The sequence below is a fragment of the Peromyscus leucopus genome, chromosome 6 (assembly GCF_004664715.2).
Source record: "Peromyscus leucopus breed LL Stock chromosome 6, UCI_PerLeu_2.1, whole genome shotgun sequence".
Taxonomy (NCBI): domain Eukaryota; kingdom Metazoa; phylum Chordata; class Mammalia; order Rodentia; family Cricetidae; genus Peromyscus; species Peromyscus leucopus.
In genome coordinates, this window is record NC_051068.1 from 52,520,822 (window position 1) to 52,665,000 (window position 144,179).

General features: G+C 37.1%; 1 protein-coding gene across 7 annotated transcripts; it reads right to left on the bottom strand.

Moving 5' to 3' along the window:
• Positions 1 to 12,294: 12,294 nt before the first annotated feature.
• On the bottom strand, positions 12,295 to 113,743 carry Zbbx (zinc finger B-box domain containing). Of its 7 annotated transcripts, none has more exons than XM_037206666.1 (20): positions 113,663 to 113,743; positions 105,014 to 105,133; positions 102,048 to 102,161; positions 98,392 to 98,482; positions 92,089 to 92,137; positions 91,596 to 91,705; positions 88,039 to 88,134; positions 63,802 to 63,954; positions 57,925 to 58,099; positions 52,387 to 52,507; positions 46,709 to 46,818; positions 46,262 to 46,362; positions 45,058 to 45,137; positions 42,807 to 42,946; positions 39,029 to 39,333; positions 33,212 to 33,365; positions 28,460 to 28,576; positions 20,570 to 20,827; positions 14,159 to 14,294; positions 12,295 to 12,481 (listed from the first exon to the last, which is right to left on the bottom strand). In XM_037206666.1, the coding sequence occupies exons 2-20, from the start codon at positions 105,079 to 105,081 to the stop codon at positions 12,355 to 12,357; spliced, it is 2,505 nt and encodes an 834-aa protein (XP_037062561.1). In that variant the 5' UTR covers positions 105,082 to 105,133; positions 113,663 to 113,743; the 3' UTR covers positions 12,295 to 12,354. The 7 variants fall into 7 exon arrangements, with proteins under 7 accessions (XP_037062561.1, XP_037062560.1, XP_037062559.1 ...); XM_037206665.1 differs by having other exon boundaries at positions 39,029 to 39,339; XM_037206664.1 differs by having other exon boundaries at positions 52,387 to 52,522.
• Positions 113,744 to 144,179: the final 30,436 nt, after the last annotated feature.

Sequence of the window (144,179 nt, forward strand, 5' to 3'; positions counted from 1 at the left end):
TTTATCTTAGGAACAAAAATGAAACTGTAACACTGACCCACTATTTATTTGCCAAATATCAGTTATTGAGTTGTGAACTCCTCAAAGGTGGTAACAAACAGGACAGAGCCCTTTTCACCCCCAAAAGTATTTAAAGATTCATTATTTTAATTTATTTTCACAACACACTTGATGACCTGAGGAAGTATGTTTATATATATATATATATATATATATATATATATATATATATATATATATATATATGATTTTTCATATTTAAGCAAAGCATATTTATTATATTTTTCTCTAAATATATTATACATACATTATATGTTTCCTCTTGGGAGAAATTAAGGGCTGAGATGGCTTATCATTTGAGGTCTGTACAATTTGTCATTCTCCAATGTCCTCTTTGTCTGAAGGGACATCTCCTGGTTTAAGTGATCAGTGGTACTTTAAAAAACATGTCTTCAAAATCACATGGGTAATTATTATACTTGTAGATATTTCTTTTTATGAGAAATCATAAAGAAGGGTCCAAGAAAATGTGATAGTGATATAGTACATTAAGAAGGTCTATGATCAGAACTAATGAAAATAAACATATTCCCAAACCTGCATGAGATGAGCACTGCTTAAGGTCTTTTTGTAAGCTCAATCAGAAACAGGTAACTGGTTTTTCTGAACGAATGAACTACTTAGAATATCTAAGTGCCCTATTATACATATAAAGCTAATTCATGACATTCATTCATCCACAAAACTTTCTGTGTACATCACATATCTTGCAGAGTGTTAAGTGACAGGTTTTCAGATACCACTGGCATGTGCTCTGTATAGGAAAGTGAAGTGCACCTCATTGGCCACATGATACTTAAACTCTAGAATAAAATTTAAATATCAATTTGATTTTTGATCTCTATCTCTATATCTCTGGAATCTATTAAGTCCACATAGACTCTTTCTTCTATAAGTTACCTTGGCCATGATGTTCTAGCAAATCAATAAATAAAATATCCATCATGTGGATACCCAGTGTGATAACATAATGGTGTTTCACATGAGTATCACAACTCTATATTTTTAGGACTTAGTGTTTGAAACAAAGATGTTGAGTTGTTCTTTAAGGCAAAAAGAAGTCTTAATGATGACCATACAGTGAGGATCAGTCTCAGAATGATGATAAGAGAAAAATATTTACTTTCAAGGTTTCACTGAGCAGGAGTAGACTTATCCCAATAAGAAGCAGGTTTAGTTAGCATGTGACCTAACTATGTGACTGAAGTAAGAAGACTGAAATCAATGAGTTAGGCTTTGTGACAGGGATAATTCTTTGAGGCTGAGAGTGGAATCTAGCTAATGCTTGTTATTGTGATGGTTAAATAAGAAGCCTTCCATATTCTTTGCTTTTGAATGTTTGGTCCCCTGTTGGTGACACTATTTGGAGCAGCTTACGTGTGGTCTTGTCAGAGGAATGATGTAACCGGAGGCAGGTGTTGAGAGTTTAAAGACTTATACCATTTATAGTTTTGTCTCTCTTTTCCTGCTTGCAGTCAAAATGTAAGCTCTCAGCTGCAGCTCTAGCTTTTATATCTGATGATGTCCCACAACATGGTCTCTATCTCTCTGGAATCTCATAAGCACACATAGACTCTTTCTTCTATAAGTTACCTTGGCCATGATATTTTAGCAAATCAATAAAAAAGTAATTAACACAGATCTATAGGCTATGGTGGACTTAAGGCTGTCAATAATCCCCATCCCTAGGAGGCAGAGGTGGATGGGTATTAGGTGTATCAGTGCCTTGCTTACAGACTTCTCTGCTTAGGACAGAGTTCTCTAACAGTTATGTCTGGAAGTAAAATGCCAAAGGCCAGTGTTCATGTGAAATCATTGGGGAATTTTTCCAACAGGCACTGGAGGCACACGATGCTAACTTTAATATTCCTGTTATAGTTGAGATTCCTTTGGAATGCTCTGAATTCACTCAGTGCTACAGTCAGAACCAGGTATGTAGTCCTTGAAAAATAATTTTAAGGTTGAGATTCAAAACTAATGAGTACCAGAATCTTATTTAGTTTTTATGTCCTCATTGGTCTAATAGCTGTAGAATTAAGGAATGTTTCTATGCATGTGGCTATGGAGAGCAAATGAAGGCATAAAGAAGTCTCTTCTCTGCCACTGAGCCCCCTTGTCATGTTTGTCTGTGAAGTGTCACGGGTCAAAAAACTCAGTCACCAAGTGATGGCAAAAATTAATACAACTTTTAGGACGCAGGGTCTCCACAGACAGCTCACCATGGGCTTTGAAACATACCATGCCTGCCTATTCCTATCTGCTACTGTGAAGTGAGGAGAGTCCTCATACAGTCCCGTGAACTCCAACATGAATTCTCTGTCATGACAGTGTCCTCTGAAACTGTAAGCCAAAATAAACCTCTTCTATTGTAAGTTGTTTCTGTCGGGAACTTTGACCTGAAATAGATAAGCCAGAAGTCAAATGATAATATTTGAGCTTCACATCCCATATTTCACATTTTGATCAAAGTTGCATTTATGGTAGTTATTAGCTTCATTTTTTTTTATTTTTGATTTATGTTTTGTTTTGAGTCAGGGTCTCACTCTATAGAGCAGGCTAGCCTGTAACTCACAATGGAGCCTAGGCTGATCAAGAAATATTATGGTATAAAGGTATTATGTTGTACAAAACACATTAGAGTGTGGCTTTTTACCTACAGATATAATGTGCTCACTTTCTTAGAAGAGAGATTATGATTACCTTGTTTGAGTGCTCAGGAGCCAAGGTAAATAACAAAGCATATCAATACAATGATATCTAGGTGTGTGGCAGTGACTACAGATATTGTAGAAAGAGGGTGGAGGAAGTTCTAGGAACTTCACCTGGGATTTAAACCATTACTTGCTCTCTCCCAGCTGCAAAAGATCTTTTTTAAAATTTTTATTATTAAGAAATTTTCTATTCATTTTACACACCAACCACTGATCCCCCTCTCCTCCCTCCTCCCGCCCCCAGCCTTCCACCCCAACCCAACCCCCATTCCTCCCTTCTCTAAGGCAAGGTCTCCTATGGGGAGTCAGCAGAGCCTGGTACATTCAGTTGAATCAGGTCCAAGTCCCTTCCCCGTGCACCAACGCTGCACAATGTGTCCCACCATAGACACTGGGCTCCAAAAAGCCCGCTCATACACCAGGAGGGGATCCAGATCCCACTGTCTGTGGGGACCCTAAACAGTTCAAGCTAAACAACTGTCTCACCTATCCAGAGGGCCTAGTCCAGTCCCATGGGGGTTCCACAGCTATTGGATGTGTTGTGTCCACATTGTGTCCACAGTTCCATGAGTTTCTACTAGTTTGGCTGGCCATCTCTGTACATTTTTCCATCATGATCTCGATGTCTCTTGCTCATAGAATCCCTCCTCTTTCTCATCAGTTGGACTCCTGGAGCTAGGCCTGGCACCTGGCCTTGGATCTCTGCACCTGCTTCCATCAGTCACTGGATGAAGGCTCTATGATGACAGTTAGGGTATTCACTAATCTGATTACTGGAGTAGGCCAGTTCAGGCACCCTCTCAACTATTGCTAGTAGTCTAAGGTGAGGACATCCTTGTGGATTCCTGGGAACTTCCCTAGCACCCTGTATCTCCCTATTCCCATGATGTCTTCATTTATCATGGTATCCTCTTCCTTGCTTTCCCACTCTGTCCCTGTTCCAGTTCCAACCTCCCATTCCCTTATGTTCTCATCCCCCATCCCTTGCCTTCCATTACCCCACCCCCACCCCCAGTTTGCTCATGTAGCTCTCATCTATTTCTTCTTTGTCAGGTAATCTATGCATCACTTTTAGGGTCCTCCTTGTTAGCTAGCTTCTTTGGGGCTGTGGGTTGTAGTCTGGTTATTGTTTGCTTTACATCTAGTATCCATTTATAAGTGAGTACATACCATGTTTGTCCTTCTGAGTTTGATGTCTTCCTTTCCAATTTTCATCCCCTTGATTTCCTTTTGTTGTCTTATTGCTGTAGCTAGAACTTCAAGTACTATACTGAATAAATCTGGGGAGAGTAGATAGCCTTGTCTTGTTTCTGATTTTAGTGGAATTCCTTTGAGTTTCTCTCCATTTACTTTGATATTGGCTGTCAGCTTGATATAAATTGGCTTCATTATGTTTAGTATGTTGCTTTTATTCTTGATCTCTCTAGGATCTTTATCATTAAGGGGTGTTACATTTTGTCAAGGCTTTATCAGCATCCAATGAGGTTTTTTTTTTTCTTTTCAGTTTGCTTATATGGTGTATTACATTGACATATTTTCATATGTTGAACCATCCTTGCATCCCTGGGATGAAGCCTACTTGAATATGGTAGATAATTTTTTAATGTATTCTTAGATTCAAGTTGCCATTATTTTATTGAGTATTTTTGCATCAATGTTCATGATGGAGATTGGTCTGTAATTCTCTTTATTTGTTGCATCTTTGTGTGGTTTGGGTATCAGGGTAACTGTAGACTTATAAAAAGAATTTGTTAATGTTCTTTCTGTTTCTATTGTATGGAACAATCTGAAGAGTACTGGTATTAGCTCTTTGAAAATGTGGTGGAATTTTATGTTGAAACCATCTGGTCCTGGGCTTTTTGTTGTTGTTGTTGTTGTTGTTGTTGTGAGACTTTTAATGACTGTTTCTATTTCCTTAGGGGTTATTGGTCTATTTAAATAGTTTATTCTATCTTGATTTAACTTTGGTATGTGGTACCTATCCAGAAAATTGTTCATTTATTTCAGATTTTCCAATTTTTGTGGAGTATAGGTTATTGAAGTATGACCTGATGATTCTCTGATTTCCTCATTGTCTGTTGTTATGTCTCCCTTTTCATTTCTGATTTTGCTAATCTGGATCCTCTCTCTCTACCTTTTGGTTAATTTGGATAAGGGCTTGTCTATCATGTTAATTTCCTCAAAGAACCAACTCTTTGTTTCATTGATTTTTTGTATTGTTCTCTTTGTTTCTATTTTATTGATTTCAGCTATCGATTTGATTATTTCCTGGCATCTATTCTTCCTGGGTGACTTACCTTCTTTTTGTTCTAGAAGTTTCAGGTGTGCTGTTAATCTCAGTAGAGTGAGATTTCTCCAACTTCTTTATGTGGACATTTAGTGCTGTGGACTTTCTTCTTAGCACTGCTTTCATAGTGTCCCATAAGTTTGGGTATGTTGTACTTTCCTTTCATTGGATTCTAGGAAATCTTTAATTTCTTTCTTATTTCTTCCTTGACCTATTGGTGATTCAGTTTGTGTTTGTAAGCTTTCTGTAATTTTTGTTGTTGTTGAAATCTAACTTTAAGCCATGGTGGTCTGATAAAATACAGGATGTTATTCCAATTTTTTTTATCTGTTGTGATTTGCTTTGTGACTGAGCATGTGATCAATTTTAGAGAAGGGCCATGGGGTGCTGAGAAGAAGCTATTTTCTTTTTTGTTAGGTTGGAATGTTCTGTAGATATCTATTAAGGCCATTTGAGTCATGTCTGTTAATTCCCTTATTTCTCTGTTATGTTTCTGTCTGGCAAATCTGTCCATTGGTGAGAGTGGGGTGTTGAAGTCTCCCACTACTAGTGTGAATTTAGTTTGGTGTATGATTTAAGTTTAGTAATGTTTCTTTTATATATGTGGGTGCCTTTGTACATGGGGCATAAATGTTCAGAACTGAGACTTCAGCTTGATGGATTTTTCTAGGGTTGATTTCTTCTGTTTCTTCTGTGTTGGAATGTTTAGGTCTTGCTGATGTAGAACCACTAGGTTCTGATGGTGCCATACTGGTCTTTATATTGTTGACTGTATTTTTGCCCTGGCATCTACCCATCTCTTTCTCCACTTGGTGCAAGTGGTATCTGTGTCTGAGGGAGCCTCTGTTTGTACGATGGATACTGTTGATCTAATGGGACCTCTTGGTCTAATTAGGGCTCTTGGTCCATTCAGAGCTAATGGAATCTGTGTCTCAGGGAGCAACTCTTAGTCCAATGGACACTGGCAGGCTCTGTCTCAGGGAGCAGCTGCAGTCTTGGAAGGTGGGTGGGTTTTTGGGGAGGTGGGGCTTGTTGGTTACAGGGTCTGGGGAGGGATGGTGGTATTCCAGCCTGTCTGCTAGGGACCTGCCTTCTGCCCTGAAACTGGAACTGCAAGGAGTAGTGGCGTTGGGGTGCAGGATTGTACCCCTGGGCCCAAAGCCTAGAAGCTGAAGTGTTCGGCTACGAGAACAACAACAACAACAACAAAGCTGCTAAAGATCTTGAGAGATGTTACAGTTTAGCAGCTAAAGTAACTCAGTTTTGACCAAACCACCTGAGAGGTTGAGAACAACTCTGTTAGCAACTTGAGTCTGTTAAAACAATACCAGGGAGTAAAGCCTATTAAAACTGTGTGAGGAAATGCTGACCACCACAACCCCTTTACTCTTTCCCAGGAATGTGTAACTCTCATAAAATAGTTAGCTAACTGCTTGTTCTGGCTTCTGTATAGTTCCTTAATGACTGCTTACAAAAGACCTGTGATGCTATTTCATGTCTGCAGAAGTGCATGTCTTCAAGAATTAAGTATTTGTGTAACTGCAGTTTTTGCCTATAAAAAAAACTCCTTCCTGGCTTCTGTAAGGGCCGTGGTCCCTGCAGTCCTGGATCTGATCAAGGGTTTGTGGTCAGATGGAGCTTAAATAAAATTTGTGTGTTAAAAGATGGTGGTCAGAGTGGTCTTTCCAGTGATGTTGAACTCTGCAACAACAGGACATGGGAAATAAGACTGAAGTGAAGAGCTCAATGACGGAACTTCCATAAGGCCTTATTCGATGAAGGTACGGGACTTGGCTGTAATGAGGAAGCTTTCAGATCACTAACAATTGTAAAAGTAAATTCTCATCCCTAATCTTCAGGTAATCCTGTTAAACTTATTCGTTCACCAAGTAGTACTTAGATGGAACTGTTATTTTTATTTGACATTGGGACCCCATGTGAGGAATATAGACATCTGTTCATGTAACTCCAGGAAAAGCTAATACAACATCCTCAAAATCAGTACATAAAAGATTAACATCATGGCTGATCACATGAAAAGCATAGGAGTGATACAACTCTCCAAGATAAATAAGAAACCACTTTTACTTTTCCTGGGAAATTCACTGAGTTTTAGAAATCATAAATGGAGGAACAATTTTGTTCTTCATTAAAAATTGTAATTTTGGGGAAAGGCTAGAAAGGAAAGTCAAAAATCCTTATGCATGAGCTAACATGCTAAAGGGAAGTATTTTTCTACCTTAAAAGACAAAGGTGCAAAACGTATTTTGACTTACATATACTAAAGCTCAGAAGGCCAGTGGCAGTGGGAGAGATACCAGAAGGGCTTTTGACATAAACTATGATGATTTGAGGGAAGACACACTGCTGTGTCTGTGGAATTGTGAAAGCAGACATGATAAGAGAAAAATAAAAATTATTGCCCAAAGAGGTAGGCTTCCAGCAGATGTTCACTAGGCTTTTCCAAATCCAATCCTCCCCCAAACCCCTGTGTTGCCCCCAGCTCAATAGCAGACCACCTGGGGAGGCCTCTTTTCCCTCCCTGCTCTCATGCCCAGCAGACATTCTCCTCCATCTTTCCCTCATACTCATCCATTTGTCCTAGCCTCCAATTACAACAGGTGATTCCCTGCAAAGCCCCAGACAACCCTGCCAGAGAAGTAAGCAGGCTAGCTAAGCTGGAAGGCAAGCTTCAGATTTTCACTTTCCCTCCTTTCCTTCAAATGAAATCCCAGCAGTCTCATCCCCAGATCTGTAACAGATAAACTCCTGTGGCCTCTCCTCACTCTCTACCCCAATTTCCAAGAGAATAAGCAGATCCCATTGAAACAACCCTCATTTCTCCCTCTTCCTGGAGATCATGGACCACCTCGATCCCACCCCTGATTCCCATTCTTAAAAATTAGTTATCAATACACATTCTAATCAGAAACTCCAGTAGCCACACCTGGCATGAATCCAGAAGAATGCCCTACAAGGCGATACACAGCAAATACACTCTCTTAAGAATGAGAGAAGGTGCCCGGGTGGTGGTGGCACATGCCTTTAATCCCAGCACTCCTGAGGCAGAGGCAGGAGGATCTCTGAGTTTGAGGACAGCCTGGGCTACAGAGTGAGTTCCAGGACAGGCTCCAAAACTACACAGAGAAAACCCTGTCTCAAAGAGAGAGAGGAGAGGAGAGAGAGAGAGAGAGAGAGAGAGAGAGAGAGAGAGAGAGAGAGAGAGAGAGCGCAACAGAAACCACTGAATAAAACATCAATCCAACAAAGACAGGACCAAATATTAGCACATACCCTGACAATGATCCCAAACCCAGATGCCAAGACTCCAGCATTAAAAATTCAATCAATAACAGCTGAGAAAATATGTCTTCTCTAGAGCCTAGAACTCCTCCTACATTAGACCCCGAGAAATGCAACATAGCCGAAGTACAAGACAAGGGCCTTAGTGATGATCCCTTTATGAATATTATAGAGATCCTCAAAGAGAAATTAATAAATCCCCTGGAGAAATCTATAAAAAGACAAACAAGCAGTGGAAGGAAATGACTAAAACAGTTTAAGAAGTGAAAGAAGAAATAAAATCAATAAAAAAATCCCAAGATAAAAGAAATATGGAAATGAAAATTTTTAGGATTTTAAAGGAGGCTTAGATTCAAGCATCAACAAGAGAATACAGAGATGGAAGAGAGAACCTCAGGCATTGAAGACAAGATAGAAGAATATATAACTCTCTCACAGAAAATGTTAAATATAAAATCTTCCAGGCACAAAACATCTAGGAAATCTAGATCACTACAAAAAGATGAAATCGATGAGTAATAGTAATAAAGGAAGGAGAAGAAACCCATATCAAAGGTACAGACAATATTTTTAACAAAAATATAGAAGAGAATTTCCCTAACTTAAAGAATGAAATGTTTATCAAAGTACAAGAAGCATAATGAATACCCAATAGACTAGATCAGAAAAGAAATTCTCTCAGCATATAATAATCTGAACACTAAACTTACAGAACAAAGAAGAATATTAAAAGCTGCAAGGGAATAAGACCAAGTAACATATAAAGGCAGACCAATTAGAATAACATCTGACTTTTCAAGGGAGACTCTTAAAACCAGAAGGCCTAGACAAATGTTATATAGACAATAAGGGACCATGTATGGCATCCCAGATTACTATACCTAGGAATCATAATAAATGAAGAAAGACACTCCAAGATAAAATCAAATTTAAGGAGTATATCTACAAATCCAGCACTACAGAATGTACCAAAATGAAAAACTTCAATCAGCAGAGAATAACCATATGCAAGCAAACACAAAGAATCAATCATCTTAGATCAGCATATAAGTAGGGAGAAAAAAACCCACACCTCAACAACAAAATTAACAGAAACCAATACACACTGCTGATTGATGACTCTATATTAATGGTGTCAATTTCTCTTATATTTTGGTTGTGAGCCTAGCCTTTAACGCTGAGCCATCTCTCCAGCCCCAATTTCTCAATAAAAAGACACAAACTAACAGAAAGGATGTAAAAACAGGGTCTATCCTTCTGCTGCATCTAAAAAGTACACTTTAACTTCAAGGATAGACATCATCTGAATGTAAAATGATGGGAAAAGGTAACCTAAGCAAATGGATCCAAGAAGCAATACAATGTAGTGATTTAATATCTGACAAAATAGACTTCAAACTCAAACTAGTAAGAAATAGGAAAGGATACTACATACTCAAGAAAAGAAAATTCTTCCAAGACAATATTATAATTCTTAACATCTCTGCACCTCAAATGCAAGGTCACCCAAGGATATAGAAGAAACACTACTGCAGCTTAAATCACATATTGACCCTCTTACACTGATAGTGGGAGACCTTAATAACCCACTCCCACTAATAATCAGGCCATCCATACAAAAACTAAATAGAGAAATGCTGGCACTAACCCTATGTATCCTATGTGACCACTATGGGTTAAAGCTAGATATTAACAACATAAACAACAGAAAGATTACAAATTCATGAAAACTGAACAACTCACTCCTGGATGAAAAAGTGGTCAAGACAGAAATTAAGAAATTAAAGGGGCTGGTGAAATGGCTCAGAAGTTAAGAGCACCGACTGCTCTTCCAGAGGTCCTGAGTTCAATTCCCAGCAACCACATGGTGACTCACAACCATCTGTAATGAGATCTGGCGCCCTCTTCAGTATACATAATAAACAAATAAATCTTTAAAAAAAAAAAAAGAAATTAAAGACTTTCTAGAACTGAATAAAAATGAAAAACAACATACCCAAACTTAAGAGACACAGTGAAAGTAGTTTAAAGAGGCAAGTTCATAGCACTAAGTGCCTACATTCTATAATTTGGAGAGATCTTGTACTAGTAACTTAATATCACAGCTCAAACTTCTAGAAAACAAAGAAAAAATCATACCAAAAAGGAGCAAGAAATTAAACTCAGGGCTGAAATGAATAAAATTAAAACAAACAATACAATACAGTACAATACAACACAATACAATTCAATAAAAAGAATCAATGAAACAAACAGCTGGTTATTTGATAAAATCAAATTAAATAGGTACATAACAACAGACACCGAGTAAATCCATTGAATCATAAGGGCAGCCTATAAAAACCTGTGCACCAAATTAAAAATCTAAAAGAAATGGAAATTTCTCTTGATCCATACCACCTACCAAAGTTAAATCAACATCAGATTAGTAATTTAAACAGACCTCTAGCAATAATTAAAAGTCTATCAACCAAATAAGTCCCAGGGCTAGATGATTTTAGGGAAGAATTCTACCAGACTTTCAGATATGAATTAGTGCCAATATTCCTCAAATTATTTCAGAAATAATAACAGAAGAAATATTGCCCAATTTATTTTTTGAGCCTACAGTTACCCTGATGACTAAACTTTATAAAGTCCCCAAAGTAGAGAATTATAGACTAACTTCCCTGACATACACAGACATAAAAATTCACAGCAACATATTTTAAAAAAACCTGAAATCAGTAACACATGAAAAAGAGGATCAAACATGAATAAGTAGATATATTTGGTAGAAACACAACCAAACAGCAATGATACTTTTTTAAATCAACAAACTCAAAAATCAGGAGAAACTGCTGTAAAAGGATAAAAGAACAGAAAATATCAACCACTATGCTACCCATGTCTTTCCTTGCCATTTCTTAAATATGTCAACTGTAATATTATGTAAAAATCTCCAACAGTCACAAACCTCAACATCTCGAACTAGGGAATAGCATCAGGAAATAGACAATAGGTTATGTCCTCTTACAGCAATGACCAACTTTCAAACAGCCTACATTAGGGTTGTCTAGAGACATAGGAACCACATGGGTGGTGGTGGAACTTCATGTGTGTGTGTGTAGGTGGGGGGGAGCAATTCACAAAGATGCACTGCTAACTCCAAATTGCCAGGGGGCAGGTTGGAGACCCAAAGAAGAACTGCTGGTAAAGTTGTTGCCAAAAGGGAGCCTGAAGGCAAAATTTTATCTCCTTTATAGGAAATTATTTATTCTTAAGGTGTATGAGTCCCATCCACATTGTCCAGAATAATCTGCTTTACCTATATCGTAGTGATGGAACTGTTATTCTCATCAAAAACTGCCTCCCAGAAGCATCTGCAATAATGTCTGAGCACTGCAGACTTGTCAAACTGGCACATAAAATCTACTGATTCATTGATTGTCCCAAATGAAGGTGCTTAGAGGTCTCTTTTTAAAATGTACTGGAATTAAAACAAATATAGCCATTTTATTTTACATCTTATTTTCCCCTTTGCATCAACTTTAGAAGTCTCAATTTAGAGACACTTTAGAAGCCACCATTATTCAGTGTCCAAAGCGTGTGGGGGGGGGGGGGGCAGGGAACACAGATAAAAGCACTGTAATTTTAACCTCAATTGATAACACTGTGATGACATGGCCATAGAGAATATACTTTTTGGTATAATTCTCAGATATAATTAAATAAGAAACATTAATTAGCTTAAACACCATAGTGTTCTGTTCTATGATAAATTTCTTTGACATAAATTTACCCATTACCAGTGTCATCTGCAATAAAGATGAATGTTTGACCTACAATATGGCGTCTGGAAGAAAAGGACCTTAAGCTTTTAACATTACTAACCCTTATTTTTTTTTTCAAGCCTAAAAACATCAGAGATACGAATCCTCGCCAACACCTGCACAAGTTAATCACTCAGTTGCTTGGTTTATTCTGGGTACAAAATGGAGAAGTAATGAACTGTTACACATTCTTCGCCCACGGTAGTGTAGTGACACATTGCTTATCAAGAAAATCTTCCTCTTCCTCGTCTGTGCTGTAGTCACCAAGTGACAGCAAAGACTGCACTTCGGTATTTCTTCCAGAAGAGCTGAAAATGCATTAGCAGATCAATACACAGCATATGACACCAAGGTTCAGCTTTCATTTTTCTTATGGTCAATACTACATAGGTTGAAGTCATTGGAAGCAGGCTGAAGGGGTAAGTTTTCATGCACCTAAGATATACTAAGTCTCCCCATAATGAGAAATTCTCATCATTTTCCTGCTTCGAAGAAACAAAGCTACAATCCTAGCAAAGGGAAAGAATATTTATGGGCTCCGGTCGTGTTCTTCCCTGATGATTAAAAAGAACTTCTAAAACCTGCAGAGCCTCGGGGTCATCGTTAAGAACATCCATCATGATATTGGCTGCTTAAAAGAATCCCAATGAATAGACATTCAGATAAATCACTCCTTTGTGTACAGTAAATTAGAACTATATGGGTAGTCACTCAAGATAAACCAAAGCTAAAATTCAATGACAGTAATTACTTGCCTGTTTTTTGCTCTTGTTTGATTTGTTTTGTTTTGTTGTATCAGTAGGGGGACATGGAAAGCCCAAAGTTCTAACATGTGGGTGTCTATGGTTTAGAAATAACATAGCTTGGGAGAACAAAATTATCTGTATCATTCAAATATTTTGGTTCAAAGTTACCAGGATTTCCAGCCCACGTATGCCAGCAAATATGAAAATATGCACCCTGCAGTAGACATAGCACCTTTAAAGATTATTTTATCAAATCCAAAGCAGGCTGAGCCAGCGATCCATAAACTCATCTGTGAACCAGCTGGGCAGAGAATACAAGGGCCAGCTGATTATCATGTGACCCTTTTAGTTATAAATCCTGCTTTGTATCATTCATCCCTCCATATTTTTAGTATTGAATTTCTTTTGTGAAATGACAATGAAGACACAGATAGAGTTAGTTGTGTTTTTATAACATTTTAGGGGGAAATGAGTACTTTCATACTATTCATTTTTAAAAGTGTTATTTGTATTGAGATGCTAAAAGTTCAAGAGCTCAGGCAAAGCTTTTCGCTTTCAGAAAGACTGAATTACAAACTCTTTATTCCCTTTGAGTTCAGCATTAGACTTTAAGCCAATCCTAGGGTACTTATCATTAGAGAGATGTTTATTTTGAATTTATTTCCTTATTTCAAAAAGAGAGACCCTCCTTGGAAACAGCCAGTGCCACCAATAGACAAACTCATTGCTTTGTTTCACATGTGTCAATTTGACCTCTATATCTTTTAAAGTGATCTCCATTTGAAAAAAAATAATAATAAAGTTGTGAAAATTAAAAAATTGGAAAATTCTAGAGTCCATTTTAAGGAAAAGAACTTCTCAATATTCTGGTCTTTAATTTTTGCACTGGGTAAGATTCTATTAATGCAAACTGTGGAAATTTATCATACTAGTTAATTCAAGTAAGATAACTAACTGTCTTTCAATATAATATGGGAGGATTGCTAGTTCCTTTGCCCCCCTCTAATAACTGATACTATATAGCAGAGAAATGGCTTCAAATAAAAGTAACAATTTTATAAGCCTTTCACTAAATCACAATACTAGGTCAGCACAAGAACCAAACATTTTACAAAAATAAAAATGGTCATAAATTTGACGCATGTAGGCAAATTTTCTTATATAATGAGGAAAACTGTTTGGAACCCATCTGATCTTCTATGAAACATCTTTCTTTGGGAAGCTGTAGGTTTAACTTACCTGAAATCAATCTTAGAGGCATCACTCTCACATGACATCTCAAGGAGGTCTTCGGACATCTGGCTGAAGTTTAGAGGATGGTGGGTGAAGATCTGTAAATCTTCTGAGGGTAGACTTTGAAGTTGTTCTGAAGGATCTGAAACATGTTATTCCATATATCACTAGCACATACATCAAAAAACATGTGAACATCCTATGGTGCTGGAATTTACCCAGAAATAATGGCAAGTAGCACAAAGATGGTTAACACAGACTTGTCACCACATACCAATTTTTTTAATGTTTGTGGAATGTTGACGTTTGGTTTGAGATTCCTTGGAGCACAGGGTAAGAGGTACAGTGCTTGATTGATATGTACAAAGCCTTGGGTCCAATAACTAGGGCTAAAAGGAAAAAGGAGAAGAAGGAAGGAGGGAAAGGAGAAAAAGAAATAAACAAAGGCATGGTGTCAAGTCACCATAAACATACTGGTTTTTGAAATATGCATGCTCCTTGTGAAATATGTCAAATATCCTAACAATTCACAAAATTCTAAATGAAATGAAGTAATCCTCCATTACACTAGATTATTATGCAGTTCTTCAATTTGCCTGAGAATTAGATACTTTATTATCTGTATGTTTGTTCTGCAATTCCCTTTCTTTTCTGGCTCCTTTGCTTAGGGGAAATGATCCCTTGTATTTGAAGAAGGGAGAGGGGATGGCAAGCTTTAAGTATTCTCTCATTTCATTCTGCTGGCCTGTGGTTCAATGGCCTAGATGTAAACAAATAGTGCATGTAAAAAAAATGATGTTTAGACAAATTTATCTTTATACAAACTACTCTAAATCCAAGTATGGAAATAAATATTCCTATGATAGACCTCAATGCATTCTTTCCGACACTGATGTAACTTTCTTTTTTAATACGGTGTCTAAGTAGCCTAGGTTGAATCAATATATTGCAAAGGATGACCTTGAACTTCATATTCCCCTTTCACTACCAGCTGAATGCTGTGATTACAGATGTGAATCACTGTGTCCTGTTTGCGAGGTACTACAATTAGAATCCAGAGTTTTGTGTATGTTAGCACTCTACCAACTAAACTACATCCCCATCCCATTAAGCCATCTAAGTTATTGTGACACATTATGATGACTATTTAGGCTGCCACCACCATCACCAGGTGCTGTTCTCTTCCCTTTCACAAACATGTCAAATAGTTAACTACCTAGTTGCAAGGAATGAACACTAAAACAATATTCTCACACTAGACTTAAAAATATTTAGTTTTTCATGGTTAATAGTAACTTTCGGTTTTTGAGCAAGCAGATGTCTCCACTGAAACTAAATTAAATTGTTCCCCCTGAAAGATAGACCTCAATATATTTACAGATTGAAACTTCCTTAAAATTATTTAGCTCAGTGATTTTCAAATTATGATACACTTAGATAAATTAAGTTTGAGATGAAGTTCTTCCCCACAATCCCAAAGCAATCAGAGTCATCTAATCTCATTTATATTTGAGGACTCTTGATAAGATTTACTATGAAACAAAACTCTTAAAAGTCGGGTTATATTAAAAAGGAATATCACCACCATTGTTAGATTAGAAAAATGAGCACCCACAGAAAAATAGTAGTTCACTATACAATGAAAATTGGTACTAGACTGAAGTTTCTTTAGCTCAAGTGGCTATGCTACAACATCCAATTCTTTGATTTGAGCTCTTCTCTTATCCCCCACTCAGCCTTTGAGCTGAAAGGACAACACCCAACTTCAGACAGCAGAACCAAATGGAAGACTGGTATCACTGCAAAGCAGAAGATTTCAGATGTCCATTTTTTTCAGGATGATAACAAAAGGCACAAATTCACATACAAAGACAGGGCCATACCAACTGACTGTGCCAATACAAGAGAGCCCAAGAATCAGTGCTATGATGCATTGATAAATTAAAGATTAACCCAAAGCTACGCATTGCACTATATACCTTTAATCCCAACACTAGAGAGTCTGAGGAAGAGGCAGGAAGATGCTTAATTCCAAGAATAACTGGACTACGTAGCAATCTTCTGACCAGGCTGGGCTCTATGGCAACACCTTGTGTCAATAATACTACCAATAACTAAAAAGAATAATTTGGCAGAAACATACTTTAAGACCATAAAAATATTCCACACAAATCCTTTGCCTACAAAAGAAATAAAAAACTATTTTTAAGAACAACAAAACTAATCTCAAAGATCCAACATTACAAAGCAAATTAAATGGCTACTTTTGGCTCCATTGGATCTTATACCAGAGAGACAGTGAGCTCTAACAAGTGTTAGGACAGTACAGTTAAACATGTCATGTGGAATAGAGAAGCATCTCCATTATGTTAACTGACTGACTCAGCATGTTGGCATCCCTGGTTAGGAGGTGTTCTTGTTCAGGGAGATGCACACTGGGACATGATTTTTGGTACAGTCACAATGTTTGTAACTAACTTTCAAATGGATCTAAAAAGTACGAAAAAAACCAAAATGCATTCTCTCACTCTACTCTCATGGCCCCACTCCATGGTTCTTCCTTCCCTCTGTCTCCCTTTCCTTCTCTCCCTCTTCTCCTTCTGTCTCAGAACATGCATATGTCCATGAGTTTGTTGCATTTCTAGTCTCTTCTACAAATTTTCTAAAAGCTTGAAATGCTTCAGAAGTTCTATCAATAATATCAAAGAAAAAGTTAAGGCCATGTTGTTAGTGAACTGGTTTTTTAAATTCTGACAGAATTTAAGCTTTAAGAAAAGCACAGCAAATACATGTGGAAATAAAAATCACATAAAGCAACTGTGATGGCTATTCTTGGCTCTCAACTTGACTACATCTGGATTGAGCCAAAACACGAGCAGCTGGGTACGAATTTTCCTTGAACGAATCATTTGAGATAGGAATATTCATCTTAATTAGGTCTGAGCCACACCTCCTGGTGGCTGCCCATATAAAGGACATAGAAGAAGGCTCTTGTTCTCTGCCTGCTTGCCTTCACTCTCACTGGGAAGCTCGTTCCTCACTGGCATTAGAGGCTGCTTCATCAGGGATTCTGGCGTATTCTGAAGACCAGCTGAGAAATTCAGCCTCATGGTCTGAACACTGATCCGAACTTTTTTGACTTTCTCTTGGAAGACAGCCACTGAGAGAAGCTCAGCTAATGCGGCAACTGAAGGACATATTGGAAATGCCTTGTCAAAAGGGGATCCAATGAAAGAAAATAGGTTCCCAGCAGGAGAAAGCAGAGTGTAACAGAAACCAATTCAATGATATAAAAGCAGATTTTTTTTTTTCTGAAATGAGGAATTTATTCTATAGTCAGAAAGAAAGACTGCCACTGGAAGAGATCTGAAAGAGAATCATCCTGCTCCTTTCATGAAGGGGGCAAGAATACGAGACAAGATAGGCCATGGGCCTAGGGGAAATATGATTAGAATACAGTATATGAAAAACGTTGAGCAAAGAAAAAAAGACTAAAACAATTAAACAAAGGACATTCAGCATATCCTTCCAGGAACAAAGTCTGAACCAAGTGCCCTGATAAGACCAAGAATAAACCACAAGAAGTGACAAAGAAATAGTGAGGTTGCAAACTAAGACAGCCTCTGATTATGTCACAGCCAGGGTGTGTGATCCAGAGCCAGGAAAGTCCCTGGGGGAGATTTCAAAGAAAAGACATCAGGCTCCTATTCTAAGCTGATCTGTTTTTCACATACAAAGTTCTCAGGGGATTCTAAACTGAAGCTACTTCCTGTAACACAGTCCCACAGCCTTCCCTGAATGGAAAACCAACAGGACTATTAGGCTCCACCAAACGAAACTTTAGTGGAAACACAGGGACAGAAGATGGTGAGGAGATATCTGCTATTGTGCACAGGACAGAAAGTTCAGATCTGTTAATTAGTTGCATACATTTAAGTGATTAGTCATGACAGAAATAGTGTGTGGCCCAGCAAGCCAGCTCTCTGGGTAAAGCACTTGCTGAGCAAGCCTGGCAATCTGAGTTTGAGCTGGAGAACCCATGTAGAGGTATAATGAGATGAACGGCTTTGCAAAGTTGTCCTCGGACCTCCACACTTGCCGTGGCATGTGCACCCCAACTCCACAGGAAACATATACCCAAGCACACACAATAAAGAAACATTAAAAAAGACATTTTAAAGACAGATATTTTCAAGAATATCATTATGCAACTTGCTCAAGATTAATGAAAATAGGCCTTTGGGAGGGCAGAGAACTTCATCCACAGAAATCTTGACCAAGAAAGAAACTAGAAGGAAATCTTGACAAGATAACAAATTATAACTCACTGAGATGTATTCACTACCATCTAGAATAGCATGTGATTTAATAAAGTGAATAAATGATTCTTCGTCTTTTATTTGAGAGATGGATTAAAGTAAAAAAAAAAAAACTAAAGCAGAAACACTCAATTGCCAAATTTTCCTTTTTCTAGTTTTCTTAAACGTTAAGAAACATGCACAAAAAATAGAATGAACTGTCAATATTACACTGTTTCTGTTCAAAAAAGGGGCAATTTTATAAAGTTAACTAGGCAGGATTCTGGTAAAAATACTTCCTGAACATATGCATTTCCATCCTGTTAAGTTGTTGAACCTATATGCCTGTCTAGCTACAGTTTAAAAGTATTGTGCGAGATATTGGGCATCTGTTTTTATGAAGTTACAGTATTACCTCTTTCTTTTTAACCTGTATACGCTTCTCTGTGGAGGTGTTTTCCTCAGGTTTCAAACATTCCCTTTTGGAAGGAGAAGGGAATCTCAAAACTAAGGAGAAAGCTACAAGACTCAAAAAGATCAGTATCTCCCAAGACTCATGAGGTCTCTCCAAACTTTATAGCAGCAGTAAAGAATTTTGGTGGTGAGATCTGGCTGAGAGCAGACGACCCCTCAGTGCAGCTGCCTGCAAGCTGGGCAGTGAATTACAGTGACAGACCTTGGGTAAATATTCACTCAGGCCAGGCTGGGCTTTACTAATTGCAACTACTGAAGTCATCCATACTCCTGAAACCCCAATGAACCTCAATGCTGAACATCCTTGTTTCAGCAAGCAGGACATGGATAGTATCACTCCTAAAGGCTGTCACTTGCTTCTCTCTCTAGGGTGAATACAAATACACTCCCCAGTCAGAGTAATGCAACATCCCTATAAATACGTAATCTTACTTGTGTACTTAACGATACAAACATATTTGAAATGATACTCACTGTAGTTAACGGTGGTTGTTTTAAGAATAGTAAGATTTTGTGATTGTATGGGCTTTTTTTTTCTTTTCTTTTTTCTTTTTGGCTTACATTTTATTCTTACTGCCTGAATTGTTCAAAATTGAGTGAGATGATTCTTAGAAAAGTAACAAAGTTTTGTAAACTTAGTAAGTGAGAAAGAAGGTTACTAACAGCAAGGGGCAGGATGGCAGGGTTGTGACAAGTGTGGAATACACACACACAAAAAAAAACCCAGATAATTTTCTGGCCTTTGTACCTACAGTTGGTTTCCAACTGTGAAAGCTGTAAGAGGATTGCCTCCCTGATGTTTTGTTACTGCTAGACACTTGCGATGTTAAAGAATAGGGTGGTATTTGTCACACTGTCTGCAGTTATTGAGGTTGGAAATAGAATGAACAAGTAGAATCCCTTCCCAAACTGTTGTTACCTACTCATCTGGGTACTGCCTGGGCACTTGTTAGATGCGCAGACACACTGCATCAGTGTGTATCTGAAGAAGACCCCGGGGTGGGGGTGTGCATATATTTAAGGTTGGGAAGGACTGCTTTAAGAATTCTAACAGCTCAATTTTCCCACAAGAATGCTAGACAGAGGGTTTCACAAAAATGAAGGTATTAACCCTTCATTGTACTTGAAGGGAAGATAAAAAAGATTTTGTTTCTTAAACTAGTTTTTCATTACATTTTATTTGTGTGTGTTAGTACACACACACACACACACATTATATATATTATATATATATATATATATATATATATATATATATATATAGTATATGTATATACTACATATACAAGGAAGTCAGAGAGAAACTTGGGGAATTCTACTATGTGTGTCCCTGGGGTCAAATTCTAGTTGTCAATCTTACTCAAATGGCTATATACATGGAAATATAATGCTTGCCCAAATTTGAAAGTTCCTATGTCAGTGTTTTGTTTTTTTTTTTTTGTATTACATGGGTTGAGAATGACCAGTTTTTCTGTGGGATCAGAAACCTCATATTTTATAAGTATTTTTATGTGGTATTGGGGATATCAAAGGAAATAGACACATGGGAAGGAAATGCCTTTTCCATTTGCTTGTCGTAGAGCAACATGTAAAGACTGAAGCAGAGAACAGAGTTACTATTTTATAAGTCAAATCTATTATTCACCTGCAAGGTTTCTCAGCACATTTAATTCTTTCTCCAAACTGTCTAAAGCTTGTTGATCTTCAGTGTTATCTAGGAAAGGCTCATTCTGGTCAGTTACATCTATGTATTCAATTTCTGAAATTTCAGATGCAGCTCTGGATAGGGATTGAGTGGCCACACTCCTGGGTCGGGGAGAAGAGGACATCCAGCAGCTGGAGCCTTTTCGAGCAGAGTTGGAAACAGGGAAGTTTGCTGTGGAAGGTCTCTGTGACTTCTGGCCTACAAGAAGAAAAGAAAGGCACCAACTTGCTTTAAAATCCTGAGTGTGTATTTGTTTGTTCAGTTTAATAGGTTCATACATGTTGATGGAGACTGAACTCTTCATCATCAGGAACACCATCCAACTCATTTGAGAGAAACTCTCTCATTGACTTACATTTACCGATTAGGGTCCAGTGTTTGGCCAGTGAACCCCAGTGTTGTTCTTGTAGCCAACATCCCAGCTCCCAGTCCTGGGGAAACTAACACACACACTATCATGCCTGACATTTTCACATGGGTTCTAGGGTCAAACTCATGTCCTGGTGCTTAGAAGGCAAGCACTTTACTGACTGAAACATCTACTGTGCCCTAACCCCCAAAGTGTGCTAACAATACAAATTACTCTCCTGGACACAAAGTATCCAATAGTACTGTAGCCTTTTGACTGTTACTTATTTGAGCAATTGCAAATTAATCCCAAATTACATTCACAGTGACATAAAGAACTCCTCCGAGTCCTTTTTCAGCACTCAAGAAAAGAGAACCTAATTTTAATAGCAACTAACGTAAAATATCCATCTGACAAGCCAGCTGCAGAGCAGTGTAGCGCACATTCTCCGCTCTAGTCCATCTAACTGCCAGATGCCCTTACATGTATGTTCCTTAAATTCTAGAAAAATGCCACACTGTGCATTGTAAAGGGAAAATATAGGATAAACATGGTTTCTCCTAGAGAACTAATGACATATCAGGATTTTATAAATTAATTTTTAAATATAAAGACAAATAGGCTACTGTTAAGGGCTATGCCACTCCAGGACTTTCCCTGAGGTCCTGATGTATGGAGAATGAACTCAGTTCCTTGTCTAAAACCAGGTACATGCTTGGTAATGCAAAAAATGGCCTGGGGCCAGGGCTCTGGAGGAGCTGCGGTTTTGGATCCTGAGAACACAACTCTTCCCATTGTATGATAGTATTTTGCATACTTTGTCCCAATTTTGCTTTTCAGGAAAACTGTATATAAGGTGCTGTACTTCTTCATAAACTTGCTTAGCATAAGTCATCAGACTGAGCAAGACCTCTTGGTCCCACCTTTTCTCATCTTCATCATCACATCCCTGTTCCTCTCACTTAGCATCCTGTCACTGAAGAACAACCTGCTGGTCCAGGACAGGCTAGTATGTAAAAACACTGATTTAAAAAGAAAATGAGAGTTCCTGTGTAAGTTTTGTAAATCTGAATCCATTCTAGGGCACTACTGTCCCATCAGAACAGTGCTCCCAGAAGGACAGACACAGTCAGGCTACTACTGTCCCCACCCCTCCCCCCCAGGTCAATCAGAGTTTTTTTCTTAATCCATTTTAGAGGTAGCTCAGTTGGTTTCCTTAATATCCAACATTTTGCCACAGGAAGACAGGGGATGCTTTAAATTCATAGAGTATAAATAATTCCTATTTTTCTCATTTTCACAAACGATTCTTTAGCAAAAGCCATGGGAGTTTTCAAGGAGTACTCAAAGGTTCGCAGGACAGGTGTGTTGCTTTCATGTACCATTTAATTTACAGAAGTGTTTTTAAATCAAACACAAAAAAATTTAAATGTAAGTTTGTAACCTCTCAAAACAAATGAGCTTTACATAAAAGTTTTGAGATGTGCAACTGACACTGGCATAGAAATCCTAACTGGCTAAACAGATCCCAGGGGCATATAACTATAGAGAATCAAAGGAAAATTTAGGAGTTAAAAGAGTGACTATGGAAGTCACCCTTCACACAATAATCAGTTTGTCTTCCCTGTTCTTCCCCTTTTCCTCCATATTGAATATAGTGAATATACTCATAAGCCTCTGGATGCAACATTAAATAGTTAATCAAAACTCACTAAGGTTACACACAAAGGGTACTGATGTTAATGAACATTGCAGAAACCAATTTTAAAAATAAGTTTGCTAAATGAAATTATGAATAAATTAAGTCTCTGACCCTTTTGTGACTGTGTGCAAAAAAAAAAGTACTAAAAAGGTAATCAACAGGCATATGCCTATATATTGATTCTTCTTTAAATGCCCTCAAGAATTATTTTGATGACCAGAATTGAAAAGTGGTCTCTACTTTATAGAATGTGGAATGATTCGATATGACATTCACAGCCGAGAAGGAGCAAGCTGCCCCCCAACCCCCATCCCAGCACTGTGCCGTGCTGTGACAGAAGGACAGCTACAGCAGGAATTTTTTACAGAAACCAAATGTACTGGATCCTTGGGAAATAATGTTCTCTTTTCTGTGTCATGATGCCTCATCAAATGCAAAATGTAAAGGAATTTATATTGCTTATTGAAATATAACAAAAGGAAGGAGTTATTAGTACAGCCTGGATTTCTGACAACAGCAACAGCAACAAAAAGGGAGGCAACAAAACTATCAAATAGCATGGATGACCTTCAGAAAACTCGGGAGAGGATGGCACTTGCTGGTGCTTTCAGCAGCATCTGGTTACCACTGAATTTGAAGTTAATTGATCCCAATTGAAAGAAAATGTACCCAGGGGACAGATCAGATATGCTTAGCACAGAGCAAAAGGACAGACCACCTGCCCTGCTGGAATATGCTCCACTAGAGTTTGAAGTCACCAAAACACAGGAGTTTTGTTTATTTGTTATTTCTTCAGGTACACATATCATTCACTTTAGAATTTAATTCACCGGCATATTAATATCTTTGCTAAGGTTCAGAGTCAACATAATGTGAACGATGTCACTGATAAAAATGCCAGTTGAAGCTATCGTCCCCTACGAAAAATAAATAAAACACACACACACACACACACACACACACACACACACACACACAGAGAGAGAGAGAGAGAGAGAGAGAGAGAGAGAGAGAGAGAGAGAGAGAGAGAGAGAGAGAGAGAGTTGGAGCAGCTGGTGCCATCATTGGCAATGTAGTATCAGAAATGATTAATATTGATTGATTCCAGTCAGACTCTAGATATAACAAGTTCTCTTTGGTGATAACATATATACCCTATGCTTATTATTGAAACTAGGATAAATATTAAAAAGACAAAACACAATGGTACTAATGAACACAAAACGATTAGTGAGGTTAGGACACAATCAATCACCAAGTAATGTTTAATGTAATTATTACTGCTGTTCTATATATAGCATAGAATTTAACAAAACAATTATAGCATGTGTTTATGGGCAGCATTTTTATTTCTTGCAAGTGTACAGGGGCTAAGGGTTAATATAGAATTCCTCTACAATCATTCATATTTTTAAGACAGTATTTGTCACTGTGATTCAGCTTAGACTGCCTACCCAAGCAAGCTCCAGGGATCACCTTGTTTCTACTTCTCTAGTACCTGGATTATGGACATGCTCCATTGTCCCTGACTTTCATATGTGCTCTAGGATTAAACTCATGTCTCTTTGCAAGTATAGACAGCAATTTATCAACTGAACCATTCTCCAGACATCTTGGGTAGCATCTTAATACCAATATTTTTATCAAAGGACCCAATACTTTAATCAAGATCTAAATTTTCAAAATTGTAATACTTGCTACACTGCATACTTCTAAGAATTACTAATTAAAAATAGGAATGTGTTTTCTAAGATTTCTAGGAACATACAAAGAGCTTTAATTGAATGGCATAGTTTCGTGGGGAAATGCTTACCTAGGTTGCTAAGAAACGTATTATCTAACCTCATTGAATTAGAAATCAGCTTGTGATCTGACACATGATAATCCACATCTCACCTTCAAAATATAGAATTAGACAGTGTCATTTCTTAAATTCCATCCAACTCTGAGAACCCATGAATTAATACCTAATTCAATTCAATGATAAAAAACATTTATTAACTCCTAAATCTGCCAAATCCTCTATCAAAATCAAGACATTCTAAAACAAATCAGATATTGTCCCTGATGTCAATTTTCACTAAAGTACCAGAACCCATTTCCATAACCGAGGATGCACCAAAGAGTAAACAGGCTACTACTTGCTTTCTGCCCAAGGTAGGGTACGTGAGAAATATGTGTTATACAATGGCTTTTAGGAGAAGAGAGAAAGTGGGTGAAGGACTTGGGGACCAGCATTATGTAGGGTGGCCTCAAAGACCTCACTGAGGAGGTAGCATCTGATCTGAGATTGAAAGCAACCCCAAGAAGATCTAAGGATGGAGTGGGAGTTTGCAAAGCAACCGATATGAAAGGGAGAAGCACATCCCTAGGCTAAAAATAACCGTATGATCTGCCTCAGAACAGAGAGGAACCAGTGAGAGAACAGGTTGGGAGGAGATGCAGTGAGGACAGATGGGGAAGCTCTTCAGGTAACAGTTATTCATCAGAAAGAAGAGTTTTTGCATGTCTGTTACCTTCCCCAGGTAGCTGTCATATGCTTTTAGCAACTAAATGTCAAGATCTTTGCTATTGTTAAAATATGAGCCCCATAAGTTATAAAATATATGAATAATTTTCTGACTGAAAATATAATCTACTCACTGATTATAAACAGTAGAACTTGTTAGAATATTATTTATATCAGGAGAGTTTTGCAAAGAGTAAAAGAGAAATTGGAGCACAAGCCAAAATTAGACACTGTACTGGCTGCTTTTGTGTGTCAACTTGACATAAGCTAGAGTAATCAAAGAAGAAGGAGCCTTAGTTGAGGAAATTCCTCAGTGAGATCCAGCTGTGGGTGATTTACTCAATTAGTGATGTGGAAGGACCCACATTGTGGGTGGCGCCATCTGTGGGTTGATGCTTTGGAGTTCTATAGGAAAGCAAGTAGAGCAAGTCTGGGGAAGCAAGCCAGGAAGCAGCAATCTTCCATGGCCTCTGCCTCAGCTCCTGTCTCCAGGATCCTGCCCTGCTTGTGTTCTTGTCCTGACTTCTTTCAGTGATGAACAGCAATAAGGAAGTGCAAGCCAAATAACCCCTTTCCTCTCCAACTTGCTTTTTGGTCATGGTGTTTGGTGGAAGCAACAGAAACTCTAACCAAGACAGACACCTTCTGAGCACTCAACAGGAGAAATGAAGTTTAAGTGGTTAAATTGGGGCTGCAATTGTGGAGGAGAAGCAGCATTTGCAAAAGACTAGGTTGTAGCTAGTACAAGTAAATTGACTTCTAGATGTCCTGCTAATGATGTCCTACAGTGTTGCATACAGACAGAGGAAGATCTGAGGAAGGTTGAATGAGGAGGAGACTTGCCTCTAAACATATATGTGTTCTATACTTTTCACAGTCACAGATTTTAAAGACCATTCAGGAATTAACATTCCTACATACACTGGCATTACTTCAGAGTATAAAATCTCTGAGCTTGCTTCACTGCCAAGAGCATTTAATTTTATTTCAGGCCACTACCTCTGTCCAGAACCAATTTCCCAATTCCCTATCTGGTCACTGTTATTACCATTTAAAGACTCAACTAAAATGTCACATAATCTCTAATATCTGACATATCTATTTTATCATTTCTACTTCCAAAAAATAGCATGTGCCTGCACACACACACACACACACACACACACACACACACACACACACACATCTCTATTAAAGCTGATATACTATAATTTAATTTGTGTGTTCTTATATCTAGCAGTTTTCTCAAAATAAGACTTTGAAGAATCTACAATAACACAACAGAGAATGATTGGCAAATGCAGATCATCAGGTATCTTAATTGATTCTGTATCATTCAGTATCTTTAATGATGTGATCAGCAAATTTACATTATAACGTGTTTTCTATTTGACGTTGACACTGACATCTGAGAACCTCTGGATGGACTCTAAGCTCCTGGGTCACATTTCATTTTTAGCTCCAGTTGGCAATGGCTGGCCTGGGACAGGTGCTCCATCAAAGGCTTTTTATAGTAAACTGCTCACTGATGGATCTGCCCCACATAGATACTTAAAAGCATTTGGCTATTTGCTTAGGAAGATTTGTCTTTGTAACAGATTTCTCACAGCATGTGCTTAAATTTATTTTCAACAATGCACAGTAACTTAAAACACAGTTCCTTCTCCTTGCCCAGGAGGCAGGAAGCAGAATACTTGAGGCTGCTTTTGAATTTGATGTGACAATAGGTATCTAATTATAGAGCTCCAAAAATTGTATCACAAATTGATGGCTTGATACTAAAAATTTTATATCTGACATCAAATCAACATAAATTCATATAGAAAAGATCTAAGCTAGCTGAAGAGTTTAGGCCAAAAAAATATAAATTTTATGTATATGAGCAAATCATATGTAGTTAAACTTTTGGCTTGAAGAGACTTTTTTAAAGCAGAGCAAATTGCCCTCCTTGTCAAGCATTTCTCCTAAGGTGCAGTCTTTCCTGAGACCAGGGAAAACGCTCATGCATGCTTTTATCCCCAGACCCTCATGTCGTGTTAACATGCTATGCACAACTGTGTTGAACTGATTTAATTTTTTCTTTTAGCTATATAGTGCAACATCATAAGAAATGCAGAAAAAATGCAGATATATAATGAAGTATCATATTCTCTGTATAATGGAATAAGAGTAATATGCTGTACATACTGGTGGTAAATGCAGTAGAAAATAGCTATAATAGACAGCTAATATATATGTATAACTGTGTATACTGTATAAGACACTAAATAAATAAATGCAATCATAACCTTTAAAAATAAAAGATCCCAGTGTAAAAATATAGAACATTACATTTAAGTCCAAATGACATTGATTCTGGTTATAAGATGCAACCTCAATATAGTTCAATAATTTTACAAATGGGTACAGATAATCATAATAAGGTCTGTAGGTCTCCACGAGGTCCCTCCCCCCAGAGACTGGAGAATCCTGTGGAAGAGGAGGCAGAAAGACTGTAGGAGTCAGAGGGGATGCAGGATACCAGGAGAACGTTCCCCACTGAATCAACCAAGCAGGGCACATAAGAGCTCACAAAGACTGAAGTGGCAAGCACATGGCCTGCAAGGGTCTTCACAAAGTCCTCTGCTTATATGTTATGGCCATTAGCTTGATGTTTTGTGGGACTCCTAAATGTGGGAGCAGATGAGTCTTTGACCCCTTTGCCTGCTCTTAGGACTCCTTTCTTCCTGTTGGGTTGCTCTGTCCAGCCAGCTTTGGTATGAGGGCTTTTGCCTTGTCTCATTTGCATTTTGCTTTGTCTGTTTGATTGGAGGCCTATCCGCTTCTGAAGGGAAACAGAGGGAAGTGAAGGGTGAGCTGGGGTAGGCGGGATCTTGTAGGAGTACAGGGAAGAGACACTGTGGTCAGAATGCACTGTATGAGAGAAGAATGCATTTTCAGTTAAAAGAATGAATCAAGTAAAGCACATGAAATATAGCATAAAAACAGCAATAATGTAAAGAATTTGTATGCATATTCTTTGAGGACTGCTCAAAATATATCATATTCTGAGCTATAATTTTAATATAATTCACTAATATGTTGCTATGGAAAATAGTTCACAATGTAATTTATCTTTGAGAGAAATAATGAGTTCATTTGATGGCTTGATTTTCTGCCTTTAGGTTTTGGAGTAGCATATATCTACAAAAAATTTCAGATGACTAATGATTTTGTAAGAATCAAACAACTAAACAAAGGAAGCCAGCAACACAATACTGCTGACTGTACCTGTCTTCTGCTCTTGCATATTTGGAAGTGGATTTTCAGCGCTCTGCTGATCACACAAGGCAACTGCACTACCAGCATGCCCACTTAAGCTGCTGTCAGGGATCCACACTTTGTCTTCTGAAACAGAAAAACGATAATATAAAGTATAAAATAAGGTAAGTTCCACAACCTTCAATGTTCAGGGAACATAGTGGAAGAGGACATGGGTAGGGCATTAAAGCCAGAAGATGGGGAGGGGGCTGTAAAATGTGCTTCTTCCTATGATGCAGCCATTGCAATCATGAGCTGACAGGAGCGGCCCCACGTTGCAGTTGCCTAGCTGCCCACACCAAGTTGCCTGCACTAGGGCTCCACCAGACCTCAGAGGTCCACAGTGAAGCATAGATGAAGGAGGGGCTTAGGCGCTCCTATCCCTTCCTGGGAATCTATTGCTAGATGCTGGGATAGTGCGAGTCATCCTTCAGTTGTGTGATCCCACAAAGCGTCAATGGATAGGCTCAACCAACAGTCACAGAGATAGTTCTGTTAAAATCAGTGGGTCATAAAATAAAATGAAAATAGATGAACTTGAAAATGAAACTTATGGAGAGGAAGGGTGTCCTTGTTAGTTTTTTGTCAACTTGACACAATCTATGGTCAGTTAGGAAAAGGTACTCTTAATTGAGAAAATACCTCCATAAAATCGGTCAAACTTTTTTTTTTTTTGGAATGATTGATGTGGACAGGCCCAACTCACTGTTGGGTGGTGCCAAACCTCTGGTGCTGGTCCTGAGTTATATAAGAAAGCAGGCCAAGCAAGCCATGAGGAACAAGCCAATAAGCAACATTCCTTCATGGCTTTTGCTTTAGTTCCTGCCTCCAGGTTCCTGCCTTGAGATGAAGTATGATATGGAAGTGGGAAATGAAATAAATATTTTCCTTCCTGGGGCTGGAGAGATGGCTCAGAGGTTAAGAGCACTTGCTTGCTCTTCCAAAGGTCCCGAGTTCAATTCCCAGCAACCACATGTGGCTCACAACCATCTGTAATGAGATGTGATGCCCTCTTCTGGCTTGCAGGGATATGTGCAGACAGAACACTGTATACATAATAAATAAATAAATCTTTAAAAAAAATATTTTCCTTCCTAAGCTGTTTTTTGCTGTGGATGATTGATTGATAAATAATGTGCTGATTGGCCAGTAGCCAGGCAAGAAGTATAGGTGGGACAAGGAGAGAGGAGAATTCTGGGAAGTTGAAGGCTGAGGCAGAGAGAGACACTGCCATTCACTGCCATGAGAAACATGATGTAAGATACTGGTAAGTCATGAGCCATGTGGCAAGGTATAGATTTATAGAAATGGGTTAATTTAAGATAGAAGAACTAGATAACCAGAATCCTGCCACGGCCATACAGTTTTTAAGTAATATAAGTCTCTGTGTGTTTGCTTGGGTCCAAGTGACTGTGGGACTGGCAGGTGATAGAGATTTATCCTGACCGTGGGCCAGGCAGGAACAGGAGATTACCCCAGCTACAGCTTTTAGCCATGATGTTTCATCATTCTAAGACAAGGAGGATCAATAGGGTAGAAAAATGATAAAATAGAGTATGATAGAGTAATTAGAATACATATATGATATTGTTAAAGATTAAATTTAATTTTTATCTTAATATATGTAAAAATCATGTAAATCCATTGTTTGTATTTTAATTTCTACTATGTTCCCAAATAATATTAATCTGAATTAAGAAATATTTATAGCAAATATTATGAAATTCAGTCTCAATTATAAAATAAAGCCCATTAAGCTCCAATGTCATAAAGAAAAAGTACTATAAATGTCAAAAGTATACACAGATGTTTACAGAAATAAAAAATTACTTTTAAAGTATATTACAATATTCATTAAGTTATAATAATTTATAAACAAAGACATTGTGTGTGTTGTACTGGGGTAGATCCCAATACATGTGCTTTGGAATGACATGCCAACCCCCAAATAAATATATTTAAACATATGAAGAGTAAATAGCATAGATGATGTCAAGACATTATTATAAACAAAACAAAACTTAAGAAATAGAAATTCTAATATAATGTAAAAATACTGAGCCAAGAAAAAAAATTCTCCCTACAATGAAAAATCCTGGCCCTGATGAGTTTTGTACATCATTTAATGAAAATTATTAGCCTATGTAGATTGGATAGTCAGCAAAGTACTTGTCATTCAAGGATGAGGATGTGAGTGTGTATCCCTAGCACTTCTGTAAAATCCCAGGTGTATCACAGATCCCTTAAACCATCACTCAGAGATAGAGACAGGGTCCCTGAGGTCAGAAGCCACCTAGTCTAGTGAATCAGCAAGCTCCAAAATCAATGAGATACTTGGTCTAAAACAAAAACATGGATAATAAAGAAAACACTTATTATTATTGACCTAGGTTTTCACATGCAAACAGATACTTGTACACAGCTATAATACATGCATCTGTGTACACACACAAATACACACACACACACACAAATAAATAGATAGATTGATAGATGGATGGATGGATAGATAGATAGATAGATACATGAAAAGAGAAAGTTAAAAATATATAAACAATACCAATATCTCTCAAACCTTTTCCCAAAACTTGGGAAATACTAGTTAACTCATTCTATGATACCTAGTGCTGTACAGTAATTTCTTCTTTTTGTTTTTCCAAGACAGGGTTTCTCTGTGTAGTTTTGGTGCTTGTCCTGGATCTCGCTCTGTAGACCAGGCTGGCTTTGAACTCACAGAAATCTGCATGGCTCTGCCTCCTCAGTGCTGGGATTAAAGGCATGTGCCACCACTACCTGGCCCAGTAATTTCTTCTTAATTGAAATATTCTTTCCAGGAAGGATCAGGGAAGTGCACAACAATTAGGAAGTTAAAAAACAAACAAATAAAAAACAAACAAAACAAAACAAAAAACTTGCCACATCTGAGAAAGCTGAAATTTACAAGATTCCTAAGGGCTCCTCCTCAAGGTTATAGAAGCAGTAGGCTATAGTTAATTGTTTTTACTCTTTACTCTTTGAGGGGGGCCTGCCACCCAGCTCCCAAATAAATACAGTGAGGTGTATTCTTTCTTATGAATGCCTGGCTTTAGCTTGGCTTATTTCTAGCCAGCTTTTCTTAAATTATCCCCTCTACCTTTTGCTTCTGGGCTTTTATCTTTCTCTATTATATATACCTTTCTTCTTAATCCATAACTTGCTGTATAGCTGTGTAGCTGGGTGGCTGGCCCCTGATATCTTCCTCCCCTTTCCCTTTTCTCCCAAATCTTCTCTTCCCAGATTTCTCCTCCTATTTATTCTCTTGTCTGCCAGCCCTGCTTATCCTTTCTCCTGCTTATCTATTGACTGTTCAGCATTTTATTAGACCAATCAGGTATTTTAAACAGGCAAAGTAACACAGCTTCACAGAGTTAAACAAATGCAACATAAAAGAATGCAGCACATTTTTGCATCATTAAATTAATATTCCACAGCATAAACCAATGTAGCACATCTTAAATTAATATTCCACAACGGTAGACTACTTCCAGAGAACAATGACAGGTCAAGAAGCCAAGCAGGCCGGGCGGTGGTGGCACATGCCTCTCGGGAGGCAGAGCCAGGTGGAACTCGAGGAGTTCGAGGCCAGCCTGGTCTCCAAAGCAAGTTCCAGGAAAGCTACACAGAGAAACCCTGTCTCAAAAAAAAAAAAAAAAAGAAGCCAAGCAGGTATTTCCAGACTGTTGATCTGCCTAAATCATAGTAGAGTTCCTGGGATTCAGCTTTTGTGGGTAGTCACTCATGTTTGGCCGGGCTATTCAGTGGTAGCCCACATACAATGTCCATACAAAGGCATATTAACAGCCCTAAAAAGAAAGGACTGATTTCCTTTATAAACACAGTATTTTAACAGTGATTTTCCAACTACGTCCCCTAGAGTTTTAATAGTTTGGCGCATGCATAAAAGAGAAGATAAACATATAGTGACTCACATATTCTAGTATTATTTTTTACACTTTATTTTTAAAAACATACATTCTTGCACATGATAAAACTTGAGACACTCTTCTAACTGAGATATGCTGGTCCATTTATATGAATGAGTTCATGAGAATAAGAAAAATAAAACAAGGAGAAAGAAGAATGGTATTAGCTAGGGGTTAATAAGAGGATAATGAATTATGTTTAATGAGAATAGAATTTTGATCTAACAATATAACGTGCATTCTAGAGACAAATGGCACCAATGTTATATATATTATGAAAGTAAACAGTACCACTGAGTTGTACACTAAACAGTCAAAAAGTAAATTAGTTATTTGTGTTTTAGAACAAAAAAAGACAATACAAAAATGTCAGAAAGAAACTGAAATTAGAGATAAGTCTTAGAAATTCAGGAGATCTTGCTATTTTTATGATTTGTTTTCCAGACAAAATTAAAAGTACCATCATACAATGCTTAACTGATGAAGTGATTCAGAGACTTACTATTTGTGCATTAAAATGAACAATGATTTAAATTCTTAACATGATCTTCCTTCAGTGTTATTATTATCTTTTTGTAATTTCCTGATCTTTTCAATTATGGCAGCTCACACAACTTTAATACTTTCAGATAACCAAAGGGAAAGTTTTAGTCACTGAACAGAATTTCCCAGTCTTTTAAAAATAGTGGCAGTTTTTACAATTGAGTTAGGATTTGACTAGGGTGGCCCAAAAGTCATCTGATTCCCGATGGTAATTTACCTGTGAATGTTATGCTGGAACATGAATGGCTGCATCCTATGCTTGGTGAAGGGTGTGAGTCGAATCTTTCATTTGTATCAGGAGCGAAGAACTTCTCAAGCCCTTGATATCGTTCATTTATAGGTTTTTTTCTGAGGGCTATTTCTTGTAACAGCTAGAGAACAACATTTAACAGACTGTTTATTTTCTAGCTCAATATAACAAAGTCATGCATTCATTCACTGAGCAACTTACTATGACCTTGACACCAGCTCTGCTGTGATAACTTTTATACTATAATAGAGAAACAAAATAGTACAGTGTTTAGATCCAATTGGATCCATGAAAGGTAAAGCGGTAATTATAAGCTGAAAGTTGTCATTAATCCAAGAAGGTTGAAAGTTTACAAAATAAAACATTTTTTCTGTCCTTATTCTTTTATTTTCTTTCCTTACTACAATGGTTTTCTGCCTTCCTAATGTTGTGACCCTTTAATACAGTTCCTCTTGCTCTGGTGACTCCCAACCATGAAATGAATCTTTGTTGGGGATTCATAACTAAATTTGCTACTCCTATGAATCATAAAGTAAGTATCTGATATGCTATCCTGTGAAAAGATCATTTGACACCACAGGGGTCTCAACATACAGGTTGAGAACCACTGCCTTAGGACACTTCCACATAAACTATGCTGGAATGAGGAAACTCTTACATAGTCCTCTGAACTAGTGTCTCTGTTTATAAAAATAGTTTTGAAGATGAAGTAAAATTCCAATGATAATAAATCTGACATAATGTTGAACATAGAAGAAATCCAAGTTACTAATATACACATCCTAAAACATGCAAAACTGAGGCAAGAAGAAAAGAAAGTAACGTGGTGATGATGTAGCTATAATCTAGCAAATCTAGACTTTGTGGCCTTTGGATTCCATGCCTAGACTTACTCTACCACCTGGGTAACTCATTGTTTATCACCTTGTTTTAAAACAGTTCATGTCTGTGAATATAATACAAAAACAAAACATGAGCTAGACATGCTAGCTTACACTTGTATTCCCAGCACCTAGAAAAGAATGGACCAAAAAGATTTCTATGAGTTCAAGAGCAGTCTGGTTTATATGGTATCTTAGTTAGATTTTCTATTGCTGCAGCAAAATACCATGACCAAAAACAACTTGGGGAGGAAACGGTTTATTCAGCTTACACTTCTAAGTCAAGGTTCACCATCAAAGAAGTCAGGGCAGGAACTCAAGCAGGGCAGGAACCCGGAGCAGGAACTGATGCAGAAGCCGTGAAGGATGCTGCTTACTGGCTTGCTCCTCATAGCTTGCGCAGCCTGCCCTCTTATAGGACCTCCAGCCTAGGCATAGCCCCACTCACAACGGTTAGGCCCTCCACCATCAATCACTAATTAAGAAACATCCTACAGCGAGGTCTTAGGGAGATATTTTCTCAATTGAGGTTCTCTCCTTTCAGATAACTCTAGCTTGTGTCAAGTTGACATAAGACTAGCTAGCTAGCACACCTAGCCAGATCATTTAAAAAAATATGAATCCCAAGAGGAAACAAGTAATTCATAAGTAAGTCTTCTAGATAGAATTAAGATGCATGAGAGTGATTAACAGTATTTAACAATTCCTGGTTCAATGTTAATTAATACTTAAAAATACATTGTTCCAAAAGGTTAACTACCACACAGTGATTCTTATAGCTCCAAAAATAATTTACATATCACATTTCAATCTCCTAAAATAAGTCCGGCAACCAGTAATATATGTCATTGAAAAATCCTAGTCTACTCTCTAGGACATTGTTTGTGGCTCTCCCAGATATTGGTCATTGCTAATGATGTTCATACATGAATTATGCTACCATCAATCTAAAAACTTTTTAAGTTCTGAGTTTAGAGTTCAGAAATTTATAATGGTGATATTTTGTTTTATGATTTTTTTCTCAAATTCACAGAGTTTACTTCTGATAGTTTCAGAAATAGAACGACCAAGGACCTCCAACTAGTCCATTTTCATCCCAGTGCAGCCCCACAAACCTACTAAATAATTCAGTAAGAAATTCTTTATGAAGACTGAAGTCCAAAATGAATAACCTTACTTTCAATTTGGCTATCAAAAAAAATCACAGCCAAACTTGCCCCCACTTCCTGAACTTAAATTGTATTCTTGAACAGAGTAGACTTCTACATGATTGCAGGTAAGTGAATTGTTTCCACTTTGCCAAAGGAGAACTTAAAATCAGTTTGGGTATTTGCATTAGGGATGAAGAGAGAGTGAATTCAGCTTTCTCAATGTCTGAAAGCAAGAATTCATTCTTCAACTGTGAAGCACCAACTCTTCTGATGTCCACCCTCAAACACTCTCATTATTGAACTGACTCCTAGAGGTAACTTCCTGCTACTCAAGTCCTTTGTACCAATAATCCAACTCACCCCAGAGAATAGCCTAGTCAGATCCTGAATGAAGGTGCTCACCCAATGTCCTGGCCTCTCAGGTTGAGGCTATGACTAGCAGAAGCAAATTCTATGAAGCAAATTACACTGTTTTATTCCATAGTGAATAAAACTGAAACACATTATATGTTGTTTACCTTACTGACAAACTCCTAGGGAAAAGGTTATTTCTTTTGCCTTGGAAATATGAGATCAAAAATACAAGGCTCCACAAATGAGTACTTTATTGTTCATGACATTGGCTTATACTATGCCCTAGAAGATTGTGGATAGTTTCTGATTACTTGAAAATAGATAAGGGATTATTAGTCTATGTGACCAAATCAAAATAGTTGGGGTAGCAGATTCTTTGAAATAACCAGATGGCTAACACTAAAAAACTCTGAGATCCTCTGTATATCTGTTGAGCAAAATTTTATAAAATATGCTGAGCACCTACGCATAAAGCAATTTTGCCTAGTGATGATAAGTATTACCACTTTAAGAAAAGCACACATTCTTAAGAGTAGTAATAAGAGGAATCCAAAAATACAATTAGTAACATTTAAAGGTTTTATTTAAAATTTTTGAATGGTTTAAAATTGGATATATGTAATATCTGACTTGGTCACACAAGTTAATATCAGTAATTTAGTTAAAAACATTGTAGACCAGGAAAAAAAAACTTCATGTTGTATTTTGAGTTACGTTTATGCTAACAAATATAGTTACATTTCATCTTAACTACTATATTATTTTCATTATGAGAGTTACCACAAACTATTTTTTTCAAAATGTCTTATTTTTAAAGATTTATTTATTTATTGTGTACACAGAAGAGGGTACCAGATCTCATTACAGATGGTTGTGAGCCACCATGTGGGTACTGGGAATTGAACTCAGGACCTCTAGAAGAGCAGTCTGTGCTCTTAACCTCTGAGCCATCTCTCCAGGCCCTCAAAATGTCTTTTATTAGAGTAATGGAAAATGCACTTTATTAATCATTCAATGAAAACAATTTAGATTTCTCTTATTATATCTATTGAGTATCTATTCTTCAAAGCCATTTGATTGACTTTTCATAAATAGGTCATTGGAATCAGTTCACCATTATTTTCTGATTTCTGAGTTTATACTCTGAAAAATAGGGTTTTTCAAATTTCTCTATCAAAGGTACACTGGTCCTAGGAAGTAATTAAGGAATTTTATCCCTTTTTGTTTGCACAAGAAATTGAGCAATTAGATTAGAATATAAATTACTTGATGATTTATTGACATTGACCTGCAATCTTGCATGTCTTTACCATGAAGGAAAACTTTTTACAGAAAAATAAATGCATTTACTATCAGTTCAAATGCTTTCATTATGTCTTCATTCATTATTTTGTTTCCATAATAGAATATCACATGCAAGGCAATTTGTAAAGAAAGTGAATTTATTTTGATTTTTGAATATTGGAAAGTCTAAGATCTAGGCTCCATGTCTGTTAAGAGTCTTCTTGGTCTACCATCCCATGGAGGAATGTGCAAGGACAGAATGAGAGCAGGCCAAACCTACTATTGTAAGAAGCCCTGTCAAATAGCATAACTACTTCCATAATACCTGCCACCAGATATTTTTAAGGAAAAGCACACACGCTGTGATCAGTGCTTGTTGTACATTCTACCTCTTGACTTTAATACTTCTTGCACTGGGGATTAAGTTTCAAACATAGGAACTTGGGAAGAAACAAGTAAATCATGGCAAATGGCATCTGTCTCTTTAGATTATTAAATTCATTCACACTAAATTTTCATAAGTCATATTTATAGAAAATCTCTGCCACTTTTCAAAGTTTTGAATCATTTGAATAATACATCAATGTAATTGCAGTTTAAAATTATATCATCTCTCACTTTCAATTTACTACATATATTTTTGTACTTTTTCTTCCAGCCTCTACCCAGAATTGGATCTTATTAATCTTTTTACTTTAATAATAACTTCTAGTTTTGTTGTAACATCTCTTTCTGATCATCACTGTTTCTTTCTAAATATATTGAATTTAGCTTATTATTGAATTTTCATTATTTTGGGGCCATGTCCATGATTCATTGATTTTTGATTTCTTATTTTCATTCATAGATTACATATGTTCTTTTACTCACAGTGGCTTTGTGCCCTAATAAATGTCTCTTTGAGTTTAAAAGTATTTGGATTGAAAATGTGTTTAATACACTTGAACCTTCAAAATTATACTTTATCTGGGTGTCAACAGCAACTGCAATACACTGCAGATCTTACTAAGTATTCCAAGACAACAAAAATTGAACTTGACAATTTTTGAAGAGACCATCTATATACATTTTCTAATAATTAGTTTTTCAACTTTATACATGAAATCCTTTCTGAGAAGAAAAAGGAGTCTGGGAAACAGAGGCCAAGAGAGAAAGAAATCAGAGGAGTCTAAGATTTCAGCCATCTGTGACCCTTTTGTGTTCTTGTGGATGCTGTCAGAAGGCAGCAGACATTTTGCTCTGAAAATTGGCTTTTTTTATTTACAAATGCAGATTGCCACCATCTACATCAGCACTCTGAGTCATTTTCCTCTGAGCTTCCTGAAGGATAGATCAGATCAGATTCTCCCCATTGAATTAGCTTTCCCTAAGTGCAGGATTTCTCCCCTATATGAATAGATGTGTCAAACCATCTTTACAGTGAGCTATGGAAATTGGGAAGATAAATTCTTGCCTTTTCTCTTTGTTGAAATCCACACCATAGCAACTACTTTCTTTACTAATGTGGTAAGAAGGCAAGTTCATTTGAAGTGAGTCCTTATGTGGAAATGGATTGATGCTTGTATGTCTGTGGTTATACATATACAACATATACATGTACTTATACATGTATATTATAGAATGCATTATACTCTATACTTCATAAGTGAAATTTATTTGAAGCCGGGCGTTGGTGGCGCACGCCTTTAATCCCAGCACTCGGGAGGCAGAGGCAGGCAGATCTCTGTGAGTTCGAGGACAGCCTGGGCTACCAAGTGAGCTCCAGGAAAGGCGCAAAGCTACACAGAGAAACCCTGTCTCGAAAAACCAAAAAAAAAAAAAAAAGAAATTTATTTGAAAAATACCATTATTCTTGATATGTGTATGTGGTGGTTCTTTAGTACAATTTGTCACAGAAAAATGCTTGTTAAAATGACATTCATCTTATAAGATTTAGTCCTATATAAGCCCCTAGTCTCTATTTCCATATGAGTCATGCTTTAGCAATAATGTAATAAAACAGCACATTTTAACTTCAGTAGAAAACAACATTTTAGTGTGTACTATATTAAAACATCATTTTCTCAAGAACATCCTTATAAACTGACAATATAATAAATGTCGTAGTTATTTACCGGTGGTGACTTTGTAGTTTTTGAATCTTCTAAGTTTGGCCTCTCTTTCAGATTGCTGCATTCCAAGGATGTACTGGTGTCTTGAGATGAATTCTCCTCAATGAACGATGTATCTAAATCTACAGTTGTCAAGGAACCCTTGCTCCAAAATGACGTACAGGAATCACCAGAATTTTGGTTGTTTCCTGGGTCTATATTTTTTTCTGCTACATTTTGTTCAAAAAAACTGGTTTCTTCTATTTTTTGGAACTTATGAGAATAAATACCAGACTCCACAGTATTGCCAAAATCTGTATTTGAAGATCCTGTTGTTGAAAATACATATTTAACAAGATATTAGTACATTACAAATAAATTGATGAAGTTGTTCACAAACCAAAAGTCCAGTGCTTAAATTTTTAACCTATAAATATTATTTTATCAAAATGTATTTACATTTTTCCATATTTTACCTGTTTGGTCCAAATTATGAGAGTACATGAAGAAGGAAGTCAATTAAATTTAAAACAGCATCAGTGAAGGGTAGAGAGAAAGTGTGGCAGAGCCATTTGCTGTACTAAGGCATAAAATGAGCAAGACAGTGTTAGTCATCACCTTGCTATGTCTGTCCCAAGTATCCTCATTCAGATCACTGGTTTTCACTGGGATGAAGACCAGAATTATCACCATTCTGCTTTAAGACAGTCAGTGTATAGCTCAATCTCCACCAATTAGACACCGAGGTGAAACTCCGAGAAAAATATTTGTTATCCCCTCCCATCAAACGTGTATGTGACTAATGTGAAGTCCATGTGGCAAAGCACTGAGCAAATTGTTCTGAGGATTTAAATTACTGGAAGACTTTTTCTACCAAGTTCCTTTCACTATAAGGCATATCAAACATTATTTATATTGGATAGTGCTGAAACTATTCAACTATTACTTTCTTTCCAAAACACCTCTATTGCTTGATAGATTATGTAAAATACTGGAGACTTTGACTAAGACTTCTCTAGTGTATATTCTAGCTTATAGCCCCAGAGTGTTGCCTGCTCTTACCAAATATTTATATAACTTGGCAATTACACATGGTATTTGGAAATTCCCCCTTCAAACTGCTATAATTAATAAAATCATTAATATTATGAGAAGCAAAGTAAATTTATTGATCAGATATTTGATTCTATAAGAAAGTCAGCATTTTGGAGCCCTCTACCTATGATGGGACACCTCGTGCAGCCTTGAGACAGGGAAAAGACCTTGGACCTGCCTCTACTGGATATGCCTCCCCATGGGAGGCCTTGCCTTCTTGTAAGAGGGAGTGGGGGTGGGTCTGGAGGGGGAGTCTGGGAGTTGTGAAGAGGGAAGAGGAGAATCTTTGATTGGTGTGTAAAATGAATGAAAAAAATCTTAATAAAAAGAAAGAAAGAAAATATTATAACCCCCAAAGAAAAATTTAAAAAAGAAAAAGATGAAGAAAACAAACAAACAAAAAAAACAGAAGTCAAGAAGGCTATAATAATATTGAAAGGTCAATAATAATGCTGTGCTTGTCTCTTAGAAGGATCCAAATACAAAAATATCTGATTTGTTAGAATAAAAGATAGCCCGTGCCTTGAAAAGTATACAGATAATTTGAATAATGTATTGCAAGACTGAAAAATACAACTGCTGAGAATATTTTCATCATACTCTGTAATAAATACTGTTGGGAGTACAATAGCAAAAGTGAGGCAATGAGAGAAAACATTTGGGAAAACATTCCTGACAAAGAGTATTATCCAAAATATGCAAAGAATTCTTAAGATTCTTTAATAGCAAAGCAAACAACTATAATGGACAAAATGTGAACAAATATATCATTAAAAATGACAGAGAAGATATATTAGAGTGTACTTCTAGTCTATACAATAATCTGGTTTAAAATCCCAGCATCAGACACACGCGCGTGTGCTCACACACACACACACACACACACACACATGCACGCACACATGCACGCACGCACACACATACAAACAAACCATATACAGATAGTTAAATAAATATATCAAAAATGTTAAATATATGATTTCACTAGGGAGCTGGAAATTGAAACAATATAACAATATCAAGGGATAATGAATACTAGTACAAAAAGAATTTTCTTTCCCTGTGGAAATGCAAAATATCTCAGTTACTTTCATAGAAATGTTTTGGTTTAAATAGGCTCATCATTTGCACACTTTTTCTCCAGATTGTTTGGAAGGTTATAAAACTTGTGGCAGACAGAGCTTTATGGGAGGAAGTACCTCACTAGGGGTGGATTTCAGGTTTTATAGTCTGGCCTCACTTTTTGTTTTTCATCTCTGCTCCCTGTATATAAATGAAATGTGAGGATTCTGCTTCCCTGACCACTGAGGATCCTGCTGCTATGCCTTACTTGACACAATGGACTGTATACTTTCTGTAACTGTACTCTAAAATAAAACCTGTATGCCCAACCATCTTTGAGTCAAGGTATTTTATTACAGTAACAGAAAGGTAATTCATATATGGGTTCTAGTATAAGCTATATTCATAATTGCCAAACCTTGGAAACCAAGAATATTCTTCCATCGTTAACTGGAAAACTGAATAAATTGAAGTTCATTCGTACTGGGGAATATTATTTAACACTAAAAGAAAAGTGAACCTTTTGGTGTGGAGTGTTGATCGTGGGGAATGGTGTGTATGTGCAATTGCAAAGAAAATACTGGAGGGCTGTGTAATTTCTGCTCAACTTTGATGTAAACAAAAAGCATCTCTAAGCAATAAACATGTTTAAATGTCTTTGAAGTAATACACAGCTACTTATGTTCACAATTTTCTCCAACACAACTGAAAAGTGGCTCGGTATTAGTAACAACAACAACCATTTGTGCATTCAAAGGGCTAAGTTGCCATGTGTCTATGTAGTTCATATGGGCCAAGCCAGTTGGAAAATGTTGGGACAGGGTAGGACTGGTATGAAGCCACCAGTCTTCTTCCCCTTAGGCTGGCCAGTCAGGTTCTTATCAGATTTAAAACAGTTATTTTAAATAATGCCCTTGGGTATCACTCAAATTCTCCAGAGAATATACTTTCTGCTTTCCTGAAAAATCTTAGATTTATAAAATACAGTATTTGAAAAGAAGCTTAAAAATCATTTAGTAACTAAATTGCACATTAGTAAAAGAAAGTCAGAAAAAGATGATGGCATTTCAAGGTGACACAGATTGAGAGGCAGATATGGAAACCGAATCTGATGACCAGGTCAGGACACTTCAGTGTGTATCTGTAGATAGAGATCTTCAATAATAGGCCAGGAAAAGCCAAAATTTTCTATACAGCATTCAAATCTACAAAGTTCAAAAGAACTATAAGGAATGATATCACAGAAATAAAAACTGAATGATTTGTTGGGCACAGGACTTATGCCATATAAACTTCACATCATATGGCAAGCTATTTAATTGTATGTAAAGGCAATGAAACACTGATCAGACTTTCATCACAAAGACCTCCCTTATGTAAACTTTAAAATGCTAATTTAGTCCATAATAAACTTTATAGAGCACCACATTTGCTTATAAATACAACACTTTTACCTACTGGTTAAAAAGATTATTTGCAAGAGAATTATATGTTCTCAACCAATTTTTTTTGCAACTATCAATTTTTCTGGTTTTATAATGAACAGAATAATAAGCACAATGTTCCTGAACAACTATATCTACTAGTCTTATTAAACTACCAACATTCATTATTAAGAGATATTAAGTAAAATGTAGAACATCACCTTTGAAGTCATCCTTATGGTATGCAGAATTCGTTCTCAAACAAAAACTTAAGAGGTCTTTTGTTCCCTTGTTGAAAACAAGGTGCTGATGGATGTCATTTTCGAGTGGAAAGCAATTCCGATAATCAGGAAATGTAGAACTTTGTGTTTAGGGACAAGCACAAAGAACGAGTTAAAAGGAATAGTCTCTGAAAGTTCTGGTTTATTAATTGCATACGATTATAATTTAAAGCCCAGTGGTGGTGGCACAAGCCTTTAGTCCCAGCACTTGGGAGGCAGAGCCAGGAGGATCTCTGTGAGTTTGAGGCCAGCCTGGTCTACAGAGCGAGATCCAGGACAGGCACTAAAACAACACAGAGAAACCCTGTCTCAAAAAAAAAAAAAAAAAAAAAAAAACAATAAAAGATATTATAATGTTGGTTTTAAATTTAAACATAGTCTACACAATATAAGCTAAATTGTATTATGTATAAAATATATGACATAATTAACTGCAACTATATTGCAAAATTTTAATAGAAATTTCCTACTTAACAAAATGTTGATATGTTTGATTTCTGACATCTTTCAAGAACATTGAAATTTGGTAGAATTATAATCTCAGTATGTCATGAACATATCTGTGCCCTCTTCAGTGGTGAAAGTTAAAAGCAGTATATAGTACTACATTACAGTTGCCAACAATGGGTATTATCTACATACACAGCTGAACTGTCACGTTCACTACAGACTAAGGAATACCTGATTTTTATGTAAATTCTATATTCATAAAACTCACAGATTACAGTTAACCAAAATATCATCTTAGGTCACTCGTGATTAAAACAAAAGACAGAGATGGTATAGTTCTGTGGGTACCTTCAAGTCCATGCTGTGAGAGTAACGTCAAACCATAATGGGTAGTTTTCTTCATCAATCCTAACACTTAACACAGGGGTCAAAGGAGACATGGGATAATGTATATTAAAGAACAAAAACAGGGGACAGTAAGATGATTCAGTGGGTGAGAAGACTTGTCATAAAGTCTTAGGATCTGAGTTCCATCTCCAGAACATATATGGTAGAAGGAGAGAGCCCAGACCTACAAGTTGTCCTCTGCGCTCCACATGCCAGTATATGCCAACAAACACATACACAGTACACAGAAACTTAGATGCGCAGAACAATTAGCAACTTAATCACTAGATCTTTTTAGGTAGCAAGCAGGAGTATCATTCATTTCCTTAAGGAAACACAGTGGGAGGTATTAGCCTCTCAAGGGCTGATCAGAAAGCTATCTCCTATCAAAACCTCCCTACCAACATCACAGTACAGCTGTGTATGTAGATAATACCCATTGTTGGCAACTGTAATGTAGTGCTATATACTGCTTTTAACTTTCACCACTGAAGAGGGCACCTTTGTTGTTCAGTATTTGAAAACCTGTGTTCAGACAAAGAGCTGCCTGGAGTTCCAGGGTGTCACTTAGACTCAGAGCTGCTGTAACACACTGGGAAGGGCAGAATCTGATCTGAACAAAGTACCAGTCAAGGATGCACTTAACTGAAGAAGCTCCATCCCACTGTGGAGTCACATTGAGCATTTGCCACTCAACCCCAGGAATTCAAAAGTTCACAGAAAGGGGGTAATATTTAACTTTACTAACATAAAAATAGATTTTATTATTCATCTGGAAATGACAAATAGCACAAAGCTGTTACAAAGTGAACTACTATGCTTCTTTTCCCAATCACGTATTAGGCTTCGCATAGAGAGCAGTATTAGACTGTGACGGGGAGGTCTCCTGAACCTAATCATTTATATAACTTCTTATTTTAGAGTTCAGAAGAAAGTACAATCAAATAGGATCTTTAGAGAAAAGAGGGTTAATATAAACTATATGTGACTTGGAAAACTACTTCGAATGATGAGAATCACTAAATTCATAAGAATATATAAAGTAATACAAATATTAGACAAAATTGCAACTTTATTTTATAAATATGTAAAATATAACGTGTAAAAATTCCTGCATGACTTAAGTAAATTTAACATTAGAAACCATTTAAGCACCATGAATTTCCCAGCGAGAGAGATGGATGATATTTTCATGGCTGTATTTTAGTTGTTGTTATCACTTTTTGTTATACTATAGATCAGATCAATCCTATGGCCTCATGCATGCTAAGCAAACACCCTACCTCTCTACAATGGCCCTGCACTTTGTGATTGGTGTTTACAGAGTAACCAAAGTGAACGAGAAATATCTTACCTTAACTGACTCTCTGCATCAGCTAATTCAACTCTGTAAGGCACAGCATTCTCTGGTTCTTCACATTCTGCTTTGTGAGTCTTATTAAATACATGTTACATAATATTAGTATCCTCAATAAGTTCACTAGTCAGTTAATTGTGGGTGATATTTATAATATCTTCCTGCAAATGACTTTGTAGTTTGTTATATCATACATGTTCCACACAAACCAAATTCAACTGTTCTTCCTTGAGGGTACTAAATGTTTTATTCAATTTTTACAATTGTCATTTTCTGGGGCCGATAATAGCAACTTATGTAACAATTGTCAATCCCAGTAGATTAGTGACTACCACTTTTCCAGCTTTCTTACTGTCATATCTCCAGCTTATTCAAAGAATCAAAATTGTAATGAATGTTGTGTGAGTATGTGTGTGTGTGTGTGTGTGTGTGTGTGTGTATGAAAGTGTATGTATGTATGTGTAGTAGACTAATATCTCCCACTTATATAGAGAATAAACAAAGCATTAATAGAAGAAAATAAAGCTATAGCAGCTATCAATCCGGTGACCATAGAAGAAAAAAGAGGTAGGCTCTACATTCTTATGAATTTCTAAAACAGACATCCAAAGAGGCAGAATATTTTGGGAAAAGTGGTAATTCAACTATTAGGTAACTAGGAAGGCAAAAACGCAAGGACTGAATCACATTTGAGTCATTTGGATTGAACTGTTTGGCTATCTCTGGTTCCATTGTAACTTCCAGCAATGTGGTGACATTATTATAAAAAAAAAAACTTTCTTAAATCATAAACACTGTTTTCCTTTAAAGGGAAATAATATTAATGATATTCTAGAAACTACATTTATACCTAAGTATATTTAAATAAGATTCCATGTAATGAAACTGACCTTTTTGTGAAAGCCTGAGAAAATTAAGAACTAAAGAAACACCAAAACTGTACTCTATTAGCTAATACAGCAGAAGATTTTCTGACATCCCATGATGCATGCTTCCAAAAAAGTGGCAAAGTTTAGTTAGCATATACATCTGCTCTCTACAATAAAATTTATAGTTTTATATTTATCAACAATCTGGAATCCAAATATAAAATTCTTAATTGCTGATGAATTTTTAGCAAAATCTTACTGGTAATAATAAGAAAAAATCACTATTGCACATTTTCTATGTTAAACACTTTGAATGATCATTATATACTTACACCATCCAGTTCTACTATTGTTAGAGATGGTGGAGGCCTCTCTATATTAACTTTTTCTACCGGCATAAAAAGAGGTGGATATTGTACTTTGATCTCCTCAACTAGGAAGTAAAATTGGAAAACAATATTAGCAAAGAACATATCTGATAATTTGCTTTCTAGAAATAATACTGTCAACAATAAAAGAACAGTCTTCCATGAATCAACACAAAGATGGAAACACTACCAATTCATTCAGTTCAGGGAAAACACACATTTTCTTGCATGTATCTTTTAAATGAAACTATTTAAGTTAAAGCAAGGTACTATAATAAATAAATAGAGATGGATTTTTAAACTCAAGATCAGAATGATATATGGACAAAAGCTAAAAGCATCTCTTAATAACTGCTTATATATATAATTTTAAAAATAAGTGTTAAAAGATCTAGTTGAAGCTCAACTGACCATCACTATCTGCATCATTTTCTTCTGGGGAGCTCTGTTCCTCCATAGTAGCTTCACAGGAATGTGGGAATGTATTTGGTAGTATGTTCCTAAGTTGCTCCTGTGGAGTTCTGCAAACCAACAAAGATGCAATTAAAAGAGAAAACTATCAATGCAACTTCCCCAGACTAGATATTTACTTGTCAAGTGAGAATTCAAAATTAATGATGAAATTTTGAACAAAGCATTAATTCACAGATTATTACGATTAACAAAATTCCAATTTAATGAAATTTGTTAAATCAATTCCACATTACCCAAGGAGTTTTCCAGTTGCATACTATGTTTTGTTTAAGATGAAGACCAAAGTCACCATACAAGTCAATATTCACTCAGTCCAAAAAACATGCCATGCTGTTAACAAAGCTAATTTGCAAGTGTATGTTTTATCTCACATATGGCACTATGTTAATGAATTCTAAGGCATCCTGGGGGCATTTATCTAAACTTTCAGCACACCAAGAGAGTGGTAAAATGGGGTCCCATTATAAGAATGTGAGATGTAACGGCTGTGGCATCTATTACCTAATTAACATCTAGGATGGCTGCAGCCTGCATCAAAGGGAAAACATGAAACTTGAGAATTCTCAGAGTTCAAGAGTGTGTATTTAATTATAAAGAATGTTCAGAGATTTATGAGCAAAAAAATCATTTTTGAGTCAAATGTAAATAGCTACACCACTCACATATTATGCAAGCTCACACATTTGCCATATAGAAGACAAGACTGGCTTACGGATATTGTTAATGTCAACACAAAGTTATATATTTGCCCATTTTTGCTCTAACTACTTTTGGTAGATTCAATGCTATTAAGCATTTGATTAAATAATCTTTACTATGATGCTCATTTTTAAAGATGAAATTGAGTGGGAAGAGTTGAGAACTTACTTGTTCTAAGTCACTTAGGCAGAGAACACAGCAAGAGCAGGAATCTGAGGACCTTGCCTTCTTAAGCACACATTCCTAGCCATGTTCTCATTTGGCAGTAACTAGTTTCCTACTTGTAAATACACCAGCTGTATTTTCTACTATATTGTACAAATCACATAACTATAAAATATTTGTATTACTAAGCTTTACATTTAAAAAAAATCTTTTAGAGAATCCTCCCACCCAGAGTTTAACTAAGTGATTTATATTTGCAGATGATAGTATACATAAGCAACCTCAAAAATTCTACAGGGAATTCCTACATCTGATAAACATGTTTAGTGAAGTGGCTGGAAACAAGATTAACTAAAAAAATAAAATCAGTAGCCCTCTTATATACAAATGATAAATGGACTAAGAAAGAAATCAAGGAAACAACATCCATCATATTAGCCACAAATAATTTAAATTGTATTGAGGTAACTTGATTTTTGACAAAGAAGCCAAAATTATACAATGGAAAAAAGAAAGCATCTTTAACAAATGGTGTTATAATAACTAATAACTGGATGCCAGCCTATAGAAGAATGCAAATAGATCCACATTTATCACTCTGCACAGAACTCAAGTCCAACTGGATCACAGACCTCAACATAAATCTAGCTATACGGAACCTGATGGAAGACAAATTGTGAAATAGCCTTGAACACATTGGCACAGGAAACAACTTCCTGAATAGAACGATAGTAGCATAGACACTATGTCCCCTTCCCAGGGAGATCTCCTGAATGGACTGGAAGTGAGTGGGAATGGGAACATGAGGGATCAGGTTGGGGATGGACTAAGGGGGAGAGTGTTGAAAGAGATGCCTGGAAAATGGATGGGCATTTCACAGTCGGGGAGAAACCTGATGAAAGGGAAACTCCAAGGATTCCCAGTTAATATTTCTAGCAATGGCAGATACATAGCCTGAACTAGCCATCTCCTGTGACCACGGAAGATTTCCAGTGGAGAGATTGGGACACAAACAAAACTATATAACCTTAGATCTATAGTCTGTCCTGCCTATGGGATGTACTGGGGTAAGGATGGCACAGAGATTATGAGAGTGTCCAACCAATGACTGGTCCAGCCTCAGGCCCTTGGCCATAAGAGTGAGCCCACCCCTGACAATGCCTAGGGTTCCAATATCCAGAGGCTGGATAGACCAGAGACCTAGGGTAGAACCAAACATGGTTAGAAAAAAGTGTCAACGTAATGTCCCTAGGGTAGAACCAAACATTACTGGCAAAAAAGAAAAATGTCAATGTAATGATGCCTAACGACATTCTGCTATATTCATAGATTGGTTATTACCCCAGTTGTCATCAGAGAGGCTTCATCTAGTAACTTATGGAAACAGATACAGAGACTCACAGCCAAACATTAGGCTCAGGAATCCTGCTGAAGAAAGGATTGTACGAGCCAGAGGGGTCAAGGACATCATAAGAAAACCTACAACCATGGAGCCTTCATAGGACTTGATCTCTGAGTATCCTACTAAAGAGGGGGAGGAAGGATTATATGAGCCAGAGGGGCCAAGAAAATAAAAAAAAACCCACAGACACAACTAACTGGGCTTATAGAAATTTGCAGAGTTTGAACGAACAACCAAGGAGCGCATATAGAACCAACCTAGGCTCTGTGCATATATATGATAGTTTAGTAGCTTGGTCTTCTTGTGGGACTCCTAACAGTGGGAGCAGAGGCTAACTAATGCTTTGGCTGGCTCTTAGGAACCTATTCCTCATACTGGGTTGACTTGCCCAGCCTTAAAACAAGGGGAGGTACTTAGTCCTACTTCAACTTGATGATCCCATGCTTTACTAATATCTATGGGAGGACTGCCCCTTTCTGAACAGAGAAGGAGAGGATTTGAGGGGTGAGGGAGGGAAGATGAGAGGTGGGGAAGGGAATGGAAACAGAAGAGGGAAGGGAAACTGCAGTCAGGATGTAAATTAAATAAATATTTTTAATTAATAAAAAAGAATAATAAATAAAAGATCAAAGAGAAAATGGCATTTCATCACCAGAAACTGTTTCATAACTGGATATTCCTCTATTGTACTAATAACTCCCTCTCCACACACATAAGTACAAATACACTGTTATCCAAGTACTTTGTGAAACAAACTGTGTTTTCATCTTCATGCTATAATTAAAGACTTACAGAATCCAGATAGCAAGGTTAAAGTGTATGAGCACTACAGATTAGTTATTCTAAATTCAGTATTAATATATTGAGAAAACTTATGCCAACAAAATTTAAGTGCTTTGCCCATGAATAAGCAACAGTTAACTGTACACTAAGTCCTGACTTCTGCTATTCCAACCCTGGCACCCCCCACAGAACCATGTCATATAAATAAAGATGAAAACACCTTTTATAACAGTAGTCACCTCTTCATCTTCTCTTCTATAAAATGTAGCAAATTTTTATTGAAATAGTTTTGTTCATGCCTGTGTGTGTGTGTGATTGTGTGTTTTGTATAAACAAGTATATGCTTCTGTTTGCTCATGTATGTCGGGTGTGAGAAGGCCAGCCATTCACTGGTGTCATTTTTCAACTGCCCTCCATTTTGTTGTACATAGTCTCTCACTGGCCTTGACCTTGCCTCTTCCTGACCTTGCCCAGTAGAGGCTAGCCTGTGTAGCCAATGAATTCCAAAGATCTGCTTGTCTCTGCCTCCATGGCACTAGGATTACTAACATTTTATACTATGCACAGCTTTTTTTATGTGGTTTCTGCAGATTAAATTTAAGTTCTCGTGGTTATAGCACAGACACATCACAGACTTACTTATGTATCCCTCATACTCAAAATAATTTATATCAATATTATTAATATAAATCCATTTAAATAAAAAATAAATCTGTCCAAGTTCGTATAGCTGAGTTCCTAGCCACTGCAGAGTTCCTATCCACTGCTATTATTGTATTTAGCAATTTTCTAAACACAGATCTCTTTATCCATAGATTACTTCAGCCCTCATTCTTTATCAGAAAAGATCCTTTGTACAGTGAGCAGCTGTTAAAAAAGACTCAGCAATGGACGAAGTGTAGAGACTAAGTGCCTGTGGAGTGCTTAGCCATGAGTGGGATATCTACCATATGGTCCCTCTTCCCAAGGCTAAGAGAAGGACATGGAAGAGGAGACAGAATTTAGGGGAAACTGGGAAGAAACAATGTATTCTAAGGATGACAGGGCCATTATATACACAAATACAGGGTAGCTGTGGTTGTTTACATAAGAATTGTATAAGATGAAACTAGTCAACATGCCAGTTGGGAAAGAAGATGGCATGGGAAAGGGGCATAGTATCCCTACCCTAACTGATCAACTATTGAAAGCTGATAGTAGCTGTTGGGGGGGGGGTTAGTTGGTTTTCTTTAGGGATGTGGTCCCTGGTAGTCTGACCACGCTCCTGCAGATGCCCCGCCACCCCACCCAACACACACACTCATTGGGTCAGCACTACTCAAGCAGAAAAGAAGAAAAATAACACCGTTCCTTGAAGAACTCACTTTTTAAATGCAAAAGAACTAGAAAATCATCAATGGAATAGCGAAGTTGAATTATGACTAGGCTTAGAAAGTAGTTGGAGACAGAATACCACGCACAAGAAACATGTTTGAGAATGTGCCAAAGGTGAAATGGGCTACCTCACAAAACAGGTTTTTTTTTTTTTTCCTGTGATGAAGCACGGGCCTTGGGTTCACTTCTCACCTGCACTCTAGAGAGTTTCTCCAGCATTTTGTCCTTCAACATGTGAATCAAGGCCACTATCACAGCACCCATGTCACTTAGGAGGCATCGGAACTGTGGAAACTCTGTGCTTAGCATCAGACCTACTAAAGAATGTTTTCCCCAACCCTTAGAAAACTGGAAGAAACAGTAAAAGTGTGGGCATCTCTACTGTGTAACAAATTGAACTTCTGCCATGCCAGGCCAGAGACTCTCTGGGCATATATGTTGTTGAAATTCCAATGATGATAGCATCTACTTGTCTATAATGTTGATTTTATATTGCAAGTTTGATTTTTTCAACAAATTAAAAAACCATGTATCTGACCATAGGTCTTTGAATAAAATAAACTGATTAGAATTAATAAAAGTATAAAATAAAAGATCTAATTTATTTTAAATTAATTTAAAAGATGTTTTAATTTAATTGATTTATAAAATAAAGCCTCAAATATCTAAGCTAAAACACAGCAAAGTCTATTTCTTTTTTGAGGGTTTTTTTTTTTTTTTTTGGATAGGATTTCTTTGTGTAGCCCTGGATGTCCTGGAACTCACTCTGTAGACCAAGCTGACCTCAAACTCACAGAGATCTGCCTGCCTCGGCCTCCTAAGTGCTGGGATTAAAGGCATGCACCACCACCCCAAGCCAGGAAGTCTTTTTAAAATAAATTTTTACTTATTGCATGCTTTTGTTATTATTCTTAAATCCCATACTTTTATTTGTGACTTTCTCCAGATATATATCTTTTTACATTTCTAGATTAAAAATATCATATATGTGTTTATATATAAATATAAGGAAATAAGATTGTTGCTAATATAGTCAGTCAAAGCTTCATAGGAACTAAAATTGCTTTAAAATTAGCTATACAAATAAGAAATATACATACAAAATTACTTCATAAAGCCATGCTGCCCAAACAAGAAACACAAATAACTTCTACTTCTTAACAAAGAATAATATTAAAATTTCCCTACATACCTTCTGTGTTTTTTAAGCCATAATTTTTCCATGTAGGACAGACTGTCTTCTGTAAATTCAATATTTATTGGTTCTGTCCAAATTTTCAAATTAGTTTGTACTTCACATTCTTCCACTGAGTCTATAAAAATAAACACTGCACATAATTAATGTAGCCATGCCTATCAATTATCATATCTTTTCTTTAGATAGCCAATTGTTTGTGGAGATCAGTTCTCTGGTACCTATCCCTAAAATTATATTTGTTATTGCTATGTTATGAACAATGATAGTAATATAATATCAAGTGTAAGATGTAAATAATGCTAAAGGGTCTCTAAAACATTGGAATAAGTGATTCTGTGGACAATATCTTCAGAATTTCTTGAAACAAAGGGATCTTATAAATCTAAAGCTTTCTAAAAGCAACATTTTCTTAAATGAGGAAGGTAAATACAGTCACTGTGCACTCCATATGCACAGCAGAAGCATGTACAAACTAAGGTGTATATTACAGCCACTTCTCATATTTACACATTATGGGTAATAGAAAATAAATAATTCATAATGAATTATATCTTATTCAGAATGAAGAGAATATTGATTCCCACAAACTTTTGCCTTTGAAGTCATGTGCACCCAAATGCTATTATTTCTAAAGTACCACAAACTACAAAATTACTCAGAGCTATTTGAAAGCGATGAAGCTTCTGAGGGAAGAGAGCCAGTAATTCTGGGATTGTCAGCCTTTCCAACCTCCAGATACAGCCTCCCTCTCTAGCTTGCAACATCCCCCAGGATAAAATGCTAGAAAAAAAAATAAGAAAAAGAGGTGTTAAAGATTAAAAACGAAATTTTTAGGGAGTCTAACACTTATCTGGTCCTAACCTCATCGTGCAGACTCTAGCCGTTAGGGTCCAGAAACAGGCAAATGACAGCAGCTGAACAAGTGAAAAAAAATAGTTACTCAACTTCTATCCTCCCAAGAGTATTGTAGTATTGAGGAAAGGGGAGAAGAAATCTTGACAGTAACAACTAGAATCTAATAAATGAAAGAAGCAAAAGAATAAAGAATTAAGAATCTGAATTGTGAATATGAACATATGATGGAAGGGGCGGGAGAGATGTGTGTGTGTGTGTGTGTGTGCGCGCGCGCGCGCGCGCGCACATAAAGAATTGAGACAGAAAAGCTGAAGGGAGAAAGAAGGAAGGGAGCATGTAGGTTGGTTCTCAGAGAGAACCACCTCTGTGTTTGAGAAATGACTCCCAAAACTGAAAAAAGAACAGGGGGCCTACAGGAAGTACCCTGTGGCCCAATCTCAGGAAATAAAGGCGAGTCCTGACTTGGCTTATCAGTTAAGAGGTCAAGTACAAGGGCAGGAAGCACCGCCTCCCTAGGACTCTACAGCACAAGATCATAGGCGGCTAATGGCAAACACATGATTGCTGGAAGAAGAATCTTTAGCTAAGTGTGCATTCAGCAAGGTACCTCGTTTAAAATCATGCACGCTAGTCAATTCAAAGACATCCCGCAGAATTATGAGGTGTGGCTTCCTCAAGGCCTTGTGAATTGTCATTTGGGCTTTGCTTGCCTTGTTTCTGGCTCCACAGCCTCCTTTTCTAGGAATTTTTCTTTTTTTCTTTCCTGGAACTCACTTGGTAGCCCAGGCTGGCCTCGAACTCGCAGAGATCCGCCTGTCTCTGCCTCCCGAGTGCTGGGATTAAAGGCGTGCGCCACCACCGCCTGACTAACCTTTTCTAGGAATTTTTCTAACATCCACCTCATTGAGATCACGGGCATTTTCTTTACTCCACAGCACAAAAGTCTTAAAGTAAATGGATGCCTGAAGCATTTGAGGATCACTCAGGAGAACAGAGGCAAGGAACCCAAATAAGCCAATGGGATCATCTCAGCAAAAGACGTCAGAGAGAAAAGGGCATGGGCTCACATAAAAGCCCAGGGCTGACAAAAGCACCTAAATGAGTCTGTGGATGACTAGATTGAATTAAGGTAGAAATCAGTGACCGAAAAAGCTGGAGAACCTGGAAATTCAAAGCAAATTGACATTGATGCACTAAATGGCTACTAAACACAAAGATATTTAATGTAATTTGTAATAAAAGGTATATATATTAAGCATAGTATTTATCTCTTTTTTAAGCAAAATTGTAAGTATCTGAAAATATTAAGTGTTGGTGATAAGAGGAACAACAAAAACTCTTACACACTTCAGATGGAGTGCAAATTGTTGGAAGTACTTTCCAGACTAATTTGGGTTTATCTAGTTTAGTGGAGGACATACATTCCTAATAAGACAGCTGTTCTACTCTCAAGTATTAGCATCCCTGGAAATATGTGAAGGTTGAACTGCAAGACCTGTACAAGAAAATGTATAGTAGTATTGTTTAGCATGGTCAATATGAGAAATGACCCAAACTATAACATTTAAATTGAGAAATGGTGGCATATTCACATAATAGGAGATTAGTAAGCACTGAAAATAGGTGAATTACAATCATACACATTTTCATACATGAAATATGGCACATGGTAAGAACACTCAATTCCAAGGATGTAGCTGCACTTTTATCATAGTACAACTGCCTTGATATGAGTCAGTTTCCTGAGGATACCATAGTGATAAATAAGGCTTACTAAGAACATTTACTGTGGACAGCATAAGAAAATCTGTATCTGAAATGTGTATTTTCCCATGAAGATAAATCACTGCAGCTTTGATGATTAAAAAAAAATGTTCAGTATAATCATTCTTACTGTGAGATAGTTGTTTCCTGATCAACGAATTAGCCTCATAACATCCATCTAATGGCCAATCAATGTCTATGAGTAGATTCAAGGAAACAAACGTGTTGCAGACTACACAATGCTACAAAGTCTGAGAGAGATAATGTAAGTCTGGAATTAGACAGTGAAGGAACATCCTAACCCTGCCACATGAACTATAGCACTATTTCTGATTATATCTAGTAACATAAATAGAAAAAAAATATTTAGTTTGTCAAGGATCAACACACTAGAGCTTGTAGCCCAAATCTGACCTATCATTTTCCTATGACCGAATTTCTGTGTTCATAAATACAAGGTTTTATGTCAACACAGTACACTCATTGATTTGTCTGTTGTCTATAACCTTTTTCATACTCTATTCAGAAGGTTGACTAGCTGAACTTGCTTACAGCAATTGTTTATGAAGCTCTGAAGTAGGTCAAGGGCTTCTCTTCAGTTACAAATAGTGTGGTACTTTTTCTAGTAAAGATACAGAATCTAAAAAGCAATTGTGGTTAATATGATAGCTTCATGGAGCTTTAGTCATCCTCTGAATATTATCTTTTGCACTTAATAAGCATTGATTACAACATTGTTCATAATCCCCCAAAACATAGTTGCTTCAGGCATTTCATTTTAGTATATAAAAGCTTGGGGGATGTGAGGAAACTCTAGGATATTGTACTTGTGTACTAATGTATCAACTTTTATATCTCCTCTAAAACTTAAAATGCACGATTCTTTCAATATTTATTTATAAATAAATAAGGAAGTATTTCCAATGCACCTAATATGAAAAAGAATTAAAATAGCTGAATCTTTCACTTCATGTGTAATAAACCATTATAAACTCAAAGATGGTCCTGCCTCAACTTGATATGCCTGAATTTGTTGACTCCCAATGGGAGGTCTTACCCTCTCTAAGGAGCAGGTGAGTGGTAAGGTCACGGGGAGATAGGGAGTAGTGGGAGGAGGGGAGAGAGGGGACCTGTGGTTGCTTTGAAAAATGAAAAAATAAAAAAAAAAAACACAAAACACTGAAAGTTGGGATTTAAGTATGTTTTTGAAGTTCTGGGCATTGTCTTTTCTTCATTGCATATCTCGGTTACAGTCTACTCATACAGAGGCTATTTGCAGGTTATTATTGCTGTGATGAACCAAAAACAATCTACAAAAGAAAGTGTTTATTTCACTTACACTCTACTGTTCAGCACTGAAGGAAGCAGGAGCTGACTGATGTAAGAGACCATGAATAAATGCTACTTAGACATTTGCTCCTTATGGCATGCTCAGCCTTCTGTCTTATAGAACCAGCTTAGAATGCCCCCACTCACAATAGGCTGGGCCTTCCTACTTCAATAATTGCAGTGGGATGTCTTTCTGTATGCTGTGAATATGTGTTGCTCTTATTGGTTGATAAATAAAGCTGTAATGGCTTAGAAAAGCAGCTTAGAGGCAGGCAGGAAATCCAAGCAGACAGACAGGAAGGGAAAGGAGAGGCTGAGAGATGCCAGCCTGCCTCCCAAGGAATAACATGCCAGCAGACCAGTAAAGCCACAAACAAGTGGCAAAACATACATTAATAGAAATTGGTTAATTTAAGATATAAGAGCTAGCTGGCAAGAAGCTTGAGCCATAGGCCATCCAGTTCTAAATTATATAAGCCTCTGTGTGTTTACTTGTCTGAGCAGCTGTGGGATGTGCAGGACACAGGAAAACTTCTGACTACAAATAACTAATTAAGAAAATGCCCTATAGACTTGCCTTACAGTCCAATTGTAATGGAGGTATTTGCTCAACTGAGGTTTGTTCCTCTCAAATGATTCTAGCTTGTGTCAAACTGACACAAAAACTAGCTGGTACAGTTTGCATGAATATGTCATAAAGAAACCCATTATTTTATATGTGAACCAAAAATTCAAACTAAAAAAGAATGTGAAGGGATTTTTTTTTAAAGGAAAGAAAAAATATTGCAAACAAAAATCTATCCTTCCTATGAGGATCACTGTGGTTATATATTCAACCTGTAAGTTATGGTTTCATGGTTTACATGGAAACATTTGCTCTCCCACCCTCTCAGTTCACAGTGCTGTTTTAGAGGCTGTGCAATTTGTGGAGGTTGAGGGCTCACTGGAAGAAGTAAATCTCCTGGATGCATACTGTGAGGTGTGTAGGCATTCTGCTTCCTGTCCTATCTCTGCTATCTGTTCTACAGTGATGTAAGAAATAAGGAGCCCCACCATCTGCGCCTCTGGCATTGAAGCCACCTGCTGTTGTACTCCCATATCTTGATGGGCTGTATCATCTCCAACTGTGAGGCAAAATAAATTGTCCCTCCTTTAGGTGACTCTGCCAGAGATTTGGTCACACTGAAAAGAAATGTTCCTGATCTAATACATATAAATGGTCACTTGCTTTCCTGCCACACAGACTCCCCCAACTTGATATATTGCAACAATAGATCTAAAATAGAATTATTTTCTAACAACTGCTTCCTTTCAGGAAAAGAAAAGCTGAGACTTCAATGCTCCATTCAACTGATGATTTGAATTTACATAGAAAACCAAAGTAAACATCCCCCATGGTCAATCCATGCTTTATAAATATTAAATAACTCACCACTGACTGCCTAGTGTGTACACAAAGCTCCCTTGAGAAGCTGTAGCAAATTGCTCTTTATTATTTTTAAGCATTGCATTTGTGTTGCCAGGAGTGGAAAGAAATGAAGATTGCTTTATTTTGTTATATGAAGGTTTGAACAATGCCCATACCTGGTTTTATTGCATGTGAGTTCTGTTGTGTGTTTTCCTCCTGATGTCCAGCTCTCCACTGATTTAAGGCTTCCCGGAAGGACTGGGCAGATGCTTCTTCATCAAAAGTTGTTTCATACAAGGGATTGTATTTTGAGTTTGCACCTTCTCCTCCTTCTGTTGTTCTAGTTTCTACCTAAGCAGTTAAAAATGTAGCAAAGAGTGTTTATTAAATTTCCTGTATCTTATAAGAAAGACATAAAAAGCAGAGATATTTAATTCAGAATAATATGATTTTGTGTAACACTCTTTAAAACTCCATTGGTAGTTATGAATTGTCTGCTCAGAAGTTAATAATGTAAGAGCCTATAAAGCCGATGACTTTCTCCATTTTATCTCTCACTGCTCTTCCCTCTCTACAGCTATTCCAGGTATGTACACATTATCTATCCTTCCTCCTTCCTTGATCCTCTGCTCCTTATAACCTTCTCACATTAGAGCAGATTTTGTGTTTAGGAGGAAGGGTCTAATTCTCTATGTAGCCAAGACTGGTCTCAAATTTGAGATATCCCTACTGTGGTCTCCTAAGTTATGGGATTATACCAGTTAAGATGAGTGTGTGTGTGTGTGTGTGTGTGTGTGTGTGTGTGTGTGTGTGTGTGTGTTCAAATATATATCCCTTGCTCTCGGTGTGTTCAAAACCATTTGATTCTTTGAAATTCAAAGTTTCTCTTGGGACCTAAAAGTGCCTAAAATACTTTCTCCTTCCTTGCCCTATACTGTCATCTCCTGTGTCGTTCACCTATTCGAGCGACACTCACAATCTTGGAGAAGTGAGAAGCATCAGGTAAATTTCCTCTTCTGGGTCATGTACATGTTGCAATTCCTTCCCACAGCTTTACACAGCCACTTTCTTCAGGCTATTCATTTCTCAAGTACCACCTCCCTGGATAGTTCTCCCCTGGGGATGGTGAAGATTCCTTACTCCTCTGTACTCTCTTCTTTTATTTTTTTTTCCTATCACTTATTTTTTAGTCAGCTTATTCTACAAACACTATTAAAATAATTTGGCTGGTTATATTGTTTTTTGTCTTTTCATTAAGTGCAAATGAATAGAATGATAATAGCGAATAGAATGATAAATCAAATTCATCAATGTATAGGAAACAATGCACCCCAAAGTGCTGAGTCTTTGAGAAAATAGATAATATTGATGAACTTTTAGCAAAATTAACCACAAGATAGAGAGAAGATTCAAATTAATAAAATTAGTGATGAAAAGGAAGACATAACAACTGATTTCTCTGAGGAAATCGAGAGATAAGGATGTACTTTAAAAACTTGTACTTCGCTGGGCGTGGTGGCGCACGCCTTTAATCCCAGCACTCGGGAGGCAGAGCCAGGCGGATCTCTGTGAGTTCGAGGCCAGCCTGGACTACCAAGTGAGCTCCAGGAAAGGCGCAAAGCTACACAGAGAAACCCTGTCTCGAAAAAACCAAAAAAAAAAAAAAAAAAACTTGTACTTCACCAAATTAGAAACTCTAAAATAAACAGATAATTTTATTGATATACACAACCTTACAAAGTCAAATCAAGACCAAATAAGTGATTTAAACAGAACCAACCCTCCCACAGTGAAATAGAGGAAATAATTAAAAGTTTCCCAAACCACAAGAAGCCCAGAGCCAAATAGATTCAGAATAGAGTTCTATCAGACTTTCAAAGAGCATTAAGGCTAATACTCCTCAAATTATTTCACAACATAGAAACAAAGAGAAAACTGTCAAATACTTTTGATGAGGCTACAACTACTCTGATACCTGAACTATATAAAGACCCAACAAAGAAAGATAATCACAGATCAATTTCCCTTATGAACATAGATGCAAAAATTCTCAATAAAATACTTAAGAACTTAATGCAAGAATCCATAAAAATGATCATTCACCATGATTAAGTAGGCTTCATTTCAGGGATGCAGGAATGGTTCAACCCATGTAAATTGATCAGTGTAACCCACTACATTAACAGACTAAAAGATAAAGACCTGATCATCTCATTATTTTCAGAAAAACTGACAAAATCCTATACCCTTCATGATAATAAACTTGGAGAGACTAGGAATAAAAGCAACATACCTCAGCATAATAAAGGCAAATTACAGTAAACCAACATCAACCCATGCAGAGAAAACTTGAAGCATTTCTCCTAAAATCAGGATAAAGAAAAGGTTGTCCACTCTCTCCATACCTACTCAGTATAGTACTTGAGCTCTTTTGGAAGTCACTCTGTAGACCAGGCTGACCTCAAATTCAGAGACTGCCTGCCTCTGCCTCTCCAGTGCTAGGATTAGAGGCCTGAACCCCTACTGCCCAGTGTCATATGATTTTATAGATGAATGCTCCTAAAAATTGCCCCATGAAAATTCTACAACTGACAAGCACTTTTAGCAAAGTAGTTAGGTTTTAAAAAAAAAAAAAACATTGAAACATGAAAATCTATAGTTTCCAATATGCGAGTCACAAGCAGACTGAGAAAGAAATCAGAGAAACAATACCACACAAAGAAAGAAAAAGAGAGAGGGGGGGAGGGAGGGAGAAAAAAAAGGAAGAAAGGAAGGAAAATAAAAGAAAAATATTTGGGGTAATTCTAAACAAGAAAGCAAAAGATTTGTATAATAAAAACTTTAAGGCACTAAAGAAGATATCAGAAGGTAGAAAGATTACCTATTCTCATGAATCAATAATATATATAGCAAAACTGGTCTTTCTACCAAAAGCACTCTACAGATTTAATGCCATCCCCATCAAAATTCCAGCACAATTCTTCATAGAACTTGAAAGAAAAAGTTTCAGCTCCATGTGGAAACATACACACACACAAGGGGAAAAAAGGATATTAAAACAACTCTGAATAATAAAAGTACTTCTACAGGTATTACCATCAAAGATTTTAAATTGTACTACAGAGCTATAGCAATAAAAGCAACATAGTAATGGCTTAAAAACAGACACATTAATTAGTTGATTAATAAAATTAAACAGAGGACACAATAATTAGACACACCTAGGGCACCTAATTTTTTTCAATGAAGAAGTTAGAAACACACACTGAAGAAAGGACAGAATCTTCACAAATGATGCTGGTCAAATTTGATGGCTGTATGTAAAAGAATCCAATTAGATCTATATTTATTATTATGCAAAAAATTTAACTACAAATGGATCAAGGACCTCCACATAAGGGCAGATGTCTAAATCTGATAGAAGAGAAAGTAAAAAATTCATTAGCACAGGACATGACTCTCTGAACAAGACACCAATGAATAGCACAAGCACTAAGATCAAGAATTAGTAAGTGGAACCTCATGAAAATAAAAAGTTTCTGTATGACTAAACAAACAAACAAGCAAACCCAATATCAGTCAAACAAATGAGCAGGCTACAGAATAAGAAAGATTTTTATCAATCACACATCCTATAGAAGGCCAATATCTAAAACATATAAAGTACTAAAAACTTGGACATCAAGAAAAAAAATAACCCAATTTAAAAATAGAGTTCTAATATTAATAGGGTTCTGCTTAATAGAGAGCTCTTAAAAGATGAAACACAAAAGACGGGGAAAACCCTAAATATTCAACATCCTTAGTCATCACGGATATGTAAATCCAAACTACTTTGAGATTTCACGTTACAAAAGTCAGAATGGTTAATATCAATAAAGCTCATGACAGGTCACGCTAGTGAGCATGTGGGGAAAGGCAAACACACATCCGTTGCTGGTGAGAGTGAAACTTGTACAGCCACTATGGAAATCAGTGTGGCAGTTCCTCAGGAAGATGGGACTTGATCTACCTCAAGAGTCACCTATAGCACTCTTGGGCATATACCTAAAATATATTTCATCCCAATATGGAGACACTTAGTTCAACCATGTTCAGTCCTGCACTATTCATAACAGTCATGAATTGGAAACACTCTAGATGCCCATCAATGGATGAATGAATAATAAAAGTAGATTACATTAATATTAACACAATGGAATATTACTCAACTGTTAAATAAAAGGAATCGTGTAATTTGTAGGTAAAAAACTGAGGCCAGAAAAAAAAATCATGAATGAAATGACCCATACCAAAAAAGATAAACATGGTATGAAACTCTTACATGTGGCTGCCATCTTGTATGCCTTCAATAAGCATGCTAGTATCTGTACAACCGCAGAGGCTAGATATTGAGTAAAGGACTAAAGGAGAGGGAAGGAAATCATAAGGTGTGAGAAGTAGAATACATTTCTGAGAAATGGGGAGGGGCTAGAAATGGAGAATTAAATGAGCGGGGTGGGTGGGGGGGAATAAAGGGAGAGCCAATTACCACTAAGAACTATTTGAAGGGACATATGGAAACCTACTATAGTAGAAGCATCTTAAAATATATACGTACACAAATGAAATCTACATGGAATTACCAAATAACAGGGAGAAAAATCCCACCTGGATCCCTTCTTCCACCAAGTAAATCCTTCAGTGCTAGGAATTGATTACATCTAATTGGGTTGTTTGCCCAAAGAGCCTCGTGGAAATTCCTGATGAACTCAGGCTATTGCCAAGTTAATTGGTAGCTCTACACAAATTTCTGTTGGGCATAATCATTTCCATTAGATTTTCATTTCCAAGCACAATCTTTTATCTCCCAATTCTTGATGTTTTCTTTTTTTCTTGTCTGTCTGTTTGCTGTTTTATTCTGGTTTACTTATTTGTTTAATTAGCCTGTACATTTTCTAAAGAGAGGGAGAATGAAGACATGGAATTGCATATGGCAGGAGGTGTAGAGGAGCTGGGAGGAGACAGTGGGGAAATTATGATCAGAATATACAAAAGTCTATAATCTAGATAAAATAGTATCTATATATCCTACTACGATTATGAGGTTGTAACTCATTCAGTGATGGTTCACAGTATGTATATCTTTGGCAGATCTGTGAGAAAAACAAATACATGAAATGTGCCTACTTTCTTGAAAAGTTCGCTCATAGATCCTGTGTAGGAGTTCATGTTGAAGTAAAACACTTACATAAATGAATTTGAAACTCGAGACTTCAGTTCAGCCTAAACTTCATCAAGTAACGAAGCTTAGTGACTATTCAAGTAACCCACAGTCTGTGAGCTATTGGAAAAAGATGAGTACCACATAGGGAAAGAGGATTACAATGTCAGCCAGAATGTAGAGTTTGTTTCTTGCTAAAGATGCAATTGAAACAATTGAAAGGGATTCTTTCCCTGCAAATATTCCACTTTGGGAATTTTTTTTTCACTTTTCCTCAATAAGTACACTACATTCAATCAAATTTTAAAAAAATAATGTGAATCTGTTCCACATATCTATACATATACATATACGTGTGTGTGTGTGTGTGTGTGTGTGTGTGTGTGTGTGTGTGTGTGTAGATAAAAATATAAGTAGTACTCTGTGTGATCAATAGTTAATTTGAATAACTGTCAGATTTTGTTATTCAGCTTGCTTTATACACTGCTGAAATTGTCTAAAGCCTTTGTATTTTGAGCATGTGGAAATTCTAACGAATACAAAACGGTTATATTGTATTCTAGGTTTTATTTTAATGTTTTTATCCAACATTCATACAATTCCTGACATGGTCAAATAGTCAGAAGGTCATATTTTCAATTTTTTTTCATCTAAAAGAACAATTTTCAATTGACTGTAGGTAACCTTAAAATTATTTTTATAGTCTAGATATATCCAATTACTAAAAAAATTAAATACTAACAACATTGTAAAGTAATGTTCCCAAATGTGCATGCATCTCTGGTAAGGGGCATGAATCAGTCACCATATGTAGGACAGGAAACATCCGACTTTGTCCTCCTCCGTTTACCTCAGAGCTGTTCTCCTGAAGAAGTAGGGCTTTGGGTTTCTTCTGACTTTTACTGGATACTTCTGTAGATGTATTCCCTTCATTAGGTGGATTTACTTCCTTTATAAACTGATGAGCAACATCTAACACATTGGATAAGATTTGAGATTTTGCCTATTAAAAAAGGAAGAGTTCTGTCAAGAAGCTTAATACAGGAACCTAAGTAGTTCACAAACAATCCATCAAGTTTTCAGTGTTGTATGACTCATTAAATACAATTAAAAACAATAAAATTTAATTGTTATTTAAAATAAAAACTACCAGTTTATGTTTTTTATCATTTATTTGTGATCATAATTTAATCATATCCCCCCCTTTCTCCCTTCAAACCTTCCCATAAACCCCTCTTTGCTCTCTTTCAAATACATGACATTTTTTCATTTAATGTCACATGAGTACAAGTATGTGCACATACATTTAATTTCCTAAATATACCCTGCTCAGTCTGTATAATGTTACTTGGATATATGTTTTCAGAGCTGACAATTTGGTATCAGAAAAACAACTGGTGTGCTCTTCCCTGGGGAAGCTGATTTCTTCCTTAGTTGCCTGTATTTCTTTGTGCATTATTGAGGCTTAATGGACTTGCACTTTGACATGTCTGTTGTTAATCTTTGTTCAGCTCATTTTTGGCATTCATGTTTGTGAGACTCTATGGCTGCAGCTTTTTAAATTACTAAGAAAAAATAATCCCACAGCAAACTCTTGGTACCTCTGGCTCTTTCATTCTTTCTGGCCCCTCTTCCTCAAGTACAGAAGTTGTCTTTATAGGTGTATTTATTGGGACTAAACTTCACACTTCTACATTTTGATTGGTTGTTGGTTTTTGTAATGGTCCCTGGCTGTTGCAAAGAGAAGTTTCCTTAATACGATGTGAAGACTATGCTTACCTGTGGGTAGCAGGTAGTGAACAAATATTTAAAATATAGTTAGGAAAATGCTGGCTTAGTAACATGGTGATTGTAGGCTCTCCTGCAAGATCCATAACTTCACCAGTCCTGAGAAGTTGGGTAGGATTATAGTACCAGGCACAATTTCCCTTTAGATTGGCAGGTCTTATGTCCAATTAGAGAGCTGCTGTTACTGCCAATATATGGGTGCCATTACAGCATTTTTAGTGTTATTGTGTCATGTTGGTAGTTGTTGGGGTTAGTGGACACCATAGGTTGGAAGAACTGTTGGTTGCTTCCCCTCCTTTGGAAGCTTGCATGGTTGCTTCTGCTATCAACCATCCTAACAGTGGCAGCCATCGACTGAACGCAATATTTGGGACTCATGCTATTCTAAGCATCTTTAAAATAATATGTTATTTAGTCCTCAAGGAAACTCTAAAATGTAATCAGTTGTGGGTTTTTTTGTTTGTGTATTTGTTTGTTTGTTTTCTGTTTCTGGGATAAAGCAACTCCAGATCAGAAAGATTAAATAACTAGGCTTTGGTCACATAGTCAGTGGGAAGCAGAGTGGGGAAATGTGTAAATCTAAGGAGTCACAGTCTTTCCACTATGCTACCCTCAAATAGAATGCTGTGTTACTTTATATATTCCGTGGTTAAAAAAAAAAAAAAAAAAAAAAAAAAAAAAAAAAAAAAAAAAAAAAAAAAAAAAACTCTCTAAATATATCATATATATTAGGATCCTAGATGGGTTGTAATGAGTTTTCCTTTGTAACGAAACATCTTTAAGAAGCACATACTATCCGGAAGTTGACAACAGAAAGTGTTCTCTGTACTTCCCTAATTCTCCAAGTCATTCCTCATTCTGTGCCTTCACTCCTGGGGTGACCTACAGCAAATGTTTTGTTACTGTATCTTTATCTTCATCCTCTTGGCCTGCAAAAACCCTAGGTCTCCCTCTGAAATCATCTCCTGCTTTTCTACAATGCCCTGACCCCTCCCTCTTCTATTTTATGACACCTGGAGCTCTTTGCCATCACTTATTATATGGATTTCACATCATCATTTGGCTTGTGTCCATCCTGTGCATATTAAGAGGCTCATAAAAGGAAGAAGTGTGCCTTCTGAAACCTTGTACACCTATTAGAGTGTCCACTAAGTGGTGATTAGTAAAAAAAAAAAAAAAAAAAAAAAAAAAAGCAAAGTATAAAAAGAGGCAAAAGAGCTACAGAAACTTTAAAAATGAATTAAAAAACAGTGTTAAAAATAACTTTGCTTATGTCTTCTTAGGGCATGTCTCTGGATGGGGAAACTTGACAAGGCTTATTTTCTGCGGGGTCTCCTACCCGCTCGGTCCTATGACTCTACAAAATTTGAACTAATTAGATCTCTATTTGAACTAATTTCCAAGAGAGAAACACAAGGTCTCCAAAGGATTTCTGAGATACTGAGCATCAGGAACACAAAAATATGGATCACACTTACCAGGAAATATCAAAACAAGAGGAAGGGTACCAGCAGGGTTCAGAAGTTACTGTTTTGTCCTCTGCTGTGGCAATATTCTACTTTAAAATATTCATCTAGTAAAAATATTAAGTAGCTAAGATTATATTGAAACTCTTTAGTTATGACCTTTTGCAAATCTGTTAAGATACATTGCAGCCTGAACTGGTAATGAATCAGTGATTACCAAATCAAGTAGTGTTATTTCATGGTTAATTTAGTAGACTACACGTGAAAATATGACTATGTGCCTTGCACACATGAATTGCTACTTGCACTGTACACTGACCTTGGCAGCTGCCCCACATTTCCCCAGTGAATACCCACATACATCTGTGCAGCTTTTGCTTTAAAAGATATTCAAGGCAATGGTAAAGATCAGCCTTAAAGGAACAATTCTAGTCATTATTTTTATTCCAGAGAAAAATAGAACATAGTCTGATTTTAAACTGTCAATAATAAAGGTCTGTGAATTTTGAAAGCACTCATACTATTTGGCTTTCATATAATATTTATATCAATGGTATAGTAAATTTTAAACCATTCAAATATGGAACCATTCAAAAGTATAGATAAATATTGCCAATAAATGTTACTCTTGTTCTAATATGAATCTGGCTACCAATGTTCCAATATCTTTTATAACATTCTTATATAGCATGTTAAATATCAATATATGGCAAAAAATATATTGAAGTTAGTTTACTATTAAAATGTGGTCTTTTTATTTAGAAGATGTCAAATTTCATACAGAGATGTCTACTAGGTCTCTGGGAAATGGACAGGGGAAAGTTGGAGAACAGTTCTTAGAAATAAATCTAGCCAATGTTTGTTGTTGTTGTTAAATGAAATACCTGTGTAATGGAAACTTTAATATACTGAATAAAGAAACTAATGAAAAAAATCTACATTCTGGAACATGGAGAGACCTTCCATGCTCACAGACTGGCAGAAAGAATATTGTGAAAATGCTATTAAACCATAAAAGCACTACAGATTCAGAAAAATTCCTATAAAAACTCAAACAATAGTCTTCACATATAAAAAAAAATAACTTACTATCCATAGAGAAGCTCTAAATACCCAAGAAGCCAAGGCAATCCAAAACAACAAAATGTTTGACTTCATGTCCCATTGTGAAGTCATTGTATTAAAAACATCATGGTTCTGATGTGGGAAAAGATGCATAGATCATCAGGGTAATTAATATAGAGGAGCCAAAAGTAAACCCATGCAGCTTCAACCACCTGATCTTGGACAAAGATGGCAAAAACATACATCTGAGAAAACACAGCATGTCAACCAAATGTTTCTTTAAAAGAGAAAAGAAAACAAAAAATGGGTACCCACATCCAGAAGAATGAAGCTAGACATGTCCCTTTTTAAAAATTGATGTTAATTAAATTTTTGAGAATTTTGTACAATGAATTTTCATCAGTTACCACCACTACTCTAATTCTCCTCATAAATTCTCCAAGATTCACAAACCTATTTCATGTCTTCCTTATTTTTTAAATAATCTATTTAGTCCAACTTGTGCTTTCCATATACTAATGGATGTGGAGTCATCCACTGGAACATGGTCACCTTAAAAGGGCTGCACCCTTAAATAAACCTGACCCCTCGAGAAGCCAACAGCTACCAAAAGCTCCTCAGTTAAGGTTCATGTGGCTAAGACCCAGTTATTGTGTGCAAATAATCAAACAAAACAAAAAACTATTGAAAATGGATCAAAGGCATTAATTTATTACCAGAAATGTATAGGGGAAAATACTTCAAGTCTTTCTGGACAGACTACAACAACTCAGGAAATTATTACTAGAATAAAAAAAATAATGTACATGGAATGGCAAAGGGTCTGCCCAGCAAAAGAAAAATTTATTTGAGTTTAAAACAGAATGGGGAATCTTTGCTAGATATATATTTGACAAAGGATTAACATTTAAAATATATAAAGGTCTTAAATATCCAAGACACTAATAAATCCTACGACCTAGTCAATGAATGGTCTAATGAAACGATGAGACTGCTCTCAGAAGCAGAAGTCAACAGGACCAATAAATATTTTAAAATATGTTTGGCAATTTTATCCTCCATGTGAATGAAATTTAAAACTACATTTAGATTCTTGACTTCAGTCAGAATGACTATCATTTAAAATTAAAATCCTGAAAGAAATTCTAGCAAGAGTGAAAGAGAAAGGGAACAGTTATGTCCTGCTTGTGGAACACAAACTGGTCCAACTATTGAAAGCAGTATGGGAGCATCCCAAAAGTCTAAAAGTAGAACTATCAGTGACCCAACTATACTACTTCTGGGTGCATATACTCTAGGAATTCTAAGTCAACATACAACAGAGACACCATCACATCCATGTTTATATATTACTGTGGTGGTATTCTAATTATACTGAAATGTGATGTTGATTGTATGTTAATAAATAAAGTTGCTCAGGGGTCAGAGCTATTAGAGCCACAGACAGAGTGTGGCGGTGGTGGCGCACGCCTTTAATCCCATAGATCTCTGTGTGTTCAGGGATACAGCCAGCATTGGAGACATATGCCTTTAAGACCTGGGGGGCTATACATACAGACAGTGACGAAGCAGTCACGTGTTTGGGTTTACAACCAATGAGAAGGCAGAATGACTATGAAACGACTTAGACACAGGGAAATAGCTCTCTTTCGGGAAGCCAGGACCACCACAGGAGGAAGGGTGAGATTTTAGCTCTGAGCTCTGACCTCTCGGCTTTCTCTTTTACATTGGTTCTGTGTTTCTTATTTAATAGGACGGTTGTTTACATCTACATATTACCATGCACAACAGCCAAGTTATGAAATAAGCTTGATGTCCAACAACAAATGAACATATAAAGAATATGTGAAATATATTTTGTTCATCAAATAATGAAATTATTATTTTATGGAAAAGAGACACAAGTACATATTAAGTGAAGTATATCTAACACATAGAGACAGACATTATGTTTTCTACCATTTGTGAAATGTAGAATTCTGGATGTATGAAATGATATGTAAGTACCTGAAAGTTGCGATGGGAGGAATAGGGGGGAGGAAGAAGCTAATGGAAAGGAGAATGGGAACAATAAAGGGATAAAATTGGAAGTAGATGGAGTATGGTCAAATTTGTCTTGTGGATAAAAAGGTTACATATTCATAAAAGAACAAATCCACCAAGAGTTTATTTCAATTCTGAATATCTTTGCCACAAATACAAGGGCATGAACATTTGTAAAAGAAATATTACTAAAGCTTACATCACACATATCCAATCCCATACATTAATAGTGGCAGATTTCAATACCCAACTCTGACCAATGGACAGGTAGTCAACAGAGAAACTATACAGAGAAATAACTGAACAGGTGTTATGATTTAAATGGACATAACAGCTATCTACAGAACATTTCACCCAAACACCAAAGAATATACCTTCTTCACATCACCTCATGGAACCTTCTACAAAATTGAACACATACTCCGTTACAAAGAAAGTCTTAACACATAGGAAAAATATCAAAATAAACCCCTGTATCTTATCAGAGCATCATGGATTAAACTTGGAGTTCAACAAAAACAAAAACTACAGAAAGCCTACAAACTTGTGGAAACTAAACAACTTTCAACTAAATTACCACTGGGTCAAGAAAGAAATGAATAAGAAATTAAAGACTCCTAGAAAACAATGAAAATGAATTCACACCATACCCAAACTTATGGAACAAAATGAAAGCAGTGCTAAGAGGAAAGTTCATAGCACTAAGTGCCTGCATAAAGAACTTGGAGAAATCTCAGACTAGCAACTTAATAGCACACCTGAAATCTCTAGAAGAAAAAGAAGCAAACATACCTAAGAGGAGTAGACAGCAAGAAATCATCAAACTGAGGGATGAAATCAATAAAACAGAAAAAAAAGAGAATAATATAAAGAATCAATAAAACAAAAAGGTGATTCTTTGATAAAATCAACAAGATATAGACCCTTACTAAAAGGTAGAGAAAGAATATCTAAATCAACAAAATCAGAAATAAAAAATAGGACCTAACAGCAGGCACTGAGAAAATCCAGACAATATTAGGTCAAACTTCAAAAAAATCAGGAAAAACAAACCATATAAAATATGTTGGGGTACCTTTTATCAAACAAGTGAAAGACCTGTATGACAAAAACTTCAAGTCTTTTAAGAAATAAAAAAAAATAGGACCTAACAGCAGGCACTGAGAAAATCCAGACAATATTAGGTCAAACTTCAAAAAAATCAGGAAAAACAAACCATATAAAATATGTTGGGGTGCCTTTTATCAAACAAGTGAAAGACCTGTATGACAAAAACTTCAAGTCTTTTAAGAAAAACATGGAGAAGATATCAAAAGATGAAAAGGTCTCCCATGCTCATGGATCAGTAGGATTAATATAGTACAAATGGTCATCTTGACAAAAGCAGTCTACAGATTCAATGCAATCCCCATCAAAATTACAACACAATTTTTTACAGACCTTGAAAGAAAATACTTATCTTCATATGAAAAAACAAAAACAGGATAGCTAGTACAATAAAAGAACTTCTGGAGATATCACCATCCCTGATCTCAAACTCTACTATAGGACTGTAGTAATAAAAACAGCATGGTATTGGCATAAAAAAGAAAAAAACAGTCAGGTGGATAAATGGAATCAAATTGAAGACCCAGACATAAATCCACCCACCTATACACACTTGATTTTTAATAAAGAAGCCAAAATTTTTAACAAAGAAGCCAAAATACAATGGGAAAAAGAAAGCTTCTTCAAGAAAATGGTGCTGAAATAACTGGACGTCAACATGTAGAAGAATGCAAATAGATCTATATCTGTCACACTGTATCAATCTCAAGTCCAAGTGGATCAAAGACTTCAACATAAATCCAATTACACTGAACCTGATAGAAGAGAAAGTGGGAAGTAGCCTTGAACACATTGGCACGGAGACAATTTCCTGAATATAGCACCAGTAGCACAGGTACTGAGATCGACAATAACAGGGACTTCATGAAACTGAAAAGGTTCGGTAAGACAAAGGACAGTGTCAATAGGACAAAACAGCAGTCAAAAGAATGGCAAAATATCTTCACCAACCCCACATCTGACATGGTGTTAATCTCCAAAATAATAAAGAACTCAAGAAGCTAAACTTCAAAAATCCATATAATCCAATTTAAATATGGGATAAAAATCTAAATCTAGAATTCTCAACAGAATAATCTCAAATGACAGAGAAACACTTAAAGAAATAATAGTAAGACCAGGATCTGTCCCTGGCGCATGAGCTGGCTTTTTGGAACCTATTCCCTACGGATGGATACCTTGCTCAGTCTTGATACAGAGCAGTGGAGCTTAGTCCTGCCTCAACTTAATATACCATGCATTGTTGACTCCTGTGGGAGGCCTTATTCTTTCTGAGGAGCGGGGGCATGTAGAAAGGAGGTCAGGGGAGGGAACAGAAGGGTAGGATGGGGAGGCAACTGTGGTTAGTAGGCAAAACAAATTTAAAATTTTTAGAATTAAAAAAAGAAATATCCAACATCCTTTACCATAAGGAAAATGAAAATAAAATAACACTGTGACTCCATCTCACACCTGTCAGAACAGCTAAGATCAAAAGCACTAATTAATCACAGTTTATGATGGATAGGATGTATGGCAATTAGAACACTCTTCCATTTCTGATGGTAGTGCAAAGAGCCACTTTTTAAATCAATATGACAGTTTTTCAGAAAATTCAGAATCAATCACCTTACCACTCTTGGGTGTATACCCAAAGGATATTCAGTCCTACCAGAAGGACACTTGCTCAACTAAGTTTGTAGCATCTTTATTGGTAATATCCAGAAACTGGAAATAACCTAGACGTCCCCTAACCAAAGAATGAATAAAGAAAATATGGTACATTTACACAATGGAGTACTGTTCAGCTATTAAAAACAATGACATCAAGAAATTTGAAGGCAAATGGATGGAACTAGAAAAGAAAAATCATCCCGAGTGAAGTAACCCAAACCCAGAAATACAAACATGGTATGTACTCATTCATAAGTGGGTATTAGCTATAAAGTAAAGGAAAACCACACTACAGTCCATAGATCCAAAGAGGCTAGATAACAAAGAGTGTTTAAAGTGTGATTCATGAATCTTCCCTGAAGAGGAAATTGAAGAGATTTTCTGGGTGGACTAGGGGCAGGTGAGGATTAGAACTTGAGGAATCAGCTTTGGAAGATGAATGGAGGGGAAATTCCTAAAAGAGATTACTGAAAGGGGCATGGGAGCATTTCAGGATCAGATAGAAACCTGATACAAAGGAAACTCCCATGAGCCTACAAGCATGATCCCAGCTAAGATTTCTAGCAATAACAAATATGTAGCCTGAACTGACCATCTCCTGAGATCACACTGATGAATATCCCAATTGCCATTAGAAAGCCTTCATCCAGTAACTGATGGAAACAGATGCATAGACCCACAGTCAAACATTAGGCTGAGCTCAGATATCCTACAGAAGAGGGGAAGGAAGGACTGTAAGAGCCAGAGGTACCAAGGAAACATCACAAGAAAACCCACAGATACAACTAACTGGGCTCATAGGAATTTACAAAGTTTGAGCTAACAACCAAGGAGCCTGCATGGAACCAACCTAGGCCATCTAGCTATATGTGAGTTGTGTAGCTTGGTCTTCTTGTTGGGACTCCTAACAATGAGAGCAGAGGCTGTCCCTAAGGCCTCAGCTGCCTCTTGGGACCCTATTCCTCATACTAGGTTGCCATGCTCAGTCTTAATAGAAGGCGAGATGCTTAGTCTTACCATAACTTGATATGCCATGTTTTGTTGATATCCATGAGAGGCCTACCCTCTTCTAAACAAAAACAGAGAAGGAATAGATTGTGTGTAGCAGGGAGAGCATAGGGGAGAGGAGGAGGGAATGGGAGAACAGGAGGGAGGGGAAACTGAGGTCAGAATATAAAATAAATAAATTAAATAAACTTAAAAACATCTAGTTGGAGAAGGTAGTAAGGATTACTGAGAGACAAAGGTGACCTATTCATCACAGATATCTGCTTAGCCACATCTCAGTGACAGTTAGTTGTCTAACCTCAGAAAAAAAATTGAATAGTGGATTTTTGTTCTTAATTTATAGTAACCTACTTGTTTTTTGTATTTGACTAAGCATGCAAACATAAATTACCATCCCATCATATTAAGGTCTTAAAATATAAAAATTTTTCCTAGATGTAACTATAGTTAACATTTGGAAACATACCCCTGAAAAACTTTGTGTCTATTTAAAGGTACACTTTTAAACTTGTGATGCAAATCACATTATCTTCATTCAATGATACAATAGCTATCATGTTAGATACTAAACTGTCAATGAATGATAATATAAAGATGATTATGTTTATAATGGATTAATATGTCCATTACTCATAGTATTGTACCATCTATTAAGAAATTGTTTTCAAATTGAGAAACCAGTCAAACAAAATTTTCTTTTTAATCTTCCAAACATGAAAATTTAAGTACAACAGTGCTAACAAATAGGAATAAAATAAGGAGATTGTGGTTGCATACATTTACCTGTGCAACTATAATCCATGTTAAGAATGTTTAAATTCAAATAAAAACAGCCTCTGAAGAACATAGTAAACATTATTTTTCACTAGAGCCTAAGAATATGATTTACTGCCAGCATTTTTATGTTCCCCCACATTCTTCACCCCATGGTGTGATGGTCAGATTTCATCTTGTAACTGTTCTAAATTCTCACCTCAACTTTTCTTTCCCTTAGAATGATATTATCTTTCAAATTACACTGAACAAGAATTCATCACTCTGACAATATAACATTAATCAAAGTGAAGAGAGCTGCTGATATTGTGTAGTATTTTGGAGTGGATGGCAGGCATCTTGTAAAAGTTAAGGTCCAGGAGTAAAAGTTTTAGTTTAAGACACATGGCATGCTTGATAGCAGCCTCAGTGCTGCAGAAATGTAACTTCCATTGTCAACTAAATTTCTCAGTGTTCAATAATAAATACTAATGATCACATTGACACAGCCACACTTCCTTAAGTTGAAGCTCAAAAAAGTTAACACACTGCTCACACTATCTTACTTTGCAAGTTTCTTGAAAACAGAAATGGGAATGCCTCCATTCATGATATTTTTGGTATGATTTGGTTCAGTGACAAGAGTGTCACTAATAATCAATTAGATGCTGGTCTTGAACTTGTGATCCTGGGGCCCCAGCCTCCTGAATATCACATGCCACCACATCCACACTAAGTCTCCATCACAGTGTTAACTCTCTCTGGTTTTCCACTTGCAAAATTTTAGAAATTATTTATGGTAAATACAGTCTTCATTATATTTTGATCATTCTAAACTTGGCAGAAGAGTTCTGCTATAGATAGAAATAGAGAGATAAGGCAATACACATAGAGAGAGAACATATATTGCAAAAAAGTTCCAAAGGATACTATAAATCCATTGATTTCAATAGTTAATACATATTGATCACTTGAAGTTAGCATTAACTATATAATTTTTCTGGAAGAACAAGTTGTATACTAAATTTATTCAGCAATACAAATAATTGTAATAGTTTATGAACCTATCAATTAAAAGTAATATCTTAAAAATATTTTTAAAAATTAACTTAAATTTTTTAAACTTAACTTATTTAAAAATACATACTTTTATATATTTTAACTTAATAAGTATGGAAAAGATAAGCATTATCTCCAATTTTTCATTACTAAAATATACCTGTGTTCTTAGAGCAAACTAGTTTGTTCTTCCAATGAATGAGCCTTTATAAATCAATGTATTAGAAAATTTCTCCTAAAAGTGAGCTTTACCTTAACTAAATTCTTTATCAAAATTTAGGAAGGAGATCAATAAAGGATTGGCCAAAAGTTTCATCTCCTCTTTCTACTAAAAGAAAATGTCACGTGAAAACTAGAAAGAAAAGGCCAAAATTTCCAAACAGCAGATAATTCAAAACAAAAACAGAATTTGTACCAAAGTCCCTACATGTTCAGGTACAAATGTAGAGAATGCCAAATGTGTAGACTGAAACAAGTTGCAATGAAGTGAGCCACAGCAGAATCTGCACTTTGAGAGATCAAAAGAGATCTCAACAGAGGAAGAGTGCTCTTATGCAAGCATGAAGACCTTAAAGTCAAGTCCTCAGAACCCATGGAAAAAGACAGGTGTCCTTGTGGGCATGCCTGTAAACCTTGCCCTACAGGAAGGTAGTGACAGGAAGAGTAGTGGTGGCTACTGCCCACCAGCCTAGTTCTGGGTTCGGTGAGATATCCTGAGAATGAGTCATAACAATGATAGAGCAGGACTCCAGCATCTTCCACTATCCTCCGCACATGAGAATGGACATAAGCATCCCCCACATAGTTGTGTGCATAGAACACACACACACACACACACACACACACACACACACACACACACACACACACATTATAAATTCAACTTTTATTATCAAATGAAAAACAGGGAAAAGACTGCCTTTGGAAGCTGTCTACTCATTGTATTCTTAAATGTATATGGTAATTGCATAAGGCATGCAGCAGTCCAATAGGGAAAAACTTTTTGCACTAACCACAAACCAGATGGGAATCAAATCCTGGAAATATAAAAATATGTTTCTAGCAACATATACCTTTAGATGTCCCTTTCTTGTAAAAGGCTGGCTGGTTTCTATCAGACTTTATTCATTGTTGATTTATGTATTACTATTATTTTCCTGTATACTAAGAAGGTAATCAAAATAATTAAGAGTCTGGTAATCTACCATACAACAGATAAATAATGCCAAATAAACCTAATCCATATTTGATATTCAATACTATCATAAAATAACAATACATATGAAATAAAACACATCTCATCTAGTTAAAATATATTTTTTTAAAAAGACAAGATGACATGTAAATGTTGTTGCTCAAAGTATATTGTATTACCAATATAAGCATCCAGTCTCAGGTAAACACAAAGCATGATTTGTATCTAAATAATTGTACCTTTCAATTTTTATTGCATCAAGAATTTCTTCTTATGGAGCAATCTTTATGAGCCAGAGTAAGCAAAGAAATCAACGCGAGGAATTCACACCTGCAATCTTGCTACCTATTTGCAGTTTTGATGCCATATAATTATGCACTATATTAATTATCTTAGCAAGTACTTACTGTTGTTTTCAGCTAATATTACATGTAAAATGAATGCATTCAGCTGAGTTAGCTGCTTTCAGTAATTACTCATATTTGAGCTACATAAAGAACAAACGATTTCATATTCAATTATTTGAATAACAGATTTTCAGACATAGCAGAATAAATTCACCAGCAAAGATTGATCAAGAAATCTGTCATATTTGGGTTTTAAATATAGTATTGCTCTTGCATCACCACTGAACAATTTTATTCTATAAAAAGCAATGAGCATAAACTTATTCAACCAAAACAACTGTAAAGCTTGTCAAACTTCGTGAAACATCAGGAGATAACGTAGTTAGTATTTGCATATTATAAAGGATCCTGAAATATCCAGGACTGTCATCAAATAAAAGTTTAGATATTTGGTTGGACATTGAAGATTCTCCAAATAATATTCTATTATCCAAAATTTTGAATAAGAGGGAAGTGTATATTGTTAAATATGTAATAAATCAAAATCTGAAATTTTCATTCACTATTTTATAAAAACCCTCCAAAATGTGTTCTTATATACTCATGAAAACAGCCCTCCGTACACAATGTTCTGTTATTACAGGCGCTTTTATGAGCATCAGAACTGTAGGATCTTCTCATCTTTTAAAATATCTTTAATTACAGTTTTGTGCATTTGGGTGTTTTATCTGCATATATGTCTGTGTAATAGCACATGTGCCTGTTGCCATCAGAGCCAGAGGAAGGTGTCGTATTGCATTGAACTGAAGTTACAAGCAGTTATGAGCTGCCTTGTGGGTGCTGAGAATCAACCTTGGGTCCTCTGGAAGTGTAGCCAATATTGTTCCTGGCTGAGCCATCTCTCCAGTGTCAAGACTTATTCATCTATGAACTCCATTGAACTCGGCCTCTGATTTCCTTCTCCTTCCACTCACTAGCAATAATTATTGTATTCTGACTAGGTTTGGCTATTTGGGTTATCACATATTAGAAGAGTTACACAATATTTTGCCTTCTCTGATGACGGTGCTTCGTTGTCAGTTTGATTATACCTAGAATGAGCTGCGATCTAGAAATGGAGGGCACACCTGTAAAAGATGTTTTGCTCAGTTTGAAGTGGGTGAATCAACTTCTAGTCTGGACATTTGAGGTAAGAAAACACACACCTTTGATCGAGATCTTGAGGCAAGAGAACCTAGGCCTTTACATCTTAAGGCTGGGTGACATGGGCCTTTAATTCAGGTTTTATTTGGGGGGGTGCATATTTTTTATTCTCTTATACATGCATCTCAACCACAATTTCTTTTCCCTCCACTCCTCTCAGTCCCTCTCCTTCTTCTCTCCCAAGACCCACTCCTCCCTTGTTTCCCTTCAGAGAAGAAGCAGACTTCCCAGGGCTATTAATCAAATATGGCATAACAAGTTACAATAACACTAGACACATGCCTTCATGTCAAGGCTGGACATGGCATCCCAGTAGGAGGAAAAGAGTCCCAAAAGCAGGCAAAAGAGTCAGAGACAACTCCCGACGCCCACTGATAGGAGTCCCATAAGAAAACCAAGCTACAAAACCATAATATATTCAGAGGACCTACTTCAGATTTGTACACCCTCCCTGACTTTCTCTCCAGTCTCATTGTTTAGTGACTTTGGTTGACTCATTGGCCATGGGCTTGTGGTGTCCCCACCCCTCTGGCTCCTACAATCCTTCCCTCTCCTCTTCCATGGGGTTCACTGAGCTCTGCCTAATGTTTAGCTGTGAGTCTCTGCATATGGTCCCATCGGTGGCAGGATAAAACCTCTCTGATGAAAATTTGGCTAGACTGAAGTCTATAAGTAGAGTAGAATTTCAGTAGAAATCATTTCATTGATTTTTTTGTATGTGTGTATTTATGTGAGATCAGTTATGTTTTGTTCTATCCTTGGTCACTAGGCTATCTATCCTCTGGTTCCTGGCCATTCAGGCAGTGTTAGGTATGGGTGTCCTCTCATGGCATGGGCATCAAGTTGGATCAGCCATTGATTAGCCACTCCCATGAGTTCTGTGCCAACACTACCCTAGCCTATCTTGCAGATAGAACAAATTGTAGGTCAAAGGTTTTGTAGCTGGGTTAATATCCCAGTTCCACCACTAGAAGCCTTGCCTAGTTACAGAAAATGGCAAGTTCAGGTTCCAAATACCCCATTACTAGTAGTCTTCACTAGGGTCACCCTTGTAGATTCCAAGGAGTTTTCATTGCACTAGGATCTTGAGGCAGGAAGACACATGCCTTTAATCCAAATCTTGAAGTGGCAAGACACACCTTAATCAGGCCCATACCTTCTGCTGGAAGTCTATGCAAAGAAATAGAAAAAGGAAGCTTTTGCTCTTTGCCTGCTTGCCTTCAGCTTGCTAGCACATTCATACATTCACTGGCATTGGAAACTAGTTCTTCTAGATCCCAGCATATACAAAAGACCAACTGAGACATTCAGTCTTGTGGGACTACTAGACTCCTTGACTTTCCATTCATAGTTATCCAATGTTGTAATAATTGGACTGCAGCCTTTAAGTCATTCCAATAATTACATATACATATATACAAACACACACACACACACACACACACACACATATATATATATATATATATATATATATATATAGAGAGAGAGAGAGAGAGAGAGAGATCCATTTCATAAGTACTGTGACTCTAGAGAGCCCTGACTAATATACCTTCTATGCATTTATTCGCTAACATTTTTCTTTAGTTCCATGATAAATGTCCTCCCCCCAATACACACAAATCAAGGGAATCAGGGCATTTTTGCAAAAAATATAGATATGTTTATTTTCATAATTAAAGTGATGATAATGGTCATATGAATATGTCAAAATCTATCAAATTTTATACATTAAATATATGAAGATTTTATATTAAAATTATACCTCAAGAAAGCTATGAAAAAATATTGCTAAACATAAAGATAATTTTAAATAATTCTTTGAACTCATAATTAATGTAACTCTGTGTTATAAGTGTTGAAGGTAAATTGCATAAGGAGAAGGTTGAAATTCTAGAAATACTTGATATGAGCTAATAAAAATGCACATAGCACATTCTACAAGCAGAAAAATGTTTATCATTTAGTTTTATTTTCTCCATAGCATTGCAAGTTTCTGAGCTTCCATATATGATTTTATCTGAAGGACTCTCTTAGCAAGTCAGGCAGTAGTAGTGCGTGTCTTTAGTCCCAGCACTTAGTGGGCAGAGGCAGGCAGATCTCTGAGTTCAAGGCCAGCCTACTCTACAGAGTGAGTTCAGTGACAGCCAAGGCTACCCAGAGAATCCCCTTCATGAAAAAAAGCTGAACAAACAAAAAACCCTCTCAGCACAAGCATGAAAGAATGCCCTCTTGTGAAATTAGCTCAGGGCTTCTCTACATTAAACTCTTTCATTGCAGGGATCCTCTATCCTACATTGATTGCTCTGCCATTCTTTTCATAATATACTCCCTAAGCTGCTCATGTTCTTGTTCTTGAATAACTGAAGCCCTGCTCTCCTTTCTCTTCCTCCTACATTTCCAGTTGTCTCTGTTTATCTTTCTAGAGCTTTTCTTCATATGAGCAATTTAAGTCATCTCAGATTTGATCTGAGTAGATGATTCAGTGGGTAAAGTTGAATGGATGAGGGTCAAAGTGCAGATTCCCAGGACCCATGAGAACAGCCATGTATGGTGGTGTGCCACTGCAATTCCACCTCCAGGGAAGCAAACAGAAGGATCCCTGAAAGCTCCTGAGCTTCCTAGTTCTAGCCTAAGAATGACTTCCTTGACCTATGTGAGACCCTGTCTCAAACAAAGTTGGGGGACTCTTGAGGACTGAGAGCCAAGGCTATCCAATTATTTCCATATGCATGCTATGCATGCAGATACCTACACCCAAACACCAACACACACACAAATGTACATATACACAGCAAGGTCATCCCAGATGTAGCTTCACTGTACTATATGGTATTAAGTTTTTGCATATTTACATTCCTTCAAATGTCTTGTTAATTTCTTCAAAAAATATATGTAAAGGGCAACTACGGCACCTAGGAAAATAGTCATGATCATTACTCAGCAGGAAAGTATAAAGCAAAATCACAGTGGGACATTGCTCATTAGGATTATACTCATGAGTGGGATCATGCTCATGAGCATGACATAATCAAAGGTTAATAACAAGTTTTATCTACCCTGTAGAAAATTCAGAATCTTAGTATATGACTGATAGGAATGGAATATATTGTAGCCACACTGGCAAACAATCTGGACCCATTGAAACAATTAGAAATGCAGAGACATGTGACCCAGTAATTCTAGTAGTAGGGATCTAATCCGAGAGATAGAGAAAAAAAAGATTCATATACACAACACCTTGCATACATCTTGGCAATAAAATGCACATATGTGATTCCAGTAAACAGGAGTCAGAGACAGGATTACAAGCTCAAGGCTAGCCTTAGCTACATAGAGATACCCTTCAAGCTTCCTACACACACACACACACACACACACACACACACACACACACACACACACACACACACACAAGTAAAGCATAATAAACCAATTTAAAAAAAAAACTCAAATAGAAAATTTCATAACATTATTCATAATAGCCTCAAATGTGAAGGCAACATAGATACCCATGAAATGATGAAGGGATGAATAAAATCCCCCACAGCCATATTACAGAATGCTGCTACCTGCCCGTAAAAATAAATAAAATACTGAAACCCGGCAACAATTAATGCTTAAAACATCACACAAGTAAGGTAAACTGATCACTAATTATATTTTGTTGCAAAACTGGCTGATCTTTAAGAGGTAGAAAGTAGATGATTATCAGGAATGAGTAAAAATACCAGGAGTAGGACTATAGTGATGAAATAACAAGGACTTTCACTTTGAAGTGATAACATGTTCAAAATTATTTGGACCAATAATTACACATATTAGCAAGAACATTAAAATCCACTGCACTCTACATCTTACATGAACATGTCTATATATATGGATTATAGCTCTTCTGTGAAAAACAATCCTTATCAAATGTCCCCAGAAAATATTTTTTATTGGTCTTCAGTCTATTTTTGAAACTCAGAGTGGGTGATCAAACACTTCATTGAAATGTTAACAAAACATTCTTCCTGAGTTAAACTGTCAGACTTCCAATGCTTTTACCAGGCTGCTCTGGGCAACAGGCAACTCAGAAACAGGTCTATTGGCTTGCTGGCAAGACAGCATCAGTGTTTGTTCTGGGAGGGGCCCTGTGTAGGATCCAGATAGAAGCAGAACTCTGCTTTGTGAATACGCTGTCTGGCTTGCAGTTCTTATTTTCCATGGAGCCAATCTGCACTCCAGGGTTCCTAAAGCCCCACAGGGGATGATGTATCAGTTACAAAGCTCTCTGCAGGTAGGGAGCTCTAGTATCTCTGCCAGCTGCAGTTATTCCTGATAAAATAGAGCTTGCCCATTAGAGATCATATTACTGTAAATATGTCCCATAGATACCTTTTCCTACTTCTCCAAAAAGAACTACAAACTTCACAAAAGGCCAAATTTGACCCATAAGAGGGAAAACTTTCATAAGTTTTTCACCTATACTTATTAAGGTGAAAATTCTTCATCTAATTTTAGTTAATAAATTCTTTAGCTTTCAAAATATGGAAGAAAATAAATTTTTGCTACCTAAAATACTGGTTTATGTTATTTCAGGAATTTAATCATATCATTACAGATCCATTCACATTTTTATTCCCTTCAAAATTGACTTATAAGTGCCAGGTACACGTACTGAGAATTCAGTCATGAACAAATGTGATACATGTCTTTACAGAGTTGGAATTTTATCAGAAGACATGGAAGAGTGAGCAGCTAATAGTAATATAATTTTTAAAAGTCCCTTAATTGAGTTGGCAAAAATTGATAAATGGATTAAAGGGCAATGAACTTGGCCCTGTAGTGTAGGAATAAACATTATTCATACCCAAGAAATAGGGAAAAAATGGCAGTATGCAGTTGTTGCATATATTTTAAATATTTTACTTTTCCCTGAAGTAGAGTATTAATATTTATAAGTAGTAAATTTATATTACTTCCAGGATAATTTTGTAATTCAACTGTAAGATCAAGTGAACATGTGATAATTCCCTTTGAAGGGTAATTTCTCGGATCTACATCATTCTACCTTACTGATGACTTTTAGGACCGTGGTTCTCAACCTGTGGGTCCTGACTCTTTTGTGAGGGCACATATCTGCTATTCTACATATCAGATGTTTACATTACAATTTACATCAGTAGCAAAATTACAGTTAGGAAGTAGCAACAAAATAATTTTATGGTTGAGGGGTACCTCAACATGGGGAGCTGTATTAAAGGGTTACAACGTTAGGGAGGTTGAGAACCACTGCTTTAGGAGAAGATTCTGAGCAAACTCAACTCTGTTCCATTTCAGGTCCAGATTGGGAAGCACTACAGTGTAGATATCCATCAACACTCTGGGCAAATTCTACCCCACAATGGAAATTTCAACAATTCCAGGAAGCAGCAATAAGTTAATTTGTCTTAACATCCTTGACACAATGGCAGTTTTTACTGTGTCTGTAATATAGCAGCAGTTTCTATTTATACCTTCGCACTTGAATACCAACTTCTCAGTTTCTATGCAATGACCTTTAACAATTCTGTCCTTCCCTTAAACAAAACCAATAACCGGAGCTATGAGTTTACTCTGAATTCTATATTGTCACGAATCAAGCTCTCCTCAAAAACAATTATAAAATCCGTCTTTCAGAGTTTTTCTAGAGTGTTCAGAAAACACCAACTCTAGGCAAGAGAAGAAAGAAAAGCAGAGAAAAAAAAAAAATCAATGCCAGCTACAAAAAGGGAGCTGACCGGCAGACTGGGAAGGAGTTGTAATGGGGGCAGGCTCTTCTTGCACCAGGCTGGTCATTACTGTTTGTGCGAATCTGTGCTAACTCACGTCCCACTCTCTTTTCAAGGAAAGCATTTGAGACAAGAAAAAAAAGGGGGGGGAGGGAGGTGAATCATGGCCACCAGACTTGGACTAAATTGAAACAAGGAGGCTGTCTGAACATGGGGGAGGAGGGTGGGGTTACGCTATGATCTGCAGGCCTCCTTCCAGAATTCATTGACATCTAAACCCCATTTGTGAGATGCTGAGGTGTGGTAGGTACCAAGTGAGATCTTTACATGATGATAATGACTAATTAAATCTTGCATGAATAGCTTGTCTTGGAAGTTTGTTTCTGTCCCCTGTGACCATGTGACGGTCCGTACACCTCAAGCCTCTGCAGTGTCTTGCCTGACACAAGGCTCTCCTTTCCAAACGCAGCCTCTCAAGCGTGGGCCTTGTAGCCACCAAAACTGTGAAGTGAGTAGACGTTTACTTCCTATAAATTATCCAGTTTCTTGTGGTATCAACAGAACACAAACAAACCAGGCCACCCCTTAGAAGTAGTGTTAGAAGTGGTAGATGCTATGGGAAAGAAAATTTTCTGGAGAGGGTCTCAATGATACCTGTCTGCATCAGTGTTTCAGCAGTCAGGGAAGGCAGCACCTAAGTCGTAAATAAGAGAATCTGGGAGACGTGCACAGCACACCTATAATATGCATGAGGATGGCAAATGGCCTTTGTTAGACTACTCACTAATTATGATAGTCTCCAAAATGACTAATCATGATATCAAAATGTATCATCTTAAACATTAATGGAACAGTTATAATGTGAGCCTAAAATCTGGTGATGGATGTTGTCGATTTAAATATATAATGAAGTTAGTAAGTATAAACTAACTTTTATTCTAGTACTGAGACTCATTTGTTCAGCAATTATTTCCCTGTAAGTTTATTTATACAAACATGTTTTCCTAATTACACCCACGCTCATGTAACACACCTTCCTATGGAGACAGAAGGCCTCATACAAGACAATATGCAATTCTGCCGCATAGTCTCTTCTTGCATTCATAACCTCTCTGCTTCTGAGATTTCCACTTTGTAGTTAAGAGAATCTCCATTCCAATTAGGAAAAGGTACTTACTATAATCTATCTATTAATGATTTACTTAATCCAACCTCCCCTGTGCTCGTCTTACTTCACAGTAGAATCCTTTTGTGTGTTTTCCGCAGCCTTCTGTTCTCTCTGATTAGTGTTCTCCTGTGTCTGAGCATATTTTGTTAAAAAAAATATATACGAATGCTTGATATATTAAGACCTTATTTATCATTTAGGAAAAAGACCTTCAAGTCTCAGTACTGACAATTTTTCTAGTTAAAGAAATAGAAATTTTATAGTTTTCAATTATACTTTATGCTGCACATGACTAACTATAAGGCTTTGAAAGAGACATGGAAACCTAAAATGTTTCAATAATTATCAAGCATAAATAATCTAAATCAAATAGAGTACCTTTTAAATTTTTGTTAATCAGCATAAAAATGGTAATAAACCACTTGATTTCAGTATTGTAGGAATTTTCTTGAGTAAAACTAAATAATGCCTTAAAAAAATGTATGTAATGACTAAATCACAAGACTAGCTATTCTGTAGACCAAGGGTTTATATGGGTTAAAAGTATGAAATTTAGCTACATATTAGAAAAACTGCAAAAAAGTATCAAAGAGTCGAAAAAAATATGAAAATATAGTAAATAGCTATTAAGCTGGAATGTGTTCTCCTTAAATAGTAATGTTATTTCTATAATGCTACTTAATATTTTCCAATCAGATTAGGTATAAATTCAGTAATTCAGTGGTCAGTGAAATTTCATGAATGTAATCATTACCAAAAAGATGAACACCAAAAAAAAAAAAAGAAAAAAAAATCCACAGTTTTTCTAACTAATATTATCTACAAAGATATTCAAGTTATTTGCCAATTAGTAGAGAAGTTCCAGAAAAGAAAAAGAAAAAGAAAGGTGGTAGAAAGCATGAATGCACAGGAAAACAACAGGGGAGAAGACAGGAAGGAGAGAAAGAGGAGGGAGGGAGGACCAGCAGGCAGGCTTCCCAGGACTCCTCCCATGTAGCACCTGTATCAACTGACCAGAGGGCAATAGGAATTATAAACCATAAATTCAGAAGAGGATGTGTTCTCAGTAGTCATTTGACAGCACTTTGGTATGTGTCAAAATCCTCCAAGGAGTCAGGGTTGCTTCTCATACTCTTCGATTTGTATACAGCATGAAATTCACCCATTCTCACTTTTAGAGACAAATGTGTCTTCTTCAATTTCAAATTCCGAAGGAGCTTAAATATCGTTTTACTATTTGTGGCTTGACAGCCTTTCCTTCTCTGCAATCAAAACTGGAGAGTGCAATGCCAGCAGTATTTTATGTGTTATCACAAAAAAAGAAGGGGAAAAAAGAAGATGGTGGACGAAGTGACTGACATGTTCATTGGCTTGATGTGGGTAGTGTTTCTCAAGGCACATGTCCGTGGAAACATCAAATGATCTTGAACACATGCTACTGGTGTCTATAAATTATATAGTTTATAAAAATTACATAAAAATGAAAAAATAGCCTACAGATTACTGTAAATACTCTGCAAAGATACTATTGAGACCAAAGGAAATTTACATTTTAAAACAAATATACTCTAGTTTAAACAAAAGTATATCACTTTATATATACATAGTAAACGCTTTCCTACTTTCTTGATCAATTCTACACTTAGAATCTCATAGGATTCTGGTTTTGGTAAGCAGGATTTGACCCACATTATACCCACATAGCTACAGAGAGTCATATCATATCAAAGTCCTGTGGAGGGTGTGTGTGGGAGCATGGGGGTGGGGTGGGGTGGGGGACAGAAGAGAAGTGAGAAGAGAAGACAAAGGAAAAGAGAAGTCAGTTTGGATACATCAAGAAGATCAAACACTAAGGTTAAAGAGAGAAGCCATGGTTCACTCTCTGTGTCTCCATTCTAAAGCAACATCATGTCTCAACTCACTGAGTGGTGATTAAAAGCAGATAGTGGATGAATAAACCATCCAGTGGGAACTTCCCAGTAGGAACTTACAGTGAGGCCATTGGACATTTACTTTCACCAGTATGAATTCCATAATAGTTACATCTTAACAATTAGACTTCCTTTGATAAATAAATTTTTTTTCTAGTGGTATTCAGTTATATTATCCTGAGATAAACAGGGTAGGTTTTTTCCCCCATGTTCTCCATCCTTTCTTTTTGGGAGCTCCAAAAACTGAGTGTCAATTGGAAAGTAGTGGACTGAGGAGGAGGAGGAGGAGGTAGCACATTGGACAGTGTGCTTGCCTTGGAAGTCATAGACCTGAGTTCAATCTCCAGCACACACATAAAAAGCCAGGCATGATGCAATGCATTTGTAAATTGGGTACTGGGAAGGTGAAGAAAAAAAAAAAAAAGATTACTGGGCCAGGCAATATAGCCTAAGCAGTGAGCTTGGGCCCCTGGGAGAAACAAAGACACAAAAAAACATGTTGAAAGCTCATGAAGAATGATGGGTTTCCCCTAGTCTACACACACACACACACACACACACACACACACACACACACACACACACACACACAGACTTTGGCACATATGAGGCAGGTCTATTAGATGCTTTGTATTCCTTATCATTATGGGTCAGCATTTTTAGGAGTTAAACATATTTACATTGAGATCACATATAAAGATTTGAATCTCACAAAAATGTCTTCAAACACAAATTTGATCATTTCCTTTTCTTTCTCTATGGCTATTGAAATCTTTAACTATTAAATTGGGTCTTTCTCATTCTATTTCTGGGTTCTTACCAGCAGCATGTTAGCAGCAATAAGCTATGTAATGTCACTGGCTAGCATAGACTCAGCTAGAAGGTACTCCAGAAATGATTGCCAAATAAATTTCTATAAAAGGATTTAAATTTATGACAAATGAATGCAACATTAAGTGTAACTAGGGTAATACTATCTATACACATAACCATATTTATTCTTTAAGTATGAAAGTTTAAAAGGCATTTATCAGGACTAAACTTGAGACATTTTACAAACTAATCAATAGATTTAACAGAATAAAATAAAAGGTCCTAGCATATGGAAAGAAAAGGATGCCCTTGAGATAAGAGCTTATCTAAATGATAGTGCATGAAGATGAATAAATGTTTACATAACATGCAAGAAAACAAATTTCTATTCACAAACTAGCTAGAAACCATATTTGAAATAAAACAACTGTTAATTAAAACTATGATAGATAAAAATATTGTCTAATCTTAATATTGTAAATTCAAAGAGAGATGCATAATCTGAGGATTGTAATCAAGCTAAGAATTTGGGTAACTATATTTAAAAACTTTAAATAGCAAAATAGAATCTAGATTACCATTCAGTGAAATAATTTCAAGATACACATCAAGACTGACTATATATATCAGGATTTTAGAAATTAATGTAAATTTTCCTGAATTCTAGATAATAAGATAGTTTTAAGTGCATTTATGTTGTAACATTTTAGGAATGAACTCTCAGAGTCCTACCTGTATAAGAGTTGTTCTGTGGAACTTCAGTGCCCCCTTCTGGTGCATTTTAGCAAAGCATCCTGAGCAATAGTCTTCCCCACATTCCAGGCATACCTTTAATGATACAACACAAAGACAGCATGACTTTCAGAAAAGATTTGCACAAAGATGCTAATGTCCTTGTATTTATGCCTCCAACTACACAGATGTCATTGGAATGTGCTGAAATGCTAAAGTGTAACACCGAAAACCTATTTACTCCCAGAACAAGTAAGCGCAATAGCCGTGGTAGTGTTGGCTATACATATTATATGCATGGATACATGCACCATTTGATGGTAACCATAAAACAATAACAGCATCTGGTCAAAGCTCCTTGACCTGGTGGAAATAAAACATTATAAATTAAAACTCTCATTTTATAACATGCTTTATCTTTATGCACATCAACACTAGTTGGTAACAATGTATTATTATAATGTCCCTTTCAAAACTTTCCAGATACTTCCATGAATGCATTCTTTTTTTGGTGATCCATAAGATACAGTTTTGAAAATCTTGTCAGAACTGTGCACAAAGGAAAGGAAAAACCAAGATGTGGTATTTCTGACTACTAAGATGGTCCCAGGACAGTTTATCTTCCCAGTAGTACAAAAATGTAATGATTGAACTCTGGAAAGTTTGGGTCTGTAATGTGCCTGTACCCATGATGTTGTTAGGGACCATTGCGAGTAAAGAGAGGAGGAAATAAAACTTTGCTATGATTGCAGTTGCTATTATGAAGCTGTAACATTGATTGCTTCAGCACCTTCACAGTGTGCTGTGCTGCAGTATAAAGAAATAAGATCCTTCATCTGTTTCAGTTAGGCCCAGGCTGAGAACAGTGACTGGAAACATGAAGGAGAAAGTATATGGAAGAACGGAGAGTGTGTCAGAAAGTCTATGTCAAGAAATAATACTGATTTCAATGGTCAGTGATTGACTGAGTGAACATAGGTGTTTATCATGGTTGAAATCTTGAGCTTTGGATGTTATTGTGGCATCACCATTAACCTGTACATCCAGGCAGATCCCCAAGTGAGACAAAGAAATCCTCTTTCTTTACAAACTAATAAAATCTTTAATAAATCGAATATTTCAGATGACTGAATGGTCTATTGTTAATTCAATACATTTTCAAAAGTGATTAAAAACATACAGTTGGAATTTTTATTTAAGCAGAAAAAGAAACACCTCTATGAAGTCTTTCTAAGAAGTCATAACAAAAAGGCCCTAATTATACAATTTTAAGTGCCAAATAAATGTTAAAGATATAATTTCATATAGCTATATGATAGTATTATTATACTAATGACTATTTCAAAATATATTCTGCCCAATTTTCTTGTACATAACTGCTCATATTTCTCTGAATTTTTCATAAACTTTTGGCAGTTTCTACCACATAATATGAACCAGGGAACTGAAAATCAGGCTCAGCATATAATTCTAAGCCAAGTATTTATTAACAGTTGTTTAATAAAAGCAACCCAACAGATATTTGTAGACTGGAAGATCAAAGCTAAAGTTGCCAAGTAAGCTCACATATTTTGTTATACAAGGGTATTTGAATTTAAATTGGGTTAAAATGACTGCCAACTGGAAAATCTTTTTAGGCAGTTTGTGCAACTGGCAGCAACATACTAAACCATAGATAAGGATTCAATTTTGCTGCATAGTTTCCTCAATGATAAAGCACCAGGATACAATTTTTAAAACTATCTGGTTGATTTGGCAAATTCCAGATCAGCTGTATTCACTTTCAGAACTCATCTAACTCTAATTAAATCATCTACATATGTTAAATTAATAGGTAAGTTTTCTCTCTACTTCTAGCATCGAGAAATAGCCTAAAGCCACTGAACTATCACTTTAAAATTAAATGTTTGGAAGTGTTGTTTTTATCAATATTTTAAATACATAAAGTCGTAAGGTGGCAAGCTAATGACAAAACCATGTTCGATATTGTCCTCTTTGAGTATATTAGACGCAATGGCGAGCACTTCATCAAATTATAACCATCCATAGCTTTGTGACATAGGCCACAGTTGGGAAATCATCTGCAGAAGGACTCAATAATTTACTAAAGGTCATGTGCTTCATAGGGAAAGCTGACATGCAAAAATCCACATTGTAAACCACTTATCCCTATCTTGATATGTAGGATGTGAAACAAACAGAGAATGGTGTCAGAGGTGTCCATTCTTTCAAAATTATGACAGGACATTGTATTTACTATAGAGATGTTGTGGCAAGTGTGTGTGTGTGTGTGTGTGTGTGTGTGTGTGTGTGTGTGTGTGTTGCTAGTCATGATTGAAAAGAGAGAGGATAAAACTGTAAATGACACCATTAAGCAAGAGTGAAGGGATGATGTTCAGTGGCTATGTAGAGGTGTTAAACTTGTCTGCAAGCACAGAGAGAAACAGTAATGAAAAGGAGCAGCATGTGTTGTGGAATATCTGTGTATTTGTTTATGCCAAGGGATATTACTTTAACTGTGTAAAGGTGTGTTACATTTGTTTATCCTGTATTTGTTTAATGATGTAAGGGTATGTTACATTTGGTTATACTGCATTTGTTTAATTATGTAAGGATGTGTTGTATTTGTTTCACCTTGCCTGCCTAAAGCACTTGATTGGTCTAAAAACGCTGAATGACCAATAGCTAGGCAGGAGAGGGATAGGTAGGCAGGGCTGGCAGGTTGAGAGAATAAGTAGGAGGAGAAATCTAGTCTTGAGAAGAAGGAGAAGAGAATGAGGGAAAAAGAGAGGAACATGTGTGGTGCTATTCTAATTGTACTGAAATGTGATTTTGATTGTATGTTAATAAATAAAGTTGCCCGGGGGTCAGAGCTATTAGAGCCATAGACGGAGTGTGGCAGTGGTGGCGCACGCCTTTAATCCCATAGATCTCTGTGTGTTCAGGGATACAGCCAGCATTGGAGACATATGCCTTTAAGAACTGGGGGGGGCTGTACATACAGACAGTGACGAGGCAGTCACATGTTTGGGTTTACAACCAATGAGAAGGCAGAATGACTATGAAACGACTTAGACACAGGGAAATAGCTCTCTTTCGGGAAGCTGGAACCACCGCAGGAGGAAGGGTGAGATTTTAGCTCTGAGCTCTGATCTCTTGGCTTTCTCTTTTACATTGGTTCTGTGTTTCTTATTTAATAAGATGGTTGGTTACATCTACAAACATGCCCTTGCTGGAAACCAGGCAGCTGCCAGCCAGACAAGCACAAGAAGCAGTGAAAGTAAGATACATAAGGAAAGAAAGGTTAAAAAGCCCCAAGTCAAAATGTAGATGAAGAGAAACAGATTAAGTTATAAGAGCTAGCAAGAAACAAGCCTAAGATAAGGCTAAGCATTCATAACTAATATTTAGTCTCCTTGTGGTGATCCAGGAGCTGGTTCGTGGTGCAAAAGAAAAAGCCTGTTGTAAGCCTAGGGCTGTGTAAGCAGACTCAGTGGGGAGAGGTATGTCTAAGGGACCTTGACAGGTCTATCTTGCTTGCATTGTAGTGTACTTACAAGGAGAGCAGCTTTGTTCTCACACTGTCCACAAACTTTTCTTTTAGTCTTGGGCTTTTCACTTCCAAAAGAATGTGCCATTTTGTAATTAACTAGTTGTTTCGCTGGTGCTAGAAGGAAAAAAAATCAAGATAATCAGTTTAAAGTATTTTTTGTTTGTTTGTTTCATTTGTTTGTTGATTAACAATGTAGCAAAACTATGAGCATTTATTCCAAATGCTCATACAGCACTGAAGAATTAGCTGCATAATAACTGGATGCAGGTAAGTCTGATATGTCAATTCATTGTAGAGCCTGTAGCAAGCCCTACTAGCCCTCATGAGTAAGGGCAACATGCATCCACTTCTACCTGTTTTGTTTAGACCCCTTTGATCTGAGGATTCATCTCTACACAATACTGACATTTATACCTAATATATGTGAAGATCCTATATGAATTTATATGATATATGAAGAGCCTTATCTGTAAGATATAGTACAGAAAGCAGCTTACCTTGAATCTGTTCCTTTAGTAACTTTAATTTCACATTTCCAACAGGGAGCTGCAGTAATGAAATAGATGTTATTTTCCAGGTACATATTGTCTTACCCAAAGAAAGTGTAATTATTAACAAAAACATTAGATAGCTATACCATCTGGGTACATGTTGCATAAAAATTGTGTATTATAAAACTAAAAAATAATTAAATGCATATATAAACTTTTAATTTCATTAAAAAGAAAAATTAATAAATATTGTATATATAAACCATTTCTGGCTGTGTTCCCTTATTGATACAGGGTCTCACTATGTGGCTCAGGCTAACCTCTAACTCATGTACCTTCTGGCAGTCTTCTTGAATACTGACGTTACAAGCATGAGCCGCCAAACCCAGTTTGTAGACCAGTTTTTACACAACATTCCAGGAATATTTTCCTTATAAAAAGTTTCAGAAGTGCATTCTCTTGCAAGTATATAATATAATTGGAGCTTAACAAAAATTACTGTATGTCAGCATGAATTGATTTTCAGAAAACACTAGCATCAAATACTGCGAAGGTTTAGAAGTCTCTTCCTCCTTCCAAAGCACACTGTCTGGTATTTGTAAAAACTGAATCTACACTAGACTCTGACTGAACCACTCTGTTCACATAATGGCAGAAAGCAATGGCATTATCTTATTTGTACAATTTAGAGAACCACATTTCTGCATTGTGGTCTTTCCCAACATATGTATTATTTATGATCCTGGACTTTCTTATGTGACTGCTAAAATATACTTGAGAGCATAAGAGCCAATACCGAGTATTTCAGTATAAACAAGCCCTTGAAACCGTTGGATCTTAACATTGTAGGCAGCAAAAGAGACCTGCCAATTGAACACATTCGCCTGGGCCTTATTAAAACCAGCATTTTAAGTACACAGTGAGCCCAGAGGATGGTGCGCATTTACATAGACACTGTCGAATCATGCCCAGCTTTCAATTTGCAATTTGCATGCTCAATTGCCCAATTTGTACATGAAGATATGAGAACAATGGCCGTCTCTATATCTATGGCTGTACCAACTGCAGTCATCTTTGAAAATTTAGGCCTAATTATTCTCTGTGGTTTTGCTTCAAAGATGCACTTATTGTTCATATTCTTTGAAGTAGCTGTTCAGATGTTTTCTGTACCAAACACAGCAGAAAAGAAAATAGAATTGAAATGATCAACTTTTGTATGAATCACACTTTTATTTTTTAAGTTGCCAATGTTATACAAGCTACAGATAATTTAACCTCACTTTTTATAACTGAATTATCCAGTATGATTACCTTAATGATGCAACTGAATTCTGAATTGCAATGTGATCAGCCTGGCAATGAGCTTCTTATGAGTAGGTATGTCAGGAAAATAAAGTAGTTATTAGGGAAATTTCATAATTTATTTTTATTAACTATGAGTAATATGTGTCTGTCCTATAAATGTATCCATATTTACTTCAAATTATCCAAATTGCATAAAAATGAGTGAACAAGTGGCTAGTCCCTAGCTTCAGTCTAATTGAATTTTGCCATTGAATCTGATTTTTATGTTTGAAAAATAATTGAGTGATAAAATAGGGTTAGCCAATGGATGCAAATGCACACACTCATGTTTACATGAGTCCGAGTATCTGAAACAAGAATTTAATAAGCTAAAGGCACTGTCTCATTGCTGTGCCAGAAGGCATTGAACAAGAGCTTCTCAATTTGGTTTAATTGACTCTCCACCCTTAACATCTGAGCAGCTGGTGTAGAGTAAGCTGTGGTCAGTGGTCTCTCAGACACCACAAATACCTGCAACCAACCTGCAGTGCCTTCAATGATTTCTACCTCCTGAAATATTCCATCTCTGCTTACTATCTATATAACCTAAGGTTCCTTTCCATAAAATCCTGTGTAAAAACCCACTTAACAAATTGTACTTTGTATCCTAAAAGTGTTTCACCCCAAAGTTCTTACTAACTGAAACCCACTTTGGGGGTCAAAGCTTCTCTAAAATAATATCTACAGAAACTAGTTCATTTTTGAGGGTTTGGGTTTGTTGTTGTTTTCTTTTTCTTTCTTTTCTTTTAGGCAGGCTGATCTCCAACTCACTAGGTAGCCGAGGATGATCTTGAACTTATGATCCACTTGTTCCATTTCCCAAGTAATGGGTGCCATCATGTCATTTATGAGGTATTGAGAAGTAAAGCCGGGGCTTCCTGCATGCTAGGGAAGCACTCTATAGCTGAACCACTTTCCCAGACCCACTAGTTTCACTGTTCCGCTCCCTTTACTCACTGGCACAGAGGGGGGAAGATCTGCATCTTTTACCCAGGGTGCTGTTTCTCCACCATCACTCGGTCAGTTCACGTCCACTGAAGATCTGCACTGCCTACTTATTGTTTTTATCAAAGTCCGTTGGGTTCTTCTTCTACCCAAACATCAGAAATCTACTCCATATTTCTCTTCATCCCATTTCTGTTTAGTAACTCTACTTCAGTGCCCATTCATCTGACCTCCAGCACTGAAGATGCTCTTAAACTCAGGCAGCTGTGGACGTCTAAATGCCTCTACCTGCCCCACCATTGTGACCAAACCTTGCAGCTAGACATCATTCTAAATGGCCACACCTTCAAAATTCCAAACTTAGAGGTTCTCAGTGATAAATATGATCACTTCTCCTGCCACACTCAGCTCTCTCATTCTACCTACTATTGTGATGAAATAATGCTATAGGGTTTTCTGAAAACCCATGCTGAATAACCCCCAGGATCACACAGGCCTTCTTAGCAGTAAGTTCAGTCATTTACTGCTAAACCCCAGACGTGATTTCCACATCTGCTGCTCCAAACCTCCACTCTCAAGAATTGCATAGCCATCCTGTTTCCTGTCCTTCACCTTGGCAGGTGCTGTCACATTCAACTCCATGAGGATGTTGATGTCTCGTTACAGTTTTCTATACTACTGTACTGTATCACCTGTCAAATCGAATCTCTAGCATTTTTGTTTATTTACACCTATGTTATTTTTTTTTCCTGTTTTGCTTGCCAGAGCAAATGGGTTCTTCCTTCCCCAGTGAAGGTGTCTTTAAGGAACCACCTTCTCAAAGACCACAGCGTCAACCATTGGTACTTCTGTCATCCGCATCTTCAATGTCTCCCCTACCTCCTTCCCATTCCTCAACCTGTAACTGGCTGACTTGAGTCCGCCAAATTCCAAACAACTTAACTCTTCCTTGACCCCATCGAACCTTCATGTGTTCTTGCTCTCGTGTTCACTCCAGTAATTTGTGCTCATGTCTCCCATTCTCTCATTTTTAAATACTAGAAATATACTGTTGCATTGATATCATGGTGGCTCAATAATTAAACCCCAGCCTTTTGATATTCTCATTTCCATATATCGACATTGTAACAATTCAGAGTAGACATATATAGCATCTCTTACCTTGCTCAGAAGGCTAAACCTTACAAATGTCTTATGAATGCATAGCAGAGGATCACAGTGGTTGACTTACCTAAGACGGCCGAGATAGCTAAATGAGTGAGAATTTTAATTAAGGCTGATACAGAGCTTCTCGGCCTCAGCACAGCTAACACCAAGGGGTCCTACAGTGGACTGTATCAAGTTCAGCAGCAACCTGCAGCAAGTTCAGCCACAACCTTGGTCCTGACGTCTTCACGAAAATCAAATAGAAAACCTCTATTGACAGTAACAAGTGCACAAATCTTCAGACATTGCCAAGGGCCTCCGGAGAAACAAAACTGCCTCATTGAGAATCACTGCTCTAAAGTGAAGTTTCTTTAAGGTACAACACAGTGGATGGTGTTAGCATCTCCACGTGTTCGAAAAAGGCTTTCCTTGCTTTTAATCTTCTAAGGAATCCTAAGACTTTGGCTCCAGGCCTGCCCTTCCTTTATTGTCAGGATTTCCTCACTGGAAAACCAGAAGATTATTTCAGAACAGGGCTAACAGCCTGCACTCAGAATTGTGGTCCTCATGCTTGACATTGAGCGAATCAGTTTCTTTCTCTGATGTGAAATTACTTCATCTGTGAAACCACAATTAGAAACTGACTCTTGGGAGAGATAAAAAGTGCTTAGTGTTCTAAAATGCCAACTAAGATAAGCTCCTGGCTGGCATAAAATATGGAATATTAAATTCCGAGGGCTACCACACACCACACAAAGACTTTCCTTATGTTTTAGTCTTCACATCTCTCATTTATGTAAATTATTAGGGATACATTTTCTCAGCCTTACCTATCACATGAGAATTCAAGCAAAATCCTAAACTTGTGCCACAGACTTCTCTTCCTTCTTCCTTCAAGCTCTCTTACTCCGTAAAACCTGCACTTTCTATTGTGTGTTTGACTTCCTCTGTCTTTCCTTACTGTATTTCGGTTCAATGTTGTTCTTTACATTTCTCCTGTTTCCATTTTAGCTCAGATTCCTTTCATAGGACTTCTGTGGTCTTTTTACAGCCTTCTACTGCCTCTGCACCCCTGTAACCTTCTATGCTTCTGTGTCCACTGATCTCCAGAGCAGCAAGCACTCATAAGGAAAACACTTCACAATGGGACTGCGAAGTAGCAAAGAAACACCTATTTTTATTTTGGTTTATCTTTCTCTTCATTTCCATGGTTAATATTACAGTGTTTGTGCTATAAATTGGTATGCACATAAGTAAATTGAAATATATAGCAAATTCATGTTCGAAGTCTGTTCTTTTCTGCTGTATTTCATAATCAAATTGGGGTACACCCTACTTGCTTTATACTCTGTTAGTAACAAACAAATAGTTAGTTGGGAAAGAAAAACCAACATAAATCATTCTTGTAACCTTGAAGTCCTAGTGATCAAGCTCTGTAAGGGAAGAGAATCCCACTGAAGTGAAATGCATCCGGGTACGTGAGACTAGATTGAGAAGCATCTACCTCCTTCCCCAGTCTCTTGTATGGCAGATGCCTTCCACACTTCCCACTGCTGCCCTCTTTTATAATTATGATGTTTGTGGAAGCAAGGATTTTAATTTATTCTTCAAATATTTCCTTATATAAACTCATTAACTGAACTGTTATTTCTCAAATACACATATAAAAAATGTTTAATACTGACTTTTACTAAGAATATTTGATGTAATTTGTTTTCTCTATATTAGATGAGGACTCCCTTAAAAACAAGGAGCAAATCACTAAACGTCCAAAGGATGTTATAAATGCCATTACATTAAAAATCTGTGATCAAAAATTTGATGACCACAAGCATTTTTTGTTTTGTTTTGTTCTTTTCTTTTTAACTCAGGGTCTCACACCATCACTCAGGTTGGCCTCGACCTCATGGCAATCCCTCTGCTTCCACTTGAGTTCTGGGATTACAAGTGTGAGTTACCATGACGGGTCTCAGCCAAAATGCTTAACATATTTACAGTAACACCTGAAATGCAGCATAGGACAGCACTATGGAAAGATAATGACCAGTTAAAAGTGGCTTATAAATGTTTCACCCCAGAATGAAAGAAACCCAGCTCACAAAGGGGATGGCACTGTACAAAGAAATGCCTTTTCTGAAGCCAGAAAGTGCAGAAGTGCAGAGTAAGGTATTTGTTGGTGCCAAATGACCCAATGAAAGTTTAATGATAGGTATATAAAAATAAAACACTGTGCAAGTTAAAATTCACCAAGTCATGGATGTTGTACTAAAGAAATCCAGAGAAAAAGCTTCCCTTATATAATAACACCTAGCTGCTTGCAATCATAAACATGATGCAATGTTACATTTTATAACGTACAGTAATGATAAAGTAAATCTGTAACTTGAGAATTACCATGCAGATTTTTTCCCCTTGGACATCTTTATTAATGAGAGTAAGAGTGTATAAGTAATTATTATTCAAGCAGAATATAACAGTATTAAAGAAATAAATAATATGAAGTCAAGACTGAAGCCCATAACCTATTGTATCATATAATATTAGTGTCTAATGTAGAACTGTGTCATTGTATTTTATATCTTTTAAACCTCAAATGAATGGAAAAATTGTGTTTGGAATTCAGAGGAAGGCAGCATGTAAAATTTCTCCTGAAAGTAATTTTTGAAAACCTTCTGAAATGTTTAATTTTAAAAAAAAAATAACCTTCTGTATGGAAGGCAAAGCATATGTGAATAATGAAAGCCACACAGTAACCTGAAGACTGTAAACATAAAATGAAGTTACTAAAACAACAGCGGATCCTTGGGTATGAGAGAGAACACAAAACCTGAAAGCATGGTGCGTGTCCTCTTATTCAGAAAATGGCTTTCTTACCTTAATAGCATTCCCTTTACTTTGTGATGTTAGGTGTGACAGGTTACTCAATTTGCCCACACTTCCAGATTTCCAGTGATATCCACTTGACCTTCAATAGACATAAAAACAAAACCTAATTACTGCAAACATTCCTGTTGTATGAATCTTAAAAGTTCTTATTAATAAAATCAACCCCAAGGTCAGTTATTGGGGTCCATGCTGGTAGATCAGAGAGGACAGAACAAGCCACAGCTATCTCACCTTGCCAATTCCTCAGCTGGTCCTGTTTCCTCAGACTAGAAGCTTCTGTGTCCTCATCCCAATGACTCTCAGCTGAACTGCTGCTAGAAGCCTGAATGCTTAACCAGCCAAATGCTTAACCAGCCAAATGCTTCTAGTTTCTGGTCCTCACGCCTTATATACCTTTCTGCTTTCTACCACCACTCCCTGGGATTAAAGGCTGGCTTTCTGGGATTAAAGGTGTGTGTCACCATGCTTGGCTATTTCCAATGTGGCCTTGAACTCACAAAGATCCAGAGGGATTTCTATCTCTGGAATGCTAGGATTAAAGGTGTGAGTGCCACTATTTTCTAGCCTTTGTATTTAGTGGCTGTCTGTTCTCTGACCCCAGATAAATTTATTAGAGTACACAATATTTTGGGGAACACAATACCACCACACATTCCTCCTTTTAATGAAAACAAATATATTTCCCTATTTTCAGGAAATAGAAATTTGGGTGTGAGTATGATAAACCACCACAAACTGGGAATAAGGTGTCAACAGTGTCCTAGTTTATCACCAGTCTATCAGTTTTAATACCACTCCTCTGTATTTGTGACTTTTGTGTAGCTAGGACTGAAAGTGAAGTGTTCAAACACAGGTGAAGAATTCCACTGCTTGGCATTTACAGTGACTGACTTTTACTAATTTATAGAAATGTTTACAGATGGTCATGAAGTTTTTAAAACGAGGCATCCACAAATGAAAATGGAGAAAGAGAACAAATCAATATCTGCTAATATACAGCAGGTCTGCCCAGGGATGAATTTCCAAAGATTCCAAATGAGCTCCCACATTGGAAATAATAGATTACAAAGAAGGCAAGTTGGAATTTTAAAGTTTTCAGAGAGGGGTTCATTGAGCCCCACAAAAAGCAGTTTTGAGGGTATAAAACTAAAGAATCATATTTCGTTGAAAAACCTGCCCAATGTCACACAGATTTATTTATTAATAAACCCCAAACTGGAAATATGGGCCTCCCTTTTCCTGGTCAGTGGGTGACAAGTCTTTATTTTGTCTGTGACACTTACTATCTGTGAAACCTTAGGAGAGAATACTACTAGTCTTAAATCTCATTTAAGTTGAAGAATGCTCTAAAAGACCATTCAGAATGTTCCACAGCTAAAGAAAACTCTCTCTGATTTTCAAATGAAAATTATCATAATAAAAAAGAAAATTATCATGCATTGAAAAGGCCAAATCAGAACTGGTAAGGTAGTTCTGTCAGTGGGGCTATTAATTTACAAACATGAGAACTTGAGTTAATGCACAGAACCCAAGAAGAGAAAGGAGGGATTCTATGAGCATCAGGATCACGATGGGGAAACCTGCAGATGACCAAACCAAACTAGTGGGAACTCATGAAAGTTGAATCAATGGCTATGGGGCCTGCATGGGACTGGACTAGGCTCTCTGCATGGTGAGACAATTATGTAGCTTCATCTGCTTGGGGGGTCCCCTGGCAGTAGAATCAGAATCCATCCCTGGTGCATGAGCAGGCTTTTTGGAGCCCACTACCTGTGATGGGACACCTAGTGCAGCCTTGAGGCAGGGGGAAGGGCTTGGACTTGTCTCTACTGGATATGCCACCCCATGGGAGGACTCGCCTTCTTGGGGGGGGCAGTGGACAGTGGGTTGGGAGGGGGAGGCTGAGGGGTGGGAAGAATTGGTATGTAAAATGAATGAAAAAAATTTCTTAATTAAAAAAAAAAAAGTCAGGCACTGTATTCCCAATGCTAGGGAGGTGGAAACATGGAGACAGGTGGATCTCTGGGACTCTCTGGAGGCTTGGTGAGTTCCAGGTCAGTGTCTCAAAAGGAACAAGTGAGCCTCTCTTGAGAAATGATACCCAGGATTGTCTTCTGACTTCCGCATGGTCGAACACAAACAGATATGCACACACAAATATGTATCTAATCACACATACATATACCAACATTCACAAAAAAGTTAAAATAAAAACATCAGTTAGAGGGAAAGAAATGACTACTGATCATTAATATTAAAACAGCAAGACATATCTGGTCATCTGCAAGATAAACATTTGAAATGCCTTGATTAAATCAATGCTCTACTTATTAAGGAAAGTGTGTTTAGATTCCATGTAAATAGCTTAAATAATTGAACTCTAAAATGAGTATTGCTGAGACTTTAACAAATGTATTGGAATATTCATCAATGGATGAAATAGTTCATGGATATTCTATTTTGAAGACCAAAAAGAGATAAATTTAATATACAAAGATTATGATGACACTTAAAATAACCAAATACATATGAAATGTATAGTCTTATGCTTTGTAGGAGATTGTAAATGTCTGAAGCCCATTTATAAGAAAATTTACCCATGTTAAGTGCAATATAAAATAAGCATGCTTCTGAACTTAAAATGACAGAGAGAGGAATTTATCCAAAGATGCTATTGTATAAAGGCACAAGTACATGTTGAAGTGCACAGGTCCATGGTGTCATTTATTTTCACAAAATACTGAAAAGTTAAGCCAGTAAAAAACAGGATATTTCAATGTGCGCCCATGTGGCTAGAGCACTGACCAAAATATGATGATGTGAATTACTTTTCATAACTTATGAATTAATCCATTTATAAAGATACCAAACACACCCATATATTGCCACAAAGACTTGTACAAAGATGAGACATTTTCAAGAGAAAAGGATTTTAATCATTAAATGGTGCAAGGACTTGGACTGGTTGTGAACTTAGACTAAAAAAAAAAAACCATTTTTATCCTATAACTATCAGTTCCTCTTGATGCACATCAGATTTATTGGTTAGTGCTATAATAAAAAAATAAATTAGCACAAGACAATATGTAAGCATAATATTAAGGATATTTCACCAGCAAAATAAAATTGTCATCTATTATTTGCTGAAGGTGTTTTAAATATAGTTGCAGGTTTAAATAATTTGGATGTAGTGCAAGGACACATTTGCTCCCTGAAAAATTACACTACTCAGCAATGCCCAAAACATCAACTTGGTTTGCTGGTGTCTTGACTACAATTGTTTCATAAGTAATCAAGTTTTCATCGCTTGCCTGTGCATTCCAGGCCATAAGTCACTGGGGACCTTAACATAATAGGCAACTAGGAAAAGAAAAAAGCTAGTAAACTAGAGGAAACAGAAGCCCTGGTAATTTTAAAAAGAGTGTGCTTCATGTGACACAGAAAACAAAATTAAAGGGAATTTTATATTCCTTATTCCTCAAGAACAGTTCAAAGCCATCGGTCCACCAAGTGTTTTTACTAAAATAACAAAAGTTATACAAAACAGTTTTCATGTAATTCCATTAAATTAAAAGCATGTGTAAATCAGTATAATATTAGGGAAAATTGTGTTTATTCCAAAATTCCCTGGAGTCTTCACTTACTTAACTTCTTCCTTTCCCTTGTTCCATGTGGATTGGAATTCTCGCAACTTCTTTTCCATCTTCTGGTTCTCCAATTCTAGCTGAATTTTCTCCATTTGCAGTTCCTGAGCATTTCTGAAGATACATGATGTGAACAGTCATTTAGTAGAGCAAGCAAATAAACCCCGAGACAAACAAATTTTACAGAAACTTCTGCTCTTAAATTGTAGTTATTAGTAAGTCTTAAACAATGACTTAGTTCATTTGCTTTCTATGCACTTCTTGAAATTATATAAATATGTATATATATATATACACATATATATGTATATATATATATATATAATTTGTTGTTTTTTGTTTTTTGTTTTTTTTTCGACACAGGGTTTCTCTGTGTAGCTTTGGCGCCTATCCTGGATCTCGCTCTGTAGACCAGGCTGGCCTTGAACTCACAGAGATTCACCTGGCTCTGCCTCTTGAGTGCTGGGATTAAAGGCGTGTGCTGTCACCACCCAGCTTGAAGTATACTTTTTAAAAAATATTTGCGTGCTATCAATATTCTCTTTAAGTAATGTGTCTCTTCAAACCTAAAAGCGTAAAAACATTATTTGCTTTCTACAGGAGCCATGTTTCATATATGCACAAATATCTGTGACAAATATAAGAAAATGATTTTTACACTCCCCTTTACTATGTCACATAGTTCATAGCATAGTCGTTAAAACTGCCATCATTCATCCAATCATCCATTTAATGCAGAGATGGAGATCAAACCTGGAACCATGTACCTGCTAGGTAAGCAGTTTACCACTGAGTCATATCCTCAGCCCAAAACAATAGTTTTCTTTCTACACGAACTCATTCTGTTGAACCAGCAGCTTGAAACCTTCAATAAATATCTATCACTATTGAAAGACCCTAGCCCTTCAGGTTTACACCCCCAAGCCTCAGAAAAAGAGAAACTTCAAGCACCAGGGAATGAGAAACTAAAAATATAGTTCCAAGGGCAACCTGATTCAGCCATTGTTCAATCTCCCCTGTAACCATATAACAATGTAAAAAGATTTCTGTTAAGAGATGTGCTAAACTGTGACTGGAATAGTTGCAAGTGTTCCAGGAAGGACCACCGTGACCTGTGTGTAAACTCCACTCCCACCTTGATACCCCTTTTTGAGGTTTCAGGAAAAATGTACCTGTTGACGTAACTGTACCTCCTCTGTGATCGCTCTGTACCCAGACCATGATCTTGTGAAACGAAATTGTATGGGAATTGTAATCTTATGGCTTTTGTGGGTTTTTCCTTTAAAAACCCCCATGTGGCTGCAGTAAGATGCAACTCTTGATCTTGGGAGCAGAGGAGTCCTTCTGTACAGAAGCTTAATAAATCCTCCTGCTATTGCATCAACTGGACTGGAGTCTGGGCTCTTGGGGCGCCTACTCGAGACTGCCAGATTTGGGGTCCAACAACTATGTCATACATTTAAAAAAAACCCAAAAACTGTGAGTGAACATCAGAACCAATTTGTGTTTCTTCAGAAAAAAACTCCTATAATATTTTGTTGTAGAAGATTATCTACAAAAGATGTGTGTGTGTGTGTGTGTGTGTGTGTGTGTGTGTGTGCATATTTGTTTGTAGAAGGAGGCAAAGGTACGTACATGCACATCTATGTGCATGCATGTGGCTGGCTATCTTTTCTTAGGCACCACTCACATCTTTCTTTTTTCCTTATTTATTTATTATTTATTTATTGCCTTCCTTTTTCTGAAACGGAACCTCTCACTAAGCTGGAACTCACTAAGCAGACTCAACTGGCGGGTCAGAGAACCCCCCTAGGGATCTTCCCATCTCTGCTTTGCCCAGCACTGGGATTCTAAGCATGTAACACCACACCCATTTTTTATCACATGGCTTCTCAGTATTGAACTCAGATTTTCATTCTTGCATTGAGTCATCTCCATAGCCCTAAGAGATTTTTCTTCATAGTAGCTGAAGCTCCACCCTCCTATTAGACTTAGTTCCTGATTATTCTACAGCTAGAAGCCAAACCAAGTGTATAGATTTCATTACCTATTATGAATTTAAAACTTTTCTTCCTTCATTGTGAATATTATGACCTGACCCAAACTAAGGAATAATGGGATCAGAAAAGAGATTTAATGTACAGAGGTTATAAACCTTCACTAAAAAGCAAATGCACCAAGCTTTTGTCAACAGGTGGAAATGCTCTAAAGACACCAAATAAATATAGGACCGTTAATCTGAACTAGGAAACTCAGAATCTAGAATTTTAAAAGGGTGGCGTGTTCCCAGCACATCCTGGCTGACTCTTAGCAATATTTGAGAAGACTTCCAATGATACTAGGTGATCTCCAAGGGAAACTGTGAGCACATCACTTTAACACCCATGGAAAGTCACAAAATACTGAGGATGCTCAGAATCGATGCCCATGACACCAGAAGCATTTGGCTTTACAGGGATGGATTTCCAAGTCCATTTAGAACATTCTTGTCAGTTCCTAAAATGTTTTCAGCAGTGTCCATGCTCAAAGATCTCTGATCTTAATTGACCCTTTAATTTTATTTTCTTTTTATATTATTAACCTTCAATAATTAATGAATCCAACTTTCATTTATAACTTCACACATTTATAACTTTATTGTTAAAAAATAATTTTAGTCATAATTTTGAAAACTATTAGAAACCTTAAATTTACAAACTACATTATTAAAATGACATTATCATGAAAGTGACAAAATGACTTTATCATTTTAACAATGTAGTAGTTTATAAATTTAAGGTCCATAATATGAAAATAGCTTATAAATTTAAAGTCTGTAATATGAAAACACAGAAATATAAGAAAATAGAAATAAGGATTTGTAAAATTTGACTTTTACCATTCTCTTGTTTAAAAAGAAAAGAATAGTTTAATTTACAACATGTAGAAACTTTAACAACTATTTTACTTTAAAAATATGTACTTACTTATATTTTAGTTTTACAGAATTTCCAGGTTTCCCCCAGGGAATAACTACAAAATCTTTGGTGTTCATGATTATTTGTCTCTTAATGTTGTCTTAAGATTATCAGAGCTTCAGAAAAGTTCTGAAAAATAACAAAAAGAGTAACCCCAGAGTTAAAGCAGTTACGAATTCTAAACCACACACATAATTCAGGAAATCATCTTTGTTATTTTGCTTTGTTTGTGCGGTTCTAGAGATCTATGCTAGGGCTTTAGAAATGCTAAGCACATGCTTACTGAGCCATGAGCCCAACCCTCAGGAAAACTTTCAAAATCAAAATATTTAGGATGAGAAAGCTTCAAAGCCTGAACATCTAACACAAATATTTATGTATGTTAAATATGCAATGTTATATATACCATAAGACACATAAATATAACATTTGACAAAAACTGAAATTTGATGTCTATGTAAATAACAAACTAAGACAAGCATGATGGCAGACGTCTGAAATCGACTTCAAAGTCAGCCTGGAGTACATAGACATTCAAAATCAGCCTATGTCACATAGAAAGTCCCTGCATCTGAAAAAAAAGAAAATTGGAAAATATGTAATTAAAAGGAAAGAATCGAGTACTTTCAATAAATAAAACGTGTATTCTGGTTCTTTATATGGTTAAGAGGTTACAAAAAATTGAAAAAGTAATGTATTTCATAATGTATCTCATTTGGTCAAGAACAGAAGCCATATTTGACAATAGTACCTTAAATGCCATGGCTGTATTGTTGGGAGACATTGCAGTCTCCCCAGGGCCTAGCAGCTTATCTCAATAGCTCCTCAACATGGAACTCCCTCCCTTCAGCAAAGCTTCTGGCTCTCTACCTGCCCTTTTCTGGAGAATGTCCCTGGGCCTGGAGGACTGACCTTATCTAAAAGATGTCTCTAAAACCAGATGCCTGATTCATCTTTAGCTTGACCTTTGGCACAGATCCCTGCCAAGAAGACTCGTGCTAGGGGCTCTGATAGAGGATCCTACTGCCACATACTAAGCCTTAAGATAGGAGCCTGCCACTTAATGCACACTAGGGTTTGTCCCTACGCTCCCCAATCCTATATGTTCCTTTTACTCTGGAATAAAATGGAGCTAATTCACCGAAATCTGTCTCTGAGAGGGCTGTCTTCATTAGTGTTTATGGGCCACGAAAGCTTTCTCTTGACCCATCTGCCTCTTTCCCCTCTTGGCCTGGTGGCTAACAGGCCCGGAGGGAAAGAGGACCCCCACACTATATTAGTTTTCTATGATGTTTTCACAATAACCAACCACTTAAATATGCATTTGTTGAAATGCATAACCGTTTTTCACAATGCATAACTATTTATCAGATATTTAGTTCTATTTTAAAATAATAAACATGCTTAATATACTGAAAAGTAAAACTCCTTGAGCCACAGCTCAAATACCTTTTTTACATATATTATTATGTATCACAAAAATTAAGGTGTGTAATAATTACCTAAAGGTATTCTGATGTTTTTATATATATAAGAAACTTTAATGATACCCACTAAGTCTGGAAATTAGAATATTTCAAAAACAATTCTCCAATGAAAAATAAATAAAAAGATAGGTTTATTAACTCTGACCTAACCAGAAAAGCAAATAATTCAGTGCACACTGCTTTTTGAGTATCTCAAATACTCAGGGTTTTAAAATAACTTACTTTGTAATGCTGAACTACAAATTTATATGTACCACTACTATATTTCATATCAATAGAAATTGTTAATATTCAAGACTAACAATCTATCTCATAGAAGAAGTGCTTGCCTATCACACACAAAACTCTGGATTTGAGCCCAAACACGACATTTAACAGATGTGGTTGTGCACACACTTAGGAGGTAGAAGCAAGAAAATCAGAAGTTTAAGGTCATCAACAACTGTACAGTGAGTTTAAGGCCAGATAGTACTATCAGGTCCTATCTCAAAAAAATTAAAATTAAAATCGAATAAAACCCTAACTCTCAAGACCTCTTTTTAAAAACATCAAAGTTTTTAATGTTCTAAATGTCCAAACAATTTAATGCTATATGTCCAGGACCCCAGTAAATATATACTAAGACTCTGAAATATTCATGGCATTGGACTGAGAGGTAAGAAGAGTCAAGGCCTAAGGATATTTGTTTCTGAGCTCAAATGGCTTAAAATAAAAAGAGAGTATATAAACTTGCGTATAAAAGCCATATAATGAAGGAGAAATAATAAGGGTCATAAAACTTATAGAAATGATGCAGGAAAGAATTCAGGCTAACTAGCATTTAAGTGGAGTGTTGAAGCAGAAGGGCTTGTAGATCAGAACATCAGTTGAGTAACGATTCCGTACTATAAGGAAAGAAAATAAGCTCTTGAATGGGACTAATAACAAGTTCAGTTTGGATGATGAGCAGAGCATATGGAGAGAATAGAAGCCTGGGTACAGAGGGAGGCTGAAGCTTATGAGGGGACTGACTTTTGTTTTATCAGTGTCAGAAATCAAAACCAAGGATCTAGTTGTGTGAGACAACCGATGTTAACACTGAAAGTCAAGCCCAGCCCAGTCAGTAGTATCTGATGCCTAGTTCAAGCATGGAGAATTTAATCTTCAGTAAGGAAGAACTGGTGAAAATATTTGATAGAAACACGGAAGATAAATCTGGAAAGTTTGCTCTGAAAATTAAGGACAGCACCATTACATAAATTTCTATCCCCACTTGGAAATCTACATAATCAAATCAATTTGTCAGCTTCTTCCTCTGCTGACAAATCTCAATAGTATGACCACTCATTACAGTGATTTTGGAATGTCAATAGCATGACCACTCAACACAATGACTTTAGAAAGCTTCTCTTAAAACTGTCTACAGAGTCAGTCACGTATCCAAAAACCCCATATGTCTATTTGATTCTATCTCACTTTAAATAATGCTGCAGAGTCTGTGAGCTTCTATGGGCCCAGGTTAGTGGTTTCTATGGGTTCCCTTGTGATGACCTGGACCACTCCCCCCTCAGCTCACACAATCCTTCCTCCTCCTCTTCAACAGGATTTTCTGAGCTGGGCTCAGTGCTTAGCTGTGGATCTCTGCATCTGTTTCCATCAGTCACTGAATCAAAGCTCTCTGATGACAATTGGAGTAGTCACTAATCTGATTAGAGGAGATGGCCAGTTCAGGCTACCTATCCATTATTGCTAGGAGTCTTAGCAGGTTTGCCTTGCCCAGTCTTAATACAAGGGAGGAGCTAAGTCCTACCTCAACTTGATATGCCATGCTTTGTTGATACCTACAGGAGGCCTGCCAGCTTCTGAGCAGAAACAGAGGAGGAGTGGCTGGGGGGATAGGGTAGAGAGGAGTGGAGAGGAGGGAGGGGAAATGCAGTCAGGACACAAAATAAATGAGTAAATTTAATTAATATAAATAAATAAATAGTGAAAGAGAGTATTTGCAGACTAGCTGATTAGAGATCAGTGTGCAAGATATACAAGGAAATCCAACCACTCAAAAGCTAATAATTACATCTAATTTAAAAATGAGCAAGATCTGAATGGACATTCTGAAGAGAAGACATACAAATAGACAACAAATATATAAAGAACAGTCGCTAAATAGAAGAAAATAATTTGAATGTTTAAGTACAAAGATAAAAATCACAAAAATGCTGCATGTTATACAATATAGTTGGTGTGCCATAAGGTATGTTTATAACTTCAATGAACAAAAACTGTTCTAGCTGTTCCTCATGGCCCTTATCACACGAATTCTAACTATTCCTCATGGCCTCTATATACTGAAACTGCACTGACCAAAACAAAATGAACATGGTGTCTACCCCAGAGAGACTCTGCCCAGGGAAAACCCACAGAAGAATTACAATAGTGTGGAACTGTGGGACATTCTGACCAAAGAAAGCTTCTAGGATAGGCATCTGACTCACACTCAGACACCAAGTATTACCTCTCAAAGCTAAAGTAACTGTCATAGTATTTCAGGAATGAAAAACAAATACCTGCATTGCTTTGGGGTGGGGGAGAAATGCAGCATTTCCAAATGGAATGCTTGACTACTCTCCCACATGTAAGAAACAGCTCTGCAGAAAGTAGCTTTGTCTGTTTCTATCAAACACAGGCTACAAATCTACCTTTTCAATATCTCTAGGGGGCACTAGGGGATGACTGAGTCCATAAAGTATTCTCTGAGTAAGCATGAGCCCCTCCTTTCTGATCTTCAGTACCTATGGAAAAGACGGGCAGGTGTCTGTAAAGCCAATGCTGTGGCTCAGGATAGATCTGAGACAAGGGGATGCTGGAGTATCACTAGCCAGCTGCCTAAGCTACAAGTAACATCATGAGATGTTACTTCAGAAATAGGGTGGGAAATGATGAGAAAAATAAACAACCTGAGTGAGTGCATCTACACATTCATAACACACACACACACACACACACACACCACACACACACACATGAGAGAGAGAGAGAGACAGAGACAGAGAGACAGAGACAGAGAGACAGAGACAGACAGAGACAGACAGAGACAGAGACAGAGACACAGAGAGAGAGACAGAGACAGAGACAGAAATAGACGGGTAGGAATGGAATAAAACAGTTGTTTCAGAAATATTCCCAGACAGTAAGTCCATGTCCTCTTCTGATATTAATCAGGAAATCAAACTGCTGACCTCCTCTCTTCATTTGATAATTTCATAAAAATCTAAACTTTTGTAATTACCACCCAAAAGAGAACACAAGAGGATCCCCAGAGTTAATGTTTCAGGTTAATCAAAATAGTCTCTTGTCCGAATTTCCTTTGCACATTAGGATCTTTGTGTGGTAAGGCTTTCTATGCATGTGCATATGCAAGAAGTTTAACGTCCACACAAGGATTAATTCTGTCCATACAAAGGATGAAAGAAAAGTCTGTAAATCTCATTAGAATGAGATGATTCAGATTTACAGCTCTGATGATAATGTGATTTAACCAATAAGCAGTCTTATTCAGAGGGCACTTCACTTCACTGAATGCAGTTAGTGAGGCTTCTTTTCAATTAAATGTTTATCAAGTCAGGCACACAAGCCAATTTATTGTATGCATAAAAATGAAAAATTATAATGGTGAGTCATGCTAGTCTCTCTGTTTCTTTGGGTAAAGCCAAAGGAGGATTAGTCATCTTTCTCAAGACAATAAAGCTATAACAGTGTCTGAATCATAAATAGCAAAACAAAGCTTGAGGCACAAAATAAAATTACAGGATAAAAATAACTTCTTTTTTTCTAAGGTTTTTTTATTTGTGTATTTATTTTATATGTGTATGCATGTATGTATGTGTGAAGTGCTTACAAAAACCTGAAGAGGTCATCAGATATCTTAGACCAGAAGTTACAGGTGACTGTAAGCCACCCCACATCTACTTTATTTACCTGGTTTGGTTGTTTACATAATTTTCTGTCATTTAGATCAATATTCACTAACAAGAATGCATTCAATATGATATCACATTTACTATTACAGTTTGACATTGTTTCTACACATGTTCTGTTTTTAGGAAAGAAACCCAATCACTCTGTTGCCACAGAATGGAAGAAAGGAATGTACCTATGAAGCTAGGAAAAAGGGTGCTAGGAGGTGCCCCGAGTTTCCAGAGAACTTAGCACTGTTCTGTTGGTAGAATGAGAACTTTGAGAAACATCTGTCTTCAGCAGAATCATCCAGGCTTTTGAACTTGATAAATGATATTATAATCCAAAAAGTTAACAGTCAAGAAATGTGTTATTAAGATACAACAGAAACTCAAAAACTCATAATGGCTTAAGGAAGCTTACAATTTGGTATGATGCTCATAGCTATCCTTGGCTGTACATAGCCAGCAGATCATGAATGGACATACCCTGCCATAATTGAGAATGTTTGGTGGGTAAGTTGTTTCTTCTAATGACTCAGATAATCTGATATATATATATATATATATATATATATATATATATATATATGTGTGTGTGTGTGTGTGTGTGTGTGTGTGTGTGTGTGTGTGTGTGTATCCTAAAATTTAAAAGCTAACCATTAAGATTTTTTCTTTTTCTTTCTTTCTTTTTTTTTTTTTTACTTTAGGATGTATTTTTAAAGTTTGTAATCATTAGATTCTTTGGGGGAGAGTTAAACGTTTTTAGGTCATTAGGTAATACAGTACATGGAAATCCGAGATTCACGAAAGAAATGTTTAATAAAAATTAATTCAAGCCTTTGATACAGTTGTATCCATTCAGAATCTCTGATAGGACACAGCTGAGTGGTACTGAACAATACACATATAGCCCAATATTTCATGCTCTATGCCAATTTCTTTTTAAACAACTGGGAAGGTTTGTATTTAGTTATCCAAGTAAAATAAACTTTTAGGACACTTTCAAATTAAAAAATGATGAGAAAAAAATACTGAATTTAAGATACTTAACTCTTAAGTTAGACCTGATTCAAAGTCAAAAGACCCTTTTAAAAAATGAGGACCTTGTAGTCGTAAGCTCTTCTCTAGTTGCCTTTAAAAAATCTATTAAAATCACAGTGGGAAAGAATCTATAATTATTAATTCAATATCACATAAAAACTTTAGATGACTATAAGCAACAAAGACATTATTACATCTTTAAATTACCAAGCCCTTTAGTATGTGATCAGCTATATTTGGTCTCATAGAACCCACAGTCGCTCTGGTTTCCCATGGATGGTTTAGGCATTAGATCATTGAGCTTGGAAGATGGTGAAGGGACCAGAAGTGCTGGTTCTACTACTAGTCCTGTTGGCTGCTCCTGAGACTTCAACTCTAATTACAGTTCTATACACTCAACATCATTAAGTCAAATTAATAATCATCTAAATAAACCCAAGGTTTCGTTGGCTAATATTATTTCCTCTTTCCCAGTCACCACCCTTCACACAATAGAAGATTATATACTTTAAAATTTTATATCGAAAATACCTTTGGATACCTTTCTGGTGTCCAGTTGCTTCTCTTGCTTTCTAGGACCATCCAGATGGCTTGGCAGTTAGAAGCTCTTGCCAACTAGCCTAGAAGTCTAAATCCAAGTCTAGGAATCCATATGGAATGAGGTAACCTTCTCGGCACTCATCCTCTGACCCCTGTATGTAACACACACACACACACACACACACACACACACACACACACACACTGCAATAAAGATTGTAAAGGGTTCTCTATACATAATAAATATGACCCAAGTACTCTGCCTGACACTTAAGATTGAGATTTTCTATTAACCGTCACCTGTTTCCTAATTTCTTGTTCTGTTTTTCAATTATTCTATTCATTGAGCAATATGAAGACCAACTCTCTATTTCCTCCATCAAAAGAAAAAAAATCTTCTCCTTTGGAAACTGTGTATGAAGCTTGTTTACTTTTCTCTATTTTTTTTTTTGCATAATTGTGTAAGTAGGTGCTGTTTTCTGAGCAGCCCAGGTATTTGGGAGGCATCCTTTCATTGATCTTTTATCTCCATCAATTATCACAGTTTCTGTATATCTGAAGGTGTGGATAATAGCATACTAAGTTGTAAAAATTACATTTCTATACTACTTTTAATTTATTGAACAATCTTATCCAGGAAAAAAAAAGCATTAGTTCTTCTGCTCATAACAAATGTTTGTGTTTTTACACATCTGCTACAAGAGATGGATTAGCAGTCAACAAATTTATATCAAATATCTCCATGTGTAGTATGAAGTACAGAAGAACAAGGTGAACAGGTAGGCATTACACCAAACCTCTCTGAATGTTTGTTCTGATGAAGGAAATAAAAACACAAGAAAGCAAACAAAGTAACTTCGGGAAATATTAAGTGTCCTGAAAAAATGAAAGAGAGGAACTAATTCCAGGAAATTCCTTTGTAGGGCACCTAGCAGTGTTATGGACGTCAGGGCCAGCTTCTGTGTAGCCTCTAAGGAGGATCAGGAAAAGAGGTGAGATTACCATAGGTACAGAATTTATAGTTTTAATCCTATTCAGCTTCTCTTTCACAAAATATTTTAACATAACTTGCTAACGTCTCTGTTAATGTCTACTTTGGTTTCAAAATAAAACAAAAACAAAGAGAAAAAGAAAAAGACATCCACTACCTCAGACATTTCTGGAGCCAGGCACTCCTACCCTGCCAGCATTTACTTGAGAGGAGTGGATTTCAAGATAGAAGCAGCTGAGCCAGAAAGAAAACTGCAAAGAAATTCTGTGAGGTGGTTTCCCCAGTAACTACGCATTTCACAGGGCACCAATGACTTCAAAGGACAAAAAGGAATTGGGGATGCTGTAACTGATGGAGGCTGGGCTTTCTCTGAGCTTCACGCTTGGTTCTAGTCTGCACTGACATCATTGGCCAAAGTCTTTTATTTAGAAACATATTAACTCCTGAGCTAGAGCTGTGTCTGGAACCCCAGGAGTCTGATATGGCAAGGGTCCAGCAAATACCTCCTAGTCCGACCTATGCTCTTCTCCCAACCCGGCAGGGTCTCCTTTCTCACCCGCTGCTCCACGGTCTGCACCACCCAGACGCAGCTCATCGCCCGACTCTACTCCCAAGACCTTTCACCCTTCATTTACTGTGTGCCCCCCTTAATACTACAACTTACCCGGCGACCCTAGTTGCAACAGCTGCTGCCACCGCCACCTGGAGCTGCCTGGAGCTTCCGCCTTGGTCCCCTTGGTTACCGCGTTGCATCGGTACCCATAGCAACCAGAATGCTTAGGCTTGGTACTGCTGCTGGCCACCTCCAGAGGGAGGAAGAGAGTCTAAGATGTGTAAGAGAATGGGAAGATCCTAGGGAAGGAAAATGCAAAGAAATTCAACTGGTGTGTGTGTGTGTGTGTGTGTGTGTGTGTGTGTGTGTGTGTGTGTGTGTGAGTGTGTGTGTGTGTGTGTGTATGTGTGTGTGTGTGTGTGTGTGTGATAGTTCTCTTGGCCTCAGCCTGGACTGATTTACTTTACTGATTCACTGCAACACTGCAACTATGGATCAACGATTCCTACGTGTACTACTCAGCTAATCCTCATAACAACCCAATTTATGTGTGAAAATTAAGGCACAAAGAATTTAAGTAATTTACAGCAAATTAAAAAGCTAGCAAATTGAAGGCCCACAAATTAATTTTAGCTGTTTAACTTCGGTAATCCCCCTCACCCATGAATAACATTTCACTGCTTTCAAAAGGTTTGCAAGAATACAGGACAAGGAGTCTAGTTCTTTTGGCAAGTCCAGAACTCACTTGATACCAAATACTTGATCCATGAAGCTCTGTATTTTAGACATGTCTATAAAGGTATCATGTGCGTACATAGAAAAAATACACACAGATAATTCATACATCAAATGTTTTTTAAGTTGCTTTTTGACAGTTTCATACATTGTGTATAACCTAATTATCTCCCTCATTTCCGGGCCAATACTCCCTACAAACCCCTTTGCTACCCACATTCAAGTCTTTTTGTATTTTGGTCAAGTGAGTAGCCAAGAGTATTTGTGTGTCTATGGGTTTGATATTACCCCTGGCACTTGGCAGGTTCACCAGTGGGCACAAAACTAAACACAATGACTGCCTTTCTCCCTGAATCTCAGTAGCTAATAAATGAGACAGGAGACATAGGGCCAGGGAACTCGTCTCTCTCCATGACTAACTGTTGACAGGGCCAGTTGTGTGCAGCCCCTTATCAAGATAATCACAGTTGTTATGCATTCATGACTACAGTGAAGGGCTGTGTCTGGTCCATAAGATGGCTTTACACAACCCTTTGCATGATCTTCCAGCTCTTACATTTTTCCTGTGCTTTCTTCCACCACATTCTCTGAGCCTATGGGAGGTGGCACAAATACCTTGTTTAGGTTTGAGCACTTATTTGTCACTTACTCTCAGCATGTGGAGCAGCTGTGAGTTTTGGAATCCACTGATGTTCACTGGAAAGAGACTGACTGAGAGTAACATTCATCTACAGGTACACACAGGTATTTATCAGGTAGTTTGGCACTACATCAATTTACCTAAAGAATGTTAAGTTCCCCCCTAAAGTCTATGAGATTCCAAAACATGTGTTTTATTGGGTTTACAGTACCAGGCATGGGTTGCCTCCAGAGAAGCTGGCCTCATTTTTGATCAGAAAGTTGTTGGTTATCCCTGTAACACTCACATCACTATTACACAGATGGGTATATCTTTATGAGCAGGTTGGTAATGTCAATTACTGAATTCAGAGCTGAGTAAGACTGTCCTTGACTTATCTTTTCACTAGCCTTCATAGTACTTTGCAGGACTCTGAAAGCTAGCCAACAGATAGGAAGCTTCCAACTTAGTTTCATTTCTTTATATATCTATACCATGCAACCAAGATGTGTCATGTCTGCAGCAATAGGACTGTGTTGGTTTGAGTGAAAATGTTCCCCATAGGCTCATAGGTAGTGGCACTATTAGGAGGTATACCCTTATTGGAGTAGGTGTGGCTTTGTTGAAAGAAGTGTGTAACTGGGGGTGGACTGTAAGGTTTCAGATGCTCAAACAAGGCCCAGTCTTTGTCCTCTCTACCTGCTGCCTGCCGATCCAGATATAGAACTCTCGGATCCTTCTCCAGTACCATATCCACCTGTGTGCCACCACGCTTTCCACCATGGTGATAATGAACTAAATCTCTAAACTATAAGCCAGCCACAGTTAAATGTTTTCCTTTATAAGAGTTTCAGTGGTCATAGTATCTCTTCACAGCAACAGAAATCCAAATTAAGACAAGGATTGTATCAACCAAGAGAAATAGCAAGAGGGTATAAGGTTGTGAGGCCATCTGGGTCACCCCTGACTGGCAATACTCATAAGAACACATCTGCCATTGGGGTTTGTATTCAGTAATTCATGGCTAGAAGCAGCACTACCCAGACATGTATGATCTCTTATAATTATTTTAATTATATTTTATTGGATTATAAGATAATAGGTTTCCATATTGCTTCGTATTCCTTTTATTTTTGATTAACCCCCTCCTAAGCCTCCTTGTCTCTATCAGGCCCTCTCCACTTCTCTTCCTGCTTAAACTTTTCTATTTCCACTTTTCCTGGCTCCCAGAGATATTATAATTTACAAATTTTTTTTGGAATTTCAAGACAGGGTTTCTCTATGTAGTTTTGGGGCCTGTCCTGGATCTTGCTCTGTAGACCAGGCTGGCTTCGAACTCAGAGATCCACTTGCCTCTGACTCCCAAGTGCTGGGATTAAAGGTGTGTACCACCACCAACCGGATGAGATATTATAATTTAAAAACACAAAACTAAAGATTGAATCTAGGAATCAAATATGAGAGAGCTAGAGCTTTTGTCTGGGCCTGGGTTAACCGACTGAATATAATGTTTTTACAATCCCATCCATTATTTTTCTTTACAACTGAGTAAAATCCCACTATGAATACGTACTACAATTTGATTCTTCCATCTATCAATTGATTGAGATCTAGGCTGCTTCTCTTGTCCAGCTATTGTGACTAAAGCAGCAATGAACACTGATGTGCAAGCATCTCTGCAGTAGGGTTTTGAGTACTTTGGGCATGCCCCATGAGTCATGGACTCAGTCATATGGTGGCGGCTCTTTCTAGTTTTTGTTGGTTTGTTTTTGACAAACTTCTGGGCTACTTTCAAAAGCATCTGTACTACTGAAACATTTTTGTTCTGAGCAGAGAGATTGCTGTAGTGATCTTACTTTATTTTTGGTTTCTAAATAGTGTTTTTTTTTCCATTAAATCTCTGTATTTATAGACTACAGGTAGAAAATGTGATTGATTCTGCAGTAAGTTCCCCTATAACCTTGTATGCTTAGCCACACTGCATCCATCATAGTACTAGACACATATTCTTACCCATTAAAGTTACTATGGTAACCTCTGCACCATTACTCTCCTGTACCAGCCAGCCTCCATTTGAGAAAAGAATTCAGTGTTTTCACTTTGCACATTGGGTAAAAGGACAATCATTCTTGCTAAGAGAAGGTATGAAGCTTGGTTTTGGAGTCAGATATGCTTGAATTTTAGGTATGATCTTACAAAATTTATTTGCTATGTCATAATATATAGTAGAGGCTAACTTGTAGCTAAAGAAACTCAGATCAGAGCCATCTCTGCCCCTGGCCAACTGACCTGTGAAACGAATCAATCACAGAACAGGAAAGTAGTACCCTGGCCCTGGAGCCCAGAACCAGGGAAAGAAACACAGTCTGCGGCTGGGACCTGAGCCAGAGAAAGAAACACTTTATCCCCAAACCCAGAACCAAGGAAACATACCCTAACTCTGAAACCAGTACCAAAGAAACATTCTTGGTCCCTAGAATCAGGGTCAGTGAAAGAAATGTGTCCTGGCCTTAGAATTAGTGTCAAAAAGCTAAGAAAGCCCAGTGGAAGAAACACAGTTTGGCTCTGAAATCAAGGCCATCTCTGTCTCTAGCCCACAAAACTGACCAATCCCTGGTCAGAAAAAAAACTAACCAATCCCGAGTTGACTCCACCCCCAAGACATCCTATATAAACCACCCTGCCTGGTCCGTTGTGGGTTATTCTCTCCACCTTGGTAAAGGAAGCTACTCTCCTGGATGCTTTCTTCCCAAATAAATCTTTTTCCAAAAGAGATTTGGGTGTGAAGATCTTCATTCACTGGTGCAGAGAAGAACCTTGCTGAGATAGCCCATAGTGGACAGAGCAAGGGAGAGCTGAAAAAGTAACATTTTTCAGAGGAGATTGCTACATTTCTGCAGGGGTTTCCCCTTTTGCAGAGTGAAGCAAAAGAAGCAACATCTTAGGCCAGAGAATAAGCAGAGCTCTGCTAGGAAGCCCCCTTAAGTGGGTGCTCAGCAAAGCTCCGCTGTAGCCACTCCCCAGGAGAAGATCAGGATTGCTATATCCTGCAGAGAGACCATCCCCCCCACCACAGGAGGTGTAGCCTGAGTCTTCCAGAGCACTCAGTACCTTTCCCTCCCTGTTGAGCTGTCATAGCAGCTCCAGGCCTGACTCTCCTGAGCAGTCATAATTCCTTCCCTTCCAGGGCTGAGCTGTCTTTTCAGCTCCAGCTGTCAGAGCTGTCCTAAGCAGCTCAAGGTGTCTTCTGACTCCCCAAGTAGTCAGGATACCTTTCCCCAGATTGCAAAACTCACATTTTGGTGCGGAACCCCAGGACCAAACCCACAGAGTTGCAACAAAGTTACTTATGTAACTGGTCTAACTTGTCAAATAATATACCAAATAATATACATCTTGTAGTGTATTAAATATAGCAAAAACACATAACTTATTAAGTCCCTAGCCCTAAGCTAGACACATAGTAAGTACTTCTAAACAGTAAAAATGGTGCTGTGGCATTGGTAATTGCTATTGCAGATTCAGTGATATGACTTCTCTTAATGCTTCCTTTAAACCTGGTAAGAAGATGGATTTTAAGTGGTTAGATAAAACTTCCAGGTTTTTTGTGTACAGTATCCTTTGGTTAACCTCATACTCTTCAAATCACTAGCAAACGTATCTTCAACATTCATTTACTATTTCATTACTTTACTTCCGTGTATTCAACAAATATTTTCTGATAGTCCTTTTTCCTAGGTAACAAAATATAAAAACACTAAGCTGGAATCTATAATACATATGCATAGGACCTGATGCAGACTCGTGCAGACCCCATGCTTGTTGATCCAGTCTCTGTGAGTTCATATGAGCTGTGATCATATTGATTTAGAGACCTTTGTTTTTTCTTAGTATCCTCCATCCCTTCTGGCTTTTACATTCTTTGCACCTCTTCTTCTCTGAGTTCTCTAGCCCTAAGGGGAGGGACTTGAAGGAGACATCCCATTTAGGGCTTAATGTTCTGCCTGTTTGTTTTCTAATGAGATGAAGAAAGACAGACAGACAGACAGACAGAAAGAAACAAAGAACATAGCAGCACTATTTGTAATAGCCAGAACCTGGAAACAACCTAGATGCCCATCAACTGAAGAATGGATTAAGAAAATGTGGTACATATACACAATGGAGTACTACTCAGCAGAGAAAAACATTGACAGCATGAAGTTTGCAGGCAAATGGATGGAACTAGAAAAAATCATCCTGAGTGAGGTAACCCAAACCCAGAAGGACATTCATGGTATGTCCTCACTCATAAGTGGATTCTAGATAGAAAGTAAAGAACAATCAGACTGCAACCCACAGAACCATGGAAGCTATATATATATAGCATAGGGGACCACCCTAGGATGACTATTGCTTATAATAAGTTTTGCTTTTACTCAATTACTGAGCAAGTATCAGTGACACATTTGACTATTAAGATAAGAATTTGTATTGTATCTAGCTGATAACAGAAAAAAATAATTAATTAATTAATTTAAAAAATAAATAAAATAAAAAAGAAAAATTTGAATTATTAAAAACAAACAAACAAACCTATTTTGCTAAAGTAAAAAGGGGGAACTAGGGACTCACCATTCCTCTCCACATTCTATTCTTTCCCTTGTTTTATATATTTTAAATTTTTTATCAGTGGATTCTGCTGGAGTATCTGCTGCAGATAAGCACTGGAGGACTCCTGTTGCAAATCACCCTCTGGAGTGATGGAAGGATCTTTCTACTGGCAATTGGAGGAGACCCGATCTGGTGTTGGTATGGGCCCACAGCTCTGCTTATGTCTTTCCTCAGGACAATGAGGTTCCTCTTTGGATTCTGAGTTCCTCTGAGTTCTGTGTGTGCCCTGTGGATGCTGCTGAAGCCCAACATGGCAGAGACCTATTGGGCCTTCGTGAAAAACTCTCCCCTTCTGATTCCAATGGGGATTGAGAGCCCAATATGGCCAGCCTTGGCAAGCATTAATGTAAACCTAGGAACTGTAGCCATGCAGTTGGATTCTACAGAAGGTAATGTATGGTAGCTGCTTTTTAAAGTATGTTTGAGAACATGTCACCCAGACACCTTAGAGAATAAGGATAACCCTGAAGGTCACTGACCTCCATTTGTTAACAGTAGCATGCCAACTAAGCCTTTTCATTTTCACAATCCTCTTCAAGCTGGTGTAGTACCTACTTTTCAGGAGTAGCTCTGTGCAACATTTATTGGCCTCCTGAAATTCATTTAGCCCCCTTTGAAGAAACCTTAAAATTTATGAGCCTAAATGTAACCATTATGAGACCATTAGTTATGCTCCTTGTGAGCTGCCTGTTTTTTCTTTATGGTTCTTAGTTGTTCTTTTGCAGAGCTACCAGCTTAAGTTGTGCTGGGATCAAGAAAAATGGGCCTTAGCAGTTCGTGTTCCTGGAGTTGTGTCCATGCCAGTGGATGCCCACATGCTCCAGAAGAGAATTTGACATTGCTGCTGCCATTGTTGCTGGTATAGCAGTGGCAGCCACCGCTGCTACTGTTTCTGGGATTACCATTTCATAATTGCTTACTATAGCTAGCACAGTGGGGACCCTGACAGCAAAAGTAGCTACCACAGTTAATTAATTTTTCATTCTATTGGGCATGATGAATTTAATTCAATAGTTATATACATTTTGATTGGCTTTGAAAATTATAAATTTATAAACTCAAGATCCATTTGCTTTTGGAATACCATCTTACAAGGAATGGCTCAGTTGCCTTTAGCCTACTGGCTATGGGTGGTTTAGGATTTCTGTTGGTCTTTTCTGTATCGAACACACAGATTGCAAGCCCAGCACCACTTTGAGATCTTTGGCAACAGTTAACTCTGCAGCTCACACATGATTGAGCCTGTATGATAATGAGACCAATAATGCCTGGTGGGTGCTCACCAACCTAAGACAGAGAGCCTGTGTAGCCTGGGCAGGTGTCTCCATGACGGGTAATGTTGCTGGAGGGCTTCTCTCCAGGTTCCCCAAGCCCCGCAGTCCCACAATCCACTTATAAAATAATCACTCAGACGCTTATATCACTTATAAACTGTATGGCCGTGGCAGGCTTCTTGCTAACTGTTCTTTTATCTTAAATTAACCCATTTTTATAAATCTATACCTTGCCACGTGGCTGGTGGCTTACCAGAGTCTCTACATGCTGCTTGTCCTGGCGGTGGCTGCAGTGTCTCTCCTCCTTCTTCCTGTTTCCCCAATTCTCCTCTCTCTTTGTCCCGCCTATACTTCCTGCCTGGTCACTGGCCATCAGTGTTTTATTTATATAGAGTGGTATCCACAGCAGGGTAAGGTGACCTGCTGACATCCTACACAACCTAAGTCAGAAGCTCATTTTCTAGTAAAAGGGGGACCTGTATGGCCCTGGCCCCGTTTTGGGTAACTGTTGCCTTGCTTGCTGACCTTGACCTTGATATCCTCTCTATGCTAATTCCCTTCCGGGTTCCACCCTCCTGAATGCTTAAGGGAAGTTCCTTGTCTGAGTATCCTGCATAATGGGCTTTAACAGTTTAGATGCAAGATTGTAAAACATTGGTAGTGAACTTCTGCCCTCTGGGGTTCTCCCATTGTGCTGTAAGCCTGTATTTAAGACCTCTTCCCTCCTTCAATAAACAGCACTCAGAAAAATAAATAAATAAATAAATAATAAAAAAAAATAAAGGCTGCACGGTGGTGGCACAAGCCTTTAATCCCAGTACTCAGGAGCCAGAGGCAGGCGGATCTTTGTGAGTTTGAGGCCAACCTGGTCTACAGAGCGAGATCCAGGAAAGGTGCAAAGCTACACAGAGAAACCCATCTCAAAAAACCAAAAATAAATAAATAAATAAATAAATAAATAATAAATAAATAAAATAAAAGAAAGAAAGAAAAGGAGTTATGAGTGAATTAAGGTTGAATGTATGTTTGCAGAAATTATGTTTAACCTTTTGATATTTATGCATCTTGGTTTTTTAGAGTTAATGAAATATTTAAGTTTGATGTGAATACATCAGGAGTTTTTCCTATGTTCTGTTACCAAGAACATTCAAATGATTCTATTAAGAGTTAAAGTTTTAAGACTGACAAAATTGTTAACTATATATAGCAGCATATATGTTAATTCAAATGGTTCTGTTAAGAGTTTGCTTTGAGTTGTAAGATTGGGAGAATTTTATCTATGTATAGCAATATTTATGTTAACCTGTTAATGGTAATGATGAAGCTAAGGGATTCTTTAAGTTTGTAGTTGCCTTAAGAGTTTTTGGTTTAAAGATTGCCAGGCAGTGGTGGCACATGCTTTTAATCCTAGCTCTCGGGAGGCAGAGTCAGGCAGATCTCTGTGAGTTTGAGGCCAGCCTGGGCTACAGAGTGAGTTCCAGGACAGGCTCCAAAGCTACACAGAGAAACCCTATCTCGAAAAACAAACAAACAAACAAACAAAAAAAAGTTTTTGGTTTAAAGATGGCTTGATGCAGCTAAAGATCGCTGTAGTCACCTTGGACCTAATCCAAAAATGTTAATGCCACCTTTATCATCCTCTACTCCCATACTGGGAGGTATAACAGCTATGGAGATTGCTGTAAGCTGTAAGCCATTAATAATGGGTTATTTTTTATATATTAAGAAAGGTGGACCTGTGGGAGCCCGTTTTCAGATTTGTCATGGCTTTACCCAGCAGGTCTGCATAGAGAGGATGATTAGGACCACAGGCCTGAGTGCAGGTGTCTCAGATGGTCTGCACTTGGCTGGGCTCGGGGGAGGTCTTTTGTTCCACCCCTTGGCGTCTCTATAAATACCCTGGGGCAGAGACAGTCAGGGCCCATTGGAATAGGTTCCAGGCCCTCTCGAGGATATTCTGTATATCTCCACAATCTAAATCCTTCTAATATTTCCTGATGCTCTCACTCAAGAAAACTCTGGGGAACTGTGGGGTTGGTGGATAAACGCCCCCCAATATAGCCATCACATTTCACCATATTCAGACCCATATCTAAATAAATGATCACATGTTTTGTTTAATGGTTGGAAAGGGTACTTCTTTCAATGGTTAAGACATTTAATATCTTTATAATGAAAAACAAGAAAAAGTCATAGTCCTTTGAACCAACATATTATTTTCTTTCTGCCACTATTTCACTTCTGAGAGGGCAAGAATCACTCTGGAGGTATGGTGGGAAGACATCTACATGAAAAACACCCAGTGCTGGCAGCACCCTACACAAGAAAGCTGAAGAGCTAGAGCTTGCTTCCTGAAGAAATAAACCACTAAAGTCTGGATTCCAAAATAGACAAGTAGTCCTCTTTGCATGGCCAAATGACTATTATCTTCCTAAAATTACTCCAAGAATGTTTTGTAACAGAGACTTTAAATAAACTGACCCATCTGCCACTCTCAAAAAAAAAAAGAAAGAAAGAAAGAAAGAAAGGGAATGAAGGGAGAGGATATGTGTTTGGGGGACATCTGGGAGAAGTTTGGACATAGAAAACCATAGTCAGAATGTATTTTATTTTAAAAATTCTATTTTTGATGAAAGAAAAGAAAATAACAAAAAACGAAACCAGAAAATTTGAAGAGAGCAAGGAGTGGTATATGGGAAGGTTTGGAGGGAAGACAGGGAAGGGAGAAATTATGTACTTATAATTTCAAAAAAGAAGAAAACATAAAAAAGAAAACCTCGTGGTTTATTTTTTAAAAAACAAAATCTCAAAATTGTAAATTCTAGCTGTCACCATGGCATAGAATTCTTTAGCAAACAAATTTCTGTAATACAAGGAAATTATTACTGATCTTCTGTAAGTGGGGGAGAAACATTAGAACATGTTCAATTTCTGAAGTGCATACAGTGCTTGCCAAGTTGAATAATAAATATAGACTCTTTTGAACGTACATACTTTTGTTTAAGCAGTAATGCTCAACACTTGTTCTTTCCAGGCATTTCACTATGATGGATGTAAAGAAGGAAAGGACATCAGTTACACCCTGGAAGAACTCAAATGAGAGTTTACAAACATTTACTATGCCATGCATCAAGTCTTACAGTTATGAGACATAGAAGCATTATGTGATTACATGAAAGCATTAGTAGCATTCAGTGGGACTTCTGGATAGTCAAAATTAGTTTATATGTCAGATTGATAAGAATAACAATCTGTGCTGAGATCAAATTCCAAAGCACGTTATCCATAATGGAAACCCCCAGTCATTTGAAATCAGAAAGATAATCATCTCAGCATCCTTACAGAAGCATATAAGGTGATTTGGGTGGTGTCATGATTCATAGAAACAGAAGTAGAGGGTGACGTGCAGGCTTAAAAGATAGTCATATTAGTCCAAAGAGATATGGCCTAAGTCCACAATAAAGTAACACAGAAGGCAGAGGCCACATGAACAAGACTGTAAACTCTCAACAAATCTTGAAGATCAAGAAATGTGGTTGACAAGGCACTTCAAACAAAACTACTGTGCTCTGGATTTGATAAATAAACACACAGAGGTTTATATTAATTAAAACTGCTCAGACATTAGTTCCTACTGACTAGCTCTTACACTTAAACTCTGTTCATCTAAATGTTGCCACATGTTCCCTGGTTTTACCTGTGTGTCATTGCATATTGCTCCCTAGATGACAGGCTGGTGTCTCCTGATTCAGCCTTTCTTTTCCCAAAATTCTCCTTGCCTACTTATCCCACCTATACTTCTTGCCTGGCTACTGGCCAATCAGCATTTTATTAAACAAAAGCACTGTCCCACAGCAGACATCAGGAAAATGAACAAGTGTGCACAGAGTGGGGCCCATTGTGAAGGGGAATGAATTCAACTTGAAATCACTTAATTTTGTAATGCAAGTAGGGAGTAATAGAAAAAAATATACAGTTCTAGTTAGCTGGAAAATGATGAGGGCTTTCAATATGCATGAAAGTGTCATCAACATACAGACAGCTCCTGAAGCTAAAAGAAGATTAGAAATTTTCATAAAAACCTTTAAATGACTATGATGGCATGTCATTAAGAAAGACATGTACCTCGACACACTAGTTTCAAACCAGTAATTTGTCTTTATCCTAAAGATCTTACTGCAAGTCGCCAGAAATGAGGCTAACAAGATGACTAAATTTGTTAATAGCTAGGGGAAGCAGTGCCATTAATGGCAAACTCCAATACTGACACACATGGACATGGCTTTTTTTTTATTTTAGGCTAAAACGTTTTTATATAAAGGAAGATGAACCCTATACATAACTTTCCTTTCTGTCATTTTCATAACTTCACAATCGTCACAACACTAGGCACACCTAGAAAGGTTCTTGAGCACTTTGAAAAGCGTTCTCTATAACCTTGAGCCAAGCTTGCTCAAATGTGCTTCCTTACCAAGTATTTTCGAATGTGGATATGTTTGGGCTCCCTGAGTGAAGAAGTCCTTACTCCTTCCTTACCGGATGCAGGTAATAAACCTGTCTCTGTTATTTTATCTGTGGCTGTACTTTTCAGCTTTACCCCGCACAGAAATAGGAGAACCTCTGGTGTTTCGTTACAAATTCATTACTGTAATCCTCAACTCTCCTCAGCTGTCACTCACGGTTTCAGTGCAGACAAGTGAATACATCATTGAGTGGTCACAGAAAGGATCCGGAAGGAAAAGAGAAAATAAATAGCAACCAGTCCCCAAGCCTGTCTTGTGAATGCTTCAAGTCTCCTAAGTAAAATGTTTCAATTGTTTGTGTAAATGAATCCAGGCAACTTAAAGCTGTAATCCATATGACAGCATCTTCAGGAAAAAAAAAAAAAAAAAAACAGCTGCAAAGGAAAACACTCTTTGGAACATTATAGCCTCAAATTTAATATAAGCTTAGCATTTCTTATTTCCACTGAGGAACCTGTAAACAGCTGCCATGAATACCAATAATCTCACAACCTGCTATAGATGGCAGCAGTCTGCTCTGTGGCTCTTGGTGGTCAAAATCTGCCTCATGCCCTGCCCTGCTCACATCAGGGCTTTCTGGACATGTGTCCACACTGTAATACTCAGATTCTCATTCAGATTCTTTCTACTGAGAATGTGGAATTGAGTCCAGGAAAGACTGTTGAGGTAGCAACGTTTGGACAAGTTAGATTACAGAGATTAAAAACATGGATAAAAGGAAGAAAAGGAAGCAGAGGTGGATGGAAGGAGAGAAACACTAGAGAAAGAAGGAAATTTGTGGAAAGATTTCCTAAAGATTTGCCCATGATAGATACATACGTGAGTCCTTAGATTCTCTTCTGTTTTGATCCCCCCCTCTGTGTGTGTGTGTGTGTGTGTGTGTGTGTATGTGACTATGTGTACCCCAAGAGGCTAGATGAGGGGGTCAGATGCCTTAGAGACAGTTATTACAGGTAGTTGTGAGCTATATGACATGGTTGCTGATAATATAACTTTTGTTGTTTTTTTGTTTGTTTTTGTTTTTGGAGACAGAGTTTCTCTGTGTAGTTCTGGTGCCTGTCCTGGATCTCGCACTGTAGACCAGGCTGGCCTCCAACTCACAGAGATCCACCTGGCTCTACCTCCTGAGTGCTAGGATTAAAGTCATGTGCCACCACCGCCTGGCAAGATAATATAACTCTTGAATCTCTACAAAGAGAAGAAAGCCTAGGAAGCACTGTGTCATTTCTCGACCCCATTCTATCCTTTGTTACTTGGGCTATAACATATTGATTTGGGTTATGAAGTAATTGGATAATTCCTCAGAGTCTATTTGATGGTCAAAGAAATTTATTCAGGGTTTACCTCACAACAAGAATAAAGGAGTTGGTTGCGGAATCCTGGAGGGGTCGGACATGATTCAACGGTTCTCAGGAGAGCTCTGCCTTGATCCACAGCACCAGCATCCAAGACCACGAAGTAGCAAGGAGAGAGTGAGCATGTACATCATCCCAGGTCTTAAGAGGTCTCTGTCTGGGCCACGCCCCAGGGGTTGCCGGTACCTAGCAGTTACCTGTTGCCTCACTAGGGGTAGTGCCTCAGGGTAAGGCACAGACAATCACCCCTACAACAAAGAACAAGGAATCACATATAAAATGACCACAAGGAGAATTACAAAATAATAGTAATGTTTTATATAAGGCAAGTCCACGAACAGATTCCTAGAAAATCTTATCAGAAGAGCATTAATCTATGACTATCATAATTTTAAATTAGAATGAAATTGCAAATTCATTTTGTCATGCTTCAGAAATCATCGCCTTAAAAAATCTAAAATCTACAGTTTACTTCTTAACCAGTTTAATTTCTTAGTTTATTTGTTTTAAGTTTAGCTAAGCCACCTTTGCTGTATGCAATCATTTATAATTGATGTAGCTTTAGGAAAAAACTAATTTTAAAAAGGAAAAGGCTGGTATTTCAGAGGGAAAAGTCATTCATTTCTGGTCCTTGCCAGGTTTTAATAAGTGTATCTTCTTGTCTTCTGGAGATTTATGCACTGCTAGCTATACTTCATTTGGAAAATTTGCATTTTTCTCTTATGCACTCAAGCTGCGAGGCACAAAACAAGAGTTACAAAGCTTCTTTGACGTAAGATGTCTGACAGTAATTTTCTTTCATCAGTTTTATTGTTCTACAGTTCTAGTCCCCAAAGGTATATTTTTCATTAGATTTTTGAGAAACATTTTATAACAGTAGCATTTGCTTCACAGTTTCTCCACAAAACATTTCAGAGGGGTTGTCCTGACTCACTCCACTGAAGATCTATCAGCTCTTACACTAGGAGGGAGCACTGCCCAATCATGGGCCCATTTTCATATTAATTCAGAAAATCTGTAAAGCATCTATTTTTGTTTCTTTTCTGTTGTGGTGGCAAAATATCCCGAAGTTGATGAAAAAAAAATCAGTGGAGAAATGGTTTCGTTTGCATATAATTCCAATCTACCATCGAAGGGAAATCAAGGCAAAACTTGAAGTACTTAGATGTATTCAGAGTCAACCGAGAATTATGAAAATCCACTACTTCACCCACTTCCTCCATTCCCATGCAATTCAGGACACAAACTCAGGGAATGATGCCACCCACAATGGGCTCATCTTCCCAAATCACTTAATGAAACCAACACAATTCACAACAAATATGCCACAGAGCATCTTGATCTAGACAATCCCTTATCTGTGACTCTCTTTCCAGGTGATTCTATATTATGCCAGATTGATTATTAAAATTAACAATCATAGCATTTAATACAGATGGTTTAGGTAGAGGAAAGGTTGATCAAACCTTCATCAAATACTCATTGAAATCCAACTGTGTTAAAAGTATTCTGTCAGATAATGTTTATGATATCAGTGAATAAGATAATTATATTCTGTTCATGCAGAACACATAGTCTTGCTAAGGGATACAAACAAGAGTTCAGAAAATTATTACTAAAAATGTGAAAACATGGAAAAAGAAAGACCACTGACTCAAGTGTTGGGAATTAAATATTTTTACCTTACAAGAAACCCTACCTAACTTTGATCTATATGGTTAAGAAGAAGCAGCAGAATGGTTTGATGTTGTAAAAGTAGTGAGTGTTCTATGTATAGAAAACATACAAACATTCCTACAGTGAATTAGAAAACGGTCCATTTGGATTCCAGTATAACTCAGTGGGACAGTGTGCGCTTTTCATGTGAGAGGCACTTGGTTCAGTGTCACATCCAGCACATCTACAACATGAGTCTTAGGAGGAGCAGACAAGAAGAAAAAAGACTGAAAGAAAGCATTATCTAGACCAGTAGGTCATTATTCAGTGAAAGGTTCCAGAGAGAGAGATGACCAGGAGATCAAAGATAAAAACATAGAAAAGTTTGGGATTGAGAGGTCTTTTACAAGTTATGTCTTATGTCAAGCAAGTTTGCTAAAATGTACAGCATCTTATATGAAGTTTTTAGAGGAGAAATCAAATAGTGTCAGCAGAAGGCTATCATACAATGGGATAAAGCAAATAGGAAGCTGATCAAGCAATGTTGCACAAAGGAAACCCCGGATATTTCAAATGTACCAGAGACTGAATACATAGCTAATAATGGTAGCTCCTTAAGTGGCAAGAGTTGATTTCTCAGAATCTGTAGCTGCAGCCTCCCTAAAGCCATTGTCCCCGGCCATTACTGTCCCTGCCAATTATATTGCTGGGGTTAGAGAAGGAATTCTGTTCCCTTTCCACATATAAGGACCTCAGAGGAAAGCTACCAAGGTCCAAGAATCTGGCATTTACTGACTGTTCCTGGTTTAGAGAAAGAGCTATGCTCCTTCTCTATACGTCAGGTTATCAGGGAAAGCCTTGAATTGGCCTAGCCCTCAACAAATACACCCCTTGAAAAGAAGAAGTCACTGTTGGAAAATGCCAACTGCTTGGCCCAGAATGAAGAAATTAAGAATGAAGGAAAGTGAGCCATGCTATTAGTTAGATACTAAAATTACTCACTAAGCTTATAATGAATTAGGTGAGAGAGTAATGAAGAATGATTCTGAAGAATTATAAGACTAATGATAGAACAAAATTATGAAAAATACATGAAACACTAGGGAACACCTGTCCATTTAACATTGCGTGTCTACTCCACCACAGGTATTGTTGTAGGAGATAGAATATTCACAAAATCAGCCAACTTTTTGTTTTCATTGACTTTTCCTTATGAAACAAAGTTAAGAAATACCAATGTCAGTATGAGAATCTCCCTTCAGAAATTGTGTTTACAAGGACCCCATGACTAACTGGGAACATATGCTGGGAAAGATATGATGTTTTCGGTAAAGGAGTATCACTACCCTTAGATGGAAAGAATAAATACCACAAATAAAGAAAAGGAACTGAGATATGACCGTACAGACACAGGGTAAGCAGGAATGTAGAGGTTTGATACTCTGAAATATGGACATGGGTAAGGACTTATGTAAAGAACTCCAATAGCATAGGGAATAACCTGAGAAATTGATTAATAGAACCATATAAAATGAAAATTTTTCTGCAAAATAAAGGACACAATCATCTTATTGAATAGACATGTTACAGAATAAAGGCAAAGTCTTTGTAAGAGACACACCTGTCATGAATAGTCTTAACTATCAAATCAACTGGATTTAAGATCACCTAGAAAAACCACCTCTAGGAATACCTGTGGGTATTTCCACATCAGTTGAACTATTTTTCTACCAACAAGTGAATGGATAAAGAAAAAGGGTACATTTATACCATGGAATTTTATTCAGCTACAAAGAAAGAAATTATGATATTTTTAAGAAAATGAAGGAAGCAGATATTATTACATTAAGTGGAATAAACCAGACTGAGTTGAATATTACATGTCTTCTTTTATGATTTTAAATCTATGTTTATTTTATTTTATCTCTCTCTTTATCTTCCAGTGATCGGAGCCTCACACATGCTAAGCATGCACTCCACCATTAGCTATAGCCCAGATATATTTAAATACAAACACGGAGTTCAAGACAAGGAGGGAGAGGAGAGAGAGAGAATGTAAAGTGATCACAAAAGGATGCGAGGCAGAGACACAAGAGAAAATAATGGGCTATTTGTGGCATGACAGGAGAAGAACGAGACAGATTGTGGGTTTAGAGAAATGGGAATAGTAGGAGGACAAGACAGGAATGGATAAGAAAACTGTGCAATAATGGATGTGTATAAAACTCATTACTTAGAATGCTAACTTATAGTTTTCTAAAAATACTAAAAAGAAATATATTTCTACAGTATTTAAGTTAATACTGGAAGTCACAAACAAGTTTTAAACAGGGAAGTAATAAATAATGCATATATTCATGAGAGTATAATGATGACCAGAGGATATTGGAAATAAAGGGTCAATAGGAGTACAGGAAAACCAGAAAGAGAGCCAATGTAATAGTGCAGGCAAGATAATCAGAAACTGATTACATTAAGGACTTAATCAATGTATTAAGATACAGGATGGCTATATAAAAAGATCCAAAGTAACAGGAGATGAGACAAGATTGTCATTGGCTTCTCTCTTAAGTGTAAGCAATCCAAACTAAATTGTCTTCAGAATAAAACGAGCCTAAAAATCTTTGTATTCTGTTGACTACTGGGTAATACTTGACTTTCATCTAATGGTCTAAGCAAATTTACTCAACTCTTCTCATCAAGCTACCATTCAAGGTCAACTAACTCAAAAAAAGGAACAAGAATGAATTAAAATGTGTCTATTTGGTGTGTAAGAGGCAGGGAGAGAGAGAGGAAGAGAGGGAGAGAGAGAGTTGTATATGTGTTCATCTGAGTATCTGTAATATTTGTATATGTAGATCAGAGGTTCCTATCACATTTCTTCTTCAATCATGCTCCATTTTTTAAGACAGGCTCTTGCTAAGCCTGGGACCAGCTCACCAGTTGACTAGGCTGACTGGCCTGACTGGCCAGTGAGCTCTTAGAAGCCACCTGTTTCTTACAGATACGCAACCAATAGGAGCTTTTTACATGGATGCCTGGGACTTGAACTAAGATCCTCCTGCTTACATGACAAGCAGTCTGCTGACTAAACCATGTCCCCACACTCCTTGTTTTATTTCTAAAGTGATTTTATGTGAAAATTATGTCTTAAAATTTGCATTTCTGACAGAGATCTAATTTTTAATAGACATTCTCTCTGTTTCTATCCTCCCTCTCTCTGTCTCTGTCTCTGTCTCTGTCTCTGTCTCTCTCTCTCTCTCCTATCTGAGAAAAAGTAGATGAGCAAGTAGAAGGAGGAGGAGGGGAAGGAGGAGGTGGCAGCTCACAGTTTCTTTCCATCATGGCAGAAAAGAAGTGATACAATAGACAGCCATGTCATGGCAACCAGGAGAAGGAACAGAGCAGTATTAACAAATAACCTGAGTAACCTAAATTTCTCAGGTACCCCCCACCCTGGAAACCAATGTTATTGAGTAGACACTACTTACTCAGTTCACTCTTTAACAAAATTCAATTTAAATTTAGAATAGATAGATAGATAGATTAAACTAGTCATTGTATCTCATCTTTTTATGATCCAATCACTCTTGGAATAACACTCAGAAATATATCAGAGGTGTGAAGTGTGATTTTTTTTCTAACCCCTAGGCATTTTTTTCCTAATCCAATGAAATTAACAAAATTAATCAACAAGAATCTACTCCATGACAATTTAACACCATAATGCATTTCCTTAAACCATTCTAATCCTGGCCTTTAAAGGGTCCATGTCTATTTTGCAATCTAAAATGAATGAAGTCTGTCTGAAACATTCCCCATAATCTCAATATTTCCCACATTAATCAAACCTCAAATTCACATTGGAAAGTGTAAGGGAAACTCTTTTTATGTAAAAACCTTGTATAAACAAAAGAGATTGCCATTCATCTGAGGTACAGTGGCACAGTTTAAGGTTTTCATTCCAATAGGAAGTGAGAAAATATCAAGGAGAAATAAGACAAAATACATAACTGTTTCCTCCAAACTGCAGCATTACCTGCAGATGGGCTCATGAAACTAAGGATCAAGGTCCTCAACACAAAACCTTCAGTTTACAGAAATAGAGATTACACACACATGCACTAGATAAGGACTTTTTAAATAGGACACTAGTAACTTAGGAAATAAGACAAAGAATTACAAAATGGATTTTCATGAAATTAAATTTTTGGACATAACACAGGAAACTGTCAACTAAGTAAAGAGGTAGCACAAAGTATAGGATAAAATATTGACCACTTATACTATACATATAGCAGGGAGTTAATATCTAGCATATACAAAAACTTGAAAAACTAAACATGAAGAAAGTTCTCAAAACAAGAAATATTAACTGCCGAGAAATTAAAGAAAATTCTCTCAAATGACTTAAATTCTATCCCTTGTGCCTATCATAAATGAGGTCAGATGAATTACTAGACCACTGCCCGGTCAGCGCAAGAGTACACCTGGGATTCACCTCTGTTTGGCCATGATGCATTGAAAGTTAAGAGAGATGAAATCTGTGTTTATATATAACTCTCTGCACAACTCATTGAAGTTGATAAACATTTAATTGTTCTTCCTCCTCTTCTCCAGCACTGACAACAGAAAAGAAATTGAAGCAGTGAAATAGAAAATTAAATGGGACTGAGAAAAAGAAGAGTTTGTCCTCAGCTTAAGCAAGTTTGATGTTAATCTGGGCAGCATAAGAATCTGTCTAAAACAACAAACAAACAAAGCAAAATAAGCAAATAAATAGTTGTTGCAGGTGCTGAAGAGATGCTTAGTTGGTAAAGTACTGGCAGTACAAGCATGAAAACTTGAATTTTGATTAATAATATGCAAATAAAAATCCAAAGAGTAGCAGCTTATACCTGTAATCCCATTATGGGATGGCAGAGACAGGTAGACCCTTGGAGCTCGCTGGCCAGAAGCCTAGCCAAATCAGTGAGCTCTAGGTTCAGTGAAAAACTGTCTTGAAAGTAATATGGAGAAGAAAATGAAGAAGACACACAATACACAATATTGGTCCATGGCTTTTAGGCCAAGTACATATACGACTTTCATGAAATCCCATAATGCACATATATCATACATCAAAACCAAAATTCGGATTATAACTGTGAATGCTAATAATGATTGTCAACATAGCTGGCTCCAGAATCAATGAAGAGTGAACCTCTGTGAGGGACTAACCTGATCAGAATAATTGCGGTAGGAATACAATCCCTAAATGTGGGCAGTACCATTCCATGGGCTGGGATCCAGGCTGAATAAAAAGGAGAAAGCCAGTTGAGCACAAGAATTCATCACTGTCTGCTTCCTAACTCTGGACACAATGTGTCAACCCTCCTCCTGCTCCTGTCTTCCATACATACGCACCTCTATGACTGACCATACCCTCCCCCGAATTATAATGCAAGATAAATTTAAGTATCTAGAGAAGGGAGTGGAAAGGAAGGAGGGAGAGAAGGAGGGAGGGAGGGAGGGAGGGAGGGAGGGAGGGAGGGAGGGATTTGCAGCTGGTGAGATGGTTCAGTGGGTGAAGGGACTGGACCCCCAACTCTGACAACCTGAATTCGATCCCTGAGCCCCACATGGTGGAAGGAGAGAAGCAACTTCTAGAAATTATCCTCTGACCTCTTCGTGTACACCATGGCACATGTACCCCCCTCCCCAAATACTAAATAAATAAATGCAATAACAAATTTAAACATTCATTAGGGGATAAACAATACAGTTTTTAAACTTCTTTATAATTCTTCCTTATTTAGTTAATGGTTTTGAGATTTGAATATCTGTGCAACTTCAATTTTATTTTCCCCTTTTGTTTCTGAGAATACACTATTGGATATATGCCATGATTCATATTCATATTTGCCTTTCACTGATAGTTATTGTGCTTGTATTTATCTACTATAAATAAAGCTACTGTTAATATTTATGATATAGTCTTTGCATAAATAATTATTTTCATTAAGAGTGAGAATTTTAATTTCTTTTGTGTAGAGACAATTGTTTGGTCAGATGGTAAATTTATATTTGACTTCATCAGTAATTGTCAAACTTTTCAAATCATTCCCACCAGTAGCTGGCCCATTTCTGTCTTGGACATAACCTGGAAGTTGCATTATAGTTTCAAGCTAATTAGAAAAATCTTAATCATTTGGCCACATCCGATTGCAAAGGAAGCTATAAAGACAGCCTGAACCTGGGGTGGCAGGTTCAAACTGACAATACTGATTTCTAATCAAAAATAAGGAGGGGAAATATGAGTGGTTACCCTTATTTGAATCAGAAGTGAGCCTTGGACTCTAGATTCCATGTGGGTATTGGTGTCAGTGACGATTTGACATGGTGTCAGGGTGTTGCTTCCTCTACCAATCTGGAGGTTAAGGAGGGAAGCGAAGTTGGAAGTATAAGCGTGTGAATCATTAGCAGATAGATAGGAGTTAAAGCTATGGAATGAGATCAAACAGGAGAAATGCAAGTTACAGTCGCCCTCCAATGTTTTCTCTAAGTATAACTAGAAGAAGAATGCCACTCCTTGGATTTTTATTTGCATATTATTAATCAAAATTCAAGTTTTCATGCTTGTACTACTCATTTAATTTAATATGAACTAAATCCCCATTTCCTTTCTCCCTACACCCTTGTCATATAGTAGAATAATGTGACATTACATCCATAGCCTCCTTTACAGAAAAATAGAGCTGAATATTAAATTCTTACATTGAAATGTGAGTGATACAGTCTCTTTGTCTGGATGCCTTCCTCTGAACTAGCCTTGTATAAAAGGAACACTTTACATGTATCATAAGATACTGTGTTTGGCATTTATCATTGAATAGCTTGAAGCTCGCCTTAACTGATTCATGAAGCATATCCAATTATTTCTTAGGCTCAACTAAACAGATCTCCACCGACATTTATTTTGCTCATTTTAATTGAATTTATTACTATCTTGTTTGTTTTTTAGCATTGTTTATTTGGCTTCATTTTTCAGAAAGTACTAGGTTGATTTGATTTCTAAATTCCTGTTATTATATTGCAGAATATTAATAAATATTTTCATGGTGTAGTTGCGATTATTTCCAGTTAATGGCTCGGTGAATTATGGATTCTAAAGTAAAAATTTTAAACTAAAAAAGCTAATGTGGCTTTCTGTATTTCACTAAGGAGGAAACTGAAGTAGATATATTACATTATTTCCCATAATAACACACCAAGTTAATGGAGAAGGTGGAAGTGAAATGCAATTATCTCACTTATGGTTTTATTGAACTATTGGATTACAGGTCACAACCAATTATGAATATGACTCAAGAGCAAAAGCAGCAGTACTCTTTTATCACGCAGAAAGCCAAGCACTGCCTTGAGCCCTTTGTAAAGTTTCTGGTAAAATGATATTTATTGACCCTTTGGGCTAAATTTATATAGCTACAAATGCAGAGATAGATAGGTACAAAATATGCAAAATAAATTCAAAACAGGAAATCCACTACTGTAGTTCTCTTCCCATACCAAGCCATATTTTCATCTGAATATATTTTCTTCTAGCTCCTTTTAAGTCCTTGACACTGATCACTTTGAACGTGACTGTGATTATTAGACTGTGATTCATTAGGGAAGCACAGAATTGTATTTCCCAACAGAAGTGAAATTCAGCAGAAATCCATGTGGTGGAGTTGTCCTCTAACTTAACACTTAAAGATGTTTCTCAACATGTATCTTTTTTACTTTATCCCTCAACTTTACACAGGTAATCATTACTCCCTGTTTCTGCCTGAAGTCTTTAAAAGTGTATTATTCCCACGAGACACTGTTCAACCAACCATTCTTAGCTTAAGTGTTATTTTGCTTCTACTTATATCAGGTATGAACTTCATATATACAGACACCATGTAGGATTTAATAACCCTTTCAAAGAACATAGTTGTGTATTTTCTCCCAAATGTGCAGCTTAAGGAGATTAAAGAGAAAGTCGTGATTGATTTGGAAAAGAGGCTCTTTTGCCCTTTCAGCTCTCAAACTCGCTTGTTCTGTCCTGAGAAAGAAACTTGATCTTCTGATACTCCATCTCCATGGAGACAAATGCTGATTTATTCAAGTCCAGCCCCATGGGATCCTTCTAACAGAACCTGTAGAAAGCTGGCAGCTTTTGAGATATACAGGGGAGCTAAGTATACACAGAGTTCTTCCTGCTTACACAGTCAGGCTAATCACTCTCCAGCAGTACTGCTGAATTATGTGTATATACATCAAGCATCCATCTTGAAGGTTTTGTCTTAGTCTACTGGCAACTTCTGGAATCTGCACATTTACTGGTGCTTATGACAGTCTGATGAGCTGAGGAACACAAAGACCTGACAAAGGACAGAAACCTAGTATGTTGACTACCTTAGTCTCCAAGCATGGAAGAAATAATGTTAAAATTATCTCTCTCATTCTGAAACATTCATCCCTTGAAAAATGGCTAAAAATAGAATTATAATGAGCCAGCTCTGCCACCCTTAGGGATATACCTGAAGGATCAAGACAGTCAAATTATAGAATTAGCCTTGGTATCCATCAATAAAAGAATGGAAAAAGAAAAAGTGGCATGCATATATAATAGAGTTTTAGTCAGCTTTAAGGAAGTGAAATAGTGTTGCTGTAGGGAAAGGGTGGCTAGCTTAAGATCACCCAGCTAGGTGAAATAAATTTCAGAAAGACAAGCATCACATACATTCTGTGATAGGAAATTTGAAGATGGACAGTTTGGGAAGAAGAGGGAGATCAGCAGACAGTAACACATGGGGCAAAAGAGGCTAATAAAGGGGCAACATGATCAAAGCATATTAATTACATAGGTACATGAAAATACACAATGATAGCAATACTTTAAACAACTAACAATGCACTAATAAAAGCACTTAAGGTTGAGGATATATCTTAGTTCATTTAGTTTTATCTAGCCTATGTGAACCCCAGGGTTTGATCCTCAGCATCACATAAAATCAGGTGTGTTGGCATATGCCTCTAAGCTCATGACTCAGACGGTAGAGATAGAAGGATGAGACATTATGGTCAATCTCAGCTACATAACAAAGTTAAGACCAGATTGAGATGTGAGATTCTGTATAAGATCAAAACAAGAGGAGGTAGAAATCAGAAGGAAGGAAGAAAGGGAGGGAGGGAGGGAGGGAGGGAGGAGGGAGGGAGGGAGGGAGGGAGAGAGGAAGGAAGGGAGGGAGGGAGGGAGGGAGGGAGGAAGAGAGGGAAAGAGAACAGGGAGATAAAAGAAGGGACAAAGGAAGGGATGGACAGATTCCTTGATGTCTCAGTGAATACAGGAGAATCACAGCATGTTCAATATGAATGATAAATTACAGGTCTATTTTCTGAACATGTTTCACTCAAGGGGCTTGCCAAAACTTCACTTTTCTGATCCACATCAGATTTGCTGCATAAGAATTTCTAAGAGGCTTGAGATTAGCATTCTATCACAGTTGCCCAGGGCAGTATTATGATCAGGGGAGGAAAAGGTGCAAACTATTTTCTAAGTATTTCATTCCAAACTCCTGTGCAGAGTAGGTATCACTCATGTAAGTTAATGACCATTATGCTTCCAAAGAGAAATAGGTTCTATTATCACTATTTCAATCATTAAATAAAATAGTAAGGAAGTTAATTCATGCATGAAATAGAAGCAAGTAGTATAACTTGTAATATTTTTATACTTTTTTTAGTTACTTACTCAGTTTTGAGATAGGATGCACTATCAGCCTTAGAAGGCTGAGAACTTGCTATGAAGACCAGGATGCCCTCAGGTTCACAAAGATCTACCCACATTTTACAGCTAATATTCACTTACGAATGAGAACATACTATGTGTGTCTTTCTCTGTCTGGATTATCTCACTCAGGATGATCTTTGCTAGTTCCATCCATTTTCTGGCAAATTTCCTGATGTCATAGTTCTTAACAACTGAGTAATATTCCATTGTGTAAATGTACCACATTTTCTTTATCCATTCTTCTGCTGAAGGACATCTATGGTGTTTCCAGGTTCTGGCTATTATGAATAAAGCTTCTATGAACATAGTTGAGCAAGTGTCCTTGTAATATTATTGAGCATCCTTTGGGTATATGCCCAAGAGTGGTATAGCTGTATCTTGAGTTAGATAGATCCCAAATTTTCTGAGAAACCACAATATTGATTTCCAAAGTGACTGTACAAGTTTGCTCTCCCACCAGCAGTGGAGGAGTGTTCCCATGTTCCACATCCTCTCAAGCATAAGCTGTCACTTGTGTTTTTGATCATAATCATTTTGACAGCTGTAAGATGAGATCTCAGTGCCATTTTTGATTTGCATTTCCCTCATGGTTGAGAATGTTGAACATTTCTTTAAGTATTTCTCAACCATTTGAAATTCCTATGTTGAGAAGTCTGTTTAAATCTTGACCCCATTTTTAATTGGATTATTTAGTTTGTTGATGTCTAGTTTTTTAAGTGTGTTATATTTTGGATAGTAGCCCTTTGTCTGATGTGGGGTTGGTAAAAGCTTTTCCCATTCTGTAGGCTGCCATTTTGTCCTATTGACAGTGTCCTTTGCCTCACAGAAGCTTTTCAGTTTCATGAGGTTCCATTTCTTAATTGTCAATCTTATTACCTGTGTAACTGGTGTTCTGTTCAGGAAGTTTAAAGGAAACATATAAGAATTACACCTCACTTTTCAGTGGAGACTCTCAAAGCCAGAAGGGCCTGAACAGATGTCTTGTAGACTCTACGAGACTACAGACACCAGTCCAGATTAAAATAACCAGCAAAAGGACCATGCTACAAGCTATGGACATAGAGGATCTAAGTAACAAGGAAGACTCAAGGAGGCAGGTACATTAATCTCACTGTGAAAAGGACATAGAATAGACATTGCCAGTTGATGGGGTGGGGAGACCTGGAAAGGGAATTGGGGATGGGAACAGAAGGGGTAGAGGGGAAAGCATGAAAGGAGAAAGTACTGGGAAACAGAATTGAAATCTGGGGGCATCTCTGGGAGGGTCTAGAAACCTAGAGCAATGGAAACACCCAGGAATCTAGAGGGTGACCCTAGCTAAGACTTCTAGCAATGGAGGATAGAGAGCCTGAACCAGTCATTTCCTGTAATCAGGCAATACTTACAGTGGACAGACAGGGACACCTATCCAGCCACAAAACCTCCAACCTACAATTTGTCCTGCCTATAAGATGTACTGGGGTAAAGGTGGCACACAAATTGTAGATGTGACCAACTAATGACTGGCATAGCTGGAGACCCATACCACAAGAGGGAGCTTGCCACTGAGGGCCAGGACCCAGAGGCAGGATATTCCAGAGACCTAGGGCAGAACCAAACACAAACGGGGAAAAAGTCAACAAAACAATTCCTAATGGTATTCCGCCATACTCATAGATTGGTACCTAGCCCAACTGTCATCAGAGAGGCTTCACCCTGCAACTGATGGAAACAGATACAGAGACCCACAACCAAATAATAGGCATGGCTTGGGGAATCCTGGGGAAGAGGGAGGGGGGTTGTAGGACCCAGTGGTGTCAAGCACACCACACACACACACACACACACACAAAAAAAAAAAAAAAAAAAAAAAAAAAAAAAAAAAAAAAAAAAAAAAAAAAACCACAGAACCAACTAATCTGGGCTTATAGCAGCTCACAGAGACTGAACTGACAACCAACAGCCATGGAGCCTGCATAGGTGTGACCTAGACCCTCTGCACATATGTTACAGTTGTGTAGCTTGGTCTTCATGTGAGACTCCCAATAGTGAGAGCAGACAATATCTTTGACTTTGTTGCCTGCTTTTTGGACCCATTCCTCCTACTGGATTGCCTCATCTAGCTTCAATAGAAGAGGAGGTGCCTGGTCTCACTGCAGCTTGCTATACCATGGCTGGCTGATATCCATGGGATGCCCACCTGTATCTGAAAAGAAATAGTGGAGGAGGAGTAGACAGGGAGGAGGGCAGAGCTGGAGAAGAAGAACCAGGAAGGGGAGGAGGAGAAATGTTGCTTGGGATGTAATAATAAAAAATAAGTAAATACAAAAAGATATTAAAAAATCTACCTGCTCTTGCCTCTTGACACCCAGTATTAAAGGTGTTTATCATCATATCTAGCTGGTGATTTTTATGACCTATCCACTTATGCTTTATTAATTCAAAGTGATTTTTACATGACACTACTTAACAAAAAAAGTATTCAATTCCAGATTAACAGTTCAACTTAATCTCACTACATTTCAATGTGCTTCCAATGTGTTGACACTAAATATCAATATGGAAGTATTTTTTTAAAATATTGCTCTTATACCAATCAGTATCTTAGATCTGGTATAAAAAGTTTCAATTTGCTTGTTTTACTTTTTGTTTCACTTGAGGTCACTTGGGAAAGATCGTTGTCATGATATTATTTTAGAATCCAATGTTCCCTCAGCAAAAAGTCTCTTTTTTAATTTAAAAAATATTCATTCTACATACCAAATACAGATCCTCCTCTCATCTCTCCTCCTGTCCCCCCCCCACCTCCATCTTCCCCCCAAACCCACTCCTCATCCCCTCTTTGAAAGGGTAAGTTCTCCCATGGCAGGAGAGCAAATCCTGGTACATTCAGTTGAGTCAGGACCAAGTCCCTTGCATCAGGGGTGAGCAAATATGTCTCTTTTATAAGACACAATCCAATTCATTCAACGTACCATTGATAAATCAATAAAGTTGGGCTGATCTTTGCTTTGTCCTCCAATCTATCTACTTCATATCTGCTCTGTACCCTCTGGCAGTGAGTTGCTTTCTGTAGGACACAATTCTTTCATTTCTTGTCATATGATCCCTCATTCCCTCTTAGAGAATATATATACACTAGTAAAAGTGGAGTCCAAATCCACATGGTTGTAAATCAAGGTTTGGCTCAAGCCATTGTGATGCAAAGCAATACTTACTCTGAAGCATATCTTATATAATAAAATACAATTGTCAGGAATGCAGCCTGTGTGGAGACTACCAGAGCATTAGGCCATTGGTACTGGTGTATAGAAATGGAAGAAAGAACTGTTTTAATAATAGCCTTATAGATTGAGTAGAGCAAAGGAAAATATTAGACTTAGAGTCAAGTCAGAAAAGCAAAAACTATTACTTTATTATAGAAGTGATAGAGAAAAGCAACCATAATGGTAAAATTATTTAAGAAGGAACTATGTCTTGGTATGTGCAAATAATTTAATTCTTCTGAGGAAGAGAGGGCAAATGGTAAAGACCTACAGAATTAAACATACCAATAATGATTCACTGAAGTCTTTGAAGTTTTATGTTTAAGTATTTTAGAATTTATTTAGCATTATTTATTTATTTTCATGTGTGTATTTATGTTACATGTAGGAGAATGTGCATGCCACATTGTACATGTATAAGTCAGAGGATAATTTGATAAGAGTCAGTTACCTGATTCTACCACGTAGGTTCCAGGGGGGAAAGTCATGTAAATAGTCACCATGGTAAGTGCCTCCACCTGCTGGCAATTTCACCTGCTCATCTATGAATATTTTTAACTTTTTTTATTAATTCTTTGAGAATTTCATAGAATGTATTTGATCATTTCACCCCCTCCCTCTACTTGACTCCCCATCCCCAATTACCCAACTCTGTTTTGGTTTTTACCTATCAAGACCAATTTGCGCTGCTCAAATATTGTTAGGTGTGTGGCCTTCCACTAGCGTGTAGTTGATTTAACCAGAACACTCTTAGAGTTAATCTATTCGTAGACACCCAAAATCTAACAGCCATCAAGAGTTATAAGTCTAGGGGTGGGATTGTTGTGCCCAACTCCCATCTCCATGATGGGATTTAGTCTAAATTGGCCTTGGACTAGTTTTGTGCCTACTGTCACAACCACTATATGTGCATGCCTGCATCTGCCCTGCTGTGTCTAGAAGACAGTCTTTCCTTATAGCCATCCATTGCCGCTCTCTCATACACTCTGTGTGCCCCTTTTCCACAATGATGCCTGGGAAAGGTGGGTACAATGTACATGTTCCGTTTAGGGTTGAGCAGTATAGAGTCTTTTACTTTCTATACCTTGACCAGTTATGAGTCTCTGAGCTAATCACTATATACTACAAATAGAAGGTTCTCTGATGAAGACTGAGAGATGCATTAATCTATAGACATAAGTCATTAGGAGTTAGTTTAATACTATGTCCATTTAGCAAAGTAATAGTAATAGTTTCTCCCCGCAACTTTTCTAACCACAGGTTTTTGGCCTGATATTGTTACCAGGTATGGGATTCATTTTGAAGAGTAGGACTTAAATTAAATCAGAATGTGGTTAGTTGTTACCATGATGGTCATGGCACTATAGCATCTGTGGGCATGGCTTACTCTATAAGTCATTATTATAGCTTGTGGGGTTCATAGCTGGATACATTTAATGATTATTTTTCTCCTCTTGTATGATTCATAGCACCATCAAATCTATGAAAGCTAAGTAGTAGGGATGAATTCTCCAGGTCAGTACCAGCTTGATTTCTTCATGTTCTATGATTCAAGCATATGATACTTTCAGCAGTAGAATCCTAGCATCAAGTTATTGGGGGAGGGGGGCGGTAAACAAGAGTGGCAACTGTTTGGGGGTCTATGTGAAATCACGGGCAAACAACTCCAAAGGAAGTAAGTATTCCTGGCTCTGGGTTTTTATTTATTAACCTGTGGTGTCTAGTAGAAGCATTATTGCCCCATTACAGGGTAACTAAATTTTGATATTTTGTGTATGTGTGTAGATTATGTATAAAAATATGAGTCTATAGAAATAGCTATGTTTATGTCTCTGAGGAGGCCCCACAGAGGCCATAAAATGTGTCAGATCCTCTGGGGTTGAAGTTACAGGCAGTTGTGTGTAGCAAAACTCTTACCCACTGAGCTCTCTCTCCCACACACTCCAATGGATGTTTTAATTACAAAATATTATAAAAATACATTAAATACTATAAAAATGCAGAGACTATTTGTGTTTCCATTTTCAAAAATGAGAGAGAGAAAAGGATAGAAGTGTACTATTCTTCTCCCATTTTTCCAGTATTTATAGAAATTATTATCACATTATATCTGGGAGAAAGGCCAGTGATCTTGTTCAATGACAAGTATGGCATTGTTTACATTTTTTTCTTTTCCTAATCAATAAATTTCTCGTTCCACTTATAAACATAAACAATTTGATTACTTGTGAGATATTGATTATGAATTGCTTTCTGCTGCATGTAAGTTTTCTTCCCAGGATCTCTTCAGAATTCATCTATACTTAACAAATGAATTGTTCAGTTTTAATAAGGAAGTAGCACCTGGGATTAATGATGTTCCCCAAGCAGCTACCACACAGCGTTTTGATATACAATGATATTCCTCTAAACACAAAAGTAGTCCTAAAATTTTTCAGTATACACAAACATAAATACAGTTCCCTTCCCACTTTGTGAAAAAAAAATATCATGTGTGTGTGCTATTTCTTTGCTTTAACTTTCTTGAAACATTGCCTAGTATTATATATTAATATTTCATTCCTATATGTAATTTGTCAAAACAGAGTTGTGTTGACTAGCAAAAGTCATAGGGTATAAAATTTTTCTACTTCCCAAAACACCATTGTGAACACAGTAGCCAATAAATAAAAAGAAAAGTCAGGAGGGAGCCTTTTTCAGTGAGAGAAATGCAGACGATGACAAAAGTTATAAGTCTAAGAAAAAAACAAATCATCCTTCGAACTT

What these genes read in the sequence shown, in the direction of transcription:
- Zbbx (XM_037206663.1), bottom strand. Translation starts at nt 105,081, where the DNA reads ATGAACACCAAAGATTTTGTAGTTATTCCCTGGGGGAAACCTGGAAAT. An exon ending in TGGCTTAAAAAACACAGAAG is followed by an intron (nt 46,819 to 52,386) that starts GTATGTAGGGAA and finishes GTTGGTTTGCAG; the next exon opens with AACTCCACAGGAGCAACTTA. An exon ending in GCCTCTAAGATTGATTTCAG is followed by an intron (nt 12,482 to 14,158) that starts GTAAGTTAAACC and finishes ATGCATTTTCAG; the next exon opens with CTCTTCTGGAAGAAATACCG.